Raw genomic sequence first — 144,179 nt, 5'->3', positions numbered from 1 at the left:
AATTCTTTGGCATTCAGCTTTCTTTATAATCCAACTCTCACATCCATATATGACTACTGGAAAAACCATAGCTTTGACTAGATTGACCTTTGTTGGAAAAGTTAATGTCTCTACTTTTTAATATGTTGTCTAGGTTGATCATAGCTTTTCTTTCAAGGAGCAAGCTTCTTTTAATTTCATGGCTGTAGTCACCATCTGCAGTGATTCTGGGGCCCAAGAAAATAAAGTCTGTAACTTCCTCCATCATTTCCCCATCTATTTGCCATGAAGTGATGGGACCGAATGCCATGATCTTAGTTTTTTGACTTGACTATTCTCCTATATAAAATAAGAAGTTTAAAGACAAGGCCCGGAAAAAATGATGAAAACTTTATAAATGGGCCTTGATTACTTAATCTGAAATTAAAAGGAACTTTTTTTTTTAACACTGTGCTCTACCGTTCCAGAGCAAAGGAACCACCAGAAAGAATATCACTGATAAGAAAAGCAAATAAAAATTCTGTTATCAGTTTAAAGTGACAGCATATTACCACTACCTTTTCTCAGTCACCATCTTCACAAACAAATAACAATGAGCAGTTTTGGGGTTTAAAACTGGAAAATTACAACTGATGACAGATAACAGTTGCTTCTCCAACTCTGGAAATTTTTTGCATTCGTTTCTCCTCAATATTTAGGAGGCAAAAATTAGCAATTCCCTCTTTAGGCCTGTTTCTCAGAGTGGATTTGCAATATCTGTTCTGGGTTGGTTAGATTTTGAATAGTGGCGCATAGCATATTTAACTTATTTCCTTTTCTTCATGCACTGTAAGTTACTACTGCTTTCATAATCATAAGAAATGTGGATAAATGGCTGGCCCTTCAGTCTTAATAGAGGTTTGAGCCTACAGTGAAGAAGAATAAAGCTAAATCTGACATCCAGCATGTTTTATAGAGTACCATTCCTTTCAACAGTCAATGCATCAACTTCTAGATGATGAATTTATTTTGAGCTGTCAGTTTTAAGATAGTGAGAGAAAAATGTTCAAGGCAATGATAACGTCCCACTTTAAAGTTCTCGTGTGTCTGCTTAAATAGTTACAATAACACATGCTGTAGAAATTTCCTATATTTATTTTAGAATTACTGCTATGTGCATATGTATTATTCTTGGTAGGACGGGCATCTTCATATCTAGGGCATCCCACTATGATGACTGATTATGTTCCAGCTGGTCCTTCTCTACTTGGGAGTGAACATTTTTACTGGAGTAAATTTAATCAGACAACCTTGTTAAATGTGGCACTCGTCCCAATCAGTTGAACGGGTCAAAAAGAGAAAGTACAAGAAGAAAGACAAAAGCTACAGTGTTTAATAACATGAACTTACCCAATGTGAGTTCTAAATTTAGACAGTCTTTGATTCACTTTCTGAATTCCTGGATAGCTCAGTTGGTAAAGAATCCGCCTGCAATGCAGGAGACCCTGGTTCAATTCCTGGGCAGGGAAGATCCCCTGGAGAAGGGATAGGCTACCCACTCCAGTATTCTTGGGCTTGCTTCCCTTGTGGCTCAGCTGGTAAAGAATCACCTGCAATATGGGAGACCTGGGTTCAATCCCTGGGTTGGGAAGATTCACTGGAGAAGGGAAAGGCTATCCACTCCAGTATTCTGGTCTGGAGAATTCCATGGACTGTGTAGTCCATGGGGTTGCAAAGAGTTGGACGTGACTGAGCAATTTTCACTTTGCCTCACTTCTGAATTTATGAGTTAGCTATTTGACTTTCATAGTGCTGTAAATCCCTCTTATTCTCCATTTTCAGTAACTTGGAGAAATATTATTAATAGCTAATTTTAGGCTTACAAAACAATAAAATGAGATACTGTATGCCTGTATCTAGCCAAGTTGGCAATAAGTGTTTCCTTTTATTGTTGTTATTATATTCTGAGTGTCAAAGAATGATTTGCAATCACCTGCATTTTTATCAATTGAGATACTTATTAAACTGTAAATGTTAAGTTTCTCTCAGTACCAACTGTTTCAAGATCTCTAGGGCTGATGCTCAGAAATCTGTATTTTCCACAAGAACCCCAGGTGATTTTTATGTATATTAAAACTTTTCCCCCATTCTTAATCAGCTTTTTTTAAAATTTTTTTAAAATTGAAATATAGCTGATTTACAATGTCATGTTAGTTTCAGGAGTAGACCCTAGTGACTCAATTATACATGAATACATACATTTATGGGCTTCCCGAGTGGCTTAGTGATAAAGAATCTGCCTGGAATTCAAGAGATGTGAGTTCTATCCCTGAGCTCCCTGAGATCCCCTGGAGAAGGAAATGGCAACTCACTGCAGTATTCTTGCCTGGGAAATTCCATGGACATGGACAGAGGAGCCTGGCAGGCTACAGTCCAAGGGGTGGCAAAAGAGTCAGACACGACTTAGTGACTAAACAACAAGACACACAGACACAGATATACATATATTTATTTATTTATTTACTTATGCATCCCCCCTTTTCCCTTTAGGTAATTATAATTACTTTTTCTATGTTGGTTAGTCTATTTCTATTTTGTAAATAAATTGATTTGTATCTTTTTTTTTTTTCTAGTTTCCACATACAAGTGGTATCATATTTGTCTTTCTCTGTTTGAGTTACTTCACTTAGTATGATAATCTCTAGGTCCACTCATGTTGCTTCAAATGGCATTATTTCATTCTTTTTATGGATGATTAATATCAATAACCTCAGATATGCAGATGACACCACCCTTATGGCAGAAAGTGAAGAGGAACTAAAAAGCCTCTTGATGACAGTGAAAGAAGAGAGTGAAAATGTTGGCTTAAAGCTCAACATTCAGAAAACGAAGGTCATGGCATCTGGTAGCATCAATTCATGGGAAATAGATGGGGAAACAGTGGAAACAGTGTCAGACTTTATTTTGGGGGGCTCCAAAATCACTGCAGATGGTGACTGCAGCCATGAAATTAAAAGATGCTTACTCCTTGGAAGGAAACTTATGATCAACCTAGATAGCATATTGAAAAGCAGAGATATTACCTTGCCAACAAAGGTCTGTCTAGTCAAGGCTATGGTTTTTCCTGTGGTCATGTATGGATGTGAGAGTTGGACTGTGAAGAAAGCGCTGAAAAATTGATGCTTTTGAACTGTGGTGTTGGAGAAGACTCTTGAGAATCCCTTGGACTACAAGGAGATCCAACCAGTCCATTCTGATGGAGATCAGTCCTGGATGTTCACTGGAAGGACTGATGCTAAAGCTGAAACTCCAGTAATTTGGCCACCTCATGCGAAGAGTTGACTCATTGGAAAAGACTCTGATGCTGGGAGGGATTGGGGGCAGGAGGAGAAGGGGACGACCGAGGATGAGATGGCTGGATGGCATCACTGACTCGATGGCCGTGAGTCTGAGTGAACTCCGGGAGTTGATGATGGACAGGGAGGCCTGGCAAGCTGCGGTTCATGGGGTCGCAAAAAGTCGGACACGACTGAGCGACTGAACTGAACTGAACTAGAAAAAACATAGCTTTTACTATCTAGACCTTTGTCAGCAAAGAGCTGTCTCTATTTTTTAATATGTTGTATAGGTTTGTCATAAGTTTTCTTCCAAAGAGCAAGTGTCTTTTAATTTCATGACTTGAGCTCATGTCTCTTATGTCTCCTGCATTGGAAGGCAGGTTCTTTACCACTATTGCCACCTGGGAAGCTCTCTCCGTATCTTGGCTTTTGTAAATGGTGCTGTTTTGCTGCTATGAACATTGAAATACATGTATCTTTTCTTCTTTTTTTAGAGTTTTATTGTAGTGTAGTTGATTTACAAAGTTGTGTTAGATTTAGGTACAAGGCAAAGTGATTCAGTTATACATATATTCATTCTTTTTCAGATTCTTTTCCTTTATAGGTTATTATAGAATACTGAATAGAGTTCCCTGTGCTATACAGAAGGTCCTTTTTTTAAACATGTTATATATAAGAAAAAGGATATATATATATATATATATATAGAGAGAGAGAGAGAGAGAGAGAGAGAGAGAGAGTAGTGTGCAAATGTTAATCTCAAAACCCCTTTGGGAATCATTAGTTTGTCTTCAGAATCTATGAGTCTATTTCTGTTTGTAAATAAGTTCAGTTCAGTTTAGTTCAGTTCAGTCGCTCAGTCGTGTCCGACTCTTTGCAACCCCATGAACCGCAGCACGCCAGGCCTCCCTGTCCATCACCAACTCCCAGAGTTTACTCAAACTCATGTCCATTGAGTTGGTGATGCCATCTAACCATCTCATCCTCTGTTGTACCCTTCTCCTCCTGCCTTCAATCTTTCCCAACATCAGGGTCTTTTCAAATGAGTCAGCTCTTCGCCTGAAGTGGCCAAAATATTGGAGCTTCAGCTTCAACATCAGTCTTTCCAATGAACACTCAGGACTTATCTCCTTTAGAATGGACTGGTTGGATCTCCTTGCAGTCCAAGGGACTCTCAAGAGTCTTCTCCAACACCACAGTTCAAAAGCATCAATTCTTCTACACTCTGGTTCTTTATAGTCCAGCTCTCACATCCACACATGACTACTGGAAAAACCATAGCCTTGACTAGATGGACCTTTGTTGACAAAGTAATGTCTCTGCTTTTTAATATGCTATCTAGGTTGGTCATAACTTTCCTTCCAAGGAGTAAGTGTCTTTTAATTTCATGGCTGCAATCACTATCTGCAGTGATTTTGGAGCCCCAAAAAATAAAGTCAGCAACTGTTTCCACCGTTTCCCCATCTATTTGCCATGAAGTGATGTAAGTTCATTATTTTTTAAATTAGATTCCACATATAAAGTATTTTTCTTTCTCTGTCAGACTTATTTCACTTAGTATGACAAGCTCTAGGTCCTAGGCTCATCCATTTAACTACAACTGATTCAAATTAGGTTCTTTTTATGGTTGAGTAATAGTCCCTTGTATATATGTACCAGATCTTTATCCAATGTTCTGCTGATGGACATTGAGCTTGCTTCCATGTCCTAGCTATTGTAAATAGTGCTTCAATGAGCATTAGGGTGCATATATCTTTTTGAATTATGATTTCCTCTGGATATTGTCCATTAACAGGATTGCTGGATACTATGGTAGGTTTTTATTAGTTTTTAAAGTAACCTTCAAAAAAAAAATAATAAAGTAACCTTCATACTGTTCTCCATAGTGGTTGTACCAAATTACATTCCCAGCAATAGTGTTGGAGGGTTTTCTTTGCTCCACACCATTTCCACCAATTATTCTTTGTATACTTTTTGATGGTGGTCATTCTGACTAGTATGAGGTAATACCTTATTTCAGTTTTGATTTGCATTTTTCTCCTAAGCAGTGATGTGGGACATCTTTTCATGTGTTTTTGATTACCTGTATGTCCTCTTTGGAGAAATGTTTATTTTGATCTTTTGCCATTTTTTTTGATTGGGTTGTTTGTTGTTTGTATATTTTGGAGATTAATACCTTGCATGGCTAATCAGTTCAGTTCAGTTCAGTCACTCAGTCATGTTCAACTCTTTGTGACCCCATGAACCGTAGCACGCCAGACCCCCCTTCTATCACCAACTCCCAGAGTCCACCCAAACCCATGTCCATTGAGTTGGTGATGCCATCCAACCATCTCATCCTCTGTCGTCCCCTTCTCCTTCTGCCTTCAATCTTTCCCAGCATCAGGGTCTTTTCCAATGAGTCAGCTCTTCTCATCAGGTGGACAAAGCACTGGAGTTTCAGCTTCAACATCAGTCCTTCCAATGAACATCCAGGACTGATCTCCTTTAGGATGGACTGGTTGGATCTCCTTGCAGTCCAAGGGACTCTCAAGAGTCTTTTCCAACACCACAGTTCAAAAGCATCAATTCTTCAGCAGTCAGCTTTCTTCACAGTCCAACTCTCACATTCATACATGACTACTGGAAAAACCATAGCCTTGACTAGATGGACCATTGTTGACAAAGTAATGTCTCTGCTTTTTAATATAGAGAACAAACAAGTGGTTGCCAGGTGTGAGGGAGGCTGGGGGAGGAGGCATACATTTGAGCAAATTAACAGGTACAAACTTTCAGTTATAAAACAAATGAGTGATAGGTATGAAATGTACAATGTTGGAAATATAGTCATTAATTTTTTAATATCATTGTATATTGACATATGATTACTACATTTATCATGGAGATCATTTTGCAAGTATAGAAATATCAAATCAATATAGTATGCACTTGGAACTAACAGTGTTGTAGGTCAATTGCACTTCAAAAACAAACACATAGAAAAAGTGATCAGATTTGTATTTACCAAAGGCTAGGGTTGTGGGTAATAGAGAAGGAAATGGCAACCCATTCCAGTGTTCTTGCCTGGAGAATCCCAGGGACGGTGGAGCCTGGTGGGCTGCCGTCTATGGGGTCGCACAGAGTCAGCCATGACTGAAGCAACTTAGCAGCAGCAGCAGGGTTGTGGGGAAGGGGAATTGGAGGAAGGAAGGTACCAACTCTCAGTTATAAATAAGTACTGGGGATGTAATGTACAACATCACAAAGATAATTAACACTGCTGTATGTTATATATGAAAGTTTTCAAGAGAGTAAATCCTTGGAGTTCTTATGACAAGGAAATTTTTAATATTTATTTAATATTTTATCCACATAAAATGGTGGATGTTTACTAAATTTACTGCAGTAACCATTTTGTGATGTATGTAAGTTAGACCACTATGCTGTACCCCTTAAACTTACACAGAGCTGTAGACAATTATATCTCAATAAAACTGTAAGAAAAAAAAAATGAAATGTCTGCTCTCTCCCCAACTAACTTTAGCTCAGGGGCATTGAAAACTGCTTCCAGCTCTCCCTTGAGTCTTCCTCAGCTCTTTTCTTCCTACTTCTAACCAGCTGGAACTTTCTAGCACTCACCATGCATCTTCAAAACTTTTGGTTGTTAGCCATCTTCTATATTATAAAGTCTAAGCTTCTGAACATAGAAATCAAAATCCTCAAAATATGGCCCCTACCTCTTTTCAGCCTTGTATCTACCCTATCCCTGACCTAGTATATTCTCCTGAAGGAAAAAAAAAAAAAACTCAACATTTCACATAACTAGTTTTGCCCCATTTCAATGCCCTTCCATCAATCAACAATTGAATTTAAATTTCTTCCCATTGAAATCATCTCCTTCAAGATCCAGTGTGAATGCCACTTCCTCCCAAGAGCTTTTCCTAATCTTTTCAGCCGCAAGAGATTGCTGTCTTAAAGTCAGTAACACTCTTAAAACACTTGTTTTCTATTTCTTGTTTTCTATCATGTTCCCCTATTAGATTTTTCATTTCTTACAGACAAAAATAACATACCATCTTCTCTTTCTATTCATCTCATGTTGTACTTGGCATAAGCTTTTGGACTCAGGATGGTTGTTTCAAAGGAACCACTGATGAATTAATGATAGCAACCTGTAAATTTAAATAATAGTTTTCTAGAGACACTCAAATTATGAAATATTTATCTTTGGCATTTTTAGCTGTTCTTCAAATACAAAGGTGTTCTTGCTTTATTGACTATATATGAACTTTAAAAACTAACCCATCCAACACTAGAACTACCGTGGGGAATGCAAATAACACAATGACTTGCCCAAGTCATACTATTAAGGATGATACTGTGTCCAAAAGTGTGTTGGACTAATTCTCTGTTCAAACATATTATATATTAATTTCATTTGAATATATGTACACTTATATTTTTTGCCTTTTCATACTGTTCATGAGGTTCTTGAGGCAAGAATACTGAAGTGGTTTGCCATTCCTTTCTCCAGTGGACCACATTTTGTCTACTGGAGAAAGAAAGCTTTCCTCAGTGATCAATGCAAAGAAATAGAGGAAACAATAGAATGAGAAAGACTAGAGATCTCTTAAAAAAATTAGAGATACCAAGGGAACATTTCATGCAAAGATAGGCACAATAAAGGACAGAAATGGTATGGACCTAACAGAAGCAGAAGAGATTAAGAAGAGATGGCAAGAATACACAGAAGAACTATACAAAAAAGATCTTCACAACCCAGATAACCACAATGGTGTGATCACTCACCTAGAGCCAGACATCCTGGAATGCAAAGTCAAGTGAGCCTTAGGAAGCATCACTATGAACAAAGCTAGTGGAGGTGATGGAATTCGAGTTGAGCTATTTCAAATCCTAAAGTATGATGCTGTGAAAGTGCTGCACTCAATATGCCAGCTAGGGATGGTACAGGGAGGGAGGTGGGAGAGGGGGTTCAGGATGGGGAACACGTGTACACTCGTAGCGGATTCATGTTGATGTATGGCAAAACCAATACAATATTGTAAAGTAATAAATAAATAAAAGATACAACCAGAAAAAAAAATATGCCAGCAAATTTGGAAAACTCAGCAGTGGCCACAGGACCGGAAAAGATCAGTTTTCATTCCAATCCCAAAGAAGAGCAATGCCAAAGAATGTTCAAACTACTGCACAATTGCACTCATCTCACACGCTAGTAAAGTAATGCTCAAAATTCTCCAAGCCAGGCTTCAACAGTACGTGAACCACGAACTTCCAGATGTTCAATCTGGATTTAGAAAAAGCAGAGGAACCAGAGGTCAAATTGCCAACATCCACTGGATCATAGAAAAAGCAAGAGAATTAAAAAAAAAAAAAACAACCTATTTCTACTTTATTGATTACACCAAAGCCTTTGACTGTGCAGATCACAACAAACTGTGGAAAATTCTTCAAGAGATGGGAATACCAGACCATCTTACCTGCCTCCTGAGAAATCTATATGCAGGTCAAGAAGCAACAGTTAGAATTGAACAGGGAACAACAGATTGGTTCCAAATAAGGAAAGGAGTATGTCAAGGCTGTATATTGTCACCCTGCCAATTTAACTTATATGCAGAGTACATCATGTGAAATGCCAAGCTGGATGAAGCACAAGCTGGAATCAAGGTCGTGGGAGAAATATCAAATAACCTCAGATATGCAGATGATTCCACCCTTATGGCAGAAAGTGAAGAGGAACTAAACAGCCTCTTGATGAAAGTGAAAGAGGAGAGTGAAAAAGCTGACTTAAAACTCAACATTCAAAAAACAAAGATCATGGCATCCGGTCCCATCATTTCATGGGAAAAAGATTGGACAACAATGGAAACAGTGACAGACTTTATTTTCTTGGGCTACAGAATCACCGCAGTCAATGAATGCAGCCAGGAAATTAAAAGAAGCTTGTTCCTTGGAAGTAAAGCTATGACTAACCTGCTGCTAAGTCGCTTCAGTCGTGTCCGACTCTGTGCGACCCCATGGACTGCAGCCCACCAGGCTCCCCCATCTCTGGGATTCTCCAGGCAAGAACACTGGAGTGGGTTGCCATTTCCTTCTCCAATACATGAAAGTGAAAAGTGAAAGTGAAGTCGCTCAGTCGTGTCTGACTCTTAGCGACCCCATGGACTGCAGCCTACCAGGCTTCTCCGTCCATGGGATTTTCCAGGCAAGAGTATTGGAGTGGGGTGCCATTGCCTTCTCCGATGACTAACCTAGACAACATATTAAAAAGCAGAGACATTATTCTGCCAACAAAGTTCCGTCTAGTCAAAGCTATGGTTTTTCCAATAGTCATGTATGGATGTGAGAGTTGGACTGTAAAGAAGTTGAGCACCAAAGAATTGTTGCTTTTGAACTGTGGTGTTGGAGAAGACTCTTGAGAGTCCCTTGCATTGCAAGGAGATCAAAACAATCAATCCTAAAGGAAATCAGTCCTGAATATTCACTGGAAGGACTGATGCTGAAGCTGAAACTCCAGTACTTTGACCACCTGATGCAATGAACTGACTTATTTGAAAAGACCCTGATGTTGGGAAAGACTGAAGGCAGGAGAAAAAGGGGATGACAGAGGATGAGATGGTTGGATGGCATCACCGGTTCAGTGGGCATGAATCTGAGCAAGCTCTGGGAGTTAGTGATAGACAGGGAAACCAGGCATGCTACAGACCATGGGGTCACAAAGAGTTGGACATGACTGAGCGACTGAACTGAACTGAACACTTATATATTAGCATATTTATATTTCATATTTGTAGAAGTTTCCTGTATAAACCTATTCTCTTGCTTCAACAATCCTGTATAATCATCAGAGTTCCATTGACAAGCAAGAAGCATCGATCCTCATGTTAAGGAGACTGACATTCACAGTTTTTCAGCTGAAGTATACTGATTTCTGGAATAAGCTACAGTTCAGCTGGGCTTAGCTACAGACTGATGACTGGGTTCAGGTTTTATTCATGTGTTTTATTTTCTGATGTCCAAGCTAAACGGGCAGCAGCTATCCAGGGCATACTGTTTTCCACTTTTTTCTAAATTCTCACACTATCATTTCTGCCTACATTCCATTGGCCAAAGGAAGTAATTTTTATTATGTTTCCATTTATATTTAATATCTGAAATATGAATGTATGTCAAAAAGGTTTATTTCTAAAGATACTATTATGCTCCTTGTAACAAGTTCAACATGTAAGAAAATAAATGAAAATTAACCAATGTGAAAGTTTAATTTCTCTGTCTCCATTATTAAACTGGAAATATGTATATATGTACTAGGTTTTGTCTCTATACTTGACAAAATATTTAATGACTGGTCCATACTTATTATTCTTTATTTGGTAATATTTCTATTATATGAAAAATTACAGTGATTTCATTTAAATGTTAGTAATTTAAATGAGTAAAGCTATGTTTTAAAATATCACACCACTATATCTAAAATGGATAACCACCAAGGACCTAATGTATAGCACAGGGAACTCTGCTCAATGTTATGTGGCAGCCTGGATGGGAGAGGAGTTTGGGGCAGAATGGATACATGTATACATATGGTTGTGTCCCTTTGCTATCCATCTGAAATGATCAAAACATTATTAATCAGCCATACTCCACAAAATAAAGAGCTTAATAAGAAAACAAAATCACTCAAAAATATTGAGGGACTTGTGTTTTCTGTTTGCACCAAATAGAACAATTAAAAGGTACAATTTTTAGTGGACAAAAATGAAATTCACGAGAAAATTGGTTAAGATCTGAATTTTCAGGATTTACTCTGGTTGATTCTGATACATGTTACTCAAAATCAGTTTCAGTCAATACTTCCTTAAAAGGGAAACATCATGGATTATGTTGATATAGATACACTGCAGAATCCTTAACACATTGAAATGGACTTCCTTGTGAAAATGATGTCATTAAACAAAATATTCAGTATTTATTACTTTTAGTAAATCTTTGCCACCTTGAGTGATTACTAGTGATCCCCTATTGTCTAAATAATATATTATATATTATGCAATTTTATTTAAAAAATCCCACTACTTTGCCATGATACTTAGTATTATCTATCACTATGCATTTATTTAAATTTTTTATTAATAATACTGAGATGGTCAGTAATACTGAAATTCCTTTCAATTCCTTTATGTACTGAATGAGACAGTTTTAGACATCTCAAATTAATGATAATTTGGGGATTCAGTTCAGTTCAGTTCAGTTCAGTCGCTCAGTCGTGTCCAACTCTTTGCAACCCCATGAACTGCAGCACGCCAGGTCTCTCTGTCCATCACTAACTCCCAGAGTTCACTCAAACTCATGTCCATCGAGTCCGTGATGCCATCCAACCATTTTATCCTCTGTCATCCCCTTCTCCTGCCCCCAATCCCTCCCAGCATCAGGGCCTTTTCCAATGAGTCAACTCTTCACATGAGGTGGCCAAAGTACTGGAGTTTCAGCTTTAGCATCATTCCTTCCAATGAAAACCCAGGACTGATCTCCTTTAGAATGGTTGGATCTCCTTGCAGTCCAAGGGACTCTCAAGCGTCTTCTCCAACACCACAGTTCAAAAACATCAATTCTTCAGCGCTCAGCCTTCTTCACAGTCCAAGTCTCACATCCATACATGACTACTGGAAAAGCCATAGCCTTGACTAGATGGACCTTTGTTGGCAAAGTAATGTCTCTGCTTTTCAATATGCTTTCTTCCAAGGAGTAAGCGTCTTTTAATTTCATGACTGCAGTCACTCTGCAGTGATTTTGTAGCCCAAAAAATAAAGTCTGATACTGTTTCCACTGTTTCCCCATCTATTTCCCATGAAGTGATGGGACCAGATGCCATGATCTTCGTTTTCTGAATGTTGAGCTTTAAGCCAACTTTTTCACTCTCCTCTTTCACTTTCACTAAGAGGCTTTTTAGTTCCTCTTCACTTTCTGCCATAAGAGTGATGTCATCTGCATATCTGAGGTTATTGATATTTCTCCCAACAATCTTGATTCCAGCTTGTGTTTCTTCCAGCCCAGCGTTTCTCATGATGTACTCTGCATATAAGGTAAATAAGCAGGGTGACAATATACAGCCTTGACGTACTCCTTTTCCTATTTGGAACCTGTCTGTTGTTCCATGTCCAGTTCTAACTGTTGCTTCCTGACTTGCATACAGATTTCTCAAGAGGCAGGTCAGGTGGTCTGGTATTCCCATCTCTTTCAGAATTTTCCACAGTTTATTGTGATCCACACAGTCAAAGGCTTTGGCATAGTCAATAAAGCAGAAATAGATGATTTTCTGGAACTCTTTTGCTTTTTCCATGATCCAGTGGATGTTGGCAATTTGATCTTTGGTTCCTCTGCCTTTTCCTTAGTTAACTGTTTTTTCCCTTTGGAAATTAATATGCAACTAGGAACTATTGTTCAACACTCATACTGAAGACCTTGGATATGAAAATTGAAGGTAAAAAGTTGTGTAAATGATGTTACTGTAGCAAATTTAAAGATTCAATACTGAAATCTCTCTAACTCTGGTATTTTATATTTATTTGGGTTGACTATCTAACTCAAAACGTACTGGCCCAGTTTTATTAGAATTTCCATGTCAAAATAGGCCTAACAATTCTGAATTTTTCTCCCACAAACTGTTAAATAATTGCTATTCTCATTCTCTTTAGGAATTCTGAAAAGGGCTACCCCTCAGGTATGTTATTTGCGTCCAGTTGCCAGTTAGAGATCAGGTAAGACAGATTTCATAAGCAAGTGGGTCCCTAAACTATCATTACATCATTACATCATAAATAAAAAATCATTTATTCCTGCCTAAACATTTTGATTTTCTGTCGTCTTGTAAGGTGGAGTGGAGAGGCAGGAAGAATGTTCTAATCTGAAACAATTTGTAATGAAATGAATTGTCCATTTCTATGCATTTACTGTTTTATTGATTGACTTCAACTAGGAATTGTATCAGCCAAGACATATGTGCAAATTGCTCTGAAACTATAGTCATATTTGGCAATGTTGGTATTTTAAGAAATTCTTTGGTTTTCATTGGAATCATTTATCCCTACTCATAAGGTAAAGTGTTTGAATTTCTCTAACACAAAGTTTTTGGATTGGGAGTTAACACTAACTTTACCATAGTACATGATGGTAAGAATGAGGATGTCTCGCTCTGGATCTTATTTTTGTTCCTATAAAATAAGGAATTGGTACTGTCATGAGCTTCCAGGTCCTTTCTGATGATAGGATACTGGAGTAATAGACAGCTGTGCTTAGCCATTATTTTTATTTATCAGTATTTGTAATGATCAAAATACACTGTACATTGATGGCAGAATGTGTGATAAGATAATTTATTGAAATATCAATTTGTGTGTTTTGTTTTCATTGCTATGGATAAAAAATGTTGGCAAGGATGTGAAAAAAGAGAACCATTGTGCGTTGTTGGTGGAAATGTAAATTGGCACAGCCACTATGGAAAAACAGTGTGGAAGCTTCTAAAAATATTAGAAGTAGAACTGCTGTATGATTTAGCAGTTGCACTGCTGGCATTTATTTAAAGAAAACAAAAACCCTACTTCAGAAAGATATATAGAGGCTCATGTTCATTGAAGTATTATTTACAATAGCTCAGATATGGAAAAACTTACATGTCTATCAATGGATGGATGAATAAAGAAGATACACACACATAATGGAATATTACTAATCCATAAAATAAAATGAAATCATGCTATTTGCAACAATATGGATGGAACTCAAGGGCCTTATGCTAACTGAAATAAGTCAGAGAAAGACAAATACTGTATAGGTAGGTGTGTGTGTGTGTGTGTGTGTGTGTATGTATACATTAAAAATATATCTATAAAACTAAGTTTATAGGTACAAAGAAGAGAAGTGATTACCAGGGATAAATGGAAGAACCATTTTGTTTTAGTTTAAATAAATTGAGTAAAAAATTAAATTAAAATATGATTTTTTTTCTGAAAAATGTGAGCCTGGATATTAAGCATATCATTAAAATCATGCTTGACTAAAGAACTGAGGCCTTCTCCCATTATCCAGTTTTTCTGTAGAACTTGTGGATTTCTGTGTGGTCCTAGAAAGGCAGATGGATGTTGCCAAAATCACTGAATTTGGATCTCTTATCAACCAAAGAAGAAGAGGCTTGGAGTCAGATTCAATTAGATTTAATGACAAGAAAGATACTGTGACATTTCTTGCTTGTGAGTTTTAGAAACTCAAAATTATGACAGCAAGTATTGAGAAATAAAAATTCCTTTGAAAATTAACTATAACATAACTTCAAATAATTAAATTAGAATTACTTTCCTCTGTTACAAACATTGAAAGGCAAAGTTCAAACTATATATATCAAAGAGTCATATATGCTCCAAGAGAGTAAAAGTAGTGTTATGGTTGTTAGAACGTATCATCATAGGTAAAATTTTCTAAGACCATTTTTTATGAAATAAAAGTGTATAATTTCAGCAATTCTAGATATGACTTACAGAGAAGGCAGTGCTTTAATATTTGTACTTAAAGCATGTCTTACACAATATAGAGAGGAATGATAAAATTAATGATAATAATTTAAAATGTTAATTTTTGTTTACTTAGAACAGCATTCTATAATATATGTACATATAAACACCATGGCAAATTGAGACAATAGATGAAATTTTAAAACTTTATATTTTAGTACCTTTAGTACTTTTTCCTGCTTTTTTAATTAAGCTTTTAATTTTGCACTGGAATATAGCTTATTAACAATATTGTGATAGTTTCAGGTGGAGAACAAAGGGTCTCAGCCATACATAAACACGTATCCATTCTTCCCCAAACTTCACTCCTATCCAGGCTACCACACAACATTGAGCAGAGTTCCCTGTGCTATACCATAGGTCCTTGTTGGCTATCCATTTTAAATATAGAAGTGTGTACCTATCCATCCCAAACTCCCTAATTATCCCCTACTCACATCCTTCACCCCTGACAACCATAACTTCATTCTCTACTCTGTGAGTCTATTTCTGTTTCTAGGACTTTTCAATGCACAGAAAAATGTAAAGCTTTCAAATTTGTTTTTACAAACCCAAGGGGTGAAGCCTAACATAAAAAAATACAGCATTCTTTAGTCCTTATCTTTGTACATTATTATGCATTCAAGAGATTTGCCTCTACAGAGCTTAGTTATTTGGAGAGACAGCCCAGTGAACTTGTCACCATTCATGAAGCAGTGGTGGGAAAAAAAACTGTACTGTGTATCAAGTATCCTAATTCTAGTCTTAGTTTCTAATTTGACATCTGGGTACTTGGCTAAATTGCTTAACTCTTTTCTCAAAAGTATTGTCTCTAGGTTAAAAAGATCATAATGAGATACTCCAAAGCTTCAGCCAGCTTGAATTTGCTATTACAATGATTATTTTTTCCAAATACTTTATTTCCCTAGCCTTTAGCCAAATATGCTAAGAACTGCCATCTTGACTGCCATTCATGTATTAACGTTGACAGTTAAAGGAGTCACTACAAAGATTCTCTCATCAGCTAATACTTTTAGAATTTCATTTTCTTATATCTTCAGAGTCCATCTGAGTTACACAACAAAGTGCATCTCATTACTGGTATGTATTGATGCTTTTGAACTGTGGTGTTGGAGAAGACTCTTGAGAGTCCCTTGGACTACAAGGAGATCCAACCAGTCCATTCTGAAGATCAGCCCTGGGTGTTCTTTGGAAGGAATGATGCTAAAGCTGAAGCTCCAGTACTTTGGCCACCTCATAGGAAGAGTTGACTCATTGGAAAAGACTTTGATGCTGAGAGGGATTGGGGGCAGGAGGAGAAGGGGACGACAGAGGATGAGATGGCTGGATGGCATCACTGACTCAATGGACGTGAGTCTGAGTGAACTCCAGGAGTTGGTGATGGACAGGGAGGCCTGGCGTGCTGCGATTCATGGAGTCGCAAAGAGTGGGACATGACTGAGCGACTGAACTGAACTGAACTGAAACTCACAGCAGTGTTAGAAGAAAAGCAACATTATCAACTTTGTTTTAATCACAAGATGCCCTCCAAAAGATATGTTGTTTCAAAGAAAATCCACACTCTAAGACTCCCCTATATTAAAATTATTCAACAAGAATATGTTGCAGGCATTGATGCCAGATACAAAGGATGAGATCTAAAAGTGTTTTAGGTGATAGCAGTTATCTTTGAAATAAACAACATCCTTTAGTCTATATATTATATTTAATTCACTAAATATAAGGCCTGTATGTTTGCCTTATTTACTATTTTCTTCTAGAAATGCCCTTTTCTAGAGGCATCTTTTATGTTGTGTGCCCACCACTAATAGAGAGCTGAAATATCAGGGCTCCAGCATTCTTTTGAATGGAAAGATCTAGAATGGTTGTTGGAACTCAGTTCGATAATAATACACTCAGAATGGGCATACTTTTTTTTTTTTTTCTGCACATTAGCCTTTATCAAAGGGCTATTTGCAATACTTCAGTGAGGCTAAAATCAAAGGCATTCATTTGAAACTCTGAATACTCAGGTACACAGGATTTTAGGGCAGGAAAGAAAAACTATTGGTTCCATTTTATAGCTAGGTGAAGCAGACACATAATTTGAAATCCAAAAGTTATGGAGGAGGCAATGTTAAATCTAGAGCATAATGAATTTTTTTTAAAGATATAGAGTCAGCTACAAATTGGCACTTGCCATCTACCTCTGCAAGGATTGAATCATATGCTGCTGCAGCTGCTGACCTTTAACATTCCCTGAAGGAGTTCCGGGTGGAGAGCAGAAATGTGGCACTCTGTGCTCAGGGATGCAGGGGAGGGGCAAGAAACTAGCAGGACAGGTCTTCAGATAGTTAGATATATTCAGGAGCCGAATTAATGAGCCCAATTTTTAGATCTCCCCATATCTAGAATGGCACTAAAATCTTTCATTGTAATGACTGTTCCTTGTGACTAAAACAGAAAGCTTCATGAGACTGGTAGAAACCTTCTGGAAAAATATGTGCTTGATTGCATGTATTCCTCCTTCCAAAAATCACATATATACTGACCTTCCACCCTGGCTCTTCAGAACAGTTTCTCAGAGCTATCTGAGGTGTTGTCTCCCAGACTGCAGTCCTCATTTTGCCCCAAATAAAGTTTAACTTGCAGTTCTCATGATGTACAGTTTTTTATGTCAACATCAGTTTTATTCAGAAGAACCCTGCATGCATTTATCACTTATACTACCTTAACAGTTAGCCAGCAAGTCTTTTTTTTTTTTGAAAAATTGATAACCATCAAAGACACTTAAATTAATATAATATTGACAATGGCCTTCCTTTTCCTGTCTTTCTATTTGACTTGAAGATTGATGTCCCAATTCACCCTAAATAAAATCCATATAAGAACATTATGCTTGGGAGGCAAAAGCACTACACGGTCCACTGCTCTTCCTCTCAGTCAGAAGAGATTGTTGACTGATTGTCATCTAAAGCCCTCCCATTAAGACATTCTGGAGCCCTGGTGTTAGAACCAAGATAGAAGTCTCAAAGAAAAAAAGAACAATCAATGCAGACTTCAGTTAACATGCAACATCAATAGAATTGGTGAAAATTTCCATGGCAACACCCCTGAAAATGTTGTATAGCAACTATATTGTTGTATAGCAACTATATACTTAAACATTTATCTTCCATTGGATGAAAAGAAAGTTAAGCCATTTATCTTCCATTGGATGAAAAGAAAGTTGGATGGGTTAATTCTGTCGGTGAAGCATTCTGGCTGTCCTTTATATTTACCAAAGTATAAGAATATTTAGCAAATAAAGTTTGTGTCTACTTCTTAAAGAAAAAGAATAAGAGTAACTGACATGAAGTAGGTAATACAGGAGGTGGGAGGAATGCAGTCTGCCTTGTGAAGTGTCTATGAAATTTTTACATCTAAACAGCAAAGAAATCTTATCTTTAGTTTCTTTAACCCACAGAAGATAAGCTAAGCACTCAAATTGTAAAAATTCGTGTGATTAGACAAATATGACATAAAAATTTTTCCCCATATTTATTTTATTTTTTAATATTTACTTAGTTATTTGGCTATGCCAGGTCTTAGTTGAGAGACATAGAATCTTAAGTTGCATCATGTAAACTCTTAGTTGCAGAATGTGGGATCTAGTTACCTGGCCAGGGATCAAACCAGGCCCCCTGTATTAAGAGCTCAGAGTCTTAGCCACCAGGGAAGTTCCTCATCCCATATTAAATATATATATATATATATATATATGTATACACGTGTGTGTATGTGTGTGTACACTCAGTTGTGTTTGACTCTGTGTGACTCCATGGACTGTATTCTGCAAGGCTCCTCTGTTCATGGGATTTTCCAGGCAGAACTAAAATGGGTTGCCATTCTCTTCTCCAGGGGATCTTCCTGACCCAGAAATTGAACCTGTGTCTCTTATGGTTCCTACATTGGCAGGAGGATTCTTTACCACTGAGCCACCTGGGAAGCTCCTATACACACATACTTACTGTAAATTACCCATATTTTCAAACCCTGATTTAAAATTCTCAACTTTTTCCTTTCTAGACTTAAGAATTATGCATGTTTATAGTGACATCTTTTTGCCTTTTCATACTGTTCATGGGGTTCTCAAGGCAAGCATACTGAAGTGGTTTGCCATTCCTTCTCCAGTAGACCACGTTTTATCAGAACTCTCCACCATGACCCATCTGTCTTGGGTGGCCCTATGTGGCATGGCTCATAGCTTCATTGAGTTAGACAAGGCTGTGATCCTTGTGATCAGTTTGGTTACTTTTCTGTGATTCCAGTTTTCATTCTGTCTGCCCTCTGATGGATAAGGATAAGAGTCTTGTGGAAACTTCCTGATGGGAGGGACTGGCCTGGGGGAGTCTGGGTCTTGTTCTGATGGGTGGGGGTATACTCAGTAAATCTTTATTCCAATTTTCTGTTGATGGGCAGGGCTGTGTTCCCTCCCTGTAGTTTGGCCTGAGGCCAAACTATGGTAGGGATAATGGTGACCTCCTTCACAAGGGCTTATGCCAGCACTGTTGTATTCAGTACCCAACCTTGCAGCAGGCCATTGTCAACCCACACCTCTGCCCAAGATTCCTGGACACTCACAGGCAAATCTAGCTCAGTCTCTTGCGGGGTCACTGATCCTTTATCCTGGGTCCTGGTGTACCCAAGGTTTTATTTGTGTCCTCAAAGAGTCCTGTTTCCCCAGTCCTGGGGAAGTTCTGTAATCAAATCCCACTGGCCTCCAGAGTCAAATTCCCTTGAGGTTCTCAGTCCCTTCGCTGTATCCCCAGGTTGGGAAATCTGTTGTGGGTCCTAGAATTTGTGTAACAGTGCAAGAACTTCTTTGGTATAATTGCTGTCTAGTTTGTGGGTCATCTGCAGGGTGGGCTCTAAAGTGGAGCTCACACATTGTGACTCTGCTGCAGCCAGAGGCCCTGTCCCTGTGTCAGGCCACTGCTGACCAGTGCCTCCACAGGAGGCACTCAAACACTCTACAGCAGGTCTGGCTCAGTCTTTGTGGGGTCTCTGTGTCCTGCTGTGCACATGGTTTCATTTGAGCCCTCCAAGCATCTCTGGTGCGTATGGGGTTTGATTCTAGATGTGATTTTGCCCATCCTACCATCTTGTTGGGACTTCTCCTTTGTTCTTGGATGTGGGGTATCTTTCCTTGGTGGGATCCAATATTCTCCTGTGGATGGTTGTTCAGGAGTGAGTTGCAATTTTGGAGTTCTTGCAGGAGAAGATGAGCACACGTTCTTCTACTCTGCGTCTTATTCTCTCTCAAGCTGGGAAAAGAGTACGTCAAGACTGTCTATTGTCACCCTGCTTATTTAACTTATATGCAGAGTACATCATGCGAAATGCCAAGCTGGATGAAGCACACGCTGGAATCAATAATCTTAGATATGCAGATGACATCACTCTTATGGCAGAAAGTGAAGATGAACTAAAAAGCTTCTTGATGAAAGTGAAAGAGCTGGCTTAAAATTCCACATTCAAAAAAAAGATCATGGCATCCAGTCCCTTCACTTCATGGAAAATAGTTGGGGAAACAATGGAAACAGTGACAGACTTTATTTTCTTGGGCTCCACAGTAACTGCCGATGGGTGATCGTAGCCATGAAATTAAAAGACACTTGCTCCTTGGAAGAAAAGCTATGACAAACCTAGATAGCATATTAAAAGTGAAAGTGAAAGTTGTACAGTCATGTACGACTCTTTGTGACCCCCTGAACCATACAGTCCATGGAATTCTCCAGGCCAAAATACTGCAGTGGGTAACCTTTCCCTTCTCCAGGGATCTTCCCAATCCAGGGATCAAACCCAGGTCTCCCACATTGCAGGTGGATTCTTTACCAGTTGAGCCATAAGGGAAGCCCAGCATATCAAAAAGTAGAGACATTACTTTGCTGACAAAGGTCCATCTAGTCAAAACTATGGTTTTTCCAGTAGTCATGTATGGATGTGAGAGTTGGACCATAATCAAAGCTGAGCACTGTAGAACTGATGCTTTCGAACTGTGGTGTTGGAGAAGACTCTTGAGAGTCCCTTGGACTGCAAGGAGATCAAGCCAGTCAATCCTAAAGGAAATCATTCCTGAATATTCATTTTAAGGACTGATGCTGAAGCTGAATCTCCAGTACTTCAGTATACTCCAATATTGATGTGAAGAACTGACTCATTAGAAAAGACCCTAATTCTTGGGAAGATTGAAGGCCGGAGGAGAAGGTGATAACAGGGAATGAGATGGTTGGATGGTATCACTGACTTGATGGACAAGAGTTTGAGCACGCTCTGGGAAAGGAAGCCTGGTGTGCTGCTGTCCATGGGGTCACAAGGAGTCAGACATGACTGAACAATTGAACTGAACTGAACTATGATATCAGTTGGAAAAAAAATCTTTCATAATAGCTTATAACTAATTCCTGACAATTATAGCAGTCATTTCCTAAATTCTATATATGTTATTCACTTTAGCAAAAAGGAAATGCCATAATCCTTCTTTATTATTCTTGCATTAAAGATATGCCACTTCATTGAGTTATAGAATTATGTTGAACATAAGTCAACCATTAGAATGAGATTATGAATACCAAATATACATATGTCTGTTACCCTTTTCATTCTTAAAAGTTTAGGGGAATATAAGGGAAATGTATGCATGCTTAGTTGCTCAGTCATGTCCGACTCTTTGCGACCCCATAGACTGCAGCCAGCCAGGCACCTCTGTCACTGGGGATTCTCTAGGAGAGAATAGTGGAGTGGGTTGCCAAGCTCTCCTCCAGGGGATCTTCCTGATCCAGGGATTGAACCCATGACTACCAGATTGCAGGTGGATTCTTTAACATCTGAACCACCAGGGAAGCACAAATATACATATATCTCCTACCCTTTTCATTCTTGAAAGTGTGGGAGAATAGAAAGTAATAGGAGAGACTTATAATGCCTCCAAGTAGTTCTGTCCTAGACAAGAAGGGACTCAGCATTTAACAAGGATCCATATACTTAAATAGACATTCACTTGTATTTTTGTCCCTAAATTTTATTTTGCCCTGAAAAGATTGATTGATTTGCATGTAAACATCATTTCAGTTGTTCTTAGTAATGATCTTTTATCAGAGATTCTTCTTTAGAACCAACAATATAGATAGCAAATGTTGTTAGAAGTTACCCTTAATACTTCTCATTGCCTAGACCCCACCATTTTATTATTTTAGGCATAGCTAAATTGATAATACAAATTAAGAAGGGATTTGTGCTTGTGGAGATTAATGAGAAAATGGAGAGAAAGAATGTTTTTAATGATAAAATTATATTTATACTGTAGGATTTCCTTAGTTTCATAGTTCCTTATACAGTTTGGATCAGAGGATGAAGCAGAGGCCATTATGGTTTCCCCATCTATAGCTACAGCTGTCACTCCATTGGAGTTAAGGCCAACATTCTGGATTCCAAGGAAAGGTGGCAGTAATAAGGGAGAAATAAAGTGCAAAACAGCTGGTAGAAAGTTAAATAAAAATAATCTTTGATAGTATATAGCTGCTATTATAAGTATTAAAAATTGGTCATTTAAACTATAATAACAAAAACCTTATAAACTGGATGTTATATTTCAACAATGTAGTAACAGGGCTTAGAGAGATTAAGCAACCTACCTGGGATCACACAGCTGTTAAATGGCAGAAGCAAGGTTGGAATCAACAGGCATAGCCCCAGGAATTTACCTTTCTCAGTGTCCACCTCTTCTCCCTTCTTCTCTATGTTGAATGCAACCTATTTCCTTTCTTTTGCTAATATTTATTTATTTATTTGTCTGTACCAGGTCTTAGTTGTGGCATGTGAACTCCTAGTTGAAGCATGTGGGATCTAGTTCTCTGACCAGGGATTGAACCCAGGTCCTCTGCATTGAGAGTGTGGAGTCTGGCCATCAGGGAAGTCCCAGCATATTATTATTTGGCTTCCTAGGTAAGTAGAAGCCTATTTCCATTCAGAAGAACTTCAACTGTAATATCAGTTATTTTTAAGATGATAAAATAAATTGGTATAATCTGCTAGAAAATGAATGTGCCAAGCATTGATCTAGATAAGAGATAATTCCTTTTATCCTTTTATCAACTCTGTGATGGAGGTATCTAATTATCCTAATTTTTCAAAAGAACAGATGAAGGCACAGAAAAGTAAAATAACTTGCCCAAAGTCACACAGATGCTAATTAGAGAAGCTAGGATTTGCAACAAGTCAATCTGGCTCAAGATCTTATGTTCCTGAGTGAGCTGATTTCTCTATTAGGCACATAGACACAATGCCAAGGGCCTGCTGTATTTTAGAAATCATAAACATGCTTTAATCTGAGTTTCTTTTAAAAGAAAATAAAAAATGGAAATAAAAATGAATTTAATAATATCAAGTATAGTAAGTATAATATCAAAATATAATACATATAATTAATGGTTTCCCAGGTGACTCAGTGTAAAGAATCTGCCTGTCAAGCAAGAGACCCAGGTTTGATCCCTGGGTCAGGAAGATCCCCTGGAAAAGGAAATGGCAACCCACTATAGTATTCTTGCCTGGGAAATCCCATGGACACAAGCCTGGTGGGCTATAGTCTATGGGGTTGAAAAGAGTCGGACATGGCTTAACAACTAAACAAAAACAACCCAACAATAATGAAGTAATTCTGAATATATAATAATGATTTCTTATGCCAACACAATCTTAAAATATAACAATATAATTATATATTTTATTAATAATATTTAAAGGAGGAAGGAGCCCATGAAAGCAAAGATGTTCAGGATCCACAGAAGTCAAATTTAGCCATGTTCTTAACCACTGTGCTATGATGCTTCTCATTATAAATAAAGTTCACAGTCAAACACTCTTAAGTTTATTTGTGGAAATAACTTTCCCCAATAGTTATCTGCCTATTATTTAATATCCTTCATATTCATCAGGCAATGATATGTCATTATCTCTTCCCAACTAAAACAAAATAAGAAATAAAAATTATCCTTTTCATGCAAATATTAGTCTTTACTTCTAAACTACATACTGAAATCATTTTTAAAAAGCAGACACAGTAAAAGATAGCTGAGGTTAATTTCACAAAGCCTAGCAGTAAAGTCAAACAAATTATTTTACTAGGTCTCATTAATTTAATGGAGATCCAGTATTTTTTTGTTTGAGGGTGGATAGGTGATATAGGTTTGAAAATGTTCTGAAAACTAAAAAGTAGTTTATTTTATTATTTTTAAACTTTTCTTGAAGTATAGTTGATTTACAAAGTTGTGTTAATTTCTACTGTAAAGCAAAGTGATTCAGTTGTCCATATCTATATTGTGCTTGTATTCTGGCTCTACAGCTTAAAAAGCTAAGAGGACTCAATATCAGTTCAGTTCAGTTACTCAGTCGTGTCCGACCTTTTGAGACCCCATGGACTGCAGCACGCCAGGCCTCCCTGTCCTTCACCAACTCCCGGAGTTTACTCAAACTCATAGAAGATAGAAATTAGTGATCAGAATGCTGAAAGGTCAGAACTTAAGTGAAAGCATAAATGAAGGAAGTAGAATTTTAGGCCTTGTTATGGACAATATGAGAGAGAATTTATAGAAAATCGTAATAGATCTCATCTTGCCTTGAGCGTGCTTCTAGTTAACTATTTATTCAGTGTGTATCTGGTGAAGGCTCAGTGTGGGCCAAGTCCATTTCCAGGCAGGCATGTACATAAAATAATGAAGAAGAACACCAGAACCCGCCCTACTCCACAAAACAACTAAGCCCACCGACCACAACTAAGGCCTGATGTAGCTAAATAAATAATATTAAAAAAAAAAAACAACAAACAGTCCCTACTGCTTTCCTGGAGCTTGCGTCTTGGAGCGGGGAAGGAGGAATCAGGAAACAAATAAAAACTTGGGGATATATGTAAACAAGTGGGAACATCTTAGACAAGCTAAATGCTATGATGAGTAAAGCAGATGAATATGCTGGAGAGATGAGGTAGGGGAAACACAGGGTGAGTCATGGAGGGCCCTTCTAAAAGGCTGTTTTACTGTGCTGTCTCTACTTCCAGCTTATGCTTTCTGCCTGGCGGGGGTGCTGTGTTATTTGTGTCTTCCTCATATAACACAGCGCCTGGCACACTGTGATGATGAGTGCTGAGACCTGCTGGTAGCAGCTGCACTTCTCCATTTGCTAAACAGAGAATTTAACAAGAGGAAATAAGTTTCCACTTCAGCATGAGGGATTTAGTTTAGTTATTACTAAGCATATCCCAATCCTGAAGTGTTAAATCCCTAAATGGTGTTGTAATTTGCAGTTCTCGATTTCCTCTGGGTCTTAGTTTGCTCAGGCTGCCACGACAAAATACCACAGACTGGCTTAACAATGGAGACTCATTGTCTCACCATTGCGAAGACTGGAAATACAAGGTGTGGGTGCCAACCTGGCTTCTCACTGTGCACTCGAGTGAAGTACCATAAGTCCCCTACCCACAAACAAGCTTCATTCCAAAAGTGCATTTGTAAGTCCAGTTTGTTCTTAAGTCCAACAAAGTTAGCCTACGTACCCAGTTAACAGTCAGCTATATAGAACTGTACTGTCATAGGTTTATAATACTTTCCACATACAAAATAAAACATTTTTAATCTTACAGTACCTTGAGAAGTACAGTAGTACAGTACAACAGCTGACATACAGGGGCTGCCATTAACAGTCAAGAGTTACTGATGAGCAGAAGAGGAGGTGGGAAATGACAAGGCTGAAGGATTGTCAGCGATAGGACACAGGGCAAACTACACTGTCATTTTGCCTGACATTGATGGCACAGGCTGGTTCCCTGGTGGAACCAGATGTACATTTCCATTGAAATTTTGCAACTTGAATATTCATTCGTATGTAGGGCACTTATTGTAAAGAAAGTGGGAAGGGGTAGGGGAGAGACAGAATGAGAGAGAATCCCTCTTTCTTGCCCTTCTTACTTTTTTTACAAGGCCACTAAACTCACCACGAGGGCCCTACCCTCAGGAATCATCTAATCCTAATTACATCCTGATAACCATCAGATGGGGCTTCCCAGGTGGCGCTAGTGGTAAAGAATCTGCCTGCCAGTGCAGGAGACTCAAGAGATGAGGGTTTGATCGCTGGAGGGGAAGATCCCCTGGAGGAGGGTATGGCAACCCACTCCAGCATTCTTGCCTGGAGAATCACCATGGACACAGGAGCCTGACAGGCTGCCATCCATGAGGTCTCAAAAAGTTGGACACGACTGAGCAATTTAACACGCACACATGCAGGCATCAGATTAGGGGTTAGTTTCCACATACAATTTTTTTTTTTCTTTTGGAAGGGGCGAACACAGATACTCAGTCCATATGCTTTGTTTTAGCATCTTGAACAATAGGATGTGTTTAGTAATTCCCTTAAGAGTCATTCCGCAGCTAGGTGACAGGAATACAACCACGAGTAAGAGGAATTCCTGTCTCCTGGAGCCTTGCGTCTAATTGTGGCATAAATTTGAATGGCAAATAAATGGATTCAGTCTGTGATGGACTGGGCATTTGAAGAGAGAGAGGTTCTTATAGTCACCCTCTAAGATGGCCTCCAATGATCCCACCCTCCTGTTATTCTTCCACCTTCTGTATCATCCCTCTTTCACGAGGTATTAGTCTGTACGACCAGTAGCCTGTGGCAGAACTGTTGGTTAGTCACTTTCAAGATTAGATTGTAAAAGACGGATTTCCATCTTGAGCTACCTCTCTTGGCTTATTTGCACTGGGAAGCCATGTCATCAGCAGCTCTGGGGAGAGGAACACATGGTGAAAATCTGAGCTATGTGGCCAATAGTCACAAGGAATTGAGATGGCCAGCCACCATATGAGTGGACTTAAATTTCCTAGCTCCACATGTCTGCAGCTCCAGTCTACAGCATGAATCTCAAGAGGGACCCTGAGCCAGAAACACTCAGCAAGTTTCCTCCCAGATTCCTGACTCACAGAAACTGTGAGATAATAAATGTGGATTAACTTAAGCCACTAAATTTGGGGTAGTTTGTAACTGTGTGATAGACAACTAATGCAGATCTTTCAGTGCAGATGATTTGAGAGACAATACCTAGAGTGTTCTTGATCAATGGTTAGATATGGAAAGCTTAAGTGAGAATTGATAAGCTCTCAATAAGCTAGAAAAATAAGAAGAGTAGCAATGGTGTTGATACCAAAATTGATGCACTACTGATGCCTGTTTGAGCTGTAAGGTTGAGTTATCCAGAATCCAAGCATTGATATCTCACATTTATGTCACGAATGAGTCAAGTAACAAGAGCTATTTATAATGAATGTCATGGCCTTTTCCTCTGTTTTAACTGATAACACTTATTATTTTAAGAATTCTGAGTTATCAGGAGTAGGTGTCAGAATGTGTATATGTAGAAGAAAGAATATCTTTGTCTCAACTCTAAATGCAAAATTATTTTAAATTCTCATTCATATATATACCTGCTTTCTGAATGTCTTTCTGATAATGCCTTCCTTTATGGACTCAAATGATATCTAGAGCAGCAGATACAAATCTTTCCTAACAAAGGTAAGGCTCTCATCATAAAAAAAAAACTTATTTTGGGGGGTAGACTATGTTGCTTCAAAATACATTTGATAAACCTATGAGCATTGATACTATTTGACACCAGAGAAACAGGTAGTAATTTCAATTTAGAACATAAAAATGAACCAAGAATAAAAATCCAAGTTGTATTTAGAGTGTGTCTTACAGATACAAAGAAGATTTGCAGCTTTCTTTGATGTGCTCACATGAAATGCTTGTAGTCAAAGGGCTATTTTTAAACTTGAGAAGAAATTCGGGACAAAAGGAACATTTTAAATATAAAAGAGAACTCTCGGGAAGATCACAGAGAAGTGAAATCACTATTACAAAGTTCAAAGACACATTGTTCTTCAAATACCAAGAAGCTGACTTAAGGATCATTGGTGACCCTCATTCTGGGATGGTTTTTCTAGGTTTTAAGGAAGTGATGGCCATGAAGCTGTTCTTTTGCCCCTTTTCAAAAATCGCTCTGTTTTGGACCACTTTTCCCCTTTACTTTTTTGAGACTAATTCCACTGCTGTCAGGCAACATTTTCTGTCTCCTTCAACTACCAGGCTAGAGTTTTTGAACTCAGTGAGGAGATCCGAATTGCAGGTAATTAGCATGTCGTGTCAGGCATCAAGTTGGCTGATCACAAGAGACTAGGGAAAGGAATCTGATGTCAGTCCCTGGTTGGAGCAGGAAAAATATCAGAGACCAGGAATTGCTCCCGTGCAGATGGGAAGCTGGAAAATTATTTTAAAACATGGGCAGGAAGCCAGGAGGACCAGTCCCATGTATTAAGGGCCATTCTAAAAGTCAGCCGGAAGCTCATAGGGATAGATCTGTGACCTCAGGCCAAGGAGGATTGACCCAGAGAGGCGGGATCTATTGTTTGATGTCAGAGAGAAGCTCTAATAAACAGGACGAGAAAGGCAACTTCTATGAGTACCAACTCTAAGAGGCAATTTAAATACATTAGCTCATTTCCTCCTCACAGCAATTTTGGAAGATAGGTTTTATATCCATTACATAGATGTGGCAACTGAGACTCAGAGAGATGAAGCAATTTGGCCTTTGTTGGAGCCACCATTCACGTCCATGACTGTCTGATGCCAAATCCTCTTTCACTGCACCACTTTTTATTTTCCTATGAGTGGTTTTCTTTAACACAGTCATTGACTAAAAATAATAAACTCAGGGGACTTCTTTCATAAGGGATCTCAAGAGTATCAAGTACAAAACTTTCATTTAATGTGCTTAAAAATGAAAGAAAGGTCACAGTGGTACAGGTTATGATTCTGAATTATATAATTCAGATACTTTGCTGTTGGTCACATATCAGATCCTTAGAAATCACAAAGAATGTTTATCTGTGTCAAAAATGAAAGAAACCAATACATAGGAGAAATGTATTTAGCTCAGTGCATCTTTTAATTTCCTTTTTGATGATAATTTTAAGAATTTTTATCTAAAAGCCATTTGTACGCAGGTAGTCAGTCCTTTCCAGCTATCCAGTAAATTTTGGTTTGTTTTCAGAACAGTCACTGCCTACAACATTGCTTACGGAATTTTGAAATACATTTATATTTGTAGAATAAGGTAATTCAGTAGCATGGTGTCCACTCACTGGTTCATTCATCCTAAAACACTTTCTATATGCCAGTAGTTGAGAACGCAATTGTAGTCACAGTACTAAGGAGTTTATTGAATGAAGGATGGCAGTTAACATTTACACAGAACTTAGAGCTATCAAAAAATGCCAGCTCTGAGAGGCCACAGGAAGGAATGCTCCTAATTCTACTTCGGAGTAAAAAACAAGCTATACTTCCAGGAGGAGCTATAAACAAGCTATACTTCCAGAAAGTACTTTGGAAAGCCTGTCTTGAAAGAGTCCTCCCAAGGTGTAATACATTGATAATAAAATGATTAACTTGTTAGTCATTCAGTTCAGTTCAGTCGCTCAGTCGTGTCCAATTCTTTGCAACCCCATGAACCACAGCACGCCAGGCCTCCCTGTCCATCACCAACTCCCAGAGTTCACTCAAACTCATGTCCATGGAGTCGGTGATACCATCCAGCCACCTCATCCTCTTTCGTCCCCTTCTCCTCCTGCCTCCAATCCCTCCCAGCATCAGGGTCTTTTCCAGTGAGTCAACTCTTCACATGAGGTGGCCAAAGTACTGGAGTTTCAGCTTTAGCATCAATCCTTCCAATGAACACTCAGAACTGATCTCCTTTAGAATGGACTGGTTGGATCTTCTTGCAGTCCAAGGGACTCTCAAGAGTCTTCTCCAACACCACAGTTCAAAAGCATCAATTCTTTGGCACTCACCTTTCTTCACAGTCCAACTCTCACATCCATACATGACCACAGGAAAAACCATAGCCTTGACTAGACGGACCTTTGTTGGCATTAGATTGTTCTAAATCAAGTTGTGTCCCAGGAGAATAAAATTCCATTTCTAACATGGACCTTGAGAATCCCTTTTTCCTTTTTTCACTAACTTGTCTTTTATATTTGAGGAAAGCACCTCCCCCACACCTGCGTCTCCCACCGTGGTCCAGAAAACAACTATGAGGATAGAGACTGGTGACCTCTGCTGACGTTTTACTGTTTAAAGTTATCAGTGCCATGCCTTCAAATCTAGAGGAAATGCCAGTGGTCCTCTTTCCAAAGAAAGGTAAAAGATTTATGTTTTGCTCTTTGTTCATTATGTATTCCCAAATTTACAAGTCACTCAAAGTTAAGATTCATGACTATCTAGATATATCGTTATTCTATATGAAAAGTTCTGTGGTTCTTACAAAACTAACTATAAACTGCTAATGTGTTCATCCCTTAAATGAACTAAAAATGACCATGATATGTGCATGTTGTATTAAACCATTCCACTTGCTAAAAGAAAAATGTAATGATCTTTTACGTCACAACTCTAATCAGACTTCCTGTACATACATGTAACCAATAGTAAGAGATAGAGTGTGTATTCTTTTAGATGGTAAAAATCAGTATTTCTGGGTAAATTCAATACTTATAGAAAGAGAAAAATATAGGTATATACACTATACATTATATATTCGCAGTAGGGTTGATATTGCCCCAAGTGTTGAAAATTGGTTCTTGGAAGGATGGATTACATCCTTAGTGTAATTAGTATTACACTAATTTGTGATCTTACAAAGGACTACAGGATATAAACAGATAAACAGTGTATCGATAATATCAAAATTTAATAGGAAGGAAATTAGGAATAAAAAACGTCTACAAAGGCTCTTTGTGAGGTAATAAAAAATGTTGAGTAACACTGGTGTATAAGTATATAAACACATATGTCTCATATATGTATATACAGGCATCTTTATGCTATTTTTCCTTTGGAACAAAACAGAATATATGATATTCTGTATCTGTCCCTTGCTTTTATTTTTTAATATGCTATATCACATATGACAAAGAATTGATGCTTTTGAACTGTGGTGTTGGAGAAGATTCTTGAGAGTCCTTTGGACTGCAAGGAGATCAAAGCAGTCAATCCTAAAGGAAATCAGTCCTGAATATTCATTGGAAGGACTGATGCTGAAGCTGAAGCTCCAATACTTTGGCCACCTGATATGAAGAGCCGACTCCTGAGAAAAGACCCTTACTCTGGAAGAGGTTGAAGGCACGAGGAGAAGGGGACAGCACAGGATAAGATGGTTGGGTGGCATCACCACCTCAATGAACGTGAGTTTGAGCAAGCTCCGGGAGATGGTGAAGGACAGGAAAGCCTGGCTTGCTGCAGTCCATGGGGTCGCAAAGAGTCGGACATTGCTGAGCAACTAAACGACAACAGCATGTCACATGTGAAGCAGGATTTACACAGGCCAATACTTGCAGGGATCAGGTAGGTAACATAAATAAGAAAAACAAGAATTAGGGAAGAGGTGTGGATGACAGCAAAACTGATACCCATGCTCCTGTACACAAGGAGTAAGTGAGATTCAGCTCCAGTTGATGGTTGCTATGTGGGAATTTGGTCTCAGTGTTATCATATCCTCTGATTTGCCAAGCAATAGTGGAAATACAAACTTTACGTGTTGACACTGAATTTTCCAAGTGTGTCAACATTTTGTGGGTCAAGTGAAACATGTCCAAACTAGTAAACATCACAGGTCTCCCTTTGGACTTCTGGTAGAGGTCCAACCCGGGGTTTCCCCAGAATGATTCAGAAGCCAACTACAACAAAATTCCTTGCACAGAATTTTCATGGGATGTGCTTGCTGGGCTTCAGTTCAGGTCTACTGAAGCAGAAACTCTATGGATCCATCCAGGAATATGAATTTTTAACAAGGTATTTGTTATGTAATCTCAAGTTTGAGAACCAAGAGCACAGCATACTTTTTAACAGTTATATTAATAACCTCCATAATTGGATGCTAAAGTAAGAAATGATCATACTGTTTAAAAACCATGTCCTTAATTCATGGGTATTGAGGTTGCTTCTACATTCCCCCATCTATACATAATATTTCAGTAACTGTCCTTTTGCACATTGCTTTAATTTTTATAGATTTCTTAAATCAGGATTACTGGGTCTAATTAAGGTCTAATAGATATTGTACATTTTAGGGTCTAGTAGATACTGCAAATTTACTTTAAAAAGGGTTCAGAAAGTTACATTCCAACCAGAAATATATACGAGTGTCCTAATCCCAATAGTAACATCACTGGACATTAGAATTGTTTTTCTTCTTGATAGAATAAAGATTTAAAAATTTTCTTTTTGTAAATGAAAAATGTATGCAGTTAAGAACTTTTTTTTAGAAATAATGTTTACATTTTCTCTATTTGAGGAGTTTGGAGATATTTCCTTGTTGAGAATGGCAGGTTAGAGTGGAAGCTAACACCTTGTATACAGTGTCAATTTTATTGACACCTTTACCTGCTTCCTAAGGTCTACCCTCCTCTCAAATCGCTGCTTCTCTTCCCACAGGGAGTCCACTATAGCCACTAATTGTCTTTCACCATTCTGGTATATGTTTCTGAGTTTTATGTTCACTTGTTCATTCCTATCTCCACTTGGAGACTAAAATAGACTATTTTAATAGTCTATCTTTTCCTTATTTATTTGATGTAGCTCTGTGCAAACTAGGCCATTAGCAATTTACTATAAAAAGTATTTAACGAATTATATAGGTTACTGTTTTACTTAATAACCCAATTTGAACAAAATTCTACTTAATTTCAATCATATTAACCCATTGAATCAATCAGTACCCTTAGTTTCTCTTCTTACTTTTAGAAATGTGCTCTATTTATGCATTTTCAGTATAATGCTATAATAAATTAACTCCAGAATAATAGTGATTGTTATTTTATTAAATAACAGCAAAGGAACTATAAAGATTTAAATAGCTTTATATGCATGTTAAAAACTTTCCAACCTCAGAAATGGATTTTTATGGGGGGAGGAGGGAGAGAAATGGGCCTTCTCTCAAGAGTTTTAATTTCAAAACCCAAATGGAATTTCAAAATAGAAGTAAATAAATGTCAAAGCCTCTTGGCCTCTGCTCTGCCATTCTATGCCTGAAATTCTGCCAAAATGAAAATTTCCATTCAAGAAGAACTGGCATTTACTAAGCTGATTTTTAAAGACTCACTTTTAAAAGTAGTGGAAACTTTGTGCAACTTTGGACGTTCCTCTGTGAATAGAACAGTTGCCTCTGTAGACATTTTCCACAATGATAATGTTTTCTGAAAAACGAATTTTTAGCCCTTTCAATGTCTTCAGCCACTGGGTCTACTGGTTTTTCCCAGCGCCAAGCATAGAAGATAAACAGTAATCAAACTACAAGCTAGTGTCTCACTAAGTACCACGGCACAAAAAGGACAGAGAGAAAAAGGACAGAAGAGAAAGAGAGAGGAGGGAGAATAGTCTGATAGTCCATTTGCTATACAGAAAGATTTATCTCAAAACTGTGTGCTCTTTCAACAAAACTGAGCTGTAGACTGGCTTGAATACGTATCATCATATTCAATTGCTGTTAAGATCACACTGTTAAAAGCTGAGTTCGTTTAAAGAATCCAGAGAGGGAATATGGAGCCTCTGCAATACGTAATCAAATCCGAGGATTAAGTCTGCGATTCTGTTTGTCAATCCAGCCTAGGTGGGGACAAGCTGCAGTGCTTTGGGGTGCCTATGAAAGAGTGAAGTTTTGGGAAATGGAAACTAGAACTGTCAGCCAGTGAAAACCTGCAGTGTTCCTAAAGGAAGCTTTAAAAAAAAATAATAAACTATGGGATGCGTCTAAGGTAGAAATGAGCATTACAGAATGTTTTGAAAAAACTGAAATCCATTTTACTGTTAGTCTAAAAGCAGTGACTTGCAGCAGCAAGCAAAAGTTCTTAATTTGTCTTTAACGCTTTCTCACACCTCTCCTTAAATTCTCTTCCTTTCCTCTTTTGCAGCTCTTCTCACATGCAGTGTACCCTGGAATTAACCCCGTCTTCCTTTGATTTCTAACTCCCGCCCCCGCCCTCACCTCCACCCCCGCCCTTTATGCTCCCAGACCCAAGCCTACTTTTCTTCATCTTCTAATATTTGTTGGTTGATGGGGCTTGGAGGAGGTAGCGAAGCAGAAAAAAGTTTTGTGGTTTGGAAAACTTGGGCCTTTGTTGTGTCATTTCCCCTACCGCTCCCCGCCCCCACCACGTGACCAAGACAAGCCGGAATTTTGTGAATGGAGCTGAAAGGTGGGTGCAAGGGAGGGAGAGGCTCCGCCTCCTTCCCCAAAGAGGCCAATCTCCTAGCGGAGCGCTGCGGGGTCAGCAATAAACAACAATGGGCTGGGAACAGACGGTACGTTATTGGCTGCGGAGAGAACCTCGCGGGGGCTGAGCCCGAAGCTCCGCCCCCTCCTGTTACCCTGGTTACCCGTCCGGCTCCAGCCACCGAGAAGGTCTTTGGAAACTGTTGCCCAGATTAGAGGGGCTGGGCTATCCCGGGAGTGTTGGGCGGCGGGGTACGCTTGCCGCTTGATTGCACCCTCGGAAAGTACCCGAGAGCCTCACCGTGCCGGCCTCGAAGCCAGGCTGCGCCCAAACCTCTCGCCGGCCGGGGTAAATGTGCGGTTCCCGCTTAAAATACTCTTAGGTGCGCGCCTTAGGACCGGCTAACTCTGATTTACTGCTTTTAAAGAACTCACGGTGTGTGCCCTTGCTGTCCACAGTTATTGTGTGTCTCCCCAGTATTAAGGTTTTTAATATTATTATTAATAAAAAAAATTGACACTTCCATGGGTCCGGAATTGAGTCTTGTTCGCTCATACTGCAGTTTAATATGGCTCCATAATGTTCCATTTAAGGAAAAACTTTCGATTAGAAATTGAGAATTGCAGCACGTTTCCCAACAGGCTGAACAGCTGCCGAAAACTTCCTTTGGTCTTTAGCTCTGGTCGCCATCAGTATCACAAATGAATGTTAACACCGCTGAGTCCCCGGTGCCATTCCGAGGCCTCTCAGCCCCGGTTGGGCCGAGGCTTTCTTAAGTGACTCTTTACAGCTCTAAGCCCAGTTGGAGGGTCAGGCAAGTGGTTTCAGAATTGCAGCCCTCCCTTTTTAACGTCCTAGTCATTGTCCTTGAAACCCGACTCCCTTCTTCTCTCGCCACCAACTCCTGGCTCTAGCAGGAGAGGAAGTGAAAGCGTCAAGTACAGTAAGTGACACCCTCCGCCTCCGTGTATACATAACAAAAGCTCAGGAAACATGCGAGTCCCTAGGATATCCGAGCCACCTCAACCCATCCCTGCCCCTCCCCACCTCCACCGGGGACTCGAAACACCTAGTTGCAGTGCACACGTGGGACACGTTTTATTTTATACTTTTCCCCACTTAGATAGCTCTGTAGTTCTCTCAGTTCCCTCTCCCAATGCAACCCCTTCTAAAAAGCAATTCCTCTGCTTCTCCCAAGGGCTTTCCCCACAGATCTTACTGTCTCATGAAAGACTGACTTGAGGATGACGTTTAAAAAAAAAATGTTTTTGATACACCATAACGGTGATGACGGGCGTTGAAAAACGGAAAGAGAACTTGGGCCAAAAGCTTAGTAGGAACGAGGCTGTATTGCGAGGTGGGTTCCTTATCAGGTTCAAAGTGGAGGGACTGGAGATCTCAGGGAGGTGAGGTAGGAGACTAAGGACGCACGGTCTTGGAAGATCGCGCTTCAGAATATATATCTGAAGCGAACGAAAGTGCTTTAGGAAAGTGCTTCAGCCTGATAGTGGACCAAACACACCAGTTAGGAGAACTGGTGACTCGATACACTGGCTTGTGTCCCCAGGCGCCTTAACAATAAGCAGCGGGTTAGGACGGCAGCCGATTTGCTCTGTGGAGTTTCCAGGCTGTGGTCACAGCGCCGGCAGGCACAGCATCAGCTTGGGCAGAGGGGCGCGGGAGATTCACGAGAAGGGGCAGCGAGCCTCCTGATTGACAGCCCGAAATCTGATCTTGTGAAAGAGACGTGGAGCCAATGGGAGGCAGCGATCCATCAGTTTGGATTGGAGGCCCCTGGAGGAGAAGTAGAGGAAAAACCACCGAATTGAGCTCTGTCAGAGGCGCTTTCGGCTTCCAAGGGGGAAGTGCTGGGCAATAATTAATGTTTTTATTAAAATTGGAGGGAATTTTTTGCAGCCGTTCGCCTAGCGTGGCTTTCAGGTGGGTCTTTCCTACAACTTTTTATGTCTCTCCAGATAATTGCATGGTTGTGGGTTGCAAATACTATCCTTACGAAAGACGTGTCTCCGTCTCTTTAGTCCCGTTAGGTGCAAAGCAAGTCTCGCTGATCGCCATTGCTAGTTTTGCACACGTTTGCGAATCAGAGCTGCCCGGGGTACACCGACCGCGCAGGGAAACATCGAGAGTGAAAATAAATACATCGCCTCTTGTTCGAATTTTTGCTACTGAGGAAAATATGTAAATTGTGAACTCTCTTGGCTCTTTTTGGATCCAGGTGAAGGAGGCTGTGTAGGGAGGGTTATTTTTGTGAATGGGACTGTCGGAGGATAATTAGCTATGCAAATTCAAGAGCTTCATTCATGATTTTTTTTTTTTTAAGCCTAAAAGCCATCTTGTTCCCCTCTAGGTTGATAGAAGTCCAGATCCCGAGGAAATCTCCAGCTAAATGCTTAAAATATAAAACACTGAGCTGAGATTTGCGAAGAGCAGCAGAATGGATGGATTTTATGACCAGCAAGTGCCTTACATGGTCACCAATGTGAGTGATCAGTTCGAAAGTTGCTGTTTATAAACTTGACTCCGACGGAGGGGAGAGGGGGGAGGAGGGCGAGTGAGAAGGTGGGGGGAGCAAGGGGGTTGGGACTGCAGATACTTTATCTGCTTTGTTGCCACTGTAGGGCGACTCTGCTTCTAGAAGCCCAGTCTTCAAAATGAGCTTACCTTTCAGTGATTTGGATAAGGCATAGTTTTGTTTTTAAGACCCCCCCCCTTTTTTTTTTCTGTTTAAAGTGCTCAAGATGAGTGGAAGAGGAGAAGGAGGGCAGCAGCAGCTGCTGCACTCAAAGTTTTTGGCTGGGTTTGTCTGCCACATTGAAAAGAATGAAGTTGAGACAAATGCTGACACTTTTTTGTTTACATGGGTTTTGTTTCCTTTTTTTTTCTTTTCTTCTTTCTCATTGTCTCTCTTATATTTTTCATTTCATCACTCTCTTTTTGTTCTTTTTTTAGGGGATTATCTGAGAGAATAAACTTCAACTGTGTTTTAATCTAGCTTCGATCTAGCCTAAAAACGCCTTTAAGTGTAATTGCTTAATGTTGTTTTGGTACATGAATCTATGACTGATACACGGTGTGTTCAGATCGCACAGGAAAGCAACTCTCCCTGGCTGTTGAATTCTCAGCATACGCTTTCACTGTCAAATGAATGCAGAAAATGGATATTGGGATTGATACCATGGACTTTTATTTTTCTGTTTAAGGAGAGGATCCAGTAGACTTATGTATGCCTGTGTGTGTGTGTGTGTTTGACATCTGAGGTTTACATTCTTTTAAAAGAATTTTATCTTTCCCTTTGTAGAATCAGCGTGGGAGAAATTGTAACGAGAAACCAACAAATGTCAGGAAAAGAAAATTCATTAACAGAGATCTGGCTCATGATTCAGAAGGTGAGGTTTGATTTAGAGCTGAATTCCCCCTCTTTACCTGTACTTCCCACCCTCATAAAGAAGAGAAGCATTCAGTCTTACGTTAAGAATAATAAACTTTCAAATAACTCCATTTAAGCAAGACTTGTATTTGGAGCAATTAATGTGATGTGACAGTTTGCTGTTTTATGGCCCTGTCACAAACTAATGAAAGAAGGAAATAATAACTTAAGAGTAACATCCTTCTTTTAACCATTTTGTATTTAAATACGTTTGTCCATATGGCATATAAGTAATCCCATACACTAAGGTAACAATTTGAAAATATCCAACACAGAGGAACAAATTAGACAGCTTAATTACTCTTTTCTCCTGCATTAGAAGTTGAGCAATATAAGTGGCTGTTTGGTTTCCCATCTCCTTACACTAAACCATATATTGTTACCAAACTTTTCAGAGATGGTTTTGATGACCATATGGTGTGGTCATAATATCTTGTTTATAGGCCTTTTAAGTGGTCAGTGAATCATAATTAAGGCCTAATTAATAATTGTAATACATATTTAGGAAATAAAGTTGCAGATTCTTTCTATGAACTGTTGATAGGTCAATATGTTATCAGTTATTCTAGCCATATGGGGGCATTCATAATAAACTTAGATTTAATTATCAAAGTTCAGTTTGCCATTTAGATTAGGTATATTGAATTCTCGAACTTCTTCAAATCTTCATATAAATAGGAATAAGTTACACATACCTCTCCCTCCCCAGTGACAGAATACACAGTTTCGGACTTGATAATAAGCAGGTGCCAGGGAGTTATCTATTTACTTTTGTAAACCTATTAGTGTAGAAATTTTCTTCTAAAATCTTGTATTTAATAGTTGTCCCTTTGAGTTTTGAAGCATTGAACCTCAAAACATATAGTACTTTGAGAATTATACCATGTACTGTTAAATCTTTGATAGAAGATTTGGAAGACAGAAATAAAGTGTTATTTAGTCTTTCTGATTTTTCCCCTACCACTATTTTAGCAAGAATTGAATATGTTTAAAAAAAGTTTCTGAGGATAGACACACCTCTATCTCAAGCTTTTATGAGTTCTACTGTAAGTGTGTCATTTGAGGGCTCTAGGTTTATTAAGCTATGTGTTAAAAGGGGGTAAAAAAGATACTGAGAAGCATTGCTTAGTAGGCATCAAAATGGGCAGGATTATTGGTATAATTAAGTTTTGAACCCTCATTTCTTTATTGATGCCCCTCCCCAAATTAAATTGATCTATAGGACTAATTTCATGACAAACATTTCTATTTAATGTCGCCTAAAAGCTTTTCAAATCTTTTGTTTATGTCTTTGACTTGTTTTTTAGAACTCTTTCAAGATCTAAGTCAATTACAGGAAACATGGCTTGCAGAAGGTAAGGCAAAAAATTGCTTTCAAAGGAGGGGAAAAGCAACTCTAGAAGGGAAAGATTAAAAAAAAAAAGTCCTGAACTTGCTGTCTTAATGTTCAGCCCAATTAATTGAGCTCTAAAAGAGCTACCTCATGTGTCATGCATACATTAGAGCCTCTGATGAGTTTGTCTTTGGGGAATCTGGGACTGCACTACCCAGTGTCATCACAAATTACCAGGAGAAATTGCTTCCAGCTCACAATCACATCTGCTTTTGGCAAGAACTAATGCACCAAGACTTCAAGTTCTAAGCCTCTGTTCAGATTTTAATTGCAATTGATCAGGTTTATATTATTGTACCTCGAGAGACCTCCTAGAGCCAGAACCCGGCTTGCTGTTTCCTTTAGAGCAGCGCATATCATTATTTGGTGTTCTGGTGGAGGACTTTTCTGATGGCAGAAATTAGTTTCACTGGGTTCATCGGGACGGGATGCTTCAAGATTTAAGTGCAAGTGTCTTCTTTCCACCTTGCTCGCAACACAGAACGTTAGGTGTGTATCCAATGCTAAGGATATCTATGGCTTTAAAATAAATCTTAGGGGGATTGGAAGATTTTTAAAATGTTTTCTGTGTGTTACTATGATGTGATGTTTGTTGAAATTGACTTTTGCCATTTTATTGCTTCTATTAGGATTTATTTAATGTAGCAAGGAGACATTTAAAGGCATTGCTTTTAATTTTGATTGCTTTTTGATAACATTTTGTGTTGCCATCTATTGTATCTTTTATTGTGTGAAACTTTATTTTATAGGAACAAGGAGATACTGCTTCAGTACAGCTTTATGCAACTTGAGATATGTCTAATGTTGAGGGACTTTTGTTGGTGTCTATAATTTGAAATTTTTCCTTTGGATTTGTTATGCTAAATGTGAAATAATAATTTTATTATATTATGTGTCTTGTGGGAAACACAAAGAGAAAATTATAGATATTTAAGCATTGAGTACAGTTGTGTTATTTCTATCTTTACATTATATGGGAAACATGCAATTTTTGGAACAGATTTTTTTAAAGATGGTTCAAAGAAGAGAGAGGGTCTTTGAAATGGAATTGAGCATTGCTGTTGCTACTTTGAGGCAGGCTGCTGCGTTTTTTCGGGTGGTCTTGCTTGTAGTTGATCAAATTGCTGTTAGCATGTAAAATAAGTTTCTTTGTGTTGCTGATATCCTAGTTTTTCCAAAGAGCTCCTACAATCTTTATGAAGCTTTTAAGTTAAATAATAGCTTTTCCAGGAGCCCTTTGAAAGAGTGATTGTACTTGTATGTTAATAAAAGTTTTAGTTATATTTAAAGGTCATTTTGCTTGTCTTTGTAAATGAAACTTACTGCAATAGATTACTTATTATTGCAACATAAACCATACATTCAAACATCACTTTCTCAACAAAAATCTGCACAGAGGCTCTTGCATGAACTTTTGTCTGTTAAGTTTTGCGGAGTTGAAGGTTGTAAGAACATTACATTTATGATGGAATTTATTCGCTTTTCCAAAATACCTTCTAATATCTATTTTAATTGTTCTAAAAGGTTTGTTGGTTCTTAAGATGTTTAAGTCTCACTGATTCCAAATCAGTGCACTTGCTGGCAGATTTTGAATGTGCATAGCAACTCTGTTCCTGGAATTTAAAAATGTGGAACTGTGACAGACTCTTACCATTTTTAATCACTTTCAGTGCAGTGTTTCACTTTTGACTTGTTTTGTTTCTTTGTTACTCAGATAAGTGATTTGGTAATTTATCTGAGTTTATTTTAAAACTCGGCGCTGAATATTCTTACCTGTGATCATTAACTTAACCTATAAATTGGATCTGAAGATTTAGTTTTCTATAAAATAAACCTAGAAAGTGATTGATGTATTTGAAAGAACATGGACTTTTACTTGGAAAAGAATTTATAAGCTTAAATAAGTTCAGGGATTAATCCCTGGAGTGTTTTATTGAACAACCAGGTGGGCTCCTTTTACAAACCATGAATAAGACTGTATTTTAAAATAATTTAATTCTATGATGATATAAGCATTAACAGTAACTTGATTTTTAAAAAATCTAATAGTAAGAAGAAAGGTAAATTTTTCTTTTTATTATTTGTTAATGGGCTGCACATTTATTTTTATTTTTAGAAATTTTATATAATTATGATATTTGCATTAGCATTTTAACTTATTCTACATCTTGATCAACATTAGCTGAGATCTCAGAGTTACATTAGTTTATTCGTTGCTAGCTAGATCTGTTCATTTATGTCCTTCTGGACATCCAGAAATTAAACATTGCCAAGCTGTCAGACTGTGAACCATTTACTTATTTCTTTTCATAATGTTTTATCTCTAAGAAGGATACCATAGAATTCCAGGCATCTTGACCCTTTAAAAAAAAGATCATTAGCAATTAACCAAGTTTCTCCCCTGAGTAAGAATCCCATTGGAAAGTTAAACAGGTCTAAAAATTTATTAGACAGGAAAGTCAAGTTAGTTCTGATGTGTCATAAGAATTAAAAAAAAAAAAAATCAGAGTCCCTGAATACTTGGGAAACAATACATTATCTCAGGTTTAATTTGTTTTTTTTTCCTATAAGACTTTTTATAAAGTAGACCCAAAGTGCACCATGAATTAGTCATAAGTAAATTATTATATATTATGAAATGTGTTGTATGTCCAAGGAAAAATTTGGGGTAGATAAAGCAGGATTTGTATGAGGGTGAGGTTGGAACCATTCTTTTCGGTTCACTAAAGTGTTCTCCAAAAAATACACTTCCATTCCTCCCCACACCCCCCACCGCAATTTCTGAACAGGGATCAAAAATATGTTTTTGAAGAATATAACTTTATATTAGTATCACTTTTGAAGTACTAACATTGCAATTTCAAGGTTTGTGTTTTTTTTAAACATATATGCCACACTTTAATCACATCTTATTCTGAAGAAAATTGAAAAGGTAATGTCTTCAGTGGCCACAGTAGCAGTTAAAAAATGGAGAATGTGCTTATTTAAAATTTTGCCAGAGCCACTTACTTATGTTGTCATTTTCCATGTACAATTCTTTATTGATTCTTTGACTTTTGAATTAGATTGCCATTGACAGAAAGGCAATTCCAATTATTTGATCCATGAAATAATGTGTTCAAATGTCCATTCTAATAACATCTTGGTAACATGCTTTTCTAGTGGTGCTTTAGGAAAGATATCCTAGTAATTTATCGTTAAAATGGAACCTTTTATATGTGGAGGACAGAAATAGAAGGATGTAGAAGTGAGTTAAAAGAGGCTCACATTTTTAAAAGTTACTCATTAAAGCTTACCTGCTAACACAACTTAGAGAGAAATGATACATTTCATATGTAGCTAATATAAATTTATAGCAACTTTTGAGTGTTATTTTTGATGTTGGTTTAGATGTCCGTGAGGTTTCCTTTCGTCAGTAGTTTTAAGGATTAATGTCAACAGTGATTCGCTCCTATCAGGGCAGAATGTTTTTCAGTTGTGATGTAAGTTAAATTTCATGCAGCCATGACACTTGAGTCAAAGTTGTATCTCTAAAAATAACTTTTCTACACTAAAGGTTATTATTACCTCATGCCCTTGTGCAGATAAGCTTTTTCCTTTTGTTTTCTGAGACCTTCCATTAATAATCAGGTTTGCTGAAAAGCAGAGATATCATCGTATCTCCTCAACTTTAGTGGTTGATACTAAATTTATATTCAAAATCATTTATCATGAATTTCCTTAAATGATATGTTGTTACTCAATATGCATAGTGTCACCCACAATACAAAGCTATTACAATGCATTCATTTTTATTTTTCAAAAATTAGACTTTCTTTTTGAAATCGAACATAAATTGAATATGTACTCATAGATTTTTTTTTTTCCTCCATGTGATGCAGTTAGGAGAAAAGGCTTAAAAACTTCATTATTTTGTGTGGTTTGAAAAAAAAAAGAGGAATTGAGAATTAGACATTAAATTACAGAAGTCCATACTATTTCATAGTGTTGAGCAAGAGTCATTGTGAAGGAGCAAGAGGGAGCTACTGCCCATCTTTTTCTCGTACCATGAAATACTCTAAACTATGAAACAAAGACTTCTTGTTTGGGCCTGATTAAGGGATATCAGTTGGAATAAACATATTCTATTTATCAGCATTTATTGACAATATATAAATGCATTTCATCTAGAATCTATTTGCAAAATAGAAATATTGGTTAAAAATAAAATTTGGATTTCGTATAGCCTAGATATAGTTTTTCCAGAAGGTCTTAATATATGTTAATGAAATTACTAAGCTAATTCAGTTACAGAAAATGTACTTTCTTAAATTTCATAGGAAAACTCTATTCCCTTTGACTGGTGTGCAACATTGTAATTAAAATAAGAATAATAACAATAATAATAGAAGTCAGCTCTCAGTACCTTACAGAAAATGTTTTGCTAACAGCAACAGCTCTGAGCTACGCTTAAGTTTTCAAACCTCTATATAAGTTAAAGTTAGGAAATTGAAGTTGATTTGAGGCTAAAAACAACTGAAAGTTACTGTTTTCTTTCTCTTTGAGCATACAGAAAGCATGACTTTATCAATATTAAAGATTTTTCTGCCATGGAGGAAGAGCCCCTTTTTTGGGCTGTTTAAATATATTTATACTTCTGCATTAATTAATGCTTATACATTGGTACAATCATTTTAATGGTAAAAGCGGATGTGGTGTAAAACCTGGCTTAGAGATTTCATGATTATTTCGTTCCATGGCCTGAAGCTTCATTGTAGGATTAAACAAAATACAACTGTGTGAAGGTTGATTTTCTTGTTGTTTTATTTAAAAGAAAATTTAAATTTCTTCAGAGAAACTTGTTTCTTACCCTGTGAAAGGGAAATACTATGAAGTTAAGCAATAGACTATTATAATCTTAAAATAAAAAGAGCATTTGAAGAATAAGCAAGAAAAAAAGGCATTTCTTTAATGCTTTGTCATTTTTTCCCCTTTCTCTTTCCTTGCATCCTTCTTTTATCCATCCATCCATCCATCCATCCATCCATCCGTCTTTCCATCTTAGTTTTATACATTCAAGTTTCTGTGACCCTATAAAGCAGGATGGATTAAATATATGTAAATGTATATATGGATTTCATTTTGTCATTTATTTAAACATATACATTAATGGATCTGAACTGTATTTGAGATAGAGCAGTAAAATTGGTGTGTTTATATTGCAAGTTCAAGTTGACTTGCCTTAACTCTCTGGAAGGGTGTGACATGAAAAGATTGCGGTTGAGCCACATGGCTCATGCTGGACTGTGTTTTTGTGAATGGAGGCAGAACTCCAGTTCTGCCTGCTTGTCTGGAGGAATTGCCGAGGAGATCAGCTGTCTCATTCACGGGCAGAAAGAATGACTCATACATCTTCCGCCTTGTTTGGCTCCAGGTCATTGTTACAGTGGATAGAACTGGTTTTAATTAAATATTAACCCCTTTTCAACTTGACATTTGTTTCATTTGTAAGTTTTCCACTTTTTCCCTAGCTTTAAAAGAAAACCCAACAGGCGCCTAGTTTGTAAGAATAAGACGGTTTTTCCTTGTCTGCAGCCAAACTTGGAAAATATTTCAACATTCACCTTTTCTTAAGTAATGATTACTGCTTTATTTGAACGTTAAAAGCAACACAAAAGAGAGACAAACTGTTTAAAAATTGTCTGCTCTCCATCTCACCCCCCTGCCTAGGCAATGCTAGTTAAGAAAGTATATATTAAAATTCAAAATAAGGATTAATGATTCTGTGACATCAAGATTGTCATTAATGTTTTCATGATTTTCTTTCTCATAATATATATTGCAATGTAATAAGAAAGACAAGGAGAGCAGGGGGAAGAAAAAAAACAACTTTCGATGATAATCTAGGTAAAGCAAATAGCTGAGAGTGCACATACTACGCTTTTAGAGCCGAAGTCCTGAGACTTGATGGCAGCTTGTCTATTAACGTGCAATGAACTGACAGAAGCGCTCCAGCTATTACCAATAAAATCCACATGCTTCATCTTCTTGAAAGCCTTTTATTGGTCTTTTGGTATATACTTTCTCTTCCCCTTTCTTATTCTTCCCCTTCCTCTTTAATTACAGAGTGTGGGAAAACATTTTCATTCCCCAAAGGTGATTATTCCAAGCATAGTTTATAATAGATAGTAGTAAAATAACTATATATATATATATATATACACACACACATTTAGTTTGGCCTCTATTGTTAATTTTCCTCTTTGGAGTGGGTATGGCTTGCCACAAATTTTCAGGCAGCTGGAGTTTGCTACTTCATAGCATTTTCGTGAATGGAGGCAAAAAAGGAAATGTATAATATGAGTGTGGCAATACTTTGTCATATTTTCCTTGCCCAGATCCAACTTGTGTTTTTCGTTAACTGCTTTCCTTTGACTCTAACTTGAAATTAGAGATAGACTGAAGCCTTTGTCTATTTAAGTGGCATGCTGCTTCGTTTGGTCTATTCGGTTTCTTAAGATTAGCTTCTGTGAAAATGTGAGTCATATGTTTTTTGTTAAAATTCTGTAATATGTTCAGGCATAAGTGTGAAGTATTTATTCAGTATGTTAAGGAGTTAGACTAGAGATAGCAATTCTTATTCTTTTTACAAAATTGTTAGTATGTAGCTATTTTCTGTCTCTGTGAGGTATAACTTCTGATTTCTTCTCTTCCCAAAGTTTTGCCTCTGGCCCCCTCCACTGTCAACAACCTTCCCCTCACCCGCACCCCACACATATGCCAACATATACTACTTACCCATCAGTTATTTTTATACCTTTCTTGTAGTGATATATATCATGGAGTTGCAAATTTGTCTTATGATAGTAGAAAAAAAAAAAAAAGTCTGGCCTTTAGGACATTCATACCAGCATATTCTGTTACAAATATATTTGTTACTCACTTGCTATTTTTAACTATTCCTGTAAAGGGGTATTACGTTTTTATTAGATTCTTGTAAATGTTGGCTTTTTAAAAGCATAGTAATCGCTGTGGTTGATAACTTTCCATCTCAATGGTTATCTCTGTTTAGCTATTATTTTAGAGCAAAAACCAAAACATGTAGATAGATAGAAAAAGTGTATAGGATTTGATTCTGTCTGCTCACTGTCATTTATTAAATAAATATTTAAAACATTTTTGTACTTTTTTTGGTGAAAACACTTTAAAGGACATCTGTCTACATAATTTGTGAGTCTTTGAGAAAAATGAGGCTTACTGCAATGTCAAAAAATGATTATAACTAAGAGAATACTAATGTACAAATTTTAGCTGTGATTTTTTTTTCCATCTCCAATCTAATTCATTAGAAGTGAAAATACTAAACTTGCATTGTAGTGATTTTAGTAGTACTTGTGTATGAAAGGAAAAAAATGGTGGGTGGTGGAGTTTTGGAAAGAAGAAAATATGTAACATTTTTTGAGTATCTGGTATTGTGACTGGCACTGTGTTTAGACTATTTCATTTAGTCTTCATGAAAAATATGTATTATCACTGTTAAACTGATGACTAAAATGGAGTTCAAACAATGTTGCACAGTTTACACAGCAGAGCACAGAAAAATGATTTGAAAGTTGCTTGATTTGGTTAACCTTGGTATCAGATGTTAGTGGAACCTGAAGCAAATACACCTTTTCCTCCAGTACAGGCTGGTGAAATAGGCATCAGTTCTAGTTTGGAAAAAAAGTTCTTAATTTGTCTCCTTTCCTTTAGTGGCAGGGAATGTAATTTATCTGTAATAAACTTAAGTATTGGTAAACAGAAGAAAGTTGTTAGAAAATAGTTGAATGTCCTGCTGCATATATTTTGGCAATTTGCAAGATTATCATTTATTCTGCTCTTGATATATAACACATTTTTTTCAACAAATGTTTTTTTAAATCCTATTAAATAAGCTGACACACCAGACATTTGAATTGTGTGTATGTTGTGTTTCTTTCTTATATAGAATTTTTTAAATATCGAATTTCTCTTTATATGGATTTTTTTCTTAACTCTATTACCAGCCCAAAACTTTTTCAACAAAGACTGATTATTTTCATAAGAATTCCTCATACAGAATAGATACTTAAAAAAAATTACATCTGTTTTAATATGACTTGATTAGATAAGTTTCAGGATTAGGTAATATTAGTGAAATAATACTAGCCAATCAGATTATACCTAAAGTTAATTAGGATGGTAACTCATTATATTTTTGCCAAATTAAAAGTGACCCTGCTTTTATGTAGTTTGTATGTGTGTAATTGTGCATATTTTTGTGTGTATATGGAAACTTGTTTTTGTAATATATGTCAATTTGGAATAGGTTATTTTGATGCCTGAATTAACTGTGACAAAAATATTCTAGAAGTAAAAAATATACTTCTGTTTTGATTGCTAAATACATTAAGTTCTTGCTATTTGTTGTTTTATTCCTTTACTAAAGACAGGGAAGTCATTTGACATTATGGCTGATGAAATAGTGATATTCTTTTTCTTAGTGTTGAATGGTCACCTGGAAAATATTGTGAATAAAAATATGAGGTTTATTTTTATTAATTGTTATTTTTATGATTGTGACCATAATCACTGAGGTAAAATATTTTATTCCATATGGCCAAAATCAATGACTGTCTTTCATGTAAAAAACTTCATCACATATTTTGGCCAAACTTAGGGCAAATGGTAATTATGGTAGTCTAGCAGTAGGCCAAACACATCAAAAACAGACATTTCTAAAAGGCAGAGGGGTTTGTGTAATAACTACACATCATTTGAAAGAATTCTGTGATAAATTTAAATGCGCTGCTTAAACATCGGCAGTAGGCGAATTAAAATGCTTCTTACTCCATTCTTGCCAAAAAAACTGCAGCTAATAGAATTCCTATAGCTGCTTTTATTTTCATGTTTCTTTTATTTCCATGTGGCAAGTAAAATGCCGAGGAACTACAACTGCCACCATTTCATTTCTGATATATGTGTTTTCTGGTTGACGTTGATGATTGCTTCTATTTCCCTTCTTGAATTTTGCTATCAATACCATTTGAAATAGGAGCTCACTGGCAAATAATCGTAGATTTGGTCTCAACCTAAAAAACATCTCCCATGAGAGATTTTACTTGACATTCTTTACGCTTTGGCAGTTTCTCTCTTAATTTTTTTTTTTTTTTTTTTCCCCTTCAGCTCAGGTACCTGACGATGATGAGCAGTTTGTGCCAGACTACCAGGCTGAAAGTTGTAAGTACCGTGTGACTCATCTCTTGAATTTGTCTTTGTTTCCTCCTCTTATCCTTTCTCTGGGCTTGGTCTCCTCTTCCAGCGTCTGTTCTTGGTTCTGTGTCCCTGCCTTTTCAGCTTACAATCATGAGGTGACTGTATTTGTCCAGTTGTGACAGCAGAATTCCTCTGTGATCTGAACAGAGCTTGGGAAAACTGGCTGGGCTTAAAAGAGGATCCTGTCCCCTATTTGGTTAATATCCTTGGAGGAGAAGCAGGGTGCGAACCATGAAGGCTCAGGTGTTTACTTTCAGCTTTTCAGTGAGTCCACCAGGAAAAGTCGGAATACTGATGGGAGACAGTCCGTAGTTAAAATCCTGACGAGATTTGTTGTATGACGTAAAAATTTTGGAACAAGCGTTCTTTGGCTTATTGTATTATTTTACATTAATGAACATTCACCTGCTTGGATTTCATTTTTATCTTCATTATTTGCTTCCTGGACACAACGACACAAATGAAAGTTGCCATTGGCTTCCCTTAGAACCCCTTCAGTGTTTCTTTCCCTGAGCCTCACTCCAGGGCCTTTCAGAGGATGCAAGAGAAGTGATTCAAGGGCTCTACCCCTCTAATAGCCCAATGAGCATTTTGCCTGTATAAACATGGTTGTCTCGGAGTTTACTTCTGATATTTATGGTTTGCCTCTATTAGCAAACTGCAGCTATTGGCCTGAGATATGAATAGTAAAGAAAAGGGTATAAATGCCATCCTGATTTTAAAACTGATCTAATACATTTTGTTCTCTTATTAATTTTTTATTTAAAATTTTTTTTAAATGAACATGGTGTACCCTGCCTTAGTTTTATTTATTTTACTTTTTATTTTTTTATCGTTTTTGGCTGTGCTGTGCCTCATGTGGGATTTTAGCGCCCTGACCAGGGATTGAACCCGTATCCGTTGCATTGGAAACAGGAAGTCTTAACCACTGGACTGCCACAGAAGTGTCATCTTTGTTCTTTTAGCACCATTTAAAGCTCTAACTTGTTTCATTTTTCCAGACCATTGACAGTTTCACAGGAGGCAGTAGCAAGAGCAACAACAGATGCTTAATACCTTATAACTTATCAAACTCGTATTTTCACACCTAATATAATAAATCTAATACAAATACCTACATTTCTTTGAGTAACAGATGTTTGTGTGCAGTGTTTTCAGCTTTTATGTTTGAAATCTTCTGTTTCCCAGGTGTCAAGGGTTGTAAGAGGTTTCTTCCAGATTCTCTCCCATTTTACATAGTTTAGTTCAGCATCATGAAAGTTCTTTTTCATTTGTGGTAAAATATATGTATTCCAGAAAATTTATCTTTTGAACCATTTTTAAGTGTGCAGTGTGGGGCTTCCCTGGTGGCTCAGATGGTAAAGATCTGCCTGCATTGTGGGAGACGCGGGTTCAGTCCCTGGATCAGGAAGATTCCCCTGGAGAAGGGCATGGCAACCCACTCCAGTACTCTTGCCTGGAGAATCCCATGGACAGAGGAGCCTGGTGGGCTGCAGTCCATGGGGTTGCAAAGAGTCAGACACAACTGAGTGAGTAACACTTGGGGGCAGTCACACTGTTGTGCAAACATGAGCACTATTCATCTGAACTTTCTCATGATCCCTACTGAAACTCTCTACTGTACTTACTAAAAATTAACTCCCTACTTACCCTGCCCCCAGCCCCTGATACCTGCTATTCCATCAATTTAACTTTTAATCTGAGAAAATAATGTTATGTGCTGTTTGGTGTCTGAACATAGTTATTAGACAGGATTTCCAGAAACCTATTCAGCTAAGACACAGACCTTTGTTAAAGACTCTCAGAAATTCCCAGAAAGATGATGGCTAAGGATAACAGCATGGCAAGGCTTCCCCTTCTTTGATAAAGTGTAGGAAGAGAATAGTCACATTTCTGCATGTCCTTTCCTGTTAGGAACCAGAGTTCTTTCTAAATACTCTACCTGTCATCTGAGAGGGAGAGTTAGTCTCATGGAGTCACTTTACATCTGAAAAAATTGGTAATTTTAATACTCTGCTCCCTGGTGGCTCAAACTGTAAAGAATCTGCCTGCAATACAGGAGACCCGGGTTCAATCTTTGGGTCAGGAAGATCCCCTGGAGAAGGGAATGGCAACCCACTCCAGTATTCTTGCTGGAGAATTCCATGGACAGAGGAGTCTGGTGGGCTACAGTCCATGGGGCTCGCAAAGAGTAAGATAGAACTGAGCGACTAACCCTTTCACCTTTCACAAATGCTTAAAGATAATTGTTTACACCTTATTTGCCCTCTCTAAGTTTTTCATATTCTTGGTTAATTCATCTTCTTGAACTCAGTTCTCTTGGTTCACAGCATATGGTTATTTTTCTTTCTCTTTTTACTCCTCTGATTACTCCTCGGAGAAGGCAATGGCACCCCACTCCAGCACTCTTGCCTGGAAAATCCCATGGACGGTGGAGCCTGGTGGGCTGCAATCCGTGGGGTTGCTAAGAGTCGGACACGACTGAGCGACTTCACTTTCACTCTTCACATCACTTATCTACCTTCTCTCTCTTGCCCAGGGTTTTGTCTGCAAGCCTTTCCTCTTCTTTTTCATATGCCGTGCCTGCACAGTTCCATAGACCAACAGTCTATATCTGTACCGTTCAGTATATTAAGCACCCACCACATTTGTTACTGAACACTTAGAAATGAATATTTAATTTATTTAATTTTTGTGATTTTAAATTTATGTGAACACGTGGCTGTCGGCTACTGTAGTGGTCAGCACGGTTCTGTTGAAACAGGTCTCCTACAATGCTTATTGTAGGGTTGGTCTCCAGTCTGCTCCTGTCTGTTGAATATCTGCCCCTGATCCCCCTCTGGGGTCCTTGTGCAAATTAGAACTACGCAGCACCTCTGGACTCATCCCTTCCACCCTCAGCTGAACATCAGCATAAAACACCGTTTATGCAACACCCCCTGTTTTCACTGTGAGGCTTTCACTAAGGCCAACAGTGAAATCTTTCATTTTTTTCTGCCCAGCATCTCTCTTCAACTTCTGTTGCCTAAGTTGATGACATCACCAATCCAAGCTGAAAACCTTTAATTTATCTTCAGTCCCTCCCAGTTCTTTATCATCACTCCCTTTGGTTACCAAGTTGTTAATTCTACCTCTCCTCTCAGGAGTATCTTAATTTCATGGTCTCATTTCCATTTCTCTTTCACTACCTTAATTCACACCCATATTCTGCCTCCACTGAAGTTGTGAATCAGCCTTTCTATGGGGGTCCTTGCCTTCAGATTTCCTTCCATTCTGCTCTCTGCAGTGATACTGATGCACAGCCATCTGACTTTGTTAATTTTCTTTGAACTTCTTTCAGCACAAAATTCTAATTTAGCTGTACAGAACATTATTCCATGTCCTGGGCCTTGGCTACCTTTTCGGTTTTAACTGTTGCTTTCCCAGTACCCTGTCCCTCCCCATTCTCTAAACTTGAAGCTTTCTAATTTTTCAGTTCCCTCAAAGAGTGAGCCCTTTTATGCCTCTTTACCTTTGCACATGTTCATTTTGTTTAAAATTTTTAAGCTCTTTCTTTGCAGTCTGTGGCCTCTCCAGCTTCAGATTCAGTGGAGACCTCATCATACTGAGATCTTTCTGGACCTTTCCTTGCATCCTTAGCTTGCAGAGTTAAGACTCATGACATCTTGTATGTTTCATTTATTATTATATCTTAGATACATGTCAGTAAGACTGTGAACTTCTTGAGGATTAGGAGCATGTCATATTCAGTATGCTTGGCCTGTTTTAGAAGCACAGGAAGTAAAATTGTCATAACCATGATCAGCGTCTTAGTGCTTATTTTCATTCAAGTTTTTTCAAAGTCCCAATTCCTTTCTTAAGGTATAAACATATGATCATGCCTTAAAGAATATATATAGCTTTCATCTGGAAAACATGCCGAAACCATGAATGTGTAGCCAGGCATTTTCAGAATGCTGAAATTTTCCTTCAATTAGTGAATATTTACAGTTTAACAAATATGGCTCTGGGACTTCTGAATAAAGAACGTCATTATAAAGGGAAACCTATAAACACGAGTAAAAATAAATCTGAAAGAGTCTACTAAAAAAGAAAGGAGAAGTGCAATTTATTCAAGTTTCATTGAAATAAAGGACTATTGTTCTGATGATGGTGACCAGCTAATTTCAGTCTTTGCTAAGGATGGAATAAGAGGGATATAATTTTAAAAGAGGAATAAGGCATATGGATTAGATTCTAAGGAAGATTTCTGGGTGGAGAAGTTTATCAAATATTGGAACTGAAAGGCTATATTGTCTTCTAAATGCCCTTTATAAATGTTTGATACTTGTCTGTCTGGAGAAGATTAGTGGGGCAGAGGGACCCTATCTCTAGGAGCAGAAAGAAGCTACATCCTCTCTGTGTGGCCCATCTATTAATTCTATGGGGCTATTTTTTTCCATTGTGAATAATCAGATTTCCTTACATACCTCAATCAAATAAAATGCTTCTGTTTTTGCTTTTATTGCTTTAGCTGTTTGGTAAATGTAGGCTAGATGAATGAATGGCAAATTTCTGCCCAACTTTGTATTATAGAACATACGTTTGACTGTAACACATATAAACATATGTAGAAGAGTAATGACCAGAGCATTCAAAAAATCTGAAAAATGACATTAAACTGTAACACTTGGGTATTTTTCTAAAAATTTTCCTGAGCGTTCCTTATTTTTGTTTATAAAGCATTTCACTCAGAAACCTGGAATTTTAATGATGTCATGCTATAGTCTGGTAACCTTTCAAGGATGCTAACTTTCGAATCATATATAGACATTAAAAACAAGTGAAAACAAACAAAAAACCGCCTACAAGCCCATCCTAGGAAATGAATGGATGCTAAGAAAAACAATTATGTGGCTTGAACAAACTGTTTCTTAGAAATGAGTCCAGAATTCAGACATTGCTGACAAAGACAGAATAACTATAGGATATACTTTCATCCAGATGAAGTGGAATTATACTCTTTAGAAAAGAGAATTGAAAGAGTATTTAGAATATAGATCAACCTTATGTTTCCAAAGTAGATACAAGTTTGTGTACACCTTGAATTTTTGTAAATCATGGTGTTTTAAATATAATACATTGATAACCTTATATTTTAAATAAAATATTTTTATATAGCTAATCCTTTAGAATCTACCACCCCTCATTTTCTTCCTTTACAAAGTCGTGTTACTATTTTTCTAACTAGCTTGTTTCGATTTGATGACATTCGTTCTTTTTGTGCTTCCTCTACAGTGATTCACACAATAGATGATGTTCACATTTACATTTTACGTTCTTCTAGAACATTCCCACGGGTATAGCCGGGATTAGGCACAATTCCCAGTAGCACAATTCCTTGTAACTACACTTCTTTCCTTTATACCCAAGAAAAAACACTGGAATGCAAGTCAATTAGAAGGATGTCATTAAAGGAATAATATTGCCTAGATTCTTCTCTGGTTTATTTATGACTGCTACTGCTACTGCTGCTGCTAAGTCGATTCAGTCGTGTCCAACTCTGTGCGACCCCATAGACGGCAGGCCATTAGGCTCCCCTGTCCCTGGGATTCTCCAGGCAAGAACACCGGAGAGGGTTCCATTTCCTTCTCCAGTGCATGAAAGTGGAAAGTGAAAACTGAAAGTGAAGTCGCTCAGTCGTATCCGACTCGTAGCGACCCCATGGACTGCAGCCTTCCGGGGTCCTCTGCCCATGGGATTTTCCAAGCAAGAGTACTGGAGTGGGTTGCCATTGACAAAGTAAATATAAAAAGGTTGCAATTTTCTTTACTTTAACTGAAATTTGTAACACAATAGTACTAGTGACCCATTCAGAAAATAAAGACAAACCAGTGTGTGGGGACTTAACTGTTTAAAGTTATTATTATATGGGTGATACTTTGTGTATGTAAATTAAATTCATAGTTGCACTTCATTTTCTTAGAGTTTTTTTTTTTTTTTTTTTTTTTTGAGAATAGCGCTTTGGATCCCTTTGGCAGTGAAGTAGAGATAAAAATACCTTAACAGATTCTTGTATAAATCTGCTTCTGAAAAAAGCTGAAGTTAGACAGGTCTATGCAGACCCTAACTGAATAATTCCTTTTATATTAACATGTATTTCCTAGATTGGAAAGTTCCATTTATGGTTTGTGTTTCTTAATTTTCTTTTTTGCTAAGCTACCTTCCTGCATTCTGTTCCTTTCTACGTAGACAGTGAGTACTTTATAAAGTTTACTTTTTTGTGACGACTTTTGAAACCTTTCTTACCCAATTCATTTTTTGGATGTGACTTGACAAGACGGTTTTGTCTTTCATTTCTCTTTTACCAGAGGTGCGTACACGTTCAGGCTTCGCTGGTGGCTCAGTGGTAAGAACCCGCCTGCCGTTGTAGGAGACAAGGGTTTTATACCCTGGGTTGGGAAGGTCCCCTGGAGGAGGAAATGGCAGCCCACTCCAGTATTCTTGCCTGGAGAATCCCATGGACAGGAGAGGAGTCTGGCAGGCTACATCCATGGGGTCCCAAAGAGGTGAACATGCCTGAGCCACTGAACAAGAACACGCACTCCCAGAGGAATTCCATTTCTGGGATTGGAGTGCATGATTTTGCAACTGTGTCTTGTCTTCTTTTTAAACATTTTCTGAGGAAAATTTGGGTATGTTGCTGTCATCAGACTCAAACTATCCACTTGAAGGATGAAGTACCTCCTGCTTTTTCATCTAAGATCATCTGTGTGCCTAAGATCTCAGCCGTCTCCAGCCCTTGAAGGCTGTTTGCTTTGTGTGTGCTTTTTTGTTTGTGGTTTGGCTGTTCTTGGTCTGTTTGTTGCTTTGTTTTTTGTCTTTTGCTTTTTTTTTTTTTAACAGTTTAAATATTTTATCAAAGCAATATATTGATAGAGGAGGAGAAAAAGCACAAGTCAGATCATTCCCCATTTTCACAGTCCTCTTCTGTAGAAGCAACCATTTTTTTTTCCTTTGTAGTTAGCTCACAGACTAAGTGATGTAATTGTATTGCAACTTATTGATTTATCAACTTTATATTTTTTTATTTTGCTCTGTTCAGATAGATAATTATTTGGGGTAAATTTTAAATTATTTTCCTGATAGTCATGTTATATAATTTTATATGAGTACGGTAATCTTATTCTCATTTGAGTATAAACATGGATTACTTGGGAAGCTTGTTCAAATACAGCATCATGGTCCCAATCCTGTGAGAGTTTGACCTTTTAAGTCTGGAACTGAGCCCTGGAATTTCTAATGAGCTGTTAGGTGATTCTGATACAGGCCTTCCATGGAAATAAGGTTAGGCATTTTTTTATCCTGTCTTTTACTTATTTGTAAAATAAAGGCAGCAACATCATTTTTTTTTGCAATTAAATTATAAGGTGGACACAATTCATTATGTAATAGATACAGTTTCTGAAAATGTTAACAAGTAATATTCTACCATATAATTACTGAAAATACTAGGGAATTAAATCTATATAAAAATGATATTATTGAAGTGGTTTCTTCATTTTTGCTTGAGTTATTTGTGTTTTCTCTTTCCAAAGACTATTTTCTCCTTATTTTCTCTTACCTTTAGCTGTAAGAAAGTCATTGCTGATTGTTCATCCCTGTCATCCTAGAATCAATTCTACTTTAGAAGGCTACCTGGTAAACTTGGAATCTTCCCAATCTGGTCAGAAACAACCAAGCACTGCGGGCCCTGTCCTGTTCTAAGTGCCTCCATTAAGGGTTCTTATCAGAGTTCACTCTGACATTCGTAGTGCACATCTACCCTATATATGTCATTTTGGAGTCCAGCAGCCACATTTTCAGCAAAAACAGTTTTTAGTTTGTTGATTGTTTCATGCACTCAGTGTATTTAGTCACTCGGTCATTTCCAACTCTTTGCAACGCCGTGGACTGTAGCCCATCAGACTCCTCTGTCCTTGGAATTCTCCAGGCAAGAATACTGGAGAGGGTTGCCATTTCCTTCTCTGTGATTGTTTCATAAGGAACATATTTTTCAGATCAAAATAGAAATCCAATGGAAAATAAGCTGCATCTTGCAATAATTTTCATTTTAGATAACCCACCAGGAGTCCACTGAATTCAAGAGAAGAAATAAAATCTAAATTATATCTAAATTATATACCTTGGCCCTATTTTTTTAAAACCTTTATTTACTTAAACATAAAATGACAAAGAAATAATCTCTCAGACTCATGCCACATTATGATTCTGTGACATGTTTTTCTACACTCAAGGGAGAAAAAGGAAAAATAACATCTAAATATGGTAAATGCTTGCTTGCATTAAAAAAATGAACTTTAGAAAAAGCATAATTAATGGGGAAATGTATAAATAGAAATTATAGTAGCTGACTATGGACTTACAAGTAAAAAGTTGCATCAGTTTTATTAAAATATACTTTAGTAGATAGATATTTTTAACAGTTTTTGGTTTTACCAGTTTATTCTTCGTAAGATAGATAGTTGAGACTCAATGCCAAAATGAAAGCCAAAATGAAAACCAAAATACAAAGCAAAACAACCCCCCTCCAAAAAAAATTGGGGTTTTTATAGCTGACAGCTAAAATTATATATCACAACCCAAGATTTTTGCTTTTTGTTTCCAATTTTATTTATTCTTTAATTTAGCCTTCAGCATAACAAATTATCCTAGAAATTAACTTCAGAAACACGATCAAAGGGACTATGTCAACAAATACTTTCCAGTCACCCTGCCTATAATTAGTAAAAAATTATTTTGAGAAAAGTGATCTGTGCCTTCTTTGGTTGAACTTTACTCGATATTAAATAAGTATAGTATTATGCAATAACTGGACTTATTAGTCTAAGAGCCAAAGCATATCTATTGGAAAATTTAGGTAAAGGTTGAAGGTGGAAAATTATTTGCAGAACTAAAATTATGTTCCTTTTTCTAGTATTTTTAATATATGCAAGACACTTATGTATAGTGATGAATGGAAAAGCAAAAACAACATTGATTAGTATTTACAAATAAAGCCGAAGTGATGATGAACGTAAGTACATTTTTGAGCCACCAAATTTTGTATGTAAATTTCATGTAATCAGATGTAAAGGAGACACGAAGAGAGAATCTGAGCTAAACTAGTCCATGTGAATCTTTCTGTTATAATTGTATGTTTAGTGTTTTTATGGAGTTGTATTTATATCATTCTTTTTCCCTTCTTTCCCTTTTATAATGTTAAATGTCTGCTTAATATGCATAGTGCATATTTGCTTCTGTCTGTTATTGAATTTTCTCCTAATGAGAGTTTGTGCTGTGTTTCACTAAGTAAAAGTGGTTGATTTAATGTAGTTGCTTTTTTAAATCTAATGAATTGTGCCCCAACAAGTATTACTGTGATTTGGCATTAGCTGAGGCTGTTGTTAACTCAAGAATGTATTTATTGAGAATTTGTCAGGAATGGCTAAGTTAAAAATCCTACTTATATAATGTCTGATTAAACTTTAAGAAAAACTACTTGTGGAATGGTTTTGTATGCCATCTTTAAAGCTTATTTAAATCTAAGTTTTAGCCAAAAGTTCATTTTACTGTAGACGCTACATTGTTAAACCATTTAGGTTTGTTTCTGCTGCTGCTGCTAAGTCGCTTCAGTCGTGTCCAACTTTCTGCGACCCCATAGACAGCAGCCCACCAGACTCCCCCGTCCCTGGGATTCTCCAGGCAAGAACACTGGAATAGGTTGCTATTTCCTTCTCCAGTGCATGAAAGTGAAAAGTGAAAGTGAAGTTGCTCAGTTGTGTCTGACTCTTTGCGACCCCATGGACTGCAGCCCACCAGGCTCCTCCAGCCATGGGATTTTCCAGGCAAGAGTACTGGAGTGGGGAGCCATTGCCTTCTCAAGGGTTTGTTTCAGTTACTCCTGTTTGTTGGACTTCCAGTCCTGTTAAGAGTAATGATTAGATCCTGTGGAATAGGTTTTGAACTATGATTGTTTCCTTGATGTGTATAGGAAAATATTATATTCATATTTCTGTTTGCAAAATTGGAGTGCTTGTATATGCTTACAAATGTGAGCCATATCCATTATATTCATTTTTATGATTTGAGATATGAATAATAGATCTTAGTGGTAAACATTTTAATTTTTCTTATGAGATTTTAACTTAGTTATTGGTACACATGTCTATATAGTTTTATATTAAAACTAAGCTCGATGGGTTTCGTGCTTGTGCTCCGTTGCGTCCACACTCTTGTGACCCCATGGACTGTAGCCCGTCAGGCTCCTCTGTCCATGAGATTTTTCAGGCAAGAATACTGGAATAGGTTGCCATTTCCTCCTCCAGGAGATCTTCCCAACCCAGGGGTTGAATATGCGTCTCCTGCATTGGCAGGTGGAATCTTTACCACTGAGCCACCTGGGAAGCCCATTAAGTAAGTTTGTAAGGCACCAAAGATTTATTCATTCAACAAATGTGTTTTAAGCCTATTATACACCATGCTTTGATCCAGACATTGGTGATAACAGTGGTGGGAAAACCAGAAAAAAATTACCTCTACTCTCATGAAGCTTTTGTTCTTACCAAGTGTAACTAATATAAAGCCTCACTCATCTCATGTTGAGGGGTGTGCAGTTATATCAGGGCTCAGTGTGTATGCACAATCATTGTGTGTTCAGACTCTGATCTATTATGTTCTGAAGAAAATATACTTGGGTGTTTTTTCAAACTTTATTTCCACAAAAAGCACTCTGCTTAAAGTGGTAGCCACTGGATTTCCCAGGGAATGACTCTGTGTTCACACCTTTTTATTCCTAAACCTAAATTCCTATGATGGTTGACTAAAAGAAGATATTTTTATGACTTTTTAAAGTTTATGTACCCTCATGTTAATAATACACATTGTATATTACTGTATACAATGTATTAACTTTTACTTTTTGAGATCATACTCATTCTCTAAGATTCAGTTCATTTGTCTTTTAGTCCTTAATTATCTTAGAATTGATGACTTCTGTGTGCCCATAGATGTTTTGTATACATCTCAATTTAAACACGATTTCAATTGACTTGTAGAGAATGGATCATGTCATACTCATCCTTGTATAATTCACATGTTGTGGGTATTCACTGAATATTGAACTGAATGACTAGCTTCTTGGGTGCTTAGACTCTTTTTAAAAACATTCATTCAGAGGTAGCTTGCATTGTTTAAAATCTTGTACAAATATCTGCTTTTATTTTCCTGTGTTTTATTTTTCTTTGAGGGATAATGGAAAGCTGTTTCCACTTAAGTAACATTAGAACTAAGTCTCAGTTATCAGATAAGAGCGCTCTGATAAATATTACTTAAGACTCATATCTCACAATACATTTCTCAGTAATCTTTATTTAGCACAAATAATCTTAAGTAACCTAGTATTGTTCCCATTTTATACAGAGAGAAATCTAGGATGTGAAATAATCTGGTAACCAAGGCACATGATTGAGATTCGAGAAGTCAGACACCCTCATTCTGGCCCTCTCTGTGTAGATCTCCCTTCCCCGAGAGCCCAAACTTAGCCCACTGATAAAGATTTCAAAACTGTTATTAATCTTGGAAAAAACATACATCGCAAACAATGAATGTTCTTCATAGGGAACATCAATATTGTTTGCAAATTCTCCTTATCAAGGTGTGATAAGCTGAGGGAGACAAAGAGAACCTTTTTTATAGGGGTTTGCCCCAAGAAAGATATTGTGAGCTAATGTGAGGTAATAGCTGGAAAGCATGGTGGGAGGGCTTGGTATTTAGGAACTATACCAGTTCTTATCTAGGTTACAGTGATTTTTTTTTCCTTTTCCTCAAATATTTTATCTTACTTATCTAGCATTTGAGAGATTAAGACAATATATTTTCATGTTTATGTGCAGGTTTTGACTTCAGAAATGTTTCAGACCTGGCATATTTTCCTTACTGGGGAAGGGTGGATGGGGAAGAATGGCTTGGGTCATTAAGACAGTAGTTGTAGTTAGCAGCTGCAGAGTTAGTAGAGGTAGGGCTAGTCACAGTAGTAGTGTTGATGGAATTGCCAAAATAATAGTAAATATTCATGAAGATCCCAAAGCTGCAGCTTGTGGGTGAGTGATATTAGCAGTCTTATTTTAAAGATGAAAAACTGAAAAAAATATTATTGGGCTGTCGCTGGTTTTAAAAAGAAAGTGTATGCTCATACTTGTGCCCAAGTGGAAAAATAGCAAGTAAAAATTATACGAACCCAGGCACTTTCACTTATTGGAGAATTTTTTTTTTATCGAATTCGCTGTAACATTGGAGTAGAAAATATTTTTTTCTCCACCATTTTCTTATTAAAGAAGGTACTTTTAAGTTCTGCAGACTTATTAGTGCAAATATTTATTTGTTGGATGAAAGAATGAATTTAATACAGTATCTTTATACCAGTCTTTTGTGTATCTGCACTAGTAATTTTAGTGTGTCTGTGGTGGTGGTGGTTTAGTTGCTCAGTCGTGTCTCTCTTTGCGGCCCCATGGACTGGAGCCCACCAGGCTCCTCTGTCTATGGGATTCTCCAGGCAAGAGTACTGGAGTGGGTTGCCATTTCCTTCTCGTCTTAGTTTTCTATTACTTAGGCTTTTCACATTAAATAAGTATAATCAAGAATCTATAAATCACTATAAAATTCTGGATATGTTTTGATCAGAAAAAAATATAGACCGCCCCCCGCCCCCCCGCTTTGTCCTCTTTTCCCTCTGAACTTTTTAACACTGACATTTAATCCTAAAGCATGATATACTCTTCTTAGATTGTCTTCCAGCCACAGAGCTGCCAGCAGAAGTTCTGTCAAATCCTCCAAAGGCCACTGGACTTGGTTAAAAGTGGCTCTTTCCTAACAAGATGTAAACATTGAAGTAAACCCTTCAGTAGTGTGAGCTTTTTCCTTTGAAATAGTGGTCATGCAAAGAAGTTTGAGCTTTTTTGAGCTTTTACTGCTGTTTGAGCTTGTTTTTCTCTGAATTTATGGACACAACAGCCTATTATGTTGATTTGATTTGATTCTCTAGTCCTTGGCACTGGGGCTATAGCATCAGGTGATGACTCAGTTATCTCTGCTCACGGGACTGCAGGGAAAGCCAAGTAAATGGATGTTACTGCTCCATCTTTCAGGATGTTTTTGCCTTCTTCAATAGCCTCACATTCTTGTTTCCTTCTTGGGCAACCAAACCTTGTTTTCCTTTCTGAAAGCTCTACTTTCATTCATAGTTTTATGTCAGATTAAAGGCTGGTGCATTAGAAGGTTATCAGCTAATCAATAAACTTCAGTCATCCCATCTAGTGATAGAGCTGTTTCATTGATCAAAGTGGAAATTTAGGCCCTTAGCTTTTAAATGGCAATTTCAGAAGGTTTGAAGAATGTGCTTGGGGAAAGTATAGCCCTATCTTCTTACGTGTATTGAGAGGCACTCATTAGAGTTTATGAAGTGTGTCTGATGTACACATGAGCAGATCCACATATAAAAATGTCTATCTGGATTTTATCTATAATATTTTTCTGATTTTTCTTACTTTTTTTCCAAATTCTAATCAGTAACTCTTTCTCTCTTTCTCTCTAAACGTATAAAATCTGTATTTGTCAGAACTGGTATTATGATGTCTTCTAAACCTCTAAGGTGAATTTCAATAAATACACACACAGGAAAAAAAAAAAGGTTCAAATGCTGTAATTGTGATATCAGAAAAAAACCTCTTATTTTCCTATTAATTAAGTTATTAAATGGATAATAGCTTAAGAATCTTAAGATTTGGCATCTTTAGCCATTTCCCTTGGTTGAGTTCCTACCATTGTTTTTTTTTCCTCCATAATGAAAAATAAGTGTAGCCAACAAATATTCATACTGTCAGGCGTTATGCTAGATGCTAAAGAATGAAATTTAAAAGCAATATTAGTGATAATATAGTGATTAACCTCTATTTGTTTAACAATTTAGAATTCAGAGATTATTTTCATACCCACATCTCATTTGTACCTCTCAAAAGCCCTGGGATTTAGGCAGAGCAGACAACTTCACGCAGGTTTAATGAAATTCCCAGTCTCTTAGATAGTGAATGGCAGAACCAAAACTTATCTGGTAGTGTTTTCTCTTATACCCATCAGACAAATTGCAATAACCTGTCATTCATTGAAATGATACCACTGGGCAAGTGAATTAAAAACATCTAAGTATTTTGGTAATATGATTATATACATACATAAATTTGTTTATATAATAAGTTGAAGGAAATATGGAAAACATCCAAAAGTTTCTTATTGTGTATGGATGTCTTCTAATTTATAACTTAATATCCAAAATAAATCATATATGGAAAACAAAGGTGAAATAGATAGCCCTTTAAGTTCCCTATTACCCTATGAAAATCATCCTCATACTTTGAATTGTAGAAGTGTGGTTAAGTCCTGTGTCTACATAAGCCTGCAGCTTCCGGAATCCTGGATGTTTGATTAACAAAATAACGAAGCACTCCAAAGAGAATTTTTAAATTTTGATTTGGAACACTATATCTCTTTGGACATTGTGTAATTTGGCCAGAAAAATGTTCCAATATTGTTCTGAAATTAATTGAACACTACATTTGGCATTTTGTCTAGTACAACTGTTTTTTTTTATATTTATTCAGCTCTTTTATAGTATTAATGCTGAAGACACTAAATACATATACATATACATGGTATATGTATTACACCATGTAATATAAATATAGAATCCTTTCAATGAACCAAGTGCAGTATACTATATAAGAGCAAGGTACTGAACCTGGGATGCTTGGTTTCAGATCTCTGTTTACTTGGTATGTGCTTTGTATAAGCAATGCAAAATAAAACCTGGATAATAATGTTCTCATCCCTTACGGTAGCTTGAGCTTTAGGATAACTTGTGTATTTTTACATAAAATATGTAAGTAATAATCAGTGAGTGATAAACTACTGTGCCACTTTATATAAGGGACTTGGGTATCAGGATTTTGGTATTCACAAGTGGGAGGAGATCCTAGATCTAATACCCTGAGGATACCTACAGAATGATTATAATATGACTGACACAGAGAAAGCCCTAGGTATGGTTTTATACTATATACACACAAATATATATGAAATATCTGAAACACACAATTCATATTATTGTTCATTTGCTAAGTCGTGTCTGATTCTTTGTGAATCCACAGACTGTGGCACACTGGGCTTCCCTGTCCTTCACTATCTCCCGAAATTTGCTCCAAATCATTGCAATATTTCACGAATGTACTCATTTTGAATAACTTACTTTTATATATTGTATGTTTTGTCTTTGCCATATTCAGAAATTATATCTATACCTCCTTACTTAAATGTTTATTTAAACATACTGTAAATTTGTATAAGAACAATTTGGTCTTTTAGTATGGGTTACACTAACAGTTCAGTGTATATCCACAGTGACGCTGTCAGGAGACACTTAGAAGTGTTTGTACCAACCTATTGTCATTTTGACCATTTTTTCTTTTTTTGTAAAGTCGCTCAGTCGTGTCCGACTCTTTGCGACCCCATGGACTGTAGCCTACCAGGCTCCTCCCTCCATGGGATTCTCCAGACAAGAGTACTGGAGTGGGTTTCCATTCCCTTCTCCAGAGGATCTTCCCAACCCAGGGATCAAACCCAGGTCTCCCGCATTCCAGGCAGATGGTTTAACCTCTGAGCCACCAGGGAAGCCCAGTATATATCCACAGTGATGCTGTCAGGAGAAACTTGGAAGTGTTTGTACAAACCTATTGTCATTTTGACCATAAGGATTCATAAACAGAAGGTTGAATGGGAAACATTTGATACTTGAAAAAAAGGCCTGGTTATAGGATCAGTTAACATCTTACGTTTAAGATTATTGGGTTATGCATTCTGGTTGATCAAGGACACCCTAATTTGTGGGTATAGCAAAATTGCCTGCATTTCAACGTTTTTCTTGTTTTTGAAGTTGATGTATTCATTGAAAGGGAAAAAAGTGTTGATTTTTCAATTAAGATGCAACCTTTACAATGCAAAGCAATAATAATTATAGTGTTCACTCAGCCTGAAGAAAATATTTCACCAGTTAAATAGCAATAATCAAGATGAGAACTATATTAGAAGGGTGCTAATTTTATGATCATCTCTTATTTAAATAGTGAAAATTAACCCCCAGGACCTTTGCCGTAACACACTGCTTGCAGTGAAAGCCATATCGGATTTAGATAAGGCCTGGGGAAGCACATTTAAAAGTTAGTTCAGTTCAGTTCAGCTGCTCAGTCGTGTCTGACTCTTTGCGACCCCATGAATCACAGCATGCCAGGCCTTCCTGTCCATCATCATCTCCTGGAGTTCACTCAGACTCACGTCCATCGAGTCAGTGATGCCCTCCAGCCATCTCATCCTCTGTCGTCCCCTTCTCCTGCCCCCAATCCCTCCCAGCATCAGAGTCTTTTCCATTGAGTCAACTCTTCGCATGAGGTGGCCAAAGTACTGGAGTTTCAGCTTCAGCATCATTCCTTCCAAAGAAATCCCAGGATTGATCTCCTTCAGAATGGACTGGTTGGATCTCCTTGCAGTCCAAGGGACCCTCAAGAGTCTTCTCCAACACCACAGTTCAAAAGCATCAATTCTTCGGTGCTCAGCTTTCTTCACAGTTCAACTCTCACATCCATACATGACCACTGGAAACACCATAGCCTTGACTAGACGGATCTTTGTTGGCACAGTAATGTCTCTGCTTTTGAATATGCTACCTAGGTTGGTCATAACCTTCCTTCCAAGGAGTAAGTGTCTTTTAATTTCATGGTTGCAGTCACCATCTGCAGTGATTTTGGAGCCCCCCAAAATAGTCTGACACTGTTTCCACTGTTTCCCCGTCTATTTGCCATGAATTGATGGGACCAGATGCCATGATCTTCGTTTTCTGAATGTTGAGCTTCAAGCCAACTTTTTCACTCTCCTCTTTCACTTTCATCAAGAGGCTTTTTAGTTCCTCTTCACTTTCTGCCATAAGGGTGGTGTCATCTGCATATCTGAGGTTATTGATATTTCTCCCGGCAATCTTGATTCCAGCTTGTGCTTCTTCTAGCCCAGCGTTACTCATGATGTACTCTGCATATAAGTTAAATAAGCAGGGTGACAATATACAGCCTTGACATACTCCTTTTCCTATTTGGAACAGTCTGTTGTTCCACGTCCAGTTCTAACTGTTGCTTCCTGACCTGCATATAGGTTTCTCAAGAGGCAGGTCAGGTGGTCTGGTATTCCCATCTCTTGAAGAATTTTCCAGTTTATTGTGATCCACACAGTCATAAGCTTTGGCATAGTCAAGAAAGCAGAAATAGATGTTTTTCTGGAACTCTCTTGCTTTTTCAGTGATCCAGTGGATGTTGGCAATTTGATCTCTGGTTCCTCTGCTTTTTCTAAAACCAGCTTGAACATCTGGAAGTTCATGGTTCACGTATTGCTGAAGCCTGGCTTGGAGAATTTTAAGCATTACTTTACTAGCATGTGAGATGAGTGCAATTGTGCAGTAGTTTGAGCATTCTTTTGCATTGCCTTTCTTTGGGATTGGAATGAAAACTGACCTTTTCCAGTCCTGTGGCTACTGCTGAGTTTTCCAAATTTGCTGGCATATTGAGTGCAGCACTTTCACAGCATCATCTTTCAGGATTTGAAATAGCTCAACTAGAATGCCATCACCTCCACTAGCTTTGTTTGTAGTGGTACTTTCTAAGGCCCATTTGACTTCACATTTCAGGATGTCTGGCTCTAGGTGAGTGATCACACCATTGTGATTATCTTGGTCATGAAGATCTTTTTTGTAGAGTTCTTCTGTGTATTCTTGCCACCGCTTCTTAATATCTTCTGCTTCTGTTAGGTCCATACCATTTCTGTCCTTTATTGAGCCCATCTTTGCATGAAATGTTCCCTTGGTATCTCTAATTTTCTTGAAGAGATCTCTAGTCTTTCCCATTCTGTTGTTTTCCTCTATTTATTTGCATTGATCACTGAGGAAGTTGCACAGTTTACCATATTTGGGATTTTGGGCCAGTTACCTTTTTTAAGCCTTGTATGTAAAGGGGAAAGTAAATGGATTGATGTAATAATTAAATGAGGTATCTTATATCAAGGTTTCGGTATATGGGTTAGTATTTGATAACTAACTATCTATGTAGAAGGAAGACATTATCAATGTCTAAATTCTTTTGAGGCCAGAGGATTTCTTAAGCTACCAGAGACAGTTTCAGGATCATAGGACTAATAATACAGTTAAAAAGAATTCAAAATGACTACATTTGGTTGATCTAGTGGTGAAGAAGTTTGGTTTGTTTCATCATACCTGCTGCCTACCACCTGCTGGTAATATACTTATCCTAGACAGAGATCATGAATAGATTGTTCTTTAAAAAGTAAAGATCTCACCCTTTTTTCCATTACCAACCTAAAAGGAGGGAGCACTACAGATGCAGCAGTGTTATCTTACAAAATTGTGAAAGATCCCGTACTTTCTCTCATTTGTGTGGTAGGTTGTCTATGCCCAGTGTTTGAAGTATTTCCTCTAAGAAAGATACTGCTAAGTCACTTCAGTCATGTTGAACTCTGTGCAACCCCATACACGGCAGCCCACCAGGCTCCCCCGTCCCTGGGATTTTCCAGGCAACAGCACTGGAGTGGGTTGCCATTTCCTTCTCAATGCATGAAAGTGAAAAGTGAAAATGAAGTCACTCAGTCATGTCCGACCCTCAGCGACCCCATGGACTGCAGCCTTCCAGGCTCCTCCATCCATGGGGTTTTCCAGGCAAGAGTACTGGAGTGAGGTGCCATTGCCTTCTCCCTAAACAGTGTATTTATGACTCATAATTGGAATAAAAGGTGGTGGGACAGATGAAACCTTTTTGTTTTTCTTAATAGAGTATTTTACTGAGGTATAGTTGATTTATAATGTTTCAGGGACACAGCAAGGAGATTCAGTTATACATATACACGTATATTATTTTTGAAATTATTTTCCATCATAGCTTATTAAAGATATTGACTATAGTTCCCTGTGCATTACATAGATGGAACCATTTTTAAACCATGGTTAAGAGTCATCCTATTTTAGAAATTGTGTGAATTATTTGCACAGATATGGTGCCAAGATAAAGATAGACAAATATTTAAGTCTTTATTTATGTGGAATACATTTTTTGTGCATAGAGGTATGTTAAAAAACAAAACAACTGTGATCCTTGAATTCAAAAAAACATACTAGGAAATTTGGAAGAAGAGGGTGAAATATGTCTGGGATGGTTAAGATACAGTAGAGTGAGAAGTTAACATAGCAACTAAGAGTGTACTGTAGGTTCTGGGATCCTAACTAGTTAAGCTCAGTATCTCAATCTACTACTTTTAGCTGAGTGACCTTGGCAAGTCACTTAATCTCCCAATACTTCCATTGCAATGCTTCCTGGAGCTTACAAAAAGGCTCTCAGTGGTAAAGATGCTGTAGATGTGGAACAAGAATAAAACTAAACAGGGTATTCATAATTAACATCATTATTATTAGAAAATTAAGAAAAGTCCTGTATGACTAACAATTAAAAGAATGCTGCATAAATTCTATAGCTTTTTTAAAAGTAAGAGATTATTGTAAATTGGAATAGTTAAGAATGCCTGCATGAAGAAAATGAAACATGACCTGGAACTAGAAATCAGCTCCTTAGAATAAAATGACCCTTGAAATGCAGTGAACCTGGAGATTATCCACCCTTCACGGGGAGTAGTGAATACTTGCTCGGTGCTCCTTGTGTGCTGGGTACTTTTCTAAGCACTTCATATGTATATTCATGTATTATTCTATGTTTACAACAGCCTTGTGTACGGTGAGCTGTTATCTTCTTTTATTCAGGTGGAAAAATTGAGGCACAGAGGGGTTAAGTGGCTTGTTTATCATCATAGAGTGACCAGGTTGCAGATCTGACTCTCAAGTTTACACCCATAACCATTCTACACTGTTCCGGATAGAGCTTTGTGCCTGGACTAAGGTTATTGGGGCAAGAGAATTTGCCAAGGTGACTAGAAGTTGATGCCCAAGTTGTTAGGCACTTAATCCTCCTTAGTGCCTAATTTTCAATATTTCTGTGCATCCAGCAGCCCAGTTGGCTCTTCATGATGTGAATGATTCCCCCAGTCATGATGGAGGGACCATTAGGTTACAGGAAGGCCAGGTGTTCATTTCTCTGCAGGAAATCTGAACATTCTCCATCCCTTGGGAAGAAAGGCAGTTGTATTTGGAGATTAGGTGTCATTGGATAGCAGGAGAGATGGAGTTTGAAGGTCAAAGTAAGTCAACATTTGTGAGGCAACAAAAATCAATCAGGTATATTTGGGGTTTATTCCTAAGGAAAAACAGGCCAACTTGGAAATTTCTAAGCATGCAATTAGGCGTCACATTATTGAGGAATAGAAAGTAGAAAGAAAAAGGCCAAGGGACATACATAATATATATATTTTGTACATATGTTTCAGCAGATAGGTACACTGTCATTAACCATATTTTAAAAACATACATACTAAGTAATGCACCTCTATCAGAATTGTTTTAGTTCTATCAGTGGAATCTAATGTGGTAAATCTAAGAAATGTGCAGTGGCTAAGAACTTAAATGCAAGCATTGTAACAGGAGAGGGGAATCAAGCTTTATCTGACTTAATATTTATCCTCTGCACACCCTCAGTTTACAAGGCTCCTGTTAACTTCAAAGGGGTGAGGTGGAGAATGCAAACCAGGCCTGTTGTGTTTGTGATCATACATTTGTTTTGCAGGTGGTGTCCATGTGTTTTTCCAAAGCTCATCTTTTCTATTTGCACACATGGAAAGAGTACTGAGTCCTCTTTGATCTGCATATTTTTGTAGTTTCTTGGAGCTATCCATTACAAAAAAGGGCTAGATAAATTCTTTGTGTGTTTTGGTGCTAATATAAGCTGCCAAATGTGTTAGCTGGTGACAGTATTTGACACACCTTATCGTCACTTTACACCTGCAGTTATAACAGATGCATTGACAGAGCTCTGTGTATAAAGAATGAGGTTATATTTCAGAATACAACATAAAATGGAAATCTAAGAAATAAGTTCATTCTACTTGTGAGTTTCTTACATTGTATTATGTTGGTAAATAGTTAAGGGGCTTGAAAAAAATGCTGTTTGTTGTCAGTGTTTGTCGTCAATGTTTGTCTTCCTCTTTGATCACTAAGTGGTAGAAAAATGATCATTCTTGTATAATTTGTGATCAGCAGCAGACATTATAATGTTCATTTATATTCACATGGGCTTGCTGTTAACATCTAAGCGTCTCAAAAGGCAAATTTTAAAGAGATGGTTCACGTTGACACAGCAGCAGGCATAGTTTTGACAGTTTTCAAAGAAAGCAGTTAAACATTAGAATATGTTGATTGTTTGGCTATACCACCTCATTTAACCAAGGAGATCCATATATAAAGACCTTACATCTTTAATTTTTAAAATCCACAAGGATTAGTAGATAATATTTAAGTGAAATTTATGGGAAAATTCAATCTAGTGGATAATTTATTAACTGGTTAGTGCATCTATATATTGTAACATAAAGACTTGCATTGTGCGAGGATTAGTATGATTTGATATGTATTTTAATGTGCTTCCCTGGTGCCTCTAATGGTAAAGAATCTGCCTGCAGTACAGAAGATCCAGGTTCAATCCTTGAGTTGGAGAGATCCCCTGGAGAAGGGAATGACTACCCACTCCAGTATTATTGCCTGGAGAATTCCATGGACAAAGGAACCTGGTGGGCTGCCGTCCATGGGGTTGCAAAGAGTCAGACATGACTGAGCAACTAACACTTTCATTTTTCTTTGATGTTACCACAGAATGCTTTGCCCAAAATAGATGTAAAAAGATTTTTAATATTGAAATATTATTGCTTCCATGCTAGGATTCTCTATTTCCAATAATACCTGTATTATACTGCTGTCCAGTTATGCTCAACGTGTTATGTTTAAGATGATAATCCAATTTCCCCTTATTTGCAGTTAGCAAGTCAAAGCAAAAAAATATACATTGGAAAGTTGCCATGACATTATTGGCTCTGGAGCCAAATTTAGTAACTGGTGAGAAATCTTGGTTCTGTCAGATGGGGTGGTTTCCTGAAGGACCAGAACAATCTTATTTCATGGCGTTTTCTCCTATAATGTGGCCTCCAGGATGCACTTGTGGGATCCTGCAGTAGAAAGGCTCTAGAGTAGGAAATAAAGGTACAGACATTCTTCGAGCTAGCAGCTGGGAAGTTATATCAACAACTCTATGAAGTGTAATAAAAATTGGGAGATAATTTTCAACACATTTAAGAAGCTCTTCTGGAATACTGTGAAGAAGATGAAAATTAAGGAAATGTCTTAGGTGTTCAGTGTGTGTAAATAGTTGCATAATACTTGATTTCATAATTTTAGCTATTCTAACAATTATATATTCCTGTATGTGTTAGTTGCTCAGTTGTGTCCAACTCTCTGTGACCCCATGGCCTCTGTCCATGGATTTCTCCAGGCAAGAATACTGGAGTGGGTTGCTATTTCCTTTTCCAGGGTATCTTCCCAACCCAGGGATCAAAGCCAAGTCTCCTGCATTGCAAGCAGACTCTTTACTGTCTGAGCCACCAAGGAAGCTTCTTATATATCTCTAGATCATATCAACTAAGTCATATTTCATTGTAAATTTATATAAATATGTCTTAAAATAAATTGGGTTGTGGGGTATAAAAATCAGATTTAAGAAATTGATATCCATGGATAAAATCATTGTCAGTAACTGTTCATTGTGAAGACTGTGAAAGTGTACAAGAGTAACCTCTTAAACTCCTTATGTAATATTGTGTACTGACTTGGTTCATTTGTGATTCATAACTACCAACTGTTACACTGATTAAAAATTAAAGATGTGTTCCTGTAGAAAAAAAATTATAATCTATCATGTAATACATTTTTGTAAGAAAAACATATTCAAAGGAAGTTATCTATAAAAAATGAGTATGTTAAAAAATTACAGAAATCACTTATAAAATGCTAATATAATTCTGAAACTCTATTCCAATAACTGTTTTCTTGGGATTATATTCTTTATTTGTGGAAATGAGATATGTGTATATACTGATCCTTTACATTTGCTTCCTGCAACATTTGAAAGTAAAATCAGCTCCTTATATACAGTATTTTATGTGGTATCTCTTGATTATTTATTCCATGACCTTGGGTAAGCCTATGCAAGGCTTTCTTGGTTGGTTTTCTTCACTAGCCTTTGACTGGTTTGTTTATTATATTGATGAAGGCTGGGCCTGTGTCAGTAGAGACTTTTATAGTTATTGTTTTGATATCACTCTTATGCTCCACACTTTTTAAAATCATTTATTTTTTGTTTCTGCTCTGCTGAGTCTTCGTCGCTGAGTGGGCTTTTCCCTAGTTGTGGCAGCTGGGGGCTACTCTTCACTGTGGTGTGCGTGCTTCTCATGGCAGCGGCCTCTCCTGTTGTGGAGCACAGGCTCTGGGGCACGTGGGTTCAGTCGTTGTGGCCCATGGACTTTAGTTGCTCCAAGGCATATGGAATTTTCCCACACCAGGGATCTGACCCATGTCCCCTGCATTGACAGGTGGCTTCTTATCTGCTGCACCCCCAGGGAAGTCTCTGTGCTATAGATTATTTTAAGTTGATATTTGTTGTTAAAAAATAGAAAAAAGGGCTTGATTGGCATCTGGAGATGCTGATGATCTTGTCACAGTTTTGAAAGCAGAAACTGCTACTTAGCTATGCTTCTTATTTTTAAAGAAAATCTTCATGGATTTCCATAAGGAAATTTGATCAACAATATTATCTGCTGTATGAAAAATAATATGTAGTTTTCTAAAGGTTTCTACCTAATAATTAAACAATGTTTTCTTCCTAAAGATTATTTTGAGGTTAAAAAATGTGACTCCCAAATCCTAGTATTTACTTTTATCTCTCATTCATCTCCCTTTCTTGGGGGGCATTCTTAATCTGGTGCAGTTACATAAATATTTTTCACAGTAGGCAAGATAGTTTGAGTGCAAGCTTTTCTGTAAAAATGGCCGTTTCTTATGGAAAATGCTCTAGAATACATTGAATTAAATATTACAGAGCATGTTTAAAGAAAATCTCCAAATTTATTTTGGGGGAGAAGTTATAAAAATTTTGAGCTACATACAGGTTGGTTTAAGTAAAATGTGTCTGTGGGATTTACCCTCATTAGTATTAACAGCTGTAACCATTGAGGCCAACTGACAGATGATTTCTTCTTAAGAAGGTGTTTATTGTCAGGAAAATTGCAAAGTTGCCTTTGTAATTACTCTATCTTTGTTATTTTGGCAGCCTGTAAGTTTTACTGGCATTTACTGAAAGGTGATTTTTTTTTGGCTCTAGCCAGCTGCCTTTCTTTTTTTGGGCAAACTTTCCTAGCTCTGGTATTCAGACCATATTTTCAACTTTTTCTGCCTATGGGGTCGTTTTGAACAAGGAGCCGAATGGCAAATAATGTCTGAATTGTTCTCAATCATGTTTTCAGGAGAGTGACATCAGAATACTCCAAGTGTACTTCAGTCATTTGAGTCTTGCCTCCTGCTTATCTGGTGTATCATTTTGGTACTGAAGTGGTCAATTTAAGACCATGCAAATTACAGACTCTGACTATTTTCACATACAGCCTGGAGGAAAAGTATGTTGAAATTATGAATCAAAAGTGAGGATTCGCTAACCTGAAACAAAATCGAATCTTTCAAGCAATACAGGGTCATCAAATCAAAATGGAAAGATTCTTTTCAGGAGGTTAGTATTAGAAGTAAGGCCCAAACATTTGAAGAAATAGAGCTATGATATAATTTTTTAGACTTGTGGGTGTGAAATATAGGTTTGGAATTTCAGTTGTCTTCTTGGGGATATTCACTTTATAGATTGTGTACCACTTTTCATAACTCTGGGCTTATTTAAAGACTTTTCTGGTTCATACTATTACATGTGAGATGAATTCTAAATTTAGAATTATACTGCTCTAGTTTTGAAGACTATGACAATAAATTCATTTAAGCAAATCTTTGCATCACTAATTATTTACTTTATTGCTTAAAAAAATACTGGAGAAAAGTGGTTATATCAACACTTAATTTCATAAAAGCTTATTTATTTGACTACATGTTCTTAGTGAGTAAAACTTACAAATTATAGAAAACTGCTGGTCTTTTTAGTAATTATTATTCTAAATTGATGACAGGCATATTAGTAGTTGGCAGTCTTCTTTGGCAATGAAATGCCATCTTACTTTTTTTTTCTGATGTTACTATGGTCTATAGAGTAATTAATGTAAGTCGCTCAGTTGTGTCTGACTCTTTGCGACCCCATGGACTGTAGCCCACCAGGCTCCTCCATCCATGGGATTTTCCAGGCAAGAGTACTAGGGTGGGTTGCCATTTCCTTCATTCTTTTCTATTGTCTATTGTCTGCTTCTTTTTTTTAATCAATAGATTTCAAAGAATATATTAACCCCATTTTGAACCATTTGTTAGAGATCTAGTCTTCAGGGGCTGGCACTCTGGGGGGTGTTCTGGAGAGATGGAGGAGGCAGCAGTGCAGGATGGGAAGAGCCCACCCTTTTCTGTCCCTCCTATGAGAAGGACCTGTCTTCATGATCGCACCGTAGTGAGGACAGAGCACCCTTGGCGTCTGGATATTCTGGCCATCTGTCATGGCTACCCTCAGGACTTCTTCATGCTAGACTGAGAAACACCAGGTAGTGTGGGCATCTTCCAACTCAGCTAGGAATAATAATAGATCTTGCTCAGCCTTTTCCAAAAAGGTGTGGTCCATTATTTGAAAGAAATCACAGAATTACAAGGTAGGGAAGTAATATTTATTTTTGTGATTTTATAGGGCTTAATAAGTAACCATATCAAAGCATAGTGGAACAATTTCTGCACAAGAGGTGTCCTCCATATTTATAAAGGTTTTGATTTGGTAATTGATGAGGGAGGGTGGTTTTTGAGGGGTGCAGGTTTGGGTGGGTATCTTGATTCAGAATGCCATTTCAATTTATTAGATCTGTTTCTCAAATAGCTGCAGCTTGTTCAGGTTTGATTCCTGCCAGCTGGATATGAAGTACTCTCTGTTTGGGCTCACTATATGGAATCTGTTTCCAAAAAAATAGTGTCGTGCTGCTTTCCATCTACTGGACCAGTAGGGGTAGGAAGATCTGATTTGAAGCCAATGCAGAATGCAAAACTGATTAGATTTGGATTGTTCTAACAGGAGGCCTTCTTTTCCCTGTTCTTACCCTTTTCCAGATGGAAGAACCAGTTTCCTTCCAGGGCACTTTCTCCTGGCAATTAGACTATGAAGATGAGGTTCATTTAGCACTACTACTGCTCAAGTACTATTATCTTAGGATTAGGCTTTAAAATTTAGAGGAATGAATCAATGCTGTTTGTCCGAGCATTGTTTGTCTTTAATTTTCAATTAATGGTGCTTGTAATGTTTTTAAATTAGGAATATAACTTTTTATCTTTTGATCCTGCTTTTTGTTTTATCAATATATTAATAATAGCATTACTTTCCATCATCAGCTGGAAAGTAGGTGGTCCATGAAATGCCTTTTAAAGCATCAGGCTTTTTAAAATGTTAACCATATGTTCACCTTTCTAATGTGCATTATGTACCCTCCCTTGAATATAGTAGATTACACCCAATTTTGCTTTTTCATAGTGATTAAGGCCCATTATGAATTCCAGTGACCACTGTTTGCTAAAATGCAGTAATGCCCTCAGTTATTATTGAGGTACTTAGAGCTGTGTGGCCTCAGAATTTTATGCCCTCTGAATTCTTATATCAAATCTTTAGATTTTACTTAGATATTAGTGAACAGTTACTTATATCCAGAGTTACATTTTAAAACTACAAGGTTGCTTAGTTTGATACTTTCATTTGGAGATTAGGAACTGAGGCTCAGAGAGGTTGCACAGTCTGCCTGGAGTCACACAGCTAGCTAGCAGTGGGGTGGGAACTGGGTCCAGATTACTTGATTCCTCATCCAGTGCTCATTCCACCAGGCCATGCTGTTTGCTTTTTCCTTCTCTCAAGGTACCTTCCTCACAGATTCTCCTCCATGTACACATTTTTGCACTTAGTGTAGTTGACTTAATGTGCAATTGAAAACAAGATGAAATAGGAAAGTAGTGCAGTAACACTCTGATGGCTGAAGTCCTGCTCCTGCCATTAGTCACTTTACTTCCTTGAGTTTCAGCTTATCCTCTGTGAAAGGAAGTGGTTGGAGTTATAATGGTGATAACTAACATTTCCTGAGTGCCTACCATTGCCAGGCACTATTAGAAATTCTCCTGTGCATTACCTCATTGAATTCTCACACAAACTCCACGTAGAAGGTCTACGATAAGCCTCATATTCCACAGGGAAAAACCAAATCTTGTAGTAGCTTCCTGGTTGACCAGAAGTCCTTCAACTAGTAAGTAGCAAAGCCAACGTTCCACTCCATGTTCTTAGCCACCGCTGCTATGTTTCTGGATGATCTACATGCTCTCTTAGCTGTCGTGCCTAAATATTCTGGGTTTGAATAGTAACTGTACCAATAGCAGATATTACTGAGTACTTAATGGCAGCCCACTCCAGTACTTTTGCCTGGAAAATCCCATGGACGGAGGAGCCTGGTGGGCTGCAGTCCATGGGGTCGCTAAGAGTCAGACATGACTGAGCGCCTTCACTTTCCCTTTTCACTTTCATGCATTGGAGAAGGAAATGGCAACCCACTCCAGTGTTCTTGCCTGGAAAATCCCAGGGACGGGGGAGCCTGGTGGGCTGCCGTCTATGGGGTCGCACAGGGTTGGACACGACTGAAGCAACTTAACAGCAGCAGCAGGACACACACTGCACACGGTGTGTCCTGTTTATTTAATCCTATCAGCAGCTCCACGAGTCAGTTGCTGTTATCATGCCCATTTTTTACAGGAGAGTAAAGTGAAGCTCAGAGAAGCTTGCTCAGTTTTACTACTAGTAAGTCAAAGTGGTGGCAAACTTTGAAACCTGCCAGATTGAAGTACCTGCTACCTTTGCCGCCATGCCTTATTGCCTGAGAAGGGTACTTGAGTACCTAAGGCTGAACGTGATATGAGCTTTATATTTATTTTTGCTGATTAGAGGTAATGTGTATGTGTCTGAGCACGTGCACATCTACACGTAGAAACACACTCACGAATGATTTCTTAGCTATGTGTTTGGTGAGGTGTAGAAAACACTCATGCCCAGTGTAGAAATGAGGGAAGTGAATTTAGTGCAGGAGATAATGGAGTGTGGAGTGGGAGCTATAGTGAGGACTGCGGCAAAGAGGAAAACACAGGTTCTGGCTGAAGAGGAAGCTGATAATGAGCTCAGTCAACTTTTGAGGTTGGAAAGTAGAATCAGTGTTGCTGGATACTGTGTATTTTTTTTTTTCCTAGAGAAGCCAGAGTTTTGGATTTTTAAACCAGAAAGAGGTTTTGAAGCTGATTTTTAAATGATCTCAACTAACTGAAATTATCGGAAGCTCCTATGTGAATCAAATAGAAACCCTCTGGTTTAGACCATTAGTATTGCTAGGTAGATGAGTGATCTTCAGGTGAGAGACAGTTGACTACATCACCCCTAATTTTAGAAGAGAGGATGGGTCCTATATCCAGAATACTTGTCCATCCTCTTCTGTCTGTTAAAATGGCATGATGGTACACTGTGATGTAGAGAGAGTTGAATTATGAACTGCACTTCTAAGAAATAACTGTCTTGTGAGGCTGTGGAACCTTGTCAGAAGGCTTTACTCTGCAGATCCCCAGGATTCCTGGCTTCTGATTTTGGCTCTGTCCTCAGCACTGGTTTTCACGTCTTTAAACACCACACCTGATTCTGGATGGGGCCTTGAGGTGTGTGGAATGGCTTCAGGGACTTTTATACACTCTGTCCTCTCTTTTGTTCAGATACGTACACCCCCTGGCAGGACCATTTAGGAATCCCTGCAGTGGAGTGTGTAGTTCCTATAACTGCTTGGAGTTTGTATTTAAGAAAAAAAAAAAATCTGATGGTCCCCTTCTAAGAAATGTGTGGCTTCTCTGAGATTCAGTTCTGGTTTCCAAACTGCGCAGGAAGTTCCTTGCAGGTACTGAGTATTTACTTTCGGTAGCAATATAGGGATAGGTTAATGACTGTTTGTCTTCCTGCAGTGTGCTCCTCTTAGCACAGCGAGGCTTCTAGGTGATTTGCTCACTTCTTGTCTCTTTTACATTTTGGTAATTTTCATAATATTTCTAACGGTTTTTTAATTACTATATTTGTTATGGTGATCTGTGATCTTTGATGTTACTATTGTAACTGCTTTGGCATTCTGTTTTTTAGCAAAAAAAATAGTATTTTGTAATAAAAAAAGTAGGTCCTCTTTTTAATCTTTTTACCCATTTTTGTTATTTAGTCACTAAGTTGTGTCCAGCTCTTTGTGACTCCATAGTCTGCAGCAGGCCAGGTTTCCCTGTCCTTTACTGTTTCCCAGAGTTTGCTCAGATTCATATCCATTGAGTCGATGATACTGTCTAACCATCTTGTCTTCTGCCACCCTCTTCTTTTGCCTTCAATCTTTCCCAGCATCAGGGTCTTTTCCAATGAATCAGCTGTTTGGGAAAAAGTCGTACCCATAGGGCATTCACTTATGATTCCTTTAGCACAGAGGTTTCTGGTAGAAATATCAGCTCAGTCCCTAAAACTTGATCACATACAATGTTTTCAATTCAATAATTCTGGGATCCTTTACAAGGGGTGAAAATCTCCCTTAGTTCATCTTTGTGATTGTTACTGCCCAGAGTTCTGTGTGCTGCCAATAACAGCAAAGGACCAACTAGATATGGTGTCTAACCCCACTGATAATATTCCTTTTTAAAAACAGAAAAAAATGCACATCAACTTGCTGTGCTATGGTCTAAATTTTTGTCTCGGAAGTATTATAGGTGAATCTATTTCCAGATGCTGCAAATAACGGAAAATAATGGAAAACGGGAATCAGGGTCTCTGTCCTTAAAATGTGTTTCAGTTTGCATTTTGATAGCGGTTTAGAAATGTTATCGCTTGTTTTGTCACAGACATAATTCACATCTTTCTTCGGGTACTGTAAACAAGAGAAATGGTTTAATGGCCCCATAAAGGCACTCTGCTGATAGCTGAGATTAGGCCCTTTAGTAATGGATGTCAGTGTGTGTATGTGTGAGTGGTATGTGTCCGCAGTGGGGGTAGGGCGAGCTTGAAAGAGGTAAATGTACTGGAAAAGAATCTATGAGAGGCTTAGATGCAGCCGAAGTGCCTGCCGATTTTCTGTAAGTCTTGGAAGATGGATTTATTAAGCATGTAACACTGTTGTCTTTATTTGTACACAAACGTTCGCCTTTGCTTCTGGAATTTAACCCTGTACTAATTGAGGTCATTGCCACCCATTTATCACTTGAATTGGAGTGATATTAACTTAAAGTGAATGCTTTTCATCTGGTGAGTGTATTCCCAACTACATATATTTATATAAAAGGCTACATGCATTTTTCATGCCATACTTGTACCTGGCCTTAAATAACCTAATTTATGAATACCATTTGCTTTTTCCCCTTTTTACAGAGACTTTTTAAAAATTCACTGCCATAACCAAGTGAAATTTTTTTACAAGTGCTTTAGTGTCCACAGAATGATTTGTTTTGACTTTCTCAGTTATATTTTGTAAACAAGTATAGAAAACTCTCTGCATTATACATAACCATGGTCTAAGTAAATGCTTTGAAATTCCTCAAAGCACATAAATTTCTAGTGTTTTAGAGCCTCAATAATACATCATTTTTTTCACCATCATGTTTGTGTATATCCCTGTGAATTGGCCACACAGGGCTGTTTATCTGATTTGGAGAGTCAGAGTAAACACAGGGTTAATAAAGCAAACTCAAATGTCCCTTGTTAACTAACTTAGCGTACCCTAACACTAGGAGGTGTCACTATGCCATCCATCCACTTTTATATTTTCTTTTTTTCTTTTTCTTTGCAGACCATAATCTAGAATAGGGATCAGCAACTTTTTTTTTTTTTCCTGTAAAGGATCAGATGGTAAATATTTCAGATTTGGTGGGTCAAAGGGTTTCTGTCACATTGTTACTCAATGTAGTCCTAGACTCTACATAAATGAATGGGTGGAAAAGTGTCCCAATAAAACTTTATATTCCAGAACAGGTGGGAAAGTGGATTGACCCATGGGCTGTGTGATTTGCCAACTCCTGTTCTAGAATACTGTTTTTTTCTTTTTGTTCAGTCGCCAAGTTGTATCCAACTCTGCCACTTAAGTACACCGGGCCTCCCCGTCCTTCACTATCTCCTGGAGTTTGCCCAAGTTCAAGTCCATTGAATTGGTGATGCCATCCAACCATCTCATCCTTTATCACCCTCTTTTCCTTCTGCCTTTACTCTTTCCCAGCATCAGTGTCTTTTCCAATGAGTTGGCTCTTTGCATCAGGTGCCCAAAGTATTGGAGCTTCAGCCTCAGTATCAATCCTTCCAGTGAATACTAAGGGTTGATTTACTTTAAGATGGATTGGTTTGACCTCCTTGCTGTCTGAGGGACTGTCAAGAAATTTGATCAGTAGATCATTCTAAAAGAGATTTTTTTGAGCAGCCCAGAAATCTCACCATCAAAATCAAGAGATTCTCATCAAGGCTCTAAACTCCCAGCTAATACTCATTCAAAAACTACAGATGTGATTCAAAGATGTAGTTTTATTTAGATAAGTATTTTAAAATGTGATGTGTTTCTCTTCCCAGGGTAATTGTGTTGTACTCACAGAAATTACTGCTGTATTTCACTTGCATATATGATAAGAGTTGGGAGGAAAGCAAAGTGAAAGGTCACAGCTGAGACAACTTACCATTGTATTTATGCTCATTGTCCACATAGAGAAGGGGACCCATCATTTGTGACATTTTGGTTATCAGAGTCACAGGGAAGCTTTAGTTGTTGGATAGCAATATTTTTCCTTCAGTGGAATATGAGTGGTGTGAATTTTTAAATGCCTTTGGTCCCAGCAATAAATTGAAAGAAGGCAGAATGCCTAAAAGCAAGCATGAATGCTCTGAGAATTGTTTTCATTTAGATGCAAGTGCCAAGAATATATTATTAAGGTTATGTATATAGAAATATGCATTGCATACACATGAATTAATCAAACTTGAAGACTGGCTAATATACTTACTAGACCTTTTCTTAAAATAAAAAGCAACATTGTGAAGCTCTAATTGGACTTCTATGAGCTCTTGATGGTAGGACTTACTGTTCACCTTCTTCTGTAACTCCACATGTCCTGTCCCTTAGCAAATGGCATTATGTCTAGGCCAGTAAATGGATGAATTAATGAAGAAATATATGGATAAAGAAACAACTGATATAATGTTACAATGATTCTCATGCATGATGGAAATCTTAAGTGTGCCTACACAAAGTAAATTTGAATTGTATGGTCAAGGGTTCAAGAGTTGTTGCCCAAAGCTCGAGGCTTTAATTCCTACCTGTAATAAATTAGTCCTAGGCTTTTAGTTAGGCATGGAGCTTAGCTTCTTTATGCCTCTTTAAATTTTTTTTTTTCAAAATTGGAATGCTAATGTCCTTCTTGTCTTGAATGATGAGAATCCAGAGTTGTTGAAGATTCTTTGAAAACTTTATAATACTGTGTAAATTTGAGTTTCTTTAGGCTTTGTAAGAGTGTTTTCTTAGAGAAGGCAATGGCACCTCACTCCAGTACTCTTGCCTGGAAAATCCCATGGACGAAGGAACCTGGTAGGCTGCAGTCTATGGGTTGCTAAGGTTCAGACACGACTGAGCAATTTCACTTTCACTTTTCACTTTCATGCATTGGAGAAGGAAATGGCAACCCACTCCAGTGTTCTTGCCTGGAGAATCCCAGGGACAGGGAAGCCTGGTGGGCTGCCGTCTATAGGGTCGCACAGAGTCAGACACGACTGAAGTGACTTAGCAGCAGCAGCAGCAGCAGCAGCAGGAGTGTTTTCTATCACTGTTCCAAACTCAATGAGAGTTCAGTATATTAAGATTAACACCAAAGTTAAGCATATTATCTTTCTTAAATTTACTTCATGTTCACTATAGAAATATAAATAAAAACTGAATTCATAGATTTCATTGTTTATGGTCTGAACTAACATGAACCAGTCAATCATAACATGGTCTGTTTTCAGTTTAGTAGTACCAAAAAAAAATACTTCAGGGTCATGATTGTTTAGGAAACTATTCTTCTATGAGCAAATAGTTAAATTCATTTTCTACATCAATATTGTAGATGTTCACATATGACTTATCATATGTCTACCCTGAACCAAGGGACTCCATGATGGCTTTAGTGGTAAAGAATCCGCCTGCCAATTCAGGAGACTCAGGTTCAGTCCCAGAGTCAGGAAAATCCCCTGGAGAAGGAAATAGCAACCCACTTGAGTATTCTTGTCTGGGAAATCCTATGGACAGAGAAGCCTGGTGGGCTTTACGGTCCATGGGGTCACAAAAGAGTCGGACACAGCTTTGTGACTAAACAATACCCTGAACCAAAGACTTGGTTGTATGCCAACATTGTTGCGTTTGGAGAGCCAAGGGCCCCACATTCTGTGCTCCAGGAGAATGATGACACGAGTGTGCCTCTGGTCTAAAATGTGCTCAGGAAAAAAAAATGGAAGCCAAGATGATGCCTCAGAGTACATTGTTCCAAAATGAAAACAATTGCTAATCTAGCAAATACTTTTCGATGAATACCATAACCCCAAGTAAACTTTGTGAATTAAGAAGTGGTTAAGTTTATTTTGGAAGTGCATTTTTTAATGTCTTGGTATTTTGGAGCTCTTAAATTTAACCATTAGAGGAACTCCGTCATTGTAAGTCAGCCTTAAGATGTGGTTTTAAAGGTCAAGCCTCCATCAAAGCAAAAATGCAAGATGCATCTCTTGAGAGTTCTCTTGGCTTCTCCTCCTAAAAATCTGATTGTCCGGAGGAGTTGCAGGTCATAAAAGTTTGCATGGAAATGTGGTTGAAGAAGTCGGCAGATGAATGATATGAATTGTCTGAAGTCAGGGATAGAATGTAGTATACATTGGGAGCCATCACTGGTTTGTAAATGAAGTGAGGGAGTTAACTCTGTTGATCTGATACACTTGAAGAAGGAAAGAGTCACTGTAATTAAAACTACAATGATGATGCCTGTAGCCGTCTGTTGCCGACACAGGCAGGACAGGACAGTAAGCGAGATGAAATGTACCTAGCAGCCTCGGCAGCAGGCTGGAGCCATGTTCAGCAAAAGTAATTTAATTAGTGTTGATCATGACTCCAGATGATGGTGATTTGATAAGGAATAATTTAGTACTTAACAGCCTTTTACATGCACCAACTCCATGTGGGAAGGTAAAGCAAATTGCACAAAATGAATGTGCTGCTTCCACTTGTGCCCGTGCCAGTGAGCTGGAAAACTGCCTGTTCACAGACGCTCCGACTCTCAGCCCTGCGATGAAATACCCAAACCCGGTCTCCCCTCTGGAAGGAATCTCTGTACTACCCTTACCGAAGAATAAAGAAGTCATTTTTGAGATCTGAGATCTCCAGGAAGCAGAAGACTGAAAATGAGGAAAATAAAGTTGCTTTGGTTCTTGTGCAAAAGATTGAAGATCTCAGGTTGGCTTCTTTTTTCCTCCTCAACGCAGCAATTAAAAAGAAAAAAGAAAAAAAAAAACCCTAGCATTTGGCTTATGATTAGAATAAAAAGTCATGGTTCCAAGAGCCCACAGCGATTTAAGAGGCCCACACACGGAGAGAGTACAGGAGCCCTAAGCCTCTTGGAGAACCTGTGAGAATCCTTGAGTGTTGGCATCTAACAAAAAAGGAAGACATTGTTTGACTTCATTTTTTAAAAAATCTTTTCAAGTCTTGGACCTGTTTCAGGGCAGCGTACACTGGATCCAAGTGTTGCCAAGATCATTGTGGATCTGAAATTTGTCTGGTTATGAGAATCACCTAGAAAATTTTCAAAGATAATGCTGATCTCTATACCAGCCGTAGTGAAGCAGAGTTCCTGGGAACGGTGTATGAGTTTGCTAGAGTCACCATTTTTGTTGTTGTTTAATCACTAAGTCATGTCTGATTCTTTTTTTTTTTTTTTTAGACTAGTCAAGTGCAGTAGTGAGAAGTATGTCTGATTCTTGTATGACCCCATGGACTGTAGCCCACCAGGCTCCTCTGTCCATTGGATTTCCTGGGCAAGAATACTGGAGTGGGTTGCCATTTCCTATTCCTGGGGATCTTCCCCACCCAGGGGTCCAACCCGCACCTCCTGCTGGGCAGGGAGATTCGTTTCCACTGAGCCCCCCGTGAAGCCCAGGGCTGCCATTACGAAGTATCATAAACTAGGTGGCTTAAAAAGTGGAAATTTATTGTCTCACAACTCTGGAAACTAGGAGTCTGAGATGAAAGTGTTTGCAGGGTTCTGATGGCTATGAGAGAGAGAGTGTTCTTTGCCTCTTTCCTAGATTATGGCAGTTTGCAGGCAATTTTGGCAATTCTTGGCTTGAAGAAGCATCAGTCTAATCTCTGCCTTCATTTCGCGTGGTATTTTCACTGGGTTTCTCTGTCCTAATGCCCTGTTTGTACGAGGACACCAGTAATGCTAGATTAGATTCCACTCTAAGGACCCTATTTTAACTAGTTTTCCAAATAAGGTCATGTCTGAGATAGGACTTCAAGTTAAAATTTGGAGGGGACACAGTTGAACTAATGACATATGGAATATTAGAATCCCTGTTTTTGTTTTTGTTTTTTTCAAAATTTCCCTGGGTACTTTGATGATTGACCACCTTTGGGGATCCTCTGTTTAGGGATCAGCTTCCCTCTGAGTACACGTTGAGTATCCTTATGTTCTTTCTTCTATGATCACTCCAAGAAGTTCCTGGGGCCAGCCTGAAAGCTCCAGATGGTGTATCTACAAGGATGAGTTATGCTTTTGTGCTTCTAGGTTGATATTAATGGACATTTTGATAGAAGGCTAGGAATCTTTCCTGATGGTACCCCAGAGTTGTCATCCCTCCTCTGATTCATCTGGAATTATTTATCCTGTGAAGTTGAAGCACATTATCAGATGTCTCTACTGGAACAGGAGGCCAGGCATTTTCAAACATCTCAATTTGTAGAGCGTTGCTTGATGTTTCTCATATTTTTAAACCTTTTTCTGGAGCAAAACATTTATCTCAATGTAAAAATCGTAAGTGTATAACTTGGTGAATTTTACATGTGTATATACTCGTAATCACTGCATACAGCAAATATAAAATATTTACAGCTCTGTAGAGAATCCACCTGCTAGTGCAGGAGATGCAGATTTAATTCCCAGGTGGGAGAGAACCCTGGAAAAGGGAATGGCAACCCTCTCTAGTATTCTTTCCTGGAAAACTCCACGGACACAGGAGCCAGGCAGGATATATTCCATGGGGTTGAGAAGCAATCGGACATGACTTAGTGACTACACATCAACATTAGATTACTAGATCCCTCTCCGTCGTTAATACTCTCATCCACCAACGGAAGATTCTTTCACTATCAGGATGGTCTGTTCTTCAAATTCCTTTACTACATACTCTTTTGTGCTTGTCTTCTTTTACTCAGCTTACCATCTGAGAGATGTTCTATGTGTCACCAGTGTGTTCCTTGTTATTCTTGCAGAGCATTTCACTGTATGAATAAGCCACACATTGTTTATCCATTTTTCTGCTAATGAACTTTGGAATTTTTCCAGTTTTGATAGTATGAATAAAGCTGCTATGAATATGTCCTTTTGGTGAACATATTCAGTCCTTTCTCTTTGATATCCACCTAAGAGAGTCATTACTAGATCATAGGGGAGGTTTATATAAAGACTTGGTTGATACTGCCCAAAAGTTTTCCAGAGTGTTTGTATGTGTGTACGTGTGAGTTTATACTCTCAGTAGCATATATTTAAAAGTTCTTATTGCTTTAGGTCTTCTTCATGTCAATGTCAATGCCAATCTTTAGCCATCCTAGTCGGTATATAGTATAACCTGATGTGACTTTATTTGCAATTCCTTGATGAGTAAAGATGAATACCTTTTCATATACGTTCATTTTGTTGCTCATTTATTTTGCTATTTGGATATCTTCTTTTACAAACTGCCTGTTTGAATCTTTTGCCCAATTTTAATTGAGTTGTTTCTTTTCTCTCTTTGTAACAATTTTTATTAGGTTGAGTATGATATCTTTGATCTTTCTATAGCAAGTAATTTCTTGGTGTGTGTAGCTTAGTGTCTTGAGGAAGAGAAGTTCTTAATTTCAATGAAGCCTAACATAGATTATTTTCTTTTATGGTTAATGCCTTTGCATCCTGTTCACTAATCCTTTCCTACTTCATGGTCCCAAAGACTTTTAAAACATAGTAATGTTGAATATAGTAGTCTCTGATAATGTCTGGTATTTTGATAAATATGATCAACTTTGCATTGTACTGCTAATTTATTAGCTTTTGAGATCTTATCCATTTTATTCATACAAATTAGTTCTAATCTCTCAAGTATGATTTGAATTCCTTTGTTGGTACTGTTTTTTCTTAGGAAAATATAAAACCCAATACTTAACCTAAAGTGCTGAACTTAAGGTATGCACATTTTGTTGTACATGTTCAAGTAAGTCATAAAGAGTTGAAAACTATTTGTTAAGAAAGAAGCAAATGCATGATTAATATATTACAAGATTTCATTATGCAATATGTATTGTTCTAAGAAGTAGCATGTACACACATACACATGCAGAGGGAAAAAAATTTTCTTAAAGGATGCTACTTTAAATCCTTTGTGTTTTTGTTTCATAATTTAAAAACATTTTATCTTGTGAATTTAGAATTTAGATAAAAGAGAAGAATGTAATGAACTCCCACTGACCCATCAGTCTGCTTTTAACATTTATCAACATTTTTCTATTTGATTCTTCCCCTACACATCTTTTTCTAGATTATTTTAATGAAATTCCAGGATTTATTTTTTTATCTGTAATATTTTAAGAAGCTTTAGCTTTAAACCTTTTTTTTGGAACAACTGCCATTTCATTATCACATTCAACAAAATTAACAATAATTTCTTACCTAGTCCACATTGAAATGTCTTACTCATTGGAAAGTTGTCTCTTTTAGTTGTTCAAATCAGAATCCAAGCAAGTCCTCATGTTATGAAGTGATTCCTGAGGTTGTTAAGGCTCTTTCATCCTAGCATTTTATAAATTATAACTTTCTGACTTGGTAAAGTCAATGAACATATGTACCATTTGCATATGAAAACAGACATAATTTCCCCTTTGTTTCTGTTCCTCTGACTCCCTACTCTGAGTAGGTATATTAAGCACACAGTAAATTAGAAAAAACACTTTGAAATAGATCACTCAGTGAAATAATTGTATTATTATTTATTAAGTTTTCCTTAGACAACTAATTTAGGTGACAAATTTGTTTTCCACAGTGCTTCAGATGTTTCTTTAATATCACTGAACATTATTATGTGCTTATATTAACAAATTTATTTTCTTGGAGCTTGATGTTCTTGATACCAATTTCTTATACTAAAGTTATATGACATTCAAGCTAGTACAAATTTATAATGCTGTGATGTTATGGTCAAGATTGAATGGCATCATAAACCACAGAGTTTCTCTTCTCTTCGTTTATATGTACTTAATATTTTGTATTTTAATCTCAGGTTTTACAGAGTTGGGATAACTGTCCACAGTGCGTCCTTCTTGGGCTTATCCTTGATTATTCATGCCTGTGTATATTGTATGAAACTAAAATTCATTCTCATGTCTGTTTTTCCTCTTACCTTTTACTTTATTTTGCCATTTTTACTAAAATTTCAGTTATTCTGAGGATCTCTAGTATATTTTTTCAGCTTCATTTAAAATAACCAAAATCTATATTTTTGTTTTTATTTTATTTTTTGGTTTGAGAAATATGATTCCAACCTAAATATACATATTTCTGGATATTTTATGCTATTATCTTTATATTATTTTGAACAGTAACAAAATGACAATGTCATATGAAAAAGGAGAAGCTATCATTTCATGTAGAATAATTGCTTCATAGTCATAATATACAAAAAATCACTTTAATGTATTTCTCACAAGGTTTCTTCACACTTCTCTTAAGTAGTTAGACAAGTACTTTTATCTGTAGTTTAATATATAAGCACTGGCCACAAAGATGTGGAGATTTTATCCTTTTGTCCAACGTATCAGTTACCCTAAGAATGGCAGCTGGGGTTTCTTCGTCATAGTTCAGTTTTTATTCCATGAAACCATTACTATGAATACACTTGAAATATTTTCCTTTCAGTTAATTCTTAAAATTATGCTCCGATTTTCAGTTAATTCTTGAATCATCAGTTTTGTGTTTTTGTTTTTTTTTTCCTGCTTGAGTTATTGGTAAACTTGCTGAAATATTTTCAAGCTTATTTTCTGAAAACTGAACTTCTCATTTTGTTAGTGTCAGTTAAGCCAGTTACAAGTAGTTCATTTCACTTTAAGTAATGAGAAAGTTTAAGCATGCATTTTGTTATACAATAAAAGCAAGCAATGAGTATATGGAGAGTATATAAGATTCTCCAGAATCTTTTCTTGCATGAAATTTGTCCAGTGTGATTTTTCTTATGTATGAGAGTTAATATGAAATGTTAGTGACATTTTAACCAAGAGGTATAGAACAGGTTAGTGTACTTAATTCCTAACAGGATTTCATTTTTGTGGGTATTTTTGTTTTGTTTTCTAGTGGCTTTTCATGGCCTCCCACTGAAAATCAAGAAAGAACCCCACAGTCCATGTTCAGAACTCGGCTCTGCCTGCAGTCAAGAACAGCCCTTTAAATTCAGCTATGGAGAAAAGTGCCTGTACAATGTCAGGTAAAGTAATTGAGTGTATAGCAAGTACCTGATGGTTCTTACTGAAACACAAATTTACCATAATATAAAATCTCAAGTCGTATTTTATAAGAGTTACATCTTCAGCATGTAACGAACTAATTAGGTCAGGTGTTGAGCAGAACTCAAAAGGACCGTTTACTGTCTGATCCTATACTTCTAGAATCATTTTAAAGCAGTAATATTTACCCAGATCATGAGCTGCTTTTCCACAACTGTTGGGGATGCATCCTGAGATTGTAAAAAGGGTCTTAGGTGGCATGAGCAGGTACCAAAAGTTCAGTTCTCATTAGAAAGAATGCATTATGCACTTTAGAGTTTGTAGGGGGAAAACAATGAAGCATTTGGCAGGTCTGAACAGTACATTAGTTATCTGACAGGCTTTGCAGATGATCTCTAAGATGCATTCATGGACAGTTGCAGTAAAGTTAGAATTTTATAAGGCTTAGCAGAGGCTATTATCTGTTAAAAACCCAGTTGTTCCTTCTGATGATAATAAAGGGTGGAGCAGTAGAAGTACATTGTTCCTCTGTTGGAAAATTTGATAACATGTATGTTCATTAAAAACCCTTCACAGTAAATTGCATTCTGCTACTTTTCATATTGGCCCCTAATTGCATAAGGAAAAAGTTGGCTCTGAATATTGTATGTTATTACTCTCAATTACAGTAGAGACTTAGTCCTTTAAAGGAGTTAGTTTAGAAACGTATAAAAATGATTACAAGTATTCGCGGTCTTATAAATTATGTTGATTCAAGTTCATAATGCATTATGATTCAGAGGAGTCTTCTGTTTCCTCAGATGATGTTTTTTACCCATACTCTGTTGTTTCCTTCTGCAGAATAATTTTATTTTTTTTCCATTCTTTAAATCAAAGGATAGCTGAAAGTTAGAGGTGTACAATATAGTGATTCACAATATTTAAAGTTATTCTCCATTTATAGTTATTATAAAATACTGGCTACCTTGCCAGTGTTATACAGTATGTTCTTATAGATTATTTTACTCCTAGTAATTTGTACCTCTTAATCTCCTACCCCTATATTGCTCTTCCTGCTTCCCTCTACCCACTGGAAAGCATTCACTTGTTCTTTGCATCTGTGAGTCTATTTCCTTTTTGTTACATTCACTAGTTTGTTTTTTAAGATATTTAAGATTAAAAAAACTTTGATTTGTACAGTTTCATGGTACCTGACCAGTGCTTGGATATTTCATTACTGTTTGTTCTTGCAAACTTGTCTTCTACATCCTCTTTCCTAGATGGTTCACCAGAGTCTGAAATGATGACGGTGGTTCAGTTGAACTGCAAAGCTTTTATAAGATATATCTCTTATAGAAGCCTACTATTAAAGCATACTGAGTTCAGATAAAACAGTATTGATCAATCTGAGTTTTATTTTATCACATTTTTAATTTTTGCATTTTCCCCTTATGAATACTATGTATTCACAGAATAATTACTTAACATATTGGAGAATTTTTAATTAATAAACCAAATAGGTATAGAATTGTCATTGCATTTTAGCATTGATCAGAAGTGTGATATAGAAGAACTACTGCTTTATAGACATATTTTAAAAAAATGACATCTGACTTTCATAAATTAATGGTAGAATTACCTGTATATTTTGAGATTCTTCTCGAAGGCCAGTAATTCCTACAGTGATTTATTGGATTAATTCTGTTTTTTTCCATTTCTATATGAACAGTGTAACTCAGTATAGCATTTTATGAGAAAAAAGTAATAACTTAGGACAGAAGATGTATCATTATTTTTCACATGGGAATAAGACAGGTGAACCATTTTATAACAGAAGTACATTCTCGTTCAGAAATATTGGTAAAGGAAACAGGTGGAACCAAATAGTATGAGTTTGTGGACTTTGCTGTAAAGGAAGACTTATGGAACCCATACTCCTCTACTTCTGTAGTTTCCTGCGTGGATGTAATTCTTTTGTATGGATGGAGCAACAGGATAAATTACATAAGTCAATTTTTTTTAAGTTTCTTTTTTAAAGAAAAAATATACTGGCGAATGCTTTTTATCTTAAAAGGAAACAGAGTATTTTAACCTAGATTTTTTTTGTTCAGAAACTTAAATATAATTTGTTTTCAATAAAGTATTTTTAGATTAGAAGAATTAGTTAAATCATATCCCTGAGAACCATGCTAAAGACTGCAACTTAAATTCATGATGTGTATAAAAACAAGCTTACTCATTTTATTCTTTTGTAATTATGTTTAGAAGTTAGACTGTGATAACAGGATTTTATTCTTAAGAACATTATCTTATGCCTATTCTTATGCTCCAAGAAGGTTTAAATATATCAGAGACATTTTAATTTGCCTCATAAATCTTTATTATCTCATGTGAGGAAGCTAATGCCAGGCATCATTTATTTTACACTAAAAGAATGAAAATAAGGCAAAAGCATCGGCTTCTTAGAATTCTACAACAAATAAAGGTGAGTCAGGTCTGATCTGCATCTCGTTAAACTGATACAACTTCTTATTCTAAAGTCTTCTGTATTGTAGAAGAATTATAATATCAGAGATATTTAATGATCTAGAAAAGATCTATGAAACTTGCTTAAGGAGACATGTCAAGAACAGATGGTAATCAGGACTTCCCTGATAGTTCCGTGGTTAAAACTCCACACTTCCAATGCAGGGAGCATAAGTTTGATCCCTCATAGGAGCCTGCATGTCTCACACTGTGGCCAAAAAAAAAAACAACAACAACGAAGAATAGATGGAAATATTGTCACTGCTTTTGCTGACAGAGATTTTCCTTATGTTATGTTGTTTGTATATGTATTAAAAATAGATGTTTTATATTTATGCTGTTTCCAAGTGATACATTATCCTATTTTCTGTTTAAGTGTGTGGCCGTTTTGATGATTATATGTTTTCGAACTGCAAAAACCAAAAGCCATACCATTCTAAGCTTCCTTAGGACTTTAGCCTGAAATATTTTTTTCTTTCCTTGAACTGTTTGGCGGGGGGACGGAGTTTTAGTTTTTCCCAAGAAACACATATTCTCTTTTCTCTTATCTCTTGGGTAGTGCCTATGATCAGAAGCCACAAGTGGGAATGAGGCCCTCCAACCCCCCAACACCATCCAGCACTCCAGTGTCCCCCCTGCACCATGCATCTCCCAACTCAGCTCATACTTCAAAGCCTGACCGCGCCTTCCCAGCTCACCTCCCTCCATCGCAGCCCATCCAAGACAGCAGCTACCCCATGGATCACAGGTAAAGTGCAAGTACCTTATAAAAAAAAGTTTATTGGAATATAGTTGATTTACAGTGTGTGTGTTAGTTTCTGCTATACAGCAAAGTGAATCAGTTTTATGTATATCTACTCTTTTTTAGATTCTTTTCCCATATAGGTCACTACAAAATATTGAGTAGAGTTTCCTGTGATATGAAATATATCCTTATTAGTTATCTATTTTGTCAATGGTAATGTGCATATGTCAATCCCAATCTCCCAATTTATTCCTCCCTACCCCATATCCCTTGGTAACTGCAAGTACCATTAAAAAAAAAAAAAAGAAAGCAAAACAGTTTTTAGCATTCTTGGAAGAAATTCCTTTTACCACTTCCTAGAACCTATAGTAAATTCAAGGCGAGTGTATTAATTTTGCACATCTGTGCAAAATATTTTTAGAGTTTGCTCTGTCTTTAGCTATAAATAATTTGTGGAGAAGGTCATTTGTAAACATTCCTTTATAAACATTTAAATTGGTTGCTAAAATGGAAAATTAATCTATATACTGACATTTGAACATTTCCCTTTCTCTTTGCTTGAATTAAATTGCTTCACTTAAACTTTAAATCAGATCATCCCATTTTTATGAGCATATGTGTGTACTTGTAAAATAAAGTTAGGAGACTAATTTTAGTAGATGGCTTATGGAATTAGGTTCTTTACCTTAGACTGACTGGTTTAGCTGTACATAGTTTTGCAGAAGAGAACTTATATGATAGAACTCTCTTTCCTGCTTTCTGAGTGATGGATATTTAATGTCAGTAGACACATGACCCTGAACACTGAGAATATAACATTAAAGTGATAGAGACTGAATTAGTATTACTTAGAAAGGAACAAGGCAAGACACAACATAGAGCTAGAGAATATGCTATGTCAGGTAATTCTCAACTCTTAGAGATTTAAAAATTTGTGTTTAAATAAAATATTGAAGGACCCTTAGAGGCCTTAATAATACAACTTAAAAACACAGCTCAGTTGTATACAGCATTTATTTTTTCCCCTTCTACCCTGTACTTATGTTGAACAAGTGGTGTGTTGGTAAATGGTTAACAATAGGATCTATGGAAGAAAACCCAAAAGACTTTGATCTATAGCATTTGATGAGTCTGTGATGTAAATATTGCCCCCATGGCAGATTCCAAGCTATCAATATGACAACCCTGAATGTGGAATTGGAAAGAGATGTATAGTAACATGCCATGAAATAGTAGTATTTCTACCAAACAGATAAAACAGGCATAATCTCAAGCGCATGATTAGTATGTTGTTGTTCAGTTGCTCAGTTCTGTCTGACTCTTTGCGACCCCATGGACTGCAGCACACCAGGCTCCTCTGTCCATGGAATTCTCCAGGCAAGAATACTGGAGTGGGTTGCCATTCCCTTTCCCAGGGGATCTTCCCAACCGAGGGGTCGAACCCAGGTCTCCTGCATTGCAGGCAGATTCTTTACCTTCTGAGCCACCAGAGAACCCCAAATTTAACAGTAAGCCTGTGCAAAGGGGTTCTGACACAGCATTTTAAAAATAACTCAGCCAAAGGAATCCTCCAGATCAGCAAAGGAAACCCAAAGACGTGCCACTGGCAACTTTCTGAAAATAAGGGAAGACTCAGATCTGCTTTTTATAGATTATTTAATGGGACTCAATCTCAAATTCAGTCACTCTTCTGATATGGAAGGATAAGATGAAAGCATTCTTTCCAGCATGAAACCAAGTAATAATGTTTCTACCTTGGTTTCCATCCCTGTGTCCTCTTGTGCTTTGGTTATGAAACGCTGTCCATTATCTTTTTTTCTCACCCTGTGGACCTGAGACTTTCTCAGAGTGTAATGGTATGAGCATCTGTGTAAACAGTTTTGTAAATACAGATGAAAGAAATCTTATTGCCGGGTGGGCCATTAAACAGATGCACATTGTGTAGGACTGATGGGGGGACAGAGAGGACAATGCAGAAAAAAGCAAGTTTTGTTTTGTCTACTTCTGGAGACTTCCCAGAGTTCTTGGTACCAAGCCTCTCACCCCTCAGACGAGGGTCAGAATTAGAGGTGGTACGGTTGGCACTCTCTGAAGTTCTCTCTTACAGAAGGCGACTGCTGAACAAGCAGTGTGGCTGTTTTTAGGTGACCTAACTAGAGATGCCATAGCCAAATCCATTTGAGTTTCTCTACTTGAAGTCAAATATTTGAGACTGTGAACAGCCGGCCCGGAACTAGGAGAGGGAAGCTCAGGTCTTTTCCCAGTGTCCCCCGCGGAGCGTGGAGGCCAGTACCAGCTGGCCCATCCCAGGAAAATCTCTGAAGCCGTATGTTTCTGAGGAGGATTTCTTGGAGAGCTCTCGCCAACAAATGACAGTCCCTCAGTTATAAATGGCAAATTTGCTCTGGGAACAGATCCTGTCCCCAAATAGCCCCCTCCAGCCCAGCACCCAACCTCTCTCAGGGAACGCTTCATGGCCAACTGGGCCGCACCCCACTTCCTCTCCTCAGCCTCTCTCTGCTCCTCAGTCCAGCCCTTTGGCACTTTTCCCTGAACCCACTGTGCTGGAGTCCTGTCTCTTTTTCTCTGTTTCCCACCACTTAGACACTGTTTTTCTATACCCAAGAGTTCATCAGCGTGCTCTCCTTACCCATGCACTCTCTTCCAGAAGCTTCTGAGTCCGTTTCTCTTTACCATCAGTCATAAGAATGTCGCCACAAACTTGTAGTTTCTTAGGAAGCATATGTGTGTTGATATACGCATGGTCCTCGGTGAGTACCAACTGGAATCATGTTGACTTCTGCAAACAAATGGCTTGACTTTTTTTTAAAAAAAAACAAAGCTTTTAGCAGAAGTATTATTAACTTCCTTGTATGGCTTCCCAAGTGAGCAAGAGTTCTTATTTTAACTTCAAGTTACAATTTTCTGATTCACTCCTTGACAGTTCTTAATGATAATTTCTGTTTCTTTTTTTGGCTAATGAAATAAGCAAGAGAAGGGAAATGAATGCAGTGCCAGTCAGCCTAACTGTTTGGCAATATCTGTGTTTCTAAGTTGGTTTTCTGCAGGTGTAGTTGGAATTTCAGTGCTTTTCATGGCAGCTGGTGACGGTAGAGTTAAATCACAGGGTGGAGTGTTCTGAGAAATGCTAAAGCAATCACTCTGCCATTCTTTTGCTTTTCCCTTGTTTTCATTTAATGTTACCAAAATTAAATGTTAACTCTCCAAATTAAAGTCACAGGAATGCTTTTAGAAGGGTGCAGGGGAATTAATAGGCATACATTTATTTGCTCATAGAAATGTCGGATAGGTTATTTTTAAGCACTCCTGGGCATTTTAGAGCACTTTTAAGTCTTTAATTAATCCACATCTTTGTGGTGGGTCAATGGTATTAGGATGGATCACGCAGAACTGAATGAAGATGTGATGAGCCGGTCAGTACAGTAGATAACCAAGAAGGAAGGATTGTAGAAACTCACCATCAGCCTCTGCCAAGGCCTCAGAGCTTCCACGTGACCTAACATCCTGACGTGTTGCAATGCTACGTGTTGCATGCATGTTCTTTCCATCTTCAGAGGGCTGCTGTAATATTTTATGCTTATTTTTATCAACCTGATATTTTGTCTGAAGCTCTCGGAAGCCAGTGTGTTCTGTGTTGCTGTTTTCCCAGTAAAGAAGTGGTCTAAAAACTAGCTTGGATTTCATTCTCTATAATATTGCCCAGTGTAATTTCTCATTAGAATACAGTGTTCTTTAGGACATTGTTGAAGATGTAAGAGTCCCACCCATTTGAAAAGAAAGCCATTCTTTTCTTCTTTCCTCAGTAACTGATGATAAGAAACGGAAAACCATTAAGAAGGTTTTTATTTGGTTGATTTTTTGTTTGTTGATTAGCTTAATAACAATTGAAAGAAAGAGGATGCAGTTTGGGATCAGATTCTTTCCAGAGTCTCTGTTTTGCTTTTTTTCCCTTGTCTATAATTATCTGAACTCACTTCATAAGGAAATTTGGTGAGCATTTGAGTTGATTTCTCACTGGGCATTTTAACTATCAGGGTATGTATTTCTTGCAAATGCTGCATTGCTCTCCTTAGCCTTACTTGAGGGACACCTTTAACTTCTTGTAATATACTGAAATGGTGCTGAATGGAACTAATTAGAAGAGGAACACAAGGTGTATTATGATTGGAAAGCATGTTGCTACTCACCCAGGAAGGGGAAATCTCATCTTTGAAGATTTATACTTTGGGTCAGTCAGCTGGGGTCACGTTCCCTAACTAAGTGGTTAAAAATTGTGCCAGTATTTTTAAAGGGTATTTCTTGTTACCTTTTTATTTGAAATATGCTCTCTTATTTCCCAGATTTCGCCGCCAACTTTCTGAACCCTGTAATTCCTTTCCTCCTTTGCCAACAATGCCAAGGGAAGGACGTCCCATGTACCAACGGCAGATGTCTGAGCCAAACATCCCCTTCCCACCTCAAGGCTTTAAGCAGGAGTACCACGACCCAGTGTATGAACACAACACCATGGTTGGTGGTGCAGCCAGCCAAAGCTTCCCCCCTCCTCTGATGATTAAACAGGAGCCCAGAGATTTTGCATATGATTCAGGTAGGCCTGTGCTTTAAGTTACATTTATATCTTTTCACTTGCTTGTCGCTTTCATTAGTGATGACTGCAGGTTAGGTGGCTCCTGACAATTTTTTGGTGGAAACTTTCTGATTTATTCCTTCTTTGAATCTTTCTCTTTATGTGAAGGGTTGGACTATCAAACCATTTTGGCATGAGTCGGTTGAAATAATGTCTAGAAATGAAACTTGTTTGAGGAAAAGTACAATTTGTAAAATTAAGCTCTCCTATCTCAGGCCAGGCGAGTAACAGGGTTGTTTTTTTCCTAAATTCTGGGCTTTTTTTTTTCCATTTGCTCCTGTGGCATTGTTTACAATTATTTACAATGTGACAATATTTACAGAAAGTAATATTCTGTACTAACTTATTGCTTATTAACTATTTTTTTCTTTATTGGTATGGCAAGATTCCAAGGGTTCATAAATAAGAATTCTTCCATATTGGACAAAGAATAGCAAAAATAGCAATAATAGAGCTTAGCTGTTGTCTCACTGAGCCAGAAAGGCCCTGCTAAGTATGTCAAGGTAGAGAATTGGGTTACCTGGAAATAAAGAACATTTTTGTCTATTGTTAATGTTGCCAAAAACTTTGCCAATATTCAACCTTCAGAACTCAGAAAAATTACTTAATCTGTGTTCATTTTATTTTACAAAATGAATTGAATGCATTCAAAATGAATCACATTCAAAATACACTTACGAAATGAATTGTCTTACATTCAAACAATGAATTTGTTTTACAAAATGAATACATTTTTCAAAATCAAGACATCTGTTTTTCAGAAATCTTGGGAACTTTGAAAAATAGTGTGAAATAAAAGCTAATGCTTCTAAGAAGGGCACCAGGCAAAAAAATTGCTAACATTATTGTAAGCATGATCAATAGATGGTTGTAGACTTAAAAATATTTGAAAGCAAAGTGACTTCCTTTCATGTGGATAAAAGTTATGGATATTCTTTATGAACGAACAATTGCTTCTCTAGGCATAACTCTGCTGAGTTTTTCTATCAGTTCTACTTGATGAAGGAAAACTGTCTCCTGGTCTTACTTCCTTGTCATAAGTTAACTTGTATAAAGTTACCTGTTTTATTATAAACTGATCTTAAAGCTCAGCAAGAAGGAGCCCTACTGAGAGCCTCCTTCTGGCTATCCTTTCTCATTGGACAACAAGTTCAAAGAACTAAGAGGAATTTCTGCTGAGAGACTCGGACTCTACTTCTAGATGGTACACTAGCTACCCAGGACCCATGCGTTCCCTGCCCAGTCAGCCCTGAGTCTACTTCCAGGACCGGAGCAAGTTCATCCCAGGCCTGGTTTTCCAGGCAGAGCACATTGCTCCTGGGTATACCTCTTAAGTCCAAGGAGGTGGCCAAGGGGCAGCTGTTTGTGAGAGGATGAGGATGGAGCTTGGTTGTACCCATAGGTTCCGTGTGTGAAGCCCCTGTGGTATGGAGCAGTGAGGGCTTGAGGGATATAGGAAGTGAGGCAGGAAATGGGGTGGGCTGGGGTCTGAACACTGAAAACTGGCTCCATACCATTTTCTCTTTCAGTTCTCATCCTAGAAATTTCCCCAAAGTCTAGGTTTGACCTGGCCTTCCAAGTTGCTATGTTATCACGTTTTCAAATAGGAGGAGAGAACATATTTATTTATAAGTTTGTTTGATTCATAGTTTTAGAATTTTTTTTAAAGATGTTTTTGATATGGACCATTTTTAAAATCTCTATTGAATTTGTTACAAGATTGCTTTTGTTTCATGTTTTGGTTTCTTGGCTGCTAGGCATCTGGGTCTCTTAGTTCCCCAACCAGGGATCAAACCTGCACCCCTTGCACTGAAAGGCAAAGCCTTAACCATTGGACCACCAGGGAAATCGCCATATAGTTCTAAAAATTTAAACATATGGTGTGAAGGACTTTATTTGAATGCTTGTCCCAGACCATGTAATTTCAAGACCACCCTAAAATGTACCGTAGTGGTTATAGTTTAGAACCTTTCATATTTGTCCATGATTTATGTGTGTAATTAAGAACCCTGCACCGCTGCTGCTGCTGCTGCTGCTGCTGCTGCTAAGTCGCTTCAGTCGTGTCCGACTCTGTGCCCGCCCATAGACGGCAGCCCACCAGGCTCCGCCGTCCCTGGGATTCTCCAGGCAAGAACACTGCAGTGGGTTGCCATTGCCTTCTCCAACATCATTTAAACTAGCCCAAATAATTGGTTCAGAAGGAACTGCAGGGCATAGCATTTTTAGAAATTTCTTCATGTTTTCTAGAAATGTTTTTATATTTCAGAAAGATTATAATTGGAATCATTTTCTTGATTCTTTGGTTTTCCATATATTTATACTATTATATATAAATATGCATATATTTATATTAATATAACATTCTCCTTATATTTATATCTTATATAAAATCATATATAACATGGTATTGAGAACGTGTAACTTTTCTTAAGAAGATGTGAACCAAATAAAAAGATTTAAGTAATCGAATGAGGAAAAAAAGAAAAAAAGAACTGATACTGTGAGGTTTAATTGCTTTAGTTTTGGGCCATATGTAATAGAGTTCTAAGTCAGTTGCTGACTGGCCCTTAGAGGCACAGATTCAGTTACTTATAACCAAAAAAGGATAGTCCATGCTTTAGCTCACCCTGCTATAATCAGATACCATCAATTGGAAAGCTTAAACAGCAGGCATTTAACTCTCACAGCTCTATAGACTGGAAAGTCCAAGATCAAAACTGCCAGCAGATTCATTTCCTGATGAGTCTTCTCTTCCTGGCTTGCAGATTGCTACTTACTCACTGTGCCGTCATGTAACAGAGAAAGACAGAGCTCTCCTCTCTTTCTCTACTTATAATGATACTAATTCCACCATGAGGGCGCCACCCTCCTGGCCTGGTCTTATTCTAATTACCTCTCAAAGCTCTCCTCTCCAAATACCATCATGTTAAGCATTAAGGCTTCACAATGTATTTTAGGGGACTTGATCATTCAGTCCATAAAGAGTGCAGTATCCTATTTTAAAGGTACATAGGGCATCTTTTTTGTAAGTTACCATATACTTTGCAAATGACTTGCGGAATATTTAAGAAGTTGTTAATGTATGTTACTTCTCCCCGCTAAATTATATTTCAAGTTGTTAAAGTTGGACGGTACCTTTGAATTCTAATTTCAATATTGCCAATAATATACAGTTCAGTTTTGCTTGAATAGTTAAATAGTAAAGTTACATCTTCTGAATGGATGTGGTCTAAAGAACTGTAGTAACTGTGTAACCAGGGCTGATGAAAAATTAACCTGTGCGTTTCAAAATGTGTTATACTGACCATCCACTTGCTGCAGTTAGGTTGACACACCTGCATATGTCCTTCATGCTGTCACGACTATGATCTCCAGATATTTTGTTCTATTGTCTTGAGTTCTTTCGTCCTTGCTGTCAATTTATTAATCTTTTTTTTAGAAAATATAATGTATTTATCACTGAATCATTGAGTGCTTAGTTCACTTACTGATGTTGAACAAAGCACTAGAAAATTAGAAAATACTAATTTTTAGCACATTAGAAAATACTTTATGTGATCTAAAGACAATGCGAGAAACATTTCATAATCCTTTTATTCAGCATCTATGATCCACAGATTGTCCTTTAAGAAGGCCTCTAGAACTCTTCATTGCTTAATTCAATATAACATAAATGTTGTGAAAATAAAAGAAGCTTTGTATGTGAAAAGGCAACATGATTATGCTCTAATAAAGCCTGACATTAATTATGACATGGGAAATGGAAGGTCTATTAGTCATAATTATAATTACAGGAATGCAATTTCAACTGCTGAGTATTTAAGCTAAAAATTACAAAATATTATGTTAGTCAAGTAGAAATTTTTATGAAGAGGTAAGGAAAAAAAACTTAGATCAGAGGACTCTGAAAAGATAAAAAACAATTGATGTTTAGGGCCAGTTTGATGAACCAGTACAATATGATCATGATTATAATATTAAGTTCTCAACAGTCCAGTACAATAATAGATGTAATTATCTATTATTATTGTTTTCCTTCTCTGTTTCTCTAGCCTAATATTGCTGCACAAAGCAGGGACACAGGCTTTTTTGTTGGTGGGTTGGGTTTTACTGAATCCAATCTGATTTCTTCTTTTTTTGCCCCTGTGGCCGAGTTCAAAAGAATTGAATAAGCCCTGGGTGCTTCATATGGGTACAGTGCTCTATTTAAATAAAACTGTGGCTGTTTTCCCGTTTTCATACTCACAAATGAGGTTTTGCAGATTCTGAATGCCCAATGAGGTAAATAGTTTAGATATTCGCAACAACCTTTTTTGCTAGAATTTATGTGTTCATTGATTGGTCTTTTGGTTTGGTTTTGGATAGCTAAAGGTATTTTTAGGATAGTGGTGAACACATGAAAGTTTAACTCAAGAAAATATTAGCACAAAATGTTCCTACACTTTGATCAGGTATTTTCACTGTCAGAAAATGATCTTAGGGAAGCGGAGACCCATGATGAATATTCAGTGGTGGAGGAATATCATAGAGTAATTGGTAATGTAAGTTATGGCTATCAATAGCAAATATTATGCAGTCATTAGAAGTCAGACTTTTAATACTATTTAATGAAACGAGACTACTGAGTAAAAAAATTACACATGTCAAGTGTGGCTCAGGCAAAAATAAGACCCAGTATAGAAACACGGTAGCGCTATATATGCTGCGATATTATAGTCAGTACCTACTTTGTCTGTAAAGTGCTTTGTCTTTTAATTGTGCTTAGTACAGCTTTTCTAATCAGACAAAGTATTAAATTGTCAAGTATCAACCAATTTAGAGTTGAAGAAAAGTGTCCAAGTTAATCACATCAGTCCTATAAGTAAAAAGAACACTAAATAAAGAAGGACATAGTCTCATTTGTTGCAAACCTGGCTTTGTATTCCTTTGTTTCCAGGGCTGCCTTAGAGAGGGAGGAGAATGAATATGGTACTTGGTCTGTTTCAGGTTCATCCGTGCACTGTGCTTGCAGCCCCATTATTTAATGCTGTTACGTTACTTTGCATTTGGGGGTGGTTTTAAAAATCTTAACCCAGTAGTTGATTGAAGAGGTGATACATTAATAAAGTGTTTTTAACACTCAGGGCCTCTTCTGTTACTTTAATTAATTTGAAAAGCTGCCTCCCCACCATGTGGTGGAGCAGTTTTAGCCAGGAGCTGGGAATGAAGGGAAAGAACTTTCAGAGACACGAAGAAGTATTTCTGAAATAAGAAAATGGGGGAAAGTGCATGCTTGTAGCTGTAGGAGGCAAGGAAGTAGTTCTAGAGGGTAGGGGAGAAAGCTGGGATCATGTTTTCTACAGAAAATGTTTCTGTATTTTGTCATTGCTTTTTAGGGTCAATTGTGTTTTTTAGGGTCATTCCTTCTGGTACTGATGAGGCCTTCTTTGTTTGGAAGCATGTCACATGTATGTGTTGGCAAATGCAGCATTATTTTCAATTGGGAAAATTGACACAAATAGCTGTTTTGTAGAATCATAAGTCTTTAAGCTCATGAAAGCTCTTGGGGATCACCTCATTGAAATTCCTTCTTTACACTCCACTGTAGAGATAAAATGTCCAAGGCTCATTCAAGTTAACTTACCATCAGTTGCACAGTTCTTCTGTGAAATAGCCAAAACTAGAACTATGGTTTTCTTATTCTTAGTGTACAGTTCACAGTCTTTCTATATAATTGTCCAAAGTTAAGTTCTTTAGTTCATAATTTGTTAGATGTATTATTTATTCTTTTCTCTAATTTTAGCCTGAATATTTGCATATGATTTTAAAAAGCTCTACATGATACAGGGCAATGAAAGCATTTGCATTAAAACCCAAGGTATGCTTTTTCTAATTTGAAGGTATTCATTTCATGTTAGACAGTCCTCAAATTTTATTCTGATTATTAGGTACTCACTGTTGTAAGACAGGAAAATATAAAACCTCAAATGATATTTTGGATTAAAATGTGTTCTGTCCTCTTTTTAAAAATACACCATAAATATTATCAAAATTTGAGATTGTCAGATAAGTGACTTTTCCTAGTAGTTCTTCTGAAAAAGGATGAATGATAATTAGAAGGAAAAGTAACAAATCAGTGTCATAGCCAGCTCTAAAATTCTTTGATTATGTAAACTTTGAGTTTGTCTGAGTCTTCTTTCTTATTGCACTTTACTCTTTGGTAAAAACACTTGATCACTTGATGGCTTAAAAACAAGAGTCATTTTCAAACTGGTGTCAGTTCAATCTATTTTTTTAGTAGAAAACTTATGAAGAACTGCAATATGTAAAGAAAGCTTACATTTGGAAAAGTAAGATGGGCCTTTTCTCACTTTCATTTTTAAATCCAAGCAACCCTTTCTGCGTTCTCCATATATACTTCTCCATCATCTAAGGACTTTAATGAAGGCCAGTAGACAAACTTTCAAATTTAGAGAATAATTATATGTTCTTAGCATGTAGAAAAATTATATGTAGGCAGAGAAATGATAAAATAAATTCAAAATATTTAGCTCACGTTAAATATGTTAAAAACTAGAAATGTGTTTAACTTTCAACTGTCAGAACTGACAAATATATCTGGTACTCACATAGGCTCAAGCTGGCACTGCAGTCATCAGAGTTAAATAGTCTTGGGTTTCTGAAATGGTGAGAGAAAATTTTTATGTTGTAAATGTTATTCTATGTTTTGCTGTGTTGATGGGTACTCATCTTAAATAGCAAAGAAATTAGTGAAGTAATTCCTAACACTGCTCTTAGTGAGCATTCTTGGAATTTTTCTTGTAAAATTTAGAATATGATTTTAAATTTATGGGATGAAATCAATAGCTAGTAGAGCAAGAAAAAGATAATTATTTTCTGCAGCTACATAGAAATATGAGTACATAGTGCTTTATTTTGGGTTGAAGATGATTTGTGAGGGCCTCATCAACTGGTTCAACTTGCTCAAAATTAAAAACAGACAATTCAGAAGGCTAAATTTACTCAGTAGTTTATTTCTAAATTATTACTATTATGATTGTTATTACTACTACCGTACTGCTGCTGCTGCTGCTAAGTCGCTTCAGTCGTGTCCGACTCTGTGCGACCCCATAGACGGCAGCCCACCAGGTTCCCCTGTCCCTGGGATTCTCCAGGCAAGAACACTGGAGTGGGTTGCCATTTCCTTCTCCAATGCATGAAGGTGAAAAGTGAAAGTGAAGTTGCTCAGTCGTGTCTGACCTTCGCGACCCCATGGACTGCAGCCTTCCAGGCTCCTCCACCCATGGGATTTTCCAGGCAAGAGCACTGGAGTGGGGTGCCATTGGCTTCTCCGGCTACTACTACTGTAGTAATATCTCAGGAATTCTGTCATCAGGATATCTTTTTCTTTTTTAAATGATTCTTTTTTATTTACTTTGTAAGAGGAGATATGCATTTTAGGGAAATTGGCCTCATATATGTGTTATGATAAATATTCTTACATGCTTAATGAACAGTTGATCCATATGTAAGTAAACTACCAAAAATATTATTTAAGAAATAACAAGGAGTGGAGTGAAGGCAAAAGAAAACTGTTGAAAATGCAAATTAGATTTAGATGGAACAGTGAGAATAGAAGTAAAGGCTCCTGATACTTATTTTACACTTTCAGGTCTGCCATAAAGGTTTGTCATTTCCAAAATGGAAGGCCTCAAGACAGATAATTATAATTTTAATTTTTAAAAATATGAAATATGACATTTGTAAATATTCAGCTTTACTTCATCGTTTTTACTTACCTATCTTTGAACCACCATGAAAACTAGTTCTAGATACTGAAGTTTTTTTTAAGCCTTGAAAAAAGAATGTTATTCAAGAATTAGCAATTGAATATATATTGACTCTTCAGCAGTCTTGTTCTGTTCTGTATTTTCTGCAGATGACATGTAGGTTTCCTTATCACCTCTCCTCCTGGCTATGTCAAGTATTCTAATTTTAGTTCAAAGTTAAATATGCTGGTAACTTTATTTTCTATCATTTTATTTGATAGATATTAGAAATTAGAAGATAAATATTAAATTATTATAACATCATATTAGCAAATCTTGCACACATTTAAAACCAAAGACCACGCATTTTTCGTGTTTCTTCTCCCTTCTTCTGTAAGCATAGTGAAGATTCCTTGAGAAATCAGTTAAAGATCTATTCAGGGATTGTTGACTGCAACCATTTCGCAAGATGGCTTCAGGTCACTGGAAGAAAGTATTTTCTTCCCTTCAGGGTCAAGGACCAAGTTACAGATGGCTGGTAAAACCCATGATATGTTTTGACAGTATTTGGTAGTGGACTGAGTCTTTACAAATTTTTCCCATAATTGCTCATAAATAGCTTCTTTCCCTCCTAAAAACTCTAGATATTTTTAAGTATTACCATCTTTAGTAATTTCCAGTGTAGTGATGATTATGGTTCCATGAACTTTGGCTTTTTGTACCTGATATTTAACACTCCCAAAGGCCAAGCCTTGGCCCTACTCCATGACAGAGCATCGTTTGCTTATGGTCACATTTTCTCCTGAAACAAAGCAACTGATTTTTTTTCCCTCTTAACATTAAAACTGTCACTTGAAGAATTGGAAAATCACTTGGGAATTTAAAGGAATGAGTTATTGGATCGTTCAGAAAATGGTAACATCTCTTACCTGTTTCTCTGACATCCAAAGATAATTTTCTTTTATTCAGCCAGTAATTTGTGGATTAGTAGGTCACGTAATCTCTGATATTTAGGTGCTTCAAATGTGAAAAGTGATGGTGATGTCTTCCTAATTGATCTTGTTATTATAAGAAAGGCCATGGATTGGCCTTACAACTTGACATTGCCTTTTTTTTTGCTTATCAGATCTCATGAGTTTTCCTATTTCAGTTCTGAGTGAAAATAGCAAATCTCTCCAAGATTTGGTCTACTCTGTCAGTTTTTCTAAGAAATACTTCAATATGTTTTAAATCTACAGTTACAGTAAGTGGCATTGGCTAGTGATTTGATTTGAGAATTGAGACCATGGTCTGGATTTACTCTTTATGCATTAACACAGGTCAAATGGACAGGGACTGCATTTTAAGTCAGTAATGGAAGGCTGAAGGCTGTTTTAAACCAATCATATCAGTTTTACCCATGACTGATTGATCCCTAGAGGCAGAGCCCTGGAAGCATTTCTCCTACATGAATGGACTCTATAGAGCCTGGAGTTTCATTCATAAAATGGAGACTGAAAGGAAAAACATACAGACACACACACACATACACACTCTGACTCTCTGGAATGTCCATTTATACAGAGCTGAAGGGTGTAGTGTTCCATCAGCTGCTGCTCTTGCCAGTTGACTGGAAGTAATGATTAATGCTCATTGGTCCTGCCTGCATGTAGCCTGACACTGTTTATGGCCACGCAGTGTTCATAATGTATAGTGAACGGAGAAGACAGCATTCTCAAATCAGAAACATAAACAGGAACTGGTGGGTCTGAATTCCATTCAAATATGTCATTTCAGCCACACAGTGTTTGTCTAACTTGGATTTTACAGGCAGGAAAGGGGGAAGGGAGGGATAGTTGGCTTGTGAGCTGTACTAGCATGAAGAAAGGGAATTAGAATGGGGAGGGGAGTGCACTTTTTTAGGGTGGGATTTTTAGTTTCTTTTTAAAGAAAATGACCACGATGCTTAGGCCCAGAAATGCTTATTCCAAGTGGGTGAAATGAATATACAACTGTCTTCATGTGTGCAACTTAAGATTTGCAATTAAATGAGACAGTTTAAGGATGTACATTTGAATCTCTCCCTGTGTGTGTGATTCCTAAAAGTAAATAAGAGAGGAAAGATAAATATATTTTTTTACGAGTGTATATATCTGAGTATATATTTTTAGGTTTAGAATATTGTTATAGAGTTTTTTATACTCTATCTTTTAGGGACTTAATTACTTAATAGTTTAGAGAAAAAGGAGACTTTATATTTCATAAAATATTTTTACCTAACATGTGTAACTTAATGGAAATGTTTTCAAGGAATTTTTGTCAAATTAAATAGCTGATTATCTTTGTTATCTTGTATGTGCATTTTCTATTGAATTGCTTCTAATACAGTCTTGGAAATTTTACAAAGACAGCTATTCAAAGGCACATGTGAAAAACAGAGCAAGGCAAAACTAAAAGAACGACATGCACGTGTCATTGTGATGGATTTACTGTTCTCTGAAGTTTAGAAAAGTATCCTTAAATGTTCCATTCTGCTAACCCTTCCACTCAGTGTGGGCGCTCACAGTTCACTGTTTTCATTCACTTGTTTTTATTATTCTTAGTGTTAAAAAATAAAACCACCCACTTTGTATGACACTGGAAACATTATACTAAACCCTGGACCTGCTAGCTATTTACTCCTGGTGTCATTTTGTTACCTCCTCTGTCCTCAGTTGCGTCATTCGTAGAAAGGGACAAATGATCCCTGTACCTTTTTTGTTTTTGTGCAGCAGTCCATGGGGCCACAAAGAGTTGGACACGACTGAGTGACTGAACTGAACTGACTGAAGGATTCAATATGACTATGCTTGTAAAATGTTAAACTATTAAGGGTCCAGGCAATTATAATAAGGATTTCTGTTGGTATGATTTTTATCTTCTAGAGATTTCCTCAAAGATTGTTGCTAGTTCTTGAATGAAATGGCACTGTTATATCTAACATTTACAAATACACTTTGGTGCTAAAGGATAAGACAGAATAGAGAAGTTCTTATGTTAAAACAATCATGTTGTGTATGGCCAGTAAGATACTGTAGTATTAGGATGTTTCTAATGTAGTGAAACAATCCTACTCAACTTATTACTAGGACTACCTGTGTTCAAAGCACGTAGACAAAATCATCTGAATATTGTGATGATCCAAGGAGAAATGAAAGTGAGAGGACAATTCATGGTGTATTTGTTTCAGATCATGTGGATTCCAGAAAGGGAACAATTCAGTATTGAAGCTCATCATAAAAAATTCCCCCACCTCAGAAATTTTTTTGTGGCTTGTTTGGGCAACTAATGGTATCTTTTCTTTTAAACTTCTACTAGTTGTCAGAGTACAGTAATATATAATATTAATAAATAGTCAAAGTTAAAATTGTACTTATTTTATGTAGCTGTATTTCCTATCATTTCAGCTTTATTTTCAACTCTTAACAACGAAACCTCCATAGGCTTATAAAACTTGTAAAACAGTGAGCCAACTAGATCACAATAAGCCAGGCCTGTTTGAATGTAGTTGTTATTTGTGTAGGTTATTGTCTTCACCCTAAAATCAGGTGCTTCCAAGAGAAGTTTGTGTAAAAGTCTATGCTATTATTTTAGATTATGTTGTTATTGTTCAGTCACTCAGTCATGTTCTATTCTTTGCAACCCCATGGACTGTAGCACACCAGGCTTCCCTGTCCTTTAGTTCTTTTAAATTATGTAGCCTGTAAGTTTTAAAAGCATCTGACTGCAGATAACTGCTTTATGCTTTTTTTTTTCTTTTTTAAAGCTTTGCAAACACTATTCTGGGCGTACAAAGACTGACATAGTTCTCTTTCTGTCCTCAAAGTATGTCATCAGTAGATTCAATACATCTGAATTGTGACAAAAGAAATATCTCTGCAGATTTTACATTATTTATTTTTACAGTTTACTAAAAATCCTAATGACAAATTTCCCATCTAAGAGTGGATGAAGTAAAACTCCAGCTTTTCTGCCTTCTTCACATGAGTTTCAATGACTAAGTTGTTACATTCACATACAGATTTTGTGAGTGACAACAGATACCTCTTATAAAACTTGACTTTTTAGCCATCACACTTGATTTCGCCACACTGTAATTCAAACGTACTGATACTGAGCCTTATTTTTAGAACTAATTATTTTCAGGTTTGTTCCATAATAGAAAGATTGTATGGGTGTGAAAAAAAAAATTCTCACATTAGCATCTTTTTCAGGGAACTTCATAAAATATGGTTTCTTGATCACCTATAAAAATCTATTCATGTGGCAAGTGGATATGCAGAATCAAAGGATGATACACTAGTATGTATGTGAATAGTTTTGCTTTTAAATACATCCTTACAAAGTTTATGTTATTTATGTACCCTGGAAAACCTTTGGATTTTAAGTGTTAAACTGTGAGTTTGCCAGGAAATGAGTAGAAACAAAAAAATTAAATTTAAGACAGACAAAACTTAGGCAACATCTGTCATAATACTCATGTTTCTTGAATGAAATTGATGCCATTAGTTCTTGGTACAACTCAATATTTTTTTGGTAAATGTTTTTACAAAACTTATTTAAACTCCTTTGTTTACACTGAAATACGCACACACACAAACATATTTCTCACCAAGTACCTGTTAATTTCTGATGTATGTCAATATACTCATTTTGGCCCTTTGCTTTTAATGTGCCAAATTTTCCACTGTCATCATTATACATTAAACAAATTTAGGTGGACTTGATTTTCTCACATCACCTCCTCAAGGAGTTAGTTAGTTAAGTGTGTAATCAATCCATCCCTGCATTGCACACTGATATGAAAGTAAAAATCACATTAAAATATAACATCCAATGTATTCCTATTTTACTGAGATTTCTCATTTACTCTTTGAGATTTGTATGCTTAATTAAGTTATCACACTGATTATTTTTTTCAGGAATTTAACTACAAGCATCAAATGAAAGCAAGGTGCTTTCTCCTCTTAAATAGAATTTGCAATCTGGAGTGTTTTCAGGTTTGTACACTATTCGATAACAAACAGTTTCAACCCATTGTAGGGATAGCTCATACAAATGTGGCAGATAGTTCCTCTCTTATCTGGCCTGTTCAGCTCCTAGAAATTTTAGGCAAACCATGCCCTGAAGAGGAACCTTCATTCTGTACTACAGGGTAGCATTTAGGCAAACCAGAAAAGTGCCTGGCAAATGCACAACTGCACTTTGTGAGCAGATCTTTGGTAAAGCTTCCCAAATCAGTATTATATTTCCCAATACAGCTGTAAAATGCAAGTCAAGAAACAGAAACTGAGTTTTTCTTTTTTTTTTTGAAACTGAGTTTTTCGTTTCATACCTTCACATCTTTATTTAAAGGAAATTTTAACAGTATTAATAAAGGTGAAGATTAATCAAATGAGGTAGTTTAGGGTGTTAGTTTACTCTTAACTTCCCCCGACAGTGTTTAGGGCATTAAAATAACAACCGTGTTTTGCTGCTTTGAGTTTTTGCAGCATATTAGATCAGCTTTCATCACCATGAACTCATCTGTGACAAATTTTAAGCAGTTTAGTTTCTGCAAGCTGATTTGTCTGTGTCTTTATGACATGCTCTTTGATCCATAATTTTCAAAATTAAAAAAAATTATTTATCCTAAATTAAATATACATGATTCAATTTACAAGCTGAATTTAAAATTTTTTAAATGACAGTCCAAATATAGCAACAAATATTGGGGGATAATACTGTAAAAAGGAAGCTTAAAAGAAGTACCTCCAAATATTTTGAAAATATAATGGAGCATCTCACTTAAACCTTATACATCATAAATTTATAATGAATTTAAAATCAATATTTTAAATATCACAGGTTAATATATTTATGAAGAATATTATGAGTAAGCATATGAATAAGCAATGTCAGCCATCTCAGTAGATACCTTATATAAGAATAGAAAATTAAGATACAAAAATAATTTTGATACATAATTACTTTTTGTTGTAAGTGCTGTGGTTCACATACTTTAAATACTTATGAGATTCACTTAAAAATAGACTCTGTTAATAATAAGTACCTTGTATTAAATTCTTAGTGTTCTCAGAAACTGGGCATAATGTTACCCATGCTGCTGCTGAGTCGCTTCAGTTGTGTCCGACTCTGTGCGACCCCATAGACGGCAGCCCACCAGGCTCTGCCATCCCTGGGATTCTCCAGGCAAGAACACTGGAGTGGGTTGCCATCTCCTCCAATGCGGGAAAGTGAAAAGTGAAAGTGAAGTCACTGAGTTGTGTCCAACTCTCAGCGACCCCATGGACTGCAGCCCACCAGGCTCCTCTGTCCGTGGGATTTTCCAGGCAAGAGTACTGGAGTGGGGTGCCATTGCCTTCTCCTAATGTTACCCGTGGCTTGTTCCATATAGTCTTATCTTTGAAGGAAATCACTGTGATTCCCATTTTACAGATGTGGAGATTGAGAGAGATGTTAAATAACTAACAAAATGTTTTGCTCCCACAAAATATCAGAACTGAGATTTCAAAACCAGGTCTCTTAGATGACAAGGTATATGTTTGTAATCACTGCCATACTAATGGTCCTAAGATTATAATTATAGATGCATATCAAGACAGTGTAAATATGCAGTCATCTTAACATTTGTGCATAGGCTAAACTGCAGCTTATGATTGTCACTGAACTATAGAAGTTTTATTTCATGAATAAATATAAATGAATATGTATGAAATGCCTCCATTCCCTGCTACAAAACATTTGCCTTTGAAGTCGCCACTTGGCTAGTTTGGATCTGAGTTGAGCATTTAGCAAAAGTTAAAATGTAATGCCAAACTTCATTGGTTGGATTTTTTATTAGATAAGGTAGAAATGAAAGCAGCAGGCAATTTAATTAGCAGTAATTTTTCTGGGCAAGTCATTACTTTGATGAACTTCAGAGCAACATTTATGGCTCCTAATTAACCATGTTAGTCATTTGATTGAATAATCACTTTGGAAATGTTTCTACAATTTGATTAGAGTCTGACCCACTCTGATGGTCATAAATTAACTGATATCACTTTAGGATAACATGACTTTAGTTACTTTAGGGAAATAAACTCCTCTTAACCATATGTTTTCAGGCTTCTCTTTTCTGTATAAAGGATGCTGCATTTAAAGACAGACTGAATTTAGACAATGCAGCCAAGTGTCTCAATTTCAAGAGCTAGATGTTAATTTTATTTACCCTGAGGTGTAATAAATAGTATAAGAACTGGCATAAACACAAATATATTCTTACAGATACATTTTTTTTTTCTAAATTGCTGTTTGATGCTTTTTTTTAGAACTTAGATTATAAGTTGAGCCTTTGGAAATGTAATGGAAGCCTGGCATCAGGTGTATTTTATGTCATTAATTTATGGTGAATTTTAAATTAGTATACTTTAAACATCATAGATTAATAAGGAGAATTTATGAAGAATATTAAAGCACAGCAGAAAACAATAAATTGTCCAGTTCGGTAAATACCTGTTAGTGAAATTATACATTGGATCCTATCGTTGATGTCCAATGTCTAGTTTTCCAGAATATGCTTATTTTGTGTGATATTGGAGTACTTTTATAAACTGGCCTTTCAACTTTCTCAGAAATGCTTGAACTTCTTTTCTTCCCCTCTGGGGAGGAAGGGCTACATTTAGTCCCTCTTATATATAATAGAGTTTAACCTGTATGTTTTCTAGCTGCCTCCAGAGCCAGCCAGCTGTTTTTGCAGCCACACTCCAGCTGTGCAGCAGTCAGTAAAAGTATTTTGTGGCAGGGTGTCAACATCAGTTCAACAAAATGCTTGCCTCTAAGCAGCTGCTGAGCTGATGGCAGAGTCATTAACACAGTCCCTTCCAGGCCCAGCTGCATGAGGGACCTTATGCCTTGGCAATAAATCAAAATAACATTAAACATTAATTTGAAGTACCATTGGTTAAGAAGCTGGGATAAAATGGATTGCTAGTTATTTGGTGACCCAGAAGATCAGCTCCATTGCAACTCTATTATAAGCACTGATATCAGAAAACAAGGTTTAACCTTGCCTTTTATAGGGTTGGAACTATAAACTACATAATACTTTAAAGAAGGCACAGCACAAAAAATGTTTGAAAATGAGTTTGACACTATTTTCAGCTTGTAAACTATTGATTGCTAGATGCTTTTCAATGTTATTGCTATTAGGGATCTCCATTAAGATGTTTTTGACTAAGATCTTATAATGTATGCTTTTTTTCTGTGAAATGATATCTCATATTTTGGTTGACATTTATCACCAGGCAAATTTTTAGAAAATCAGATAGACTTTACAAATGGAACATTCCAGACCTAAAAAGAATGACATGTGGGCTAAATAATAGTCATTATCTATTATAGCATGAAAGTTTATAGACTGATCAGAGCCTTTAGATTCCAATTCACTTAAATGCTATTACTTGTTCAGAATTACTACAAGGGGTGGACGGCTGTATTCTTATATTAAATAGCAACCTGTCATATATTTTAAACATCTAATTTTGTATGTGCTTAGTTGCTCTGTCATGTCTGACTCTTTGTGACCCCATGGACTGTAGCCCGGCAGGCTCCTCTGTCCATGGCGATTCTCCAAGTAAGAATCCTGGAGTGGGTTGCCATGCCCTCCTCCAGGGGGTCTTCTCAGCCCAGGGATAGAACTCAGGTCTCCCACATTGCAAGCAGAGCCACCAGGGAAGCCCCCCCCTTTTTTTGTATATGTTTATTTTTGTAGATGTTGCTTTAAAATCTTTAGTAATTCATACAGAAGATAGAATCAATGTAATCATGTTTATGCATTTCTATGGAAACTGTATATGTTATATTCAGATTTGGACCCAGGTTTTAGGTACCTAAAACTGATAAAATGTGGAACCTGAAAGAAAAAGTAAATGAAATGGCATATACAAAATTAGGCTTCAGGTCTCAGCAGCACTTTTGCAAGTGGAGGGTCTTGAGGTTGAACCTTCAGTCTTCACCCTGAATTGACCTCTGTTTATGTGAGTTGGCTTCCAAATTCAGAGTCAAAGAGCAGACTCAGATAACATGTGACTCAGTCCTCTATTTTATATAAACTTAGAAAATGGCTTATCTAAAGTCATATAGCTTTATTAGTAATAAACGAAGGGCCTGAATTTTTATCTTTTGTCTCTTAAATCTGTATTTCTTTCCTTTTCCCCATATCTAGGCTGCTAAACACATTAGATACACAGCCATCACTATGACTCAAGTTTAACCATTAACCAAATTTTATTTTCTCAGGAATGAATTAAGTTGGTCATACAAGTAAGGCCTCGCTCTTAGGGTAGCGATGGTGTTTGCTATTGGATTTCTGCTGTTGGATTTGTTGCTGTTGGATTTCTCTTTTATAGCCTCACTGGCTTTGAATATGGCCTGTGGGCTTAACAAAATGAAAAGTCAATCTTGTTTTTGTCTGAAGAAAAAAAAAAATAGCAGTCATCTTACTAGGCTGAAGTAATTATAAGAGACATAACAGTTTTGTCTTTTCATCATGATTTCTAGCCAATGTTCATGAAATAAACTATGAACAAGTCTTTTATTGATCTTTGCTTTGGTTGCCACTTTAAGCAAATTTATCCCATGCATGTCCTGAAATGTCTTTTAACTCATGATGCGCTTTGTTTTGAGGACTCCATCACATTTACGTGCTGTTGCACAGCCAACCTTTAGTTTAGTCAGCTTGGTGTGGGTAAAACTTCGAATTCACACACCTGTTCAGGAGAATCACTGTTCACCATGATATGGTTCTCAACCTTACGTCTCTTATGCAGGCCCCACCTGCAATGGTAACTATGTGTTGACAAGTTCCCCTCAGGAGACTCGTGTCTGTTTCTGTTACTTTCCTCTCTGCACTCTGTCCACTGATAACAACATGTTTTCAGCTCCAGACTTCTCTTTGACCGATGTTGTTTCCTCTTTCAGAAGTGCCTAGCTGCCACTCCATTTATATGAGGCAAGAAGGCTTCCTGACTCATCCCAGCAGAACAGAAGTTAAGTTTTTCATTATTGAAATTCTTGTAAATACTTGTCAACATAATCAGCCACCCTCAGGATGCTGTCACATTATCATGGTATACGGGAAAAATCACTTAGGTCCACTAAACCATTGTTTTAAAATTTTTGAAGTAAAAGGAAGACTTTTTGGGTCATGATCGCTTATATTTTGTCAACGAGTCATGTGCATATAAACAGCTGATAAGTGAATTTCTCTGTTCTTTTTTGCCAACAACCATATCCTTTTAAAATAGAACGTGTGCTTTATAGATCACCTACCTTACTGCTGTCTGCTGAAATGTATCTTCAAGGAATTTTCAGTTTTGCTTGAGAGAGCTAAGTCATTGTGTTGAAATAAAATGTAGTTGATTTAAATACATTCACATTTAAATATCCCGGATTTTACATTTTGGGACAAGTAATTGTTAAGCCTCACATAAGAGGCTTAGAAAAGGTGTTTTTCTCATGGATGTGGTATAGTAACTGCAGTGGGAAAGTTTTGTTCTAATGGGCATGATATTTGCAAGATCATGTATGAAAGTTCTTTTATCGGGATAGACTAACCTTTAAAGTATTTCCTGAATTATGTGCACGGTCCTTGATGTCAACAGTCTGTGTATTCAGTGAAATGACTTGGATCCATCTTCTAGGTTGAGTCTAACATTGTTTGTTTTGCATAAATGATATCAATAGAAGTTAACCGCTGTGTTTAAAGGATAGTAAAATGAGATGGAAAATCCAGAATATATGAGACCAAAATTTTTCACAAATGCAATTTAATTGTTGTTGTTGTTAATATTATGTACCTACCACAGAGACCAATACTTATGAGAAATAAAACTGTGACTAAATTATGTGAAATTTCTTCCTAGTAATTAAAGATAATAACAATTAAATGAAAGTCCCACAGTCAAGGATATTTGGGGGAGAAAATGATTGTAGAAAGCCATCAATTTATTTTGCATTTTTCCTAAGGATTTAGCAATAAAGGAAAATTCTTTTTTTTTTTTTTTAAATCTGACTTGTCTATTGAAGATGAAATCATGAGAAGGTTAATGCAGCTAAATATTTCTGTAAAGGAGTGAGGGGGTAAACTGTATTTGTTTCAGTTCATCAGGGTCATAATGCAATATAAATGTCAGTAATTCTCATCTGTTTGAATAAGGAAACTTGGAAGAAAACAAAAGAGAAGATAATCTGTTTTACATCACAGGTTTGCCAGTGTTTACATGAGCATTATTGGGTTAGTAATAATATACATAGCTAACTCTCATGTATTACCATGTGCCAGTCACTGTTCTAAAGTTGCATATATTGAACCATTGAATCCTTACAACAGGCCTATAAGATAGGTGGTTTATTATCATTCCCATTTTATAGATGAGGAAACTGAGGCACAGAGGTTAAATAATCTGTCCAAGGTCACAGAGTAGAAAAGTGGAGAAGTCCTTTTCTGCCTCCATTTTTGCATTCATGGTTATATTTTGAATTGTTTGTGAGTTTTATTTCTGTTATGAATAAATGTATCCCATTTCCCCTCCACAGGCTGCATGTTTGAAAAGGGCCCCAGGCAGTTTTATGATGATACCTGTGTCGTCCCAGAGAAATTCGATGGTAGGTTTTTCATCGTGTATCAAGTTTCGATTTCTGTAAGAGGCTGTGGAGAGATCACCCTCGCCTCTCCTGAAAGCAGTCAACATCGCTACTTAAAGATTTTCATGCTCATCACTTACAGTGCACTCCAGTCTCGCTAAACTTTACCTCTTATAAATTCCCTTTCCTTTTCCCATTAAGAAGCTTTTCTCTTTTGTCCTATGAGAGATCCCATTTTTAAAGACAGAGTATCGTTCTTGCTGAGCTTTATGTAGAATAAGAGAGGGCCCTTTCCATTGCCCTACTGAGTACATGCAGCTTGTTGTTTGAGATGTATTGAAAGCTGATCCTGTAATTAACAAAGCGGAGCAGAAAGCTTGCTACTGTGGACTCACAGATGACTAATGTAGCCTCTTGCCTTTTATTGTTCATGAAAAGATGCATTATGGAACACAGGAGCAACATAGCTGCCCACTTAGTTAGTGATTGTGCATCCTCTTTTTTTTTTTTCCCTTTGGAAGATGTTCATTACTAATGCGACATTAGTTTGTAATTGCTCCAAATGGATTTAGGAAAGCATTACCTTTTTAATATCACTTGCTGTGGCAATGAAAATGAAAACATCACCCCCACATGTTAGAAAGGGGTATGGGGTGTCAAGTCAGAGAGACTCTTCTCTTGACAAAGATCGCAACAGTCGGCATCTAGAAGGAGGCTTGGGTAAAAAGCAAACAGTTGATTGACTTAGTGGCTCTTCGGAGTGGTCTCCATATTTCCTGCTTTGATTGTTTAACAGGAAATGAGCAGGGGCCTTCTGATTAGCTGATTGCACAAACTTTCAGGATCATGGCTGTAATGACTTGGTAGCTCTTGGGAGTTTTAATTGTCATTATTTAAACAGCAAAGGATATGCACAGATTGCTCCTCTATCTCTAATTAGTTGCTTGAAGACTACTTTGTTCTTGATGCTTTTGCTACTCTTAGACTTATCAGACAGGATGACCAGTCTTGGGAATATCTGTTTCCTTAGCTTCCCTTCAAACTGCTAAATTCATGCCAAGGTCATGGGTTTAATGGATCACCTTTTCAGTCTTATTCTATAATAAATGTTATTTTAACCTTTGAGTTTCAGAGGTGTGATGTGTGTTATTGTATTTAGCACCATCAGCAGAGTATCAAAATGCTTAAAATCTAGTTTTTTCCCCTTGAAATAAAGCAGAAAGTCTACTTTTTGGAATGACCTTCATCAGTTCCTTTCATAGTTACCTTTTTAAAAATGACGATAATTAGTATGGGCATGTAAGGAAGAAAAACAGTTCAAAATATAGACAAGATCAGGGTATAATCTAACAGGGCAAAGACAGAGTCACACTTGTGTTTGGGAAAGCTAATTGTCCTTGATTATTTTTTCCCTTTGATTTTTAAATACTTCTCAGCTTTATACTAAGAAAATATTTGGGGCAAAATAGTGTATTGAGCTTACATTTTATAAGGAACAGAGAACAAGAAGAAAGAAAATCAAAGAATTTTTTTTTCCTTGTGCAAGGCGAATATGATCAGTCAGTTTTATAGGCAGAAGCAATCTAAAGGTTAGAACATTTGACAGTGTTTCATTCCATCTGCAAAATTATTCATTCGTCCCCATGAAAATTTCTAAATCTCAGAAGGAAAAACTAAGATAAATAAAACTATCACTGAACAATATGAAGAGACACTTCCATATTCTATAGCTTAGACCAAAACAGCATAATGATTTTTAGCAGCTATTGAGTGAAAAATTTTACTTTGGTTTTTTTAAAGTATTTTTTTCTATCATAATTTCAAGAGGTGTATTTCTGTCTTCTGACCAAAAGAAAGTTTTAAAAAGCTTGTGATTTGGGCTGTTTTATAATTCACTCTTCGGGTTAGTATATCACCTTAAATATATTCTGTCTAAATTGTTTCTAAGCAATTTCCCTCTGCATGAAGGAGAGAAATTCATGCATTAATAGTGATATGCTTATAGGGCCTTAGACATTCAATTCCCAATGTGACTGGTTCCACATATTTTTGAGACAGTTTGCTGGAGCTGGAAGTGTATAATCAGTAGTCATGAAACTGAGTTGTGTGTGTTTTCTTTTGTTCGTTTCTTACTTTTGGTAAAACCAAAATATCTGACCAGATTTATACCAAAGAATTGGAAATTGACACCTTTATTGCTGTAATCTATTTAATAGACTTTAACAGTTTGTATGTAGCATGAACAATCCTTTCTTGTTTAAAAATACAGATTTACAGAAAACTCTGATGTGTTCATTTTTATGTGTATATGCATTTTTGAATTGGACTTTCAGAAAAAGAATAACAAGCTAAACTCAAATAAGTGCAATATAAATAAGAGATAAGGAAAAATCAGAGAATTTTCATTTGCTGCCAGCTGAGAAAAGCATGGTGGCAATATGAAGGTGTAGAAAGATGGCATGATGGTAATCCAGCATGCCTTGCATTACCCATGATATTTTCCTGATTTTTACTTAGCTCACAGAGTTTAAGCTGCTATTAAATTTGCTTTGAAACATTTGCATTTAAATTTTCAATAATTTGTCACATGCAAATCAATGAGGTATTTATAAATTGTAGTTTGCAAATTTTAATTTGTATAAATAAAATGCCTGGAACTTAAAATTGATTACTCCCTCTCCACTGTTGCTTAGAGTAGTGTGTGTGTGTGTGTGTGTATGTGTGTTAGTCGCTCAGTCATGTCAGATTCCGCGACTCCATGGACTGTATAGCCTGCCAGGCTTCTCTGTTCATGGACTTCTCCAGGCACGAATACTGGAGTGGGTAGCCATTCCCTTCTCCAGGGGATCTTCCTGTCTCAGGAACTGAACCTGGATCTCCCACACTGCAGGCAGATTCTTTACCATCTGAGCCACCAGGGAAGCCCTGCTTAGAGCAGTAAGAGATGGCATTAACAGTGAAGTAAAGAAGTAGGATTAGATACTATCGTTTTTAAAATGCATCTGAAGAAAAAAAAAGATACAGCCTTTTTATAAGTCAATGACATCTGTGCATTTATTTTGCCCTGTGTGCATTTATATTGACGTATGTGTAGTTATCTGTAAGTTTGCAGATTCCTGGTTTATATTCAACCATTTAAACCTGTGTTAAATCCCTATTTCAGTTCAGTTCAGTTCAGTTGCTCAGTCATGTCTGACTCTTTGTGACTCCATGAATCGCAGCACGCCAGGCCTCCCTGTCTGTCACCAATTCCCGGAGTTCACTCAGACTCACATCCATCAAGTCAGTGATGCCATCCAGCCATCTCATCCTCTGTCGTCCCCTTCTCTTCCTGCCCCTGATCCCTCCCAGCATCAGAGCCTTTTCCAATGAGTCAACTCTTTGCATAAGGTGGCCAAAGTATTGGAGTTTCAGCTTTAGCATCAGTCCTTCCAAAGAATACCCAGGGCTGATCTCCTTTAGAATGGACTGGTTGGATCTCCTTGCAGTCCAAGGGACTCTCAAGAGTCTTCTCCAACATCACAGTTCAAAAGCATCAATTCTTCGGCCCTCAGCCTTCTTCACAGTCCAACTCTCACATCCATACATGACCACAGGAAAAACCATAGCCTTGACTAGAAGGACCTTAGTCAGCAAAGTAATGTCTCTGCTTTTGAATATGCTATCTAGGTTGGTCATAACTTTCCTTCCAAGGAGTAAGTGTCTTTTAATTTCATGGCTGCAATCACCATCTGCAGTGATTTTGGAGCCCCCGAAAATGAAGTCTGACACTGTTCCCACTGTTTCCCCATCTATTTCCCATGAAGTGATGGGACCAGATGCCATGGTCTTAGTTTTCTGAATGTTGAGCTTTAAGCCAACTTTTTCACTCTCCTCTTTCACTTTCATCAAGAGGCTTTTTAGTTCCCCTTCACTTTCTGCCATAAGGGTGGTGTCATCTGCATATCTGAGGTTATTGATATTTCTCCCAGCAATCTTGATTCCAGCTTGTGTTTCTTCCAGCCCCATGTTTCTCATGATGTACTCTGCATAGAAGTTCAATAAGCAGGGTGACAATATACAGCCTTGACACACTCCCTTTCCTATTTGGTATTTCATAGAAACTCTTTTAGTTGTGGTTTAACCATTTTTAGTGATTATTTTAATATAAATTTTATATAAATGTCATAATAATGCTAATCATAGAAACTTAAAATGTTTTTAATTTAGGAGACATAAAACAAGAGCCAGGGATGTATCGGGAAGGACCCACATACCAGCGGCGGGGATCACTTCAGCTCTGGCAGTTTTTGGTAGCTCTTCTAGACGACCCTTCAAATTCCCATTTTATTGCCTGGACTGGGAGAGGCATGGAATTTAAACTGATTGAGCCTGAAGAGGTGAGTTTCATAGGTTCTATTTAGGGAAATCAGCTATGTCATAATAGAAAGACACATACTTGATTAATATGCCAAAGATTCATTTTTTAATTTTAAAACTTTAAGGGAACATTTTGAGTGAAAAAGTAGTCCAAAGGAAAAAACAAAGCAGGCATACATGTAAAATAAGAAATGAACGTGTTACAGGCTTCTTCCCGTTGAATACTATCCTATAGAATTGATGCTGAAGAAAATCAACAAGAACTTTACTATGCATGTGTACTAAGTCAGTTCAGTTGTATCTGACTCTGCAGAGCAGGGCCTGGGCCTTCTCTAAAGGTGCATCTGAGTTGGGCATGTTGGATGGTCTTTGAGAAAGAGAGGAATGTGCATCAGGTTCAACTCATTTTAGGGAGAGGAGTTGTTCTTGAGAATTAGAAGTTATTAATTGGACAATCTTGATTTTTGGTAGGAGGGTTGGAGAGAAACATTTAGAGAACTAAGTCATGTGTAAGAGGGCTGTAGGGGAGACACAGCTGTGGGAATAAAGGCACTCAAAGGTCACAGTGGGAAATTCTCACTCCTTAGGTGTCTCTTAGGAGACCCAGACCTATAGGAATATTGTTTCCCTTTGATTAATGGTGATACGTGTTTCGGATCAGCTGGGCAGTGTACAATCCATTGGAAGGTAAGAATAAAGTTTAAAATGTCACCATGATACCTAAGAAATTGCCAAAACGAGAGGACTCTGGATAGAGATACTATGGGTAAATGGAACTCCTTTCACTCTGTTCAATTATCTTACCCTCTTCCAACCTGCCCTTGTGTACATACAAATGGAGTATTTTCCTATAAAACTTCTCAGTTCAGTGTTTATTCTTCCCAGGAGTAGCTTTAGATTTAAGCCTACTATTATTGTTACAGTGTAACCTACCAAATAGCATTTGGACCTCAAGAGAAAGGTGACATTTTATATTTATTTACACTTTTTTTTTCTTTCTCTCTCTCTTTTTTTTTTCTTTTAAATTTTACTTTATTTTACTTTACAATACTGTATTGGTTTTGCCATACACTTTTAAAAGAATTTTGTCTGTGTTGGGTCTTGGTGGCAGTGTGCAGTCTTCTCATGTGGTAGCTTGTCTTGTTGTGGAGCAGGGTCTCTAAAGCACAGGATCAGTGGTTGTGACACCCCGGCTTTAGCTGTCCCTCAACAGGTAGAATCTTCCCGGACCAGGAATCGAACCCAGGTGCCCCACATTGGCAGGCAGACTCTCAACCATTATGCTAGCAGGGAAGTTTGAAGGGCAAACTTTCATGAAAAGTTTGTGTCTTTTCATAAAAGATGCTTTCTCTCTTTACATTAGCTGAGAAAGCATTGGGAGACTTTTAGCTAACATGGCTATGATTCATATTGGCTATTGTATCTAAACACCCCAGAAAAGTAAAAAAAAGTTCAGAGATATCTATTTTTTTAAACAAATTAATTCGTTTCTTGTAGATTTGACATCTACAACCTAGGCTAATGGACCTATATACATCTTACGTTATCTGTGTGTCTGTGTATTCTGTTATAATCAGATAATATGTTCTAATTTGATATCCAGAAGATAAAATGATAGTACTTGTAAAGAGTTAAGGGATTATCTGATTCGAATATGGATTGAATAAAGTATGAAATGAGAAGAACTGATGAGCACAATTACGTCTACTCCAGGTTATATCAATGAGAGGCTGTTTCCATCTTCTTTAGCCCCACACCAAGTTTATACAGATACATGCATACATACCTACCCACATACAGAGGGCTCAGGACCAAAACAGTAAGTATCCATTATCAAGTATGGGCTAAATGTTTGGGTAGTTGAATTTTGCATTGTGTCTAAAACTTAATTTGGCTGTCAAAGGAAATTCATTTTTATGTAGATGTACTTAAATAATGTAAGTGAAAGAACCACAAAAATGTGAAGCACTAAAGATTGAGGCTAGAATCACTTAACATGAAGTAATTTGAAAGCCCGTTAAGTAATGATGAGAATATGAGCTCTTCATCTCATGAAAGATGTTAATAATCACTTCAAGAGTTGGTTCATACTAGACCTTAAGGACATCCAGCAGGGATTTATATCAGTTACTTCTGTCCATCTGTGATTAAAGTGAGCAGAAACAGAATTTTTTTATTGTTACCATGGGCTTCCCTGATAGTTCAGTTGGTAAACAATCTGCCTTAAATGCAGGAGACCACAGTTCGATTCCTGGGTTAGGAAGATCCCCTGGAGAAGGGAAAGGCTACTCACTCCAATATTCTGGCCTGGAGAATTCCATGGACTGTATTGTCCATGAGGTCGCAAAGAGTCGGATGGCCTTCACTTTCACTTTCATTTGTTAAGATGGGGGTATGACTGAACTACATCAGTGATTATTGATCCACTTAGAAGTGTAAAAATTCTTAGGCAAGTGATTAAATTCTTTATGTGTAGATTTTTAAGCTGATCATGTTGAAACAACTAGAATAGGAGACTTGACCAGGGGACCATTATGTTACATCAGCTTGTGAATAATCTCTGTGACTTTTTTATTTTTTTAGCCTAGAAGGAATACAATTATATCTGTTCTTGTGACAAACTAACATTTAGATACCTTTTCTAAGCAGACTCTGAAAGTAAAAAAAGCTGAGGAATTCAGTGTCGGCAGACCATTTCCAAATAGTAACTAACTCCCTGGTAATAGCTATGTAAGCACTGAACGTCTCCGAAGGCCTTTTGTTCAAAATGAAACATTCCATTTCTGATTGCTGCATTGCTCACTGCTGCAATTGCTTCCATCAGGCAATGACTCTGCTGTTTATGTTTAAATTTCTTCTTTGGGAAGTGTTTGTGAAATTCCTTTAGTCTCCGTGGCCCCCTGTCACCCTCTTCTTTCGATCACACAGCAGTTCTTTGAGGGTCTGTGACAGTGCAGCTCATGAAAGGTGGCTGTGAAACCATCCTTGTTGGAATTACTTTAAGTTCCACTTCTGTGTATTCCATCTTGCAGTTTAAAATGATACCGAGTGAGACTTCAGTCTTGCACTGATCATCTGCTCCGTGTGTTTAGGATAACTTGACCAAGTGTATAATCTTTACCTTCTCTCTCTTTGAGATATTTGAAATTATGGGATCTTATTTTTGAATTAATCATGGGTGTCCGACTCTTTGCAACCCCGTGGACTATAGCCTACCAGGCTACCTTGTCCATGGGGATCCTGCAGGCAAGAATACTGGAGTGGGTTGCCATTTCTTCCTCTGGGGGACCTTCCTGACCCAGAGATCAAACCCACGTCTTTTACATCTCCTTTATTCACAGGTGGGTTTTTACTACTAATGCCACCTAAGTAGAAGTCTTTTGGTGATATTCAAGATTGTTGAGCTGGAAGACTTATCGAGAAGTCTGATAGCCAGGCCCAGGTTGTGGTTTCTAGGTTTACTGTTGCATATTCAAGCACGATTTTTAAAAATAAATTGAATAATATTAATAATTGAACAATAACATTGTCCTATTTAATTCATTTGACAATAAGGGTAACTGCTATAGTGCTACAGAGGTCTTTCCACTCTCCTCATTGATAGCCAACGTTTTCATTTGAAAGAATGTTATAAAGAAGTTACTAAAAGTATTGTCACCGTTGTACATGCTCCACGTTGAAAATGGTCCTTTGGCCGGATGTAGTGGTGATTGTGATGGGTCATTCGTGAGGGCTGGATGGACTTTCTTAGTTGTTGGATGGTCTAACCTGTCCTGGAAGTTTTTATGTTATCTGTTCATTTTAAGTTTCAGTCTTTTAAAACAATTTTATCATGATAGGAATACAACATGGGATGTATCTTCTTATCCAGTTTTTAAGTGCTTGGTCCAATATGGTAAACTAGAGGCACAGTGTTAAAGCAGATTTATAGATCTCATTCCTTTATCTTCCATAACATGTCTGCATCTCCTAGGCATATGGGTATGTCTCATTTTCCTCAACTTTATGATAAATGTGATATTGAAATAGCTCTAAAAATAAATTTGATTGTTTTAATATGTCTACTGATACCCACAGTGCTGTGAATTAGCTGGCATCATAAAAGTCAAACTCTGCTTATGAAATTTAAAAAAAGACATCTTTTTCTCCCTAAAGACTTCCTTTGGGGAGAGAGAGAGTTGTTGTTAAGTTTGTCGCAGGTTATTTTGCTTTCTAGGTACATCCTGGTGAGCATCTAGAAAAAAATTATTGACAAATGCCAAAGTATTCAGAAATTGTTGTTCAGTTTAAGGAGATACTGATAATTTATTTTCACATCCCCTTCAGGTTCGCAGGCTCTTTACTTGTCCTGTCTGTTAAAGATTCACTGATGTCCATTGTTAGCTGTTTAAAAGATGTTTTATTTAGAAAGTATTTCTTTCACTTATTATTGCCACTTGCCCATCACACTATTGCTCCCAACATTTACATTAAAATTAAGTTTATCTTAGTTAATGAAATTAGTTAGTGGATTGATTAATATTAATGGAATCCATTAGTTAATTAATCCATTAATTAATGGAATATTAATGTGTGCCTGTCACTGTGACTTTCTATTTAGGGATACATAGTCACAGGGATGTGACATCACATATTTTGCTTTTAAAAAGTATACTGATGTATGTGACTAAATTACATTGTATCTTCATTCAGGAAATAGAAATTACTGAGAGAGAAAATAAGAAAGATCAGTGTTTTTTAAAGAAAAAAAACAGAGAAAGGTTATTGCTAATAAAATAGAGTATTTCTGCAAAGCATTCTATAAGATCTTGGTATATGACACACAACAACAACTTGGAATTCTGTGAACTGGAAGGAGAATGCTAACCCTATTAGAAAATGCTCTCTCCAGGTTGCCAAGGTATACACGGGAGCTGCAATTTTTGCTCAGATGAAGCAAAAGTGGAAATCAATGAGGATGTGACTTTGACTGGGGTCACAAAAGCAGGCCACCCTGTCCTGGATCATCTACAGCTAGCCCAGGGTAGTGGGGAGGGAGGGGATACAGATTCGTTGAGGAAGGAAGTTTTACTAAAGCTCTATTGAAGAACTTTGTCTTTGCCAGAAAAGTTGCACTTCCAAAGCCGTGTTATAAAAAGCTCAGAGATTGTTCATGAAACCACAAAGTGGATATTCTGCTTTAGAGATTTTTGTTTGTGGACTCATATACATGGTGACCTTTTTTGCTTCCTTCTTATTTTTAGCATCCAATTACTGTTCTTTAAATGAATGCTTAATTCCACCAGTTTAGTATTGACTGTACTTTTTTTATTTTCTGATGCTGCTTCAGGCAATAAAAATTATGTACAGTTCAGCTTACTAATTTGTGCACACTATGCCACTTGTCTTTCAGCCAGTGTCAAGCAGGGTACCTTTTTTCCTTTGATTTATCATAACCTCAAAAACACCTTTACCAAGAGATCTTTATTTATAGATAAAGTTGCTCTTGATCTTTAGTTTTTAAAATCTGAAAAAGAAATAAGGAAAAAGCAGAAAGGGGACCTCAGAATGGGAAATATGCCTCATTTTGGTGAATTGCAGCCTGTTCATTCCCGTTGTAAACACATCCCCTTATTTCCATTTAATTTTGTATCCAAAACAATAGTGACAATGAATTCTATTGTGATGTTTCAGAATGATCACTTAGTGCCTGGTTGAAAAAGCAAACCAGGACCCAGGAAATACAGATCGTGATAGCATTTGCCTCTTATATGTATGCCATCGATTTGGATATGTTTTAGATGGTTTGGAAGTAATTAATGAATTAATTTTTATGAAATATGTTGATAAGATAATACTTAACACAACAATGTGATTCTGTCTCAATGGCAGGTGGCCAGGCGTTGGGGCATTCAGAAAAACAGGCCAGCTATGAACTATGATAAACTTAGCCGTTCACTCCGCTATTATTATGAGAAAGGAATCATGCAAAAGGTGAGCAGCTAACCCAGCATTAAAATTTATTGAAATGTTTCACATTCATTCACATGTCATACTTCAAAACCACATATCATTACATTGCTGAAGCAAGGTTTTTGCTCACTTTAAGGTATGCTTAGCTGTTGGTTTTCCTATTACAAGACCTCTGTTTATAAATTTATGAGCATTATAGGCAAATGTGTAATACAAAATAGGAGATTTTCTCGAAGTCCCCACTTTGCTGTGTTTCATAAAAAATAATCCTGCTTTAGTACTAATACGGCAATATATGTCCCCAAAAGTTGTTGACATTTTGCTCATTCTCCACAATTATACAGTTTTGAATATTAGCTGAATGTTTCCTTTTCCCCTCTTTTTCTGATTCTTAAAACATTCAGAGCATTTCTTGTTCTCATTCTGAAAAACGTCTTTTCTTGGCTGATTTCATTACTTGACAGTTTAACATCTTAAACAGTTGATCTGAAATGAGTATTTAATCTTATCTTGTTGGCGTAATGATATTAAATATGCTTTATTTCAAATGAGTGTGTCTTAATATTTCAAGGTAGCTTGTTTAAAAAGTGTGAGATAAAACAAATGAATTACACTTGGGACAAAATCTAATATTTTTGAAGAAGGTAATGAATAAATAAAGATAAAACATCTGGGTATTTGTTATTATTAACATCCTTCAGCCTTGCATGTGTATTCAATCTATTCGTCTTGACAGTGAGCGGAGTTTTAGCCTTTATACCTTGTGAGCGTTACATTATAGTTTCATTATGTGTCCTTTGTTCATTTGTGGAGACATGAACATAGTTACATATTACAGATTATGGCATAGTTTTATGTTATGCCAAGAAAAACTATACCAGTTGGTCCATGACAATAGTAAAAGAAGAGGGGGAAATAGCTTCATTTGGGCTTTCTAGACCAAAGGCAATCTGCTGCCTGGTTAGCCAGCCAGTAAGTTAGAACTTCAAAGAACCTTAAAAGATAAGGCTGAATTGGATTCTTAATTGCTTCCTGTTTCCCTGAATCTCACCCTCAAATTGTAAAGTTACTATCTGCTCTGTCTTCTCCATCTCAGTCCTGGAGTCTTTCTTTAATTCTTCCCTTTCATTCACCAACCACTCCCGTTTACAGCCAACCTTTTTCGGATACATACCATTCTTTCAGTTTTCATCACCGTCTTCGTAGTCAGGCGTAGCAAGTAAACTGGCCTAGTAGGTCCTTGCAGGTCCCCTGAGCAGTGTTACACAGCAGTAACAAATGTAGTCATGTCTTTGGTTTGCATGTTAGCGTCGTGTTACGTTACTGTTTTTGAACAGATTCTTCTGCTAGTAAGAAGCAATATTCTTTCCTCATGAAGCTGCTGTGATCGTTAAATGAAATACTATACTTGAGACACTTGCCTTGTACCTGGTGCAGTGAAAGTCTTCAGCGGATGGTATCTGTGAATAAATCTTGCACCTTGAAGCCAAGACATATTTAGCTTGTATATCTTGACTAGTAAGCCCCTTACTAAAGGGAGCAGTCACAGAAGGCTAAAAAGTATCTCAAAATATCTAATCATACCTCAACTTTTACACAGTGTTTAAAGGGGTATCTGCAGGATGTTATGTCTGGTCTTAGATATTCTCAAAGGTATTCAAACTTATGCTTATTACTGATATCATTACTACCACATTCCCATTTATTTATCCAGTTATCACACATCCCATTTGTATACCTCTTATTTTAAGAAAATGATAAGGCAAGATGCTTTCAAATGATCAAATGATAGCATAGACGTTGGAATACAGAGAAAAATGTTGTGGCTCCTCAAATTTTCCCTATTAGGCTGTAATTGCCAAGGTAAACTGTTAGCAACTATTTATCAGCCAATAAAGGATAGCAAAATGTGTATTTAACAGGCCTTTTGGGGTATCACATATGATATAAGGAAGAATAGGTCATTTAAAGGTGAAAATGCAAAAGTTGAAGTGTACTTATAACTAGCACGACAATTAAGACTTTTGACAGTTTTTGCAGACATAACATATTCACTCCTCATTACACGTGTTGAGCCAGTCTGCTTGCTACCCTCTGATACACCTGTGGCTTTCTCATTGCTTCATTTTCTCCCTGATAACGTAATGGATAAGTAAGTCCTAATATAATCATTCAGAGGAAAACTGTGCAGTCCTTTAAAAAAAATATGAGGTAGAATTACATATTTAATGTGTAGGGGAAAATGTTTATCTGATGATGCTTGTATATGAACTTAAAACTCTGTGTATATGTAGTGTATGTCAAAGAATATTAAGTGAAAAAGTTAAAAAATACAACCAAAGTGCATCAAAACATAAAAGAAACTGATTATTTCAGTAGCTATGAAGGAAGAAATGGTGAAGTAATGATTATTATACATTATAGATGATACATGTATATGCTTTTACTTCAAAATTTAGAAGTGCCTAAATAAAAGTATTTATAGACATTTAAGTATTGGTTATTTCTGAATGATATAATCAAATTATTATTTCTTTTGGCTTAATCTGTAATTTCAAGTTTTCCTCCAATATTACTGTACTAGTTTTGAAGTTTTAAGAGTTAACACATAATTTAAATAGCTAGCCTTTCAAAGCACAGTTCAAAAGATAACCTCCTTATTTAATTTTGATTCATCTCTCTTGCAAAATTAATGTTTTACCTAAACATTACTATTTATATATACTCAATGTATAGCATTATCCATATTGTAATTGTATTACTAATAAGAGGATTCATTATGTTCCTTGGTTGTTTATCAGCCCTTGTTCTAAACTCTGTGGCATTTAACATAATCCAATAAATAGAGTAGTAGCTCTAAATATGTTTACTGAAAGAAAAAGTAAAACAGTGTATCAAGGCAGGGTGCTTAAGAGATTTTATAATGCTGATTGCATATCATACATTTTAATTCCCCACAGTGATTTATTAAATAATTTATAATTATAACCAATAGCAACAGGTTATACAAAAACATTCCAGTAGTCTAAAGCAAAGCAAATGCCTCCTTCTCAGTGGCCACAAACAAAACAAAGCCAGTTATTAAATGCTCTGAGATATGCTGGCCAATTACTTCATTTTTTTCTCAAAATACTTTGAACAAAGGAATAACATGAAAACTGGGATTTAGTATTGTTGAGCTTTGTTTTTGATAGGTCCTATTTTTACTTTTATGGCAGTTTCACCATTTCACCTTTGTGAACTTAATTTCCTTTTTATAAAGGGCTAAATAAAGTGAATAAACTTATTCCAGACTCCTCTGTTTGCATGCCCTGTGCTAGAAACTTCCATCTCAGTCTTGCAACAGGCTTTCCAAGAAGCCATCCCTGCCTCCATTTCATCAAAAAAAAAGGGGGAACTGAGAGCAGTTTAAGAAACTTGTCCAAAACCTAACTGTTGGCTGTTTTCAAGCCTAAGGATATTAACAGTATTTGAATTCTCTTGAATTCTCTAAATTGGTTTCTCTTACAGGGTAAAAAAAAAAAAAAAAATCCAGGGCAAAAAACATTCTAAATCTGAGTCTAGAACAACAGTGCTTGCTCTTTGGTAGTTTTTTTCCTACAAACATGCACAGATAGTTTATAAACCATGAATTCACCATTCCCGCATGTTACAAGGCAACTAGTAAAGGTGCTGAGTAATTTTCACCTTTCTAAAATTACTGAACTCAACATACACACAAAAAGTTAGTATCAAACTTAATACAAAGAACTGTATTCATCCACTCCCACCCTCTACCCTAAACCCTCTGGGGTTTGGAGAAGCTCAGCATTGTCTATTAATGGCAGCAGGGGAGGGCTGTATTTTTTTCACTCAATTGTTTATAATTTCCTAGAGAAGCATTACTCTTCAAAATTTAAGTTTGGGATGTGTCATTTCCTACAAATTATGCTACTTCTCCTTTATTTCAGGCAGCTGTCACATTTCTTTTTCTCATTTCCTCCCTATGTATTGTATATTTTAAATTCCTTTCACTTTTTTTACACCTCTTAATTCAATTTGACACTATATACACATCCTTAACGTCTGTCTAAGGCATCTTGCTTTCATTTTTAAAAGTGATGTACCCAGGATAATACTGCCCTGTTGATCCATCCTTCATTTAAATAAGGCTATGCATCTTTCTTTTTTCAGATGAGAATATACGGTGCAAAAGAAAAAAATTAAAGGAAAGAAAAAGAATAGTTCACCGCGTGAATCAGTGAAGCACTAGTCTAGTCTTATTAGAAACACAATGCAGTTTTTTTCTTTTAAGGTTTGAAAGTTTAGCTTTTCTACAATTTCAGAAATATAATGTTAAGAGGGAAACACTACACTTTAAAGGTCTTGTTATTTTATAAGTACAAAAGCTATTACCTTTTCAAACAGAGGGGAAAATAATTCAATGTGAGATGCCTGGATGAAACCATTGATTTTTTTTCCCCAAATAACAATGTAAGTTTACATTTATATTAAAACAACAAACTGCTTAGTTTCTAGTTTTATCTAAAATGAATGTAATTATCGCTCAAGGTCAGCATTTTGCATTTCCCTCGCTTGAACTGTAATTTATCCCAAAAACTGAGGAATTTTTTTTTTCCTATTTGTATCTGTTAATACTCGATTGCCTTTTCTTTTGTTATCCATCCTTTCTGGAGCATTAAACCATGTTTTGTTCATTTCTCTCCCTGCATTCCCCATTTGGGAATGGTGAAGATAAGGTTGTGTTTTGTGTGTGTGTGTTTTAATTGAGGTGTAATTGACGTAACAACCTTGTGTTAGCTTCCAGTGTAAAATATAATGATTGGATATTTGTATCTCTTGCAAAACGCTCACTACTCTAAGTTTAGGTACCATCCCGACATCCCACATAAGGATGGGCTTTTTTTTCCATGTTTCCCTCAGGTGGCTGGAGAGAGATATGTCTACAAATTTGTGTGTGATCCAGAAGCCCTCTTCTCCATGGCCTTTCCAGATAATCAGCGCCCACTGCTGAAGACAGACATGGAACGTCACATCAATGAAGAGGACACAGTGCCTCTGTCCCACTTTGACGAGAGCATGGCCTACATGCCGGAAGGGGGCTGCTGCAACCCCCACCCCTATAACGAAGGCTACGTATATTAACACAGGGACAGTCAAGGGCCTCCTCGCGCTTCTGCTCTTTTGCAAGACGAAGAGAATTTCTGAATTCTCTTCAATATTTGATTTTTGTCATTTGTATTTTATTTTTAAATAATAATACACAAAAAGGGGCTTTCCTGTTGCATTATTCGATGGTCTGCAATGGACTGCGCACTTTATTTGAGGGTGGGTGGGGGTAATCTAAACGTTTATTCTGTGTAACAGGAAGATAATGGGTGAATGGGAGGGGGGATTGGGGTATTACTTTTTACTTAGGCTTGGGATGGGGTCCTACAAGTTTTAAGTATGATGAAGCTATATCATGTTGATTTGATTTCATAACAACCTAGAAAATGTTCATTTCCTCTGGGTATCTATGGTACAGTTAATTCACATTGTGTAAATATCCACTTGGAGACTATCTGCCTTGGGCATTTTCCCCTATCATTTCTGTGTCTCCGCAAGGTGTACAAAAAAAAAACTACTGTAAAAGGCAGTTTAATTGTTAGAAATGACTGTTTTTGCACCTCTTGTAAAAAGTTATTTAGAGATTGCATTTACTGTTTTTTTGTTTTGTTTTGCTTTATATATGACTCACAGAGGAAAACCGTACAATGGATATTCTCTCTGAAGCTGAGTATCACCATGACTGTAAATTAGGGGCACAATTTTGGACTCTGGCTCCAAACTGAGTCACAGGCCAGTAGCAGTATAAGTATTTGGTGCCACCTTGCTATTTAGATACAAATAATACTGTCCTTTAAATATTTTGAAACCCATTTCAGTTACATGATATTTTTCATGGTCTTTTGAGATCTTCATTTAAACGTTAAATCTGGGATCGCAATGAAGCAAAAAATATCTGTCTCCATTCACTTCCTTCAGTACATAAAAACATTATTTAATCAATAAGAATTAACTGTACTAAATCACATAATATGCTGTTCTAGATACAGCAAGCACTTCTTAAAAAAAATATCCAATACACTAAATAGGTACTATAGTAATTTTTAGACATGGTACCCATTGATATGCATTTAAACCTTTTCCTGCTGTGTTATGTTGATAACATATATAAATATTAGATAATGCTAATGCTTCTGCTGCTGTCTTTTCTGTAATATTCTCTTTCATGCTGAATTTACTATGACCATTTATAAGCAATGCAGTTAACTACCGATAGCATTTCAGGACAAAATAGATGACTCAAACCATTTATTGCTTAAAAAATAGCTTCTGCCATGCTATGCTATAAGCAGCTTTTATGCACATTGACAAAATGAAGAGTAAGCTTCAGCTTGCTAAGGGAAATTGTGGAAACTTTTGGTGAAATGGAAAATTATTTACAAACTGTTAAAGAATATGAGGAAGTTGCTGTATGACAGAGTGCTGGCACTAATATTATCCATCGTCTTGTTTTGGACACTTGTGTAAATGTGATTGGATTGTTTGAAAGAAGATTTAAAGATTTAAAGTTTCAAAGGTTTTTGTTTTGGTTTTGTTTTGCATTTGGAGGAAACAGTGAAAGCAGGGTATGTTCTGTTTACCTGGACAAAACCATAAGTAAGTGGTGTTATAGTATCTCTGATTAGGTTGCTAAAATGATTCAAGCAAAAAACATAAATTTTGTTCACTATCTCAGAGGAAAAAAAAATTTTAGAGAGTCAATACCAAAATGTTTTTTTTTTTTTAAATCCTAAACACAAAGCCAAAATCAACTTACAAAAGATTTTCATGATGAACACAGGAAAAATTGTTGAAAGATGATCTGCTGGCTACCCATTTTCCAACGTGACATTGATCACAGTTCATGTCTCTAAACTCAACAGTTATTAGGAAACCCACATAACATAACCTATACTACTCACATTTATTCCTACCAAAAAAATTCTAGTTTCAACGTATCTATGTAACCTGTGATTTCAATGGTTGTTCTACATTTACATTATATATCATTAGGCCCATTATGGGTTAACAAATATGCCTTAAAAATCAGAATTCCCCCCCACCCCACTATCCTCGTGTGGCCATTTACAGTACTTAGAATAAAAATGGATTTTAAAATATTCAGCTAAAATTTTATTGGAAAGAGAATTGACACATTTGGAGAAATTGAAAGTGGGTCTTTAAAATATGATCCAAGTGAAAATTATATTGAGAATACTTTTTCTCTCATTTTCTTTTATTCTTTTAAAAATTCTAGTTTGATAGTGAAAAAGAATCAGACTATGAGCTATTTTAAAGAATCAAGGAAGAATTGGTATTGATTATATAGTATTTAAGGACAAATTATATATTTTGCTGTTTATGGTAGTAACTCACTGAATAAGTAATTGGCCAACATTAAGTATATTTCCAACACAGAAGGGTTCAAAACATTGCATTATAAACTCTTTTGGGAAATGTATCTAAAGGGTTTTTTTTTTAAGTTCTGTTCTTATTCTACTTTTTAGTTGGTTGTATTTTTATTTTCAGATAGATTAATAAATCTGGCAGCTGATTTCTGCAAGATTCTTGTGTTTTGAATTTCTAATTGAATTGGCTATTCAAACATAGAAATCAATAATGTAACATTTTCCTTCCACTCGGTAAAAGAAACTAAAGAAATATCTCCCTTCACGTTTGCTGCCTCTAGATGCCGATACTCAAGGGGCTAATTACAATAAAGAATGGTACCTCTCCAATAAGTAATGAAAAATGACTTCCCTTAAGTTACGTGTATAAAAGTGCATAAAAATAAAAATTCACACAGCTGACAGTGCAGAGCAGTTTCCTCAAATTATAGAAAGATCTTGGAGGTCATATACTTGAAGCTCCTTTTTTACAGATTTTATCAGTTTCATGTTGATGTCATAACAAATTGCCACAAACTTAATTACTCAAAGCAACCCAGATTTATCCTCTTATCTAGAGATCAGAAGTCCACAGTGAGTCTGAAGGGGCTATAGAAAGATTCAGGGGACAACCCCACCCTGTTGTCATGTCTGTCTCCTGGCTTCCTCACTCCAGTTTCTGCTTTTGTGGCGACACTTCTTTCTCCTCTGCTGTGGTCAAATCTCCCTCAGCCTATCTCTTGTAAGGACACCTGTGATTACATTTAAGGTCCACCCAGATAGCCCAGGGTAATCTCCCTATCTCAAGATCTTTAACTTAATCACATTTTTCAAATCCCTTTTGCCAGGTAAGTTATTCACAGGAATCAGGGGGCAGATAAGGGATATGAGGGGAAAAAGGTGGCTGTTATTCACTTTACTACACAGAAGACATGGTGTATTAAAAATACTGATTGACAACGTAGGGACAAAAATGTTTTATTGATGGATCTAGGATTAGAAATTACTAAAGATCATTGTTGTTTTTTTTTTGTTTGTTTGTTTTTTTACCATTGAGATAGTCTCACTATACTCTTCTTAAAAGATAATGAGAACATCTTAGGTTAAAGTTCACCTACTCTACTAAAGTGTCTGGTAATCACATAGAGCTTTTAGATTATGTAATCCCCTCTTGTGTAAACATTATGTAATGAGAAAGAAAAATTAAAAAGTGATAATTACAGGGTCATAGCAGAATGAATTAGATTGCCCAAGCCAGATCATATTTTTTAATATAAACTTCTTTTGGTGCGATTATGAGTTATTACTGTATAATCTCAACATTTACAAATAATTACTGTTTAAGAAAGAATAATATGTAGAATATATCTATTACTCAAAAGACCAATTCTAAAATATGAGTCAACTCATGTTTATTTGACAAGGAAGAAAATCTATTACCTGGTGTATAGCCTTTGGCCAGATCATAGATGTTTCTAAAATGCATATCCTTATCAGGCAGCATTTTCAGAGCTTATAATGACAAAACATTACAGAAAGGAAGGCCACTTGAATGTTTCTTGGTATCTTAAAAGAGAAAAACTTGAATTTGAAAATAAGAAATAAGTGATATTTGCCAGTTGCAGTTTGATATGAGGAAGGGGAAAAATAGAATTGTAAGAAAAAAGAAAAGGTTAAAAATAATAAAAGGAAGTTAAAAAAGGCAAATGAACATATTAAGCAATTGTGATAAGAATTGCATAAAAACTAAGTTTTCCTAAGACACCAGTGTTGGACATGATACTGAGAAATTTGGTTCAATTTATTCAGAACTTAACTAGTACTTGTAGGACTTAGCTGTTTTTTTTTTTTTTTTCCTTTAATGTGAGATTACTTTAGAAAAATGTATTTATTTTAAAAACCCAGTTTATAGAAAAATATAGTTTAAGAAAAGGAGAATTTGATCAGGGTAGTGGATGCCTGTATAGAAAAAAAAATATTGATGATTTTAGAATGTTCTATTAAAAGTACATATAAAATAGCTATGGTTTATAAACCCATGTAAAATAGGATTGTTTTCTGTTTTTGCATATAGACTCCAATATTTTTATTTAGTTCTATTCTAAAATCATGTTGCTATGGAGAAGAAAATTTTAATTCACTTGGGTGTATTAAAATTACACGTACAGCTTGAGAAAACATTCTATGAAATTTATGTGATTATAGCAAATAAATATGCTCAAATTTTAAGTCTAAAATAAAAGCCCAGAAAGTGAAAATATTGCACTATCGTGATCACTCTGGAAGGTGGCATATGTAAAACTGATCTAAATGTTTGACTTGCTTTTGAATCATTTTAATCATTTAATTTATGGCCATGACACTTGAATTCTGTAGCTTCAGTCCTGTCGAACTCTTTGCAACCCCATGGACTATAGCCCGTCAGGCTCCTCAGTCAATGGAGTTTCCCAGGCAAGAATACTGGAGTGGGTTGTTATTTCCTCCTGCAGGGGATCTTCCCGACCCAGGGATTGAAACAGATTCTCCTGCGTCTCTTGCATTGCAGGTGGAGAAGACCAGAGAAGCCCTTAGGTCCTAGGACACCTGATAAATCTTTTTCTGGTACTGTGTTCTATCTCTTTAAATGCATTTTTTCTCTTAATCTGTTCAACTATATCAGGAAGAAATTCCAAAAAAAGAGCTATCTAAATTATTTCAGTGACTCTCATGTGCCAACCAGCATACACGAATGACACATGTTACAGCTCTCATCACATTGGCTTTGTCTGAGAAGCTGAGGCTAACGACAAAACCAGAGTCTTTGTGTTAAGATATCACAGGCAAGTGATCACAGGCAAGTTTATAAACCCTTCTCTTTTCTGTAATCTTTTAACCTAGCTACTTTCTTGATTTAAACTTTAAATAACAAAAACGTATGTAACAATTCACATTTTGCTGCAACAGGTTTCTTTAAAATGTATTTCATTAAATATTTTTCATTAGTCTTTATAGAAACTCTGAAAAAGAAGTCAAGTACTACTTAAACAATAGCAATGTCAAAACATGAATTTTTTTTTTTTGAGTCTTTAAGCATTTAGAAATCAAAATGATTGAAGTATCACTTTGGTTTTTCCACTGGAGAAGGATACAGCTTAATGATTCCAAAGGAGACAGGTCAACTTTTCAGAATGTTGTAAACAGTGCCCCCATAACTAATGCTGTTAGACATAACTTCTGAAAGTAATAAATTTCCCAGAAAACTTTTAAAGCATGGTAAAAGTCATGTGATTTGGAGTCATGTGATTCAGAAGAAGCAACAAATGAGTGGAATGAATTGGGAGATTGAGACTGTAATATACACAATACTATGCATAAAATAGATAACTAACGAGAAACTACTGTATAGCACAGGGTGAAAGTGAAGTTGCTCAGTCGTGTCCAACTCTTTGCGACCCCGTGGACTGTAGTCTACCAGGCTCCTCCGTCCATGGGATTCTCTAGACAAGAATACTGGAGTGGGTTGCCACTTCCTTCTCCAGGGGATCTTCCCAACCCAGGGATTGAACCCAGGTCTCCCGCATTGGAGGCGGACGCTTTAACCTCTGAGCCACCAGCAAGGCTATAGCACAGGGAACTCTACTCATTGTTCTATGGTGGACTAAACGGAAAGGAAAGGAAAGCCAAGAAGGAGGGGATATCTGTATAGGTATGGCTGACTCACTTTGCTGTACAATAGAAACTAGCATAACACTGTAAAGCAACTATGAGAAATGAAAGTGTTAATCGCTCAGTCATGTCTGACTCTTTGTGACCCCGTGGACCCCCCTGCCAAGTTCCTCTGTCCATGGAATTCTTCGGGCACGAATACTGGAGTGAGTAGCCATTCCCTTCTCCAGGGGATCTTTCCAACCCAGGGATCAATCTCAGGTCTCCTGCATTGCAGGCTGATTCTTTACCATCTGAGGCACCAGAGAAGCCCTAGACTCCAATAAAGACAAAATAAAGTAAATCAATACAACACAATTAAAAAATTAAATAGAAAGTAGAACTGAAATCACAGCAACTATTTTTTCAAAGAAATCTGAATTTTTAAAAACTATCATATTGTTTCAGAGGGGACTATGACATCTTATGTGTGTTTAAATTTTATGACCAGCCCATAAAACTATTTGTCCTGTAGAAAATTTTATGTGAATTTAATTGAAAGAAGAAAAATATGGCATCAAAAAAATGTGGAGAAAATAAGGTAGTACATGTGGTATTACAGTTTAAACTGAAAAATGCTATCTAATTCTCAAGAAATATTTTACTTTATACTTGTAAAATTTAAAAATTCTTTAAACTTTTCCCATTTAAAAAAGTTATAGTAAAATATATGTAACATAAAATTGACCATTTTGAGTGTCCACTTCAGTGATATTAATTGCATTCACAGGGTTGTGCAATCATCATCGCTAGTATTTCCAATCCATTTAGATTATTTTATTCCTAAAACATTTTTAAAAACTATAGGAAATACTCTGTTATATATTAAAAATGTAAAAATGCAATCTTATACTTTCTAATAATTACATGTTATAGTTCCTTTATTAATATGTTGGCCTTGATTTCATACTGTGGTTTAATTATTAAAGAAAAAAAAATTTATGTATAAAGACTATTTCTAGTAGCCAGGACATGGAAGCAAGCTAAATGTCCATCAACAGAGGAATTGATAAAGAAGATGGAATGAAGAGGGATAAATGTATACATCTAACTGATTCACTTTGCTGTAGAGCGGAAACTAACACAACATTGTAAACAAATATATTCCAATAAAAAATACTCTGTCTACAAATTCTCTATGATTGCAGGGGAAAAAAGTTCACTTAGATACTGAGTTTATTAAATGTTTGAAAATAACTCAATAATTTATATATAAACAAGTAAAACAGCCCAGCATTTTAAAACAAACCACATCAAACAGAACTGACAGGTTGCACTCAAGTTTCTTTAGTTTGAATGGACAGATCTGATTAACAGATCATAAAGACACAAAGATACAAAAGTTACACTTACACTCTTTAATACAATAATAGTTTCAGATAACAATTTTTAAGGGAAAAAACCCAAACAGAAACATGATAGATTTAATAAAAATGTATTTTATTAATGTAAAATCAGACTAAAACAATACATTGGGCACCATGCCACCATCCTTCACAATATTTTTAGTTTAAACAGTAAGAACTAGCTAAATTAAAATGGAAATTGAATATTTTTCTGTGACTTTTCAGATCTCATAGATTCCTTTCTTAACTTATCCTCTGAAATATGGTACTTAATCACAAGATGACTTGTTTAGAATCATTCACTTATGGAGTAAATTTTGGTTTATTATTGAAAGGACAGCATCTGAAGAGATAAGTTTCTATTATTCATTTTTTCTCAGATATATAATATCAGGCCCAAATGTGATAACATTCCAAATTTGTTTGTTGATTTTTGTTTCATGAAGAGCTTGCATTGCAGGTGTAACAAATAACCCATAAGATTGCCATTTAAATTATTTCACGAGCTAACCTCTGAAATTCAGTATCAAGAAAACTGTGAAATAGAATCAACTGAAAAAAGAATTCTTCCCTAGAAGTTACTGTTTAGTTATTTTCATAACAACTTGTGATTGAATAGAAACTCTGAGGCAGTGTTTCTAAAACCAAAACAAGGAGAAATATGAAAATAAATATTTGGATTATTTATATCTCAAAGGAGAAATACATCACACACTGATTTATTCATTGAGTGAATATTAATTCACTCATTAGAACAGATTTTGAGTTATTCATTTCAATTTGTTCTTTGTTGGGAAGTCTATTGATTTAATCCCTCAAAATTACCAACTATGAATCTTCTACAAATTGATATTAAACATTGCTATCAAATCAGTTGGGCTTCCCCGGTGGCTCAGTGTTAAAGAATCCACCTGCCAGTGCAGGAGACACAGGTTCAATCCCTGGAGGAGGAAATGGCAACCCACTCCAGTATTCTTGCTGGGAGAATCCCATGGCTACAGTCCATGGGGTCACAGAGAGTCAGACTCAACTGAACACACATGCACACATAATAGCAGCTGGTTTCCTACTTTGTCGTTATGGTTATTCAGTGGTTAAGTCTTGTCCGACTCTTTGCGACCGCATGGACTGCAGCACACCAGGCTTCCCTGTCCTTCACTGTTTCCTGGAGTTTGCTCAAACTCATGTCCATTGTGTCAGTGATGCCATTCAACCATCTCATTTTCTACCACATGCAATTTAGGTATACCTCCCCACAGGAAGACTCGATAGAAGATATAGTAGGTTTATAAAAGTTCACTTTACCTCAAACTAAATAAGACCCATGTGAATCCAAGCCATCCTTAGAGAACTGCATACGGTGTATCAATTAAGCTTAAATACTCCCTTATGCAATGCCTACACTCTATGGAAAAGGAGTATGATAAAAAAAAAAAAAAAGTGGACTTAAGAATGCTAGTGACAGTAGAAGCAGGTTTACTTTTATTAAAATATAATGTGTGCATGCATGCATGCTGAGTCGCTTCAGTTGTATCCGATTCTTTGCAACTCTGTGGACTGTAACCCCACCAAGGTTCTCTGTCCACAGGAATCCCTAGGTGAGAACACTGGAGTGAGTTGCTCTACCCTCCTCTGGAGGCTCTTCCCGACCCAGGAATCAAACCCGTGTCTCCTGCAGCTACTGCATTGCAAGCGGATTCTTTACCACTGAGCCACTGGGGAAGCCCAAAATATAATGAGTGTTTCAGGTCAATAGTGCCTGTTACTATAAAATGAAGCATTCAATTACTCATTGACTTGCATGCAGTCTGTGTGGCCCATCATGGAGAAGAATACTGAACAATTAACTAAAAATCAAGGCAGACCAGACAACTGATTTCATTAACTTCTGGGCTTCCTTGACCTGACCCTGAACATCTTGATTAACAGCATTTATTATCAAATGCCCACTTGCTGTTTTATGTGTACATTCCTAGTAGCAAGAAATAATCATCAATCTATTCAGGTCACCATTGCTAAAATCCATGATTACCAACTGTCTTTCCATCCTTGCATTACTTTACCCAAGATTCAGAGTCCAGGAGAGCTCAAGGGTTTGCTCTTGGATTGTGTCCTCACTCCTTGCCTATAAATGGGCATAGATCATACAGTTCCATCAAGCCCCTGAATGCTGGATGAGAAGTAAGACCCTCAAGTAACTGGCAACTTAAGAAGTGAAATTGCCTACTGGTGTCATCTTTCTCAAAGTCCCCCAAAATAATATTATCATCCATCTTCAGAATGAGAAAACTGCTGAATATAGATTGTCCTTTTTGTTCTTCCATTTCCTTCAAGAGTATTTTGATTCCTATGCGTCTTGTACTTTGGCCACCTCATGCAAAGAGTTGACTCATTGGAAAAGACTCTGATGCTGGGAGGGATTGGGGGCAGGAGGAGAAGGGGACCACAGAGGACGAGATGGCTGGATGGCATCACCAACTCGATGGACGCGAGTTTGAGTGAACTCCGGGAGGTGGTGATGGACAGGGAGGCCTGGCGTACTGGGATTCATGGGGTCGCAAATAGTTGGACACAACTGAGCGACTGAACTGAACTGAACCGATGGGTCTTTAAAGCCTGCTGACATGGTAATGTGCATAAAAACAATGAGTAACAGTTACTGGATGTCTTTACCAAGTTCTATAAGAGTATACTCTAAAAGGAATAATGATGAGAGCAAAACAATATGAGTTTAGGATGGGTACTAGTTTACTGGGGCCACCCAAACAAAGTATTTAGTACCAACAGGGTGGTTTAAAGTGCAGAAACCTATTGTCTCAAGTTCGGAGGCTAGACATCCCAAATCAAGGGTTTTTGCAGGATTGGTACCTAGGGCTCAGTCTGTTCCAGGTCCCTTTCCTTGGCTTGTAGCTGTTCTTCTTTTTCCCATTTTTCTTAATCTTTCCTTTGAATCTGCCTCTGGGTTCACTTTCTCCTTTTTCAGAAGGATACTGATCACATTGAGTTAGGGCTAACCCCAACGACCTTATTACTTACCTCTGTAAAGACCTTGAAACCATGATTAAATCCATTTTACCTTCCTTCACCAATCAAGGTTCATTTTTAAATTTGCGTGTTCTCCAAGCTGCATGTGGCCTAAACAATAAGATGTGTTCCCAAGTTGTTATCTAGGAACTTGGAGTCAGCTCTCCCTAGATCAAACTGCTTCTGTTAAAGCCTGATTCGGACCACTGACCCTACAACTAGGCATGCGCTAGCAGCAGACGCCTTAGCTTCGTTACACCTGTGCAGAACCACACACCTTTCCTCCAATCACTTCTCCTTGCTTTCCTATAGGGCCTCAAACCATCCTGCGTTCTTATTTGTTATCCTATCAGTACCCAGGACCCCTTGTGTTGGGGAAGGTGGCTTTGATACTTTTCTCCTGCCTCCTCACTGGGCTGCCTTGCACGTAAGTCCTCTCTTACCTGCAAACCTGGGCGTCTCCCCTGCTTTCACTTGACAGTAAAGGCAAGCCTGGGTCAGCAGCAACCTCATCCAATAAGGTCACTTTCTGAGCTGTTGCAGTTAGGACTTCAGGTATCTTTTTCGGAGAAGACCCCGTTAAACCCATAGCAGGTACTTAAGTTAGGCTCAAAGGAAAGAATCCATTAAAATGAAATGATTATTATCCATTACGTACGAGATTTAAGCTTGAGAGAAATTACAACTGTATGTGTCTTATATTACATGACTAATGTAGACAAAGATATTGCATAAATATAACTGAGGCATTGCCCTTTATTCTTAATGATAATGTTTAAAATAAATTTTATTCTCATAGTCCTCTTCCTTCTACCACTGAACACTTTTCCTAAAAAGATGTTAGAGGAAAATAAAAATGAAGGGATTACTCACATAATATAATGAAAATCTAATAAGGGATTGTAGGGATAATAAATGGGAAAAAGAAATCATATAAAAACAAAAAGAAAATGTGGCAACCCTAATAATATCAGTACACTGCTTCTGGTCTCTGTTTTTTAGGACCTATAAACTTCCTATGTGCTAAGAGAAAAATCCATGAACAAAAACACTATAGGCTTTTCTGAGCTAAAATGAGAAGTTAGATGAGGAAATTTGCATTGAGCACTACTTATCATTTAAGCACCATTGAGCAATAAGCAGCCTGGGTTTACAAAGAACAAATCATGCCAAACAAACCTGATTGCTTTTTTTATTGAATTACAAGATTAGCAGATGAATGCAATGTGGGAGATGTAATACATTTGGGTTTTAGAAAAACATTTGATAGAGTATCTCATGAACTCTAAAATGAATTTAAAGAGTCAGGAATATTAACACCACGATAAGGAATGGAAATTAATGAAGGATTGCAAAGAAAAAGAAGTAATAATCAACCATGAAATAGCAGCCTGGGAACACATCATTATAAGGTGCTACAGTGATCACAGGATTTATTCAGTCCATATTAACATTCACACAGCTTTCTCAGGCTTGATAAAAAGAAATGGAATGAAGAATTCAGAATGCACCTTTTGGTTTCAGGCTGTATATAAAGTCAATGCAGATTTAGGGGAAGGAGAAAATAGACTGGAACTCACGTATTTTTGATGGCTTTAAAAATATGTGTCACTGGATCATTGAATTCACTTAGTGCTCTGAGATTTTGTCATGATGCTGTTCTTCGATCTTTTTTCTGTGTCTCAAGACTAGCCCATTTTTTATGTCATCCAGCTTCTTATATGGGGTAAATCACTATAATTTACTGTAAGTCTGCCTGGCCTTATACTAAAGATCACTGAAGACAACAATACAAGCTCTCAGTTGCCCAACTTTTTAGTGTTCAAGTGACTTGAATCCCACCACTCTGTCTGGACTTCATGGTAGATACTGCCCTTAAGGTGCAAGTTCAAAGGATACCTATTAAATAAATAGAAAGTAGTAGAAGCATTCCCTCTTCCTGTGGGAAACTGGCTGGTTGGTCTACAGGGTACAATTCTTGCCTGAGGCAACGAGAGGTCCCAAGTTCAGGTCCCAGATGAGCCCTTTTCTTTGGGGCTTCCCTGGTGGCTCAGACAGTGAAGAATCTGCCTGCAATGCAAGGGACCTAGGTTTGGTCCCTGGGTTGGGAAGATCCCCTGGCAGAGGGCATGGCAACCCACTCCAGTATTCTTGCCTGGAGAATTCCAGGGACCGGTGACCCTGGTGGCTACTGCCCATAGGGTTGCAAAGAGTCCAACACATCCAAGTGAGTAACATGGGGCCTCCCAGCTGGCTCTAGCAATAAAGAACCAACCTGCCAATGCAGGAGCCAGAAGAGACGCACGTTGGATCCCTGGGTCAGGAAGATCCCCGGGTCAGGAAGATCCCCTGGAGTAGGAAATGCAACTCACTCCAGTATTCTTTCCTGAAAAATCCCATGGACAAAGGAGCCTGACAGGCTGCAGTCCACAGGGTTGCAAAGAGTCGGACACAACTGAGTGACTTAGCACACACAGAAACATTCCAATAAAATCTGCAGTTGATACTAAATCGGGAGGTGCTACTAAAAAGCAGTAAGACCAGTAAAATTATAACTGGTGCCCTGGCACAACTGAGAAATGTATATGTCAAACGCAAAGTGCAAGAGTCACCTGGAAAGGAGAAAGAC

At 37.0% G+C, this 144,179-nt stretch overlaps 1 protein-coding gene across 4 annotated transcripts; it reads left to right on the top strand.

Annotated features, from left to right (window-relative positions):
* Window positions 1-35,662: 35,662 nt before the first annotated feature.
* ETV1 (ETS variant transcription factor 1) lies at window positions 35,663-133,672 on the top strand. 4 transcript variants are annotated; one of them, XM_040260592.1, is made up of 14 exons: window positions 35,663-36,135; window positions 36,234-36,430; window positions 36,563-36,694; window positions 37,514-37,601; window positions 38,950-38,997; window positions 48,219-48,272; window positions 88,270-88,399; window positions 91,483-91,671; window positions 96,030-96,277; window positions 114,046-114,114; window positions 115,663-115,731; window positions 119,920-120,089; window positions 125,941-126,042; window positions 130,945-133,672. In XM_040260592.1, exons 3-14 carry the CDS (start codon window positions 36,650-36,652, stop codon window positions 131,164-131,166), a joined length of 1,434 nt encoding a protein of 477 aa, XP_040116526.1. In that variant the 5' UTR covers window positions 35,663-36,135; window positions 36,234-36,430; window positions 36,563-36,649; the 3' UTR covers window positions 131,167-133,672. The 4 variants fall into 4 exon arrangements, with proteins under 4 accessions (XP_040116526.1, XP_040116528.1, XP_040116525.1 ...); XM_040260594.1 differs by lacking the exon at window positions 36,234-36,430 and having other exon boundaries at window positions 35,664-36,135; XM_040260591.1 differs by lacking the exons at window positions 35,663-36,135; window positions 36,234-36,430; window positions 36,563-36,694 and adding an exon at window positions 36,802-37,040.
* Window positions 133,673-144,179: the final 10,507 nt, after the last annotated feature.

This window comes from Oryx dammah, unplaced genomic scaffold, assembly GCF_014754425.2.
Source record: "Oryx dammah isolate SB20612 unplaced genomic scaffold, SCBI_Odam_1.1 HiC_scaffold_18, whole genome shotgun sequence".
Classification (NCBI taxonomy): Eukaryota; Metazoa; Chordata; class Mammalia; order Artiodactyla; family Bovidae; genus Oryx; species Oryx dammah.
The sequence above is the reverse complement of the archived record's forward strand: the minus strand, read 5'-3'. Positions and strand labels throughout refer to the sequence as shown.

What these genes read in the sequence shown, in the direction of transcription:
- ETV1 (XM_040260591.1), top strand. Translation starts at nt 36,954, where the DNA reads ATGAGTGGAAGAGGAGAAGGAGGGCAGCAGCAGCTGCTGCACTCAAAG. An exon ending in AAGTGCCTGTACAATGTCAG is followed by an intron (nt 88,400 to 91,482) that starts GTAAAGTAATTG and finishes TCTCTTGGGTAG; the next exon opens with TGCCTATGATCAGAAGCCAC. An exon ending in AGAAAGGAATCATGCAAAAG is followed by an intron (nt 126,043 to 130,944) that starts GTGAGCAGCTAA and finishes TGTTTCCCTCAG; the next exon opens with GTGGCTGGAGAGAGATATGT.